This window comes from Rosa chinensis, chromosome 3 (genome assembly GCF_002994745.2).
Source record: "Rosa chinensis cultivar Old Blush chromosome 3, RchiOBHm-V2, whole genome shotgun sequence".
Taxonomy (NCBI): domain Eukaryota; kingdom Viridiplantae; phylum Streptophyta; class Magnoliopsida; order Rosales; family Rosaceae; genus Rosa; species Rosa chinensis.
The window spans coordinates 8,530,364-8,656,463 of NC_037090.1; the positions used below are offsets into that span (position 1 = coordinate 8,530,364).

The following is a 126,100-nucleotide window of genomic DNA, read 5'->3' on the forward strand; positions in this document are numbered from 1 at the left end:
TAGAGACACATCGAAGGCAACAAAGTGTTTTTAGTGGCAATTTGAGAAGGATGTCCATGATGATATCACTGGGTAAATCAAACAAGTTTGTTTTCTTCTTGCATCTGAAGAACTTCCTCATTACCTCTGTCCACGCCATCTTTCAATACTCCTACGTACTGATTGATGCGGGAAGCGTGAACACGATAGTAAGAGGCTCCGTCAAGCGTCGAAAGCCATATGAGATGAGCTAGAATCCACTAGCAATTACGGGCACAGCCGTAAGAAAAATAGAGAAACTTCTCTAAGATTTGGTTTTTTTTATTGATAACTTGAATGAAAATTACAATCTAAGAGGTGCCTTATATATAGGGCACATAGCATAAACCTAATACAACTAGAAAACAAAAAGAATAATTTATTATAGACTAAAACTAGAAAACCTAATCAGAAATAAAATCCTAGATACTAAAGAATATTACGCAAATATATAATTGGAATCCCAACCAAGATTTTGTTCGAGAATCCCGATATATCCAAAATAGTAATTTATGATTAATTCCATCATTAAGAAGTCTATTTGAATACCAGTTTTCAATATTCAAATTATTCTTCTTGATGTGAAGATGCTTTTTTCTTTTCGAGATTCTTTGTTGAAATTGACTAAAATCTCGTCCTACATCAGTCTCCTCCACTTGAAAAGAACTCGACCTCGAGTTCCTCTTGAATGCAGCTCGATCATTACTAGGAATAAAACATGATAAGCCATCAACTTCAATATTCTCGAAATTAAAAGGTATCACCATGAATCCAATACCGTAGACAAGTTTAGAATAAGCATCTTGAAACTTGAACTCCTCCACTTGAAAAGGAATGGGCAATGACTTCTCCTTGGGTTGATCTTGAACACAATTAGGCATGCATGACATGGATATCGATGTGATGAATGAATCAGCTTCCTTATCCTTAATGAGTTTCACTTCAATCTTCAAAGTTGCTTCTTCATGTTCCTTTTCACACACCTCAGGATGGTCATTCTTGACGTTCTTCCTTCTAGGCTTGATTTTAATTTTGTGCGACTCCCACCTTAATAAATATGTGTTGTCTTTACAATAACCACCTTTGACGCTTTCATGCCATGGTCTTCCAAAAAGCACATTAGTGTCGTCCATGTCAATCACATGACAAGTAATCTCTTCTTTATAAAATTTTCCCATAGAGACAGGAACTTTACAAACCTCTGTTACTTGTGCATATTCATCCTCTCCAAATGGAATCCAGTATGGATCACTCAGCTTCACTGTCGGTAATTGAAAATAATCCACAACTTTGTTTGCTACAAAGTTCTCTCGTAAACCACTGTCAATTATTACAGAGTATACCTTGTCTTTGATGACACATGTAGTTTGGAAGTCGTTGTAATCCGGCGTTGTGAATATCCAATGTTCCATGTTTTTTTTTTTCTTCTTTTTTTTTTTTGGATTGATGAGGTTGTCCTAGGGCGAATCCCTTGGCATTTTCCTCTTCAACGAAACTTTTTTTGATAGATACTCTACAACCAGCGTCGTTGAGGTTGGCGGTAGTGAACTTCTCCCTTGGACCGTCGTCTGCTAAGGAGCGGGTGATACCCGCTCTGATACCAAATGATGCGGGAAGCGTGAACACGATAGTAAGAGGCTCCGTCAAGCGTCGAAAGCCATATGAGATGAGCTAGAATCCACTAGCAATTACGGGCACAGCCGTAAGAAAAATAGAGAAACTTCTCTAAGATTTGGTTTTTTTTATTGATAACTTGAATGAAAATTACAATCTAAGAGGTGCCTTATATATAGGGCACATAGCATAAACCTAATACAACTAGAAAACAAAAAGAATAATTTATTATAGACTAAAACTAGAAAACCTAATCAGAAATAAAATCCTAGATACTAAAGAATATTACGCAAATATATAATCGGAATCCCAACCAAGATTTTGTTCGAGAATCCCGATATATCCAAAATAGTAATTTATGATTAATTCCATCATTAAGAAGTCTATTTGAATACCAGTTTTCAATATTCAAATTATTCTTCTTGATGTGAAGATGCTTTTTTCTTTTCGAGATTCTTTGTTGAAATTGACTAAAATCTCGTCCTACATCAGTCTCCTCCACTTGAAAAGAACTCGACCTCGAGTTCCTCTTGAATGCAGCTCGATCATTACTAGGAATAAAACATGATAAGCCATCAACTTCAATATTCTCGAAATTAAAAGGTATCACCATGAATCCAATACCGTAGACAAGTTTAGAATAAGCATCTTGAAACTTGAACTCCTCCACTTGAAAAGGAATGGGCAATGACTTCTCCTTGGGTTGATCTTGAACACAATTAGGCATGCATGACATGGATATCGATGTGATGAATGAATCAGCTTCCTTATCCTTAATGAGTTTCACTTCAATCTTCAAAGTTGCTTCTTCATGTTCCTTTTCACACACCTCAGGATGGTCATTCTTGACGTTCTTCCTTCTAGGCTTGATTTTAATTTTGTGCGACTCCCACCTTAATAAATATGTGTTGTCTTTACAATAACCACCTTTGACGCTTTCATGCCAATGATGCGGGAAGCGTGAACACGATAGTAAGAGGCTCCGTCAAGCGTCGAAAGCCATATGAGATGAGCTAGAATCCACTAGCAATTACGGGCACAGCCGTAAGAAAAATAGAGAAACTTCTCTAAGATTTGGTTTTTTTTATTGATAACTTGAATCAAAATTACAATCTAAGAGGTGCCTTATATATAGGGCACATAACATAAACCTAATACAACTAGAAAACAAAAAGAATAATTTATTATAGACTAAAACTAGAAAACCTAATTAAACCTCATTAAATAAAAATCAGAAATAGAATCCTAGATACTAAAGAATATTACGCAAATATATAATTGGAATCCCAACCAAGATTTTGTTCGAAAATCCCGATATATCCAAAATAGTAATTTATGATTAATTCCATCATTAAGAAGCCTATTTGAATACCAATTTCCAATATTCAAATTATTCTTCTTAATGTGAAGACGCTTCTTTCTTTTCGGGATTCTTTGTTGAAATTGGCTAAAATCTCGTCCTACATCAGTCTCCTCCACTTGAAAAGAACTCGACCTCGAGTTCCTCTTGTATGCAGCTCGATCATTAGTAGGAATAAAACATGATAAGCCATCAACTTCAATATTCTCGAAATTAAAAGGAATCACCATGAATCCAATACCGTAGACAAGTTTAGAATAAGCATCTTGAAACTTGAACTCCTCCACTTGAAAAGGAATGGGCAATGACTTCTCCTTGAGTTGATCTTGAACACAATTAGGCATGCATGACATGGATATCGATGTGATGAATGAATCAGCTTCCTTATCCTTAATGAGTTTCTCTTCAATCTTCAAAGTTGCTTCTTCATGTTCCTTTTCACACACCTCAAGATGGTCATTCTTGATGTTCTTCCTTCTAGGCCTGATTTTAATTTTGTGCGACTCCCACCTAAATAAATATGTGTTGTCTTTGCAATAACCACCTTTGACGCTTTCATGCCATGGTCTTCCAAAAAGCACATTAGTGTCGTCCATGTCAATCACATGACAAGTAATCTCTTCTTTATAAAATTTTCCCATAGAGACAGGAACTTTACAAACCTCTGTTACTTGTGCATATTCATCCTCTCCAAATGGAACCCAGTATGGATCACTCAGCTTCACTGTCGGCAATTGAAAATAATCCACAATTTTGTTTGCAACAAAATTCTCTCGTAGACCACTGTCAATTATTACAGAGCATACCTTGTCTTTGATGACACATGTAGTTCGGAAGTCGTCGTAATCCGGCGTTGTGAATATCCAATGTTCCATGTTTCTTCTTTCTTTCTTTTTTTTTTTCCTTTTTTTTTTTGGATTGATGAGGTTGTCCTAGGGCAAATCCCTTGGTATGTTCCTCTTCAACGAAACTTTCTTGGATAGATACTCTACGACCAGCGTCGTTGAGGTTGGTGGTAGTGAACTTCTCCCATGGATCGTTGTCTGCTAAGAAGCGGGCGAAACCCACTCTGATACCAAATGATGCGGGAAGCGTGAACACGATAGTAAGAGGCTCCGTCAAGCGTCGAAAGCCATATGAGATGAGCTAGAATCCACTAGCAATTACGGGCACAGCCGTAAGAAAAATAGAGAAACTTCTCTAAGATTTGGTTTTTTTTATTGATAACTTGAATGAAAATTACAATCTAAGAGGTGCCTTATATATAGGGCACATAGCATAAACCTAATACAACTAGAAAACAAAAAGAATAATTTATTATAGACTAAAACTAGAAAACCTAATCAGAAATAAAATCCTAGATACTAAAGAATATTACGCAAATATATAATTGGAATCCCAACCAAGATTTTGTTCGAGAATCCCGATATATCCAAAATAGTAATTTATGATTAATTCCATCATTAAGAAGTCTATTTGAATACCAGTTTTCAATATTCAAATTATTCTTCTTGATGTGAAGATGCTTTTTTCTTTTCGAGATTCTTTGTTGAAATTGACTAAAATCTCGTCCTACATCACTGATGAATCAACAAAATCACAGTAACACCGTATGCAGTTCCCTTTTTATGAGCTATATGCTTCTCTTCAATAAATCAGTAACGCTACCTTTTATTCATTGAGTTAGAAGTGAAGGAACATATACATGTATAAAGGAAGAGAAATTAGTTTTCTGTGTGGAGATGGAAAGGTAGAAAAATCCAGTTGGACTTTGGAGTTTCTATCCCGTAGGGACTAGGAAAGATAGGATTAAATGTTTTTCCTCTCAAACCTATGATTTGATGACATCCTTCAAGTGTTCTTAATTCACTTAGAGCGTGTTTGCTGAATTGGGCGGAATGGGGTTGGGAAAAAATTCGGAAAGAAGATAAATCAAGGGGACTAAAATCCATACTTCTCATTTTGGCATACTCCATGTTTCCATTTTTGGTAATTTAAATTTTGTCTTTTATGAGAATTTTGACCAAAAAAAAAAAGAGGAGTGTGGATTATAAATTACAGAGTGTGAATTTTACTCCCTAAATCAAATATGAGTAAGATGAAAGAGAGTGAACATGAATGGTTTATGAATATCCGGAACAAGGATACAAATATAGTTCATTCTTATCATATAAGTTACTCACCATGTGAATGATGCATCAATTTTTTTTTTCTTTGGAGAATTATACATCAAATTGAGGATACATTCACATGTATACAGGGGTTCTTGATATATATATATATATATATATATATATATATATATATATATATATATATACAGATTTTATCTAGAGCAGAGCTTCACTTTGAAATTAATGTGTGAAGTTTGAGTTTTCGGTTACTTTTTGGTCGCATATCCACATCTCAACCGTTCAGTTTTTAGGTACTACTGTGTAGATCATCTCTGCAAATTTTGAGCCAAATTGATGATCGTTAAGGTATCTAACTCGCTTAAACCAATGGAAGGACTGAATCTGTTAACCTGAACCGTACTAGCTTTAAAGCAGTTATCAATGCCTTAACGATCATCAATTTGGCTGAAAATTTGCATAGATGATCTATACACTAGTACCTAAAAACTGAACGGTCGAGATGTGGATATGCGACTAAAAAGTGACAAAAAACTCGAACTTCACACGTTAATTTCAAAGCAGAGCTCCGCTCTATATATGATCTGTATATATATATATATATATATAGTTAGTTAGTTAGTTAGTTATGCCCAAGGTTCAAAATCTCTGCGATATATCCGATATATCCCCCGATATCTCCTTTTTTCGACGGACCGATATATTTATTGGGGTAAATATCTTATCTGTCACCGTTTCTGCGAAATTTCTCCGACATCGTCAAATATCCCCGATATATTAGATATTTGCGATATATCCCGATAAAGTGAAGAAATATCTGTAAAATTTGAGGTAAAAAAAAAAAAAAACTCAGTAATTCTCTACGTTATAAAAAAAAAAATAATGATTATATATATAGACTACGTTATAGTACTTCTAAAAAAAAAATCAAACATATATAATATATATAAGTATATAACAAACTGCAACCGACAATTCTCTATTTTTCTCCCATTTTCTCCTATTTTCTGTCGTCCCCTCCGGCCCTCCCCACCTTTTCTTCCCTTTTCTTCTCCTTTCAAATGGTTAATGTAGATTGTATGCTTTAGAGATGTAAAGGAATCATTTGGGTCAAACCATAGCAAGAAAAACAAGAGAAACCAAAAATACAGGTTTGTGGTATATCGGTATATGTATACATTAAAACACACACATACACACACATATAATTTCTTTAATAGAAAATGTTGATCTATTATAGTAGTAACTCATTGTAGTAGCTTTACAGCTGATTGGTGGACACAATTTGGGTATTCTGCACCAAACATGCAGAAAATTGCAATGCGTATTTTGGCACAAACGGCTTCTTCTTCTGCGTGTGAGAGAAATTGGAGTACATTTGCTATTATTCATACCAAGCAAAGGAACCGTTTGGCATATCAGAAGTTGGAAAAGCTTATATACTGCTACTACAACATGAAGCTGCGGCTGCGAGATAAATAGGCAAAGAATAATGTGGTCAATGAAAACAACTATATAGATCTACTTCATGTTGCAAGCGAGACGCTTGATAATGGCATTGATCCACTTCATGATTGGATTATGCCTGCACACCTCGATGATGAAGCTGGAAGACCTCTTCCACAAGTTGTAGAAACTGCAACTAATGCTGGAATCAACGTAGAGAGAGTCTTATCTGAAGAAGTTGTTAAAAACCCAGAAGATAATTCAGATAGTGACGATGCGTGGGGTGGTACAGCAACTCCAGATAGTTCTGATGATGGTGGAGAGGGTGGAAGCGGAAAAGGTGGTGGAGGTAAAAGATATGAATATGGACAATCTTCTGTGGATGAAGGATTCCAATTTACCTGTGAAGGTAATTTTGATCATGCCACCCAAGATGAAGACCACGGAGTGAGAACAGCTGGTCATGGTGCTGAAGAGAAGACCCGATATGGGAGGAGGACTAGAGGTGCAACTGATGATCAAAGTACCCCATCTGATGTTTCTTCAATTGCCTTAAGTTTTGACTCTATCAGTTTAGGCACAGAGAGCAGTGGGATCTCAAATTAATCTCATGAAGGCAACAATCAATTTGGTTATGATGCTTATGGATATAATCAATATGGAGAAGTATATGATCAGTCATCTAATTGGGTTCATCCTTATTATCCCCTTGTAGGGGAAACAGTCGGCAGCTCTAAAGAGATCTATAACTATCATGTTCATCACTACAATTCGCACTATATGGGTCATATGTCTTGGTCTGATTATTGCATTTTTGTAGACCAGCGAGCTGCTTTTCAACCGCGTAGAGTCTCTTTTTGGATGTAGATGAAGTTTACATTCATATGTATTTATATGTAGTTCTAAATTTCTAATAAATTGACTTTTTTCAAAAACGATATTTTCGTACACTGTATCCCCGATATATCCGATATCTCCCTTTTTCAAAGTACCGATAGATATGAAAATACCGATATTTAAAACCTTGGTACTTATGCTTATGCCTGTATTTAGCTAGTCTTACATCAACTAAATTATCATTAATTTGTTTAATTTGTTTGACAATGTACGTTTACCAACCTCTAATAAAAATGAAAATAAAGAGAATAATTATTAAATTACGTGTTTATTAACAATTAGAGAAATGAATTTTTTGTGAGACCATGAAAAAATATGGAATGACTCTTTTATTTTCATTTTAATCTAGGGAGTTGATATTACTCGACAATCAAATCTTATACATACTATACAACTCATAGTTCTCAATACTCTGGCAGTTTGGCCTAGAACTACTTCAAAGTGAATTGAACAAGAATCTCCCATGCTGCATGAGTAAAGAAGTTTATACAGATCCTCCCAGATGCAATTATAGGAGAGAAGGATGACCTAGGTAGTTTGGTGCCAAGTCTTGTCGTATCCCCATGAATTGGTTTAATATGCATGGGACCGCCGCCGGTGACAGACTCCAAGTGTGATCTAATATCTTCAACAACAGAACCAGGCGTCACCAACTTCCTCATTTCCCACCACGTGTTTGCCGGCGGCCTCTCCACATTATTATTATTATGCAGTGGTGTTCACCTGGTCAGTTGCAGACCAAAGAATTTATGCTCAACAATCCTTAGATTTACATCTAAAGATGGAAAACAAAACAACTCAACTTAATAATAATTCTCTCTATCCTTGAATTTATATTCAATGATGGTTGAATATTATTTTCTTAGTCAATAACTGACCGGGTGAACATTTTCAAATAAATGATTATTTTTCTTCTGGTTATAGCCATCTCCACATCTTTCAATCACGTGTAATCAAATCATCGAATATTTTTTACATCATATGCGTTTTTACTATTTATAGCCTCTAACTATCGCTTTAGGTAACAAAATTGGTTAGCAAATCATCTCTCAAACCCACAATTATAAAGGCAAAAACTGAGAGCAACCAAACGACACCTGGATTGCATGCAAGTACAAACAGTACCATCAATTTCAGCTCCTACGTGGGTTTGGGTCCAACAACACAAAAAGAAACAAAAACGATAAGGGCTTCCATCAAAATCAGACCAAACTGTGGAGATAAGAATCTTTTGGATTTTTTCTAGTAACAAGAATATAGAATTCTAGTTGGAGAAGTAATTTGTTTTTATTTAAAAAAAAAAATTAGTTAAAGTTACCTTAACATACGCTCAGACTAAGCAAAGCGTATTGACCTTTCTACGCTTTCCCACGAAATTTAGTTCCACAGAGACCCAGAAAACTTGCACTGCAAAAAAGACTAGTCTCCGTGATTAATTATCAATATTCTCGATCTGGGTTGCAAGAAAAAACGAGTCTTTCTTGTCAGAACCGTCTCTGATTCGTAAAAGCTTCGATCTTTGCTGTTGTTAATTATTGCAATCTGAGTTTTTGCTTACTGCGTTTGATCTGGGCCTCTCTGAGACTCAGTGGCAGAGTCTAAGATGAAGGAAAAGATTGGATTTTTAGTGTTTGTTTGGTTTTTGCTATGTGGGTTTTGTGTGGGGAGGTTTGTGGTGGAGAAGAACAGCTTGAAAGTGACTTCCCCAAACTCATTGAAGGATGTTTATGAATGTGCAATTGGGAATTTTGGGGTTCCTCAGTATGGAGGAACCTTGGTTGGGACTGTATATTATCCCAAGGCTAATCAAAAAGCATGCAAGAGTTTTGAAGATTTCGATATCGCATTCAAATCAAAGCCTGGTGGATTACCTACCTTTCTTCTTGCGGATCGAGGAGGTTAGCCTTTCAATTTCACATCTTTTAGTGGATTATGTTTTGTGACTTCATAAATTGTGACTTAATGGGAATGAACTTGGATTGTTAACTTGTTATAGATATGAGCTTATTGATTAGTTGGTAATCGTTTTGTAAATTTGTGGAGTAAATAATGATGGGTGTTATTGGTTACAAACTTACAATTGATTTGCAGGCAGTTAGCAATCTATGACATGTCATAACCAGTTTTGCGTTTTGGTGTTCTTTACTTGTGGTCTGTATCTAATTCCCTGTAATGGTTGTGATGAAAACTCATTAATTGACTGCTGCACCCTTCTTGCTAATGTCCAGTACTTTGGTCTATTATTAATGTTTGTGGGCAATAGTTTATCAGAGTTTTGATGATGGAATAGATCTCAGGGTTTAAACTTTGATTAGTTGGGTTTATTGTAACTTGTTTTGCATTCGGAAAATCAATCCCTTATTGGCTTCGATTGTCATGTGGAGTATATATGCATGTGTAAAAGAGATGACTCTCTTTGTTCCCTGTGTAAAGCATTGTTTAGTTTCTACCTGTACATGAACAGCAGCTTTTGATTGGGACCTTCTATTGGAATATGTGGATAATGCTTGTTTATCTTTCACTGTGGTCTCATTTATTTCCGTAATGTCCTGGCAGATTGTTACTTCACATTGAAGGCTTGGAATGCACAAAATGGTGGAGCGGCCGCTATTCTTGTTGCAGATGACAGAACTGAACCATTGATTACCATGGACACTCCTGAGGAAGAAAAGGAAGATGCTGATTATCTGCAGAAAATTGCAATTCCCTCGGCCCTTATCAGCAAATCTTTGGGGGATAGCATTAAAAAAGCTCTATCTGATGGGGAGATGGTCAACATTAATCTAGACTGGACAGAGGCTCTTCCACATCCTGACGAGCGTGTTGAGTATGAGTTCTGGACAAACAGCAATGATGAGTGTGGACCAAAGTGTGACAGCCAGATTGATTTTGTGAAGAACTTTAAAGGAGCTGCTCAGGTACTTGAGCGGAAGGGGTACACACAGTTTACTCCACACTATATTACTTGGTACTGCCCAGACGCTTTTGTTTTGAGCAAACAGTGCAAGGCTCAGTGCATTAATCATGGGAGGTACTGTGCTCCAGATCCCGAACAGGATTTTAGTAAAGGTTATGATGGGAAAGATGTTGTGGTTCAAAATCTCCGTCAAGCTTGCTTCTATAAAGTGGCCAATGAAAGTGGAAGGCCATGGCTTTGGTGGGACTATGTGACTGACTTTGCGATTCGATGCCCAATGAAAGAGAAAAAGTACACTTCTGAGTGTGCAAATCAAGTTATTGAATCCTTGGGTAGGTTTGACTGACTTCATATTTAGACAAAGTCTTGCTAAAAGAAATAAATCTTTGTTTGCTGCATTATCTATGTCCCTTTAGGACTACTCCCTTATTATATTGTTTCTGATTTATCTTTTGATTCTTTACTAAGGCTAACCACGAAGTTTGCACCTAGTTGTTAATTCTTGCTTTTTTATTCTACTTTGGGTGACAGTTTCCTTTGGGATGTGATTTTATGGTTTGGGAAGTTATCTTAGATTGTCTATCTCTTGGATGGCATGTATATGCAGTTCTATGTTTATGCTGTCTATGTATTGCCTTATTTCTAGTTTTTTGGCTTGAAGTTAATATATGTTTCATGTTCTTAAGAACTATAGCTAGAGTTAGTCAATGACATATTCTTTCAAATATTAATCGTTTTTTTTTTCTTTTCCTAAGAGTTAGTTACCTAGCTAAGAGCTGAGGTCCTGAAATCCTATTGTTAATGTGTTTTCTCTAACATGATTAAAGGTGTTGATCTTAAGAAGATACAGAAATGTATTGGGGATCCTCAGGCAAATGAGGAGAATGCGGTTCTAAAGGCTGAACAGGATGCACAGGTTGGGCTCGTCAGATTTGATTATGATATTCTTTTACTCTCACCACCTTATCTTTTCAAGTTCTGTGCATGCTGTGTTAATTTGTACTCATGTTTCACTTTCTTAATCTTGAACTAGATTGGCAAGGGCTCCCGTGGAGATGTTACCATATTGCCAACTCTTATTATAAACAACAGACAGTACAGAGGTTTGATACAGCTCTTGTAATTCACAGAGGACAGTACAGTGTTTACTTATCACTTTGTTGCTAATGTTTTGTCTTTGCACCTATTCTCAGGAAAATTAGCCAAAGGAGCTGTTCTCAAGGCCATCTGTGCTGGTTTTCAAGAGACTACTGAGCCTGCTGTGTGTTTGAGTGAAGGTCCTCATTTATCCTTGACTTTTTTATTTCTTTCTTATGTTCTTCATGGATATATTCCTGTAGGTAAAATAATTCTTGTAATTGATTGTGTGTTATTTATGTGTCTCTGTACTTTGAAGTGGTTGCATATCTTTGCTGTACTGGGTTTTCATAAAGAGAATATTACCATCATTTTACCCAACAATCAAAACAAACAAACTACTGTGGTAAACTTCGTTAGTGAAATGATGGCACCCCTTCGAAAGAAAGAAGACACATTGGTTAGTGTATTATGACTCCCAAAAAGAAAAAAGAAAAAAAAAAGACTAATATTAATAATAAGCCAAGTATCCTGTATCTCCTTGGTTCAGATCCCATTAGAGACTTCGTTTTTGAATATATATGAATCCATGAGTCCAGGATTTGTGTAACTTATTGAAATGGTAGCAAATTTAGTTTTCAGCCAGCTTGCAAAGCTAATGTATTCAGCTAGCATCAGTATTTACAATTCCTGATCAGTGGTTCCCTATGAGTAATCATTTGATTGTCTCTCACAATATTGTCCCTGAGATGGTATTAATTGGCCTTTTATTTTTTATTTTTTTCTTTCTTTCAGAAGTGCAAACCAATGAATGCCTGGAAAACAATGGAGGTTGCTGGCAGGACAAAGCTTCTAACTTAACTGCATGCAGGGTATCCCAATTTTCATAGCCTTCCTCTGGTGGCTCTTTTTTTTTTTTCCGTCTTTGGGGGATGTTCTGGCTTATTCAATAGGTTTTATTTTGTATGGTGTAGACTGATTTTTGTTTTGTTAAAGGATACATTCCGGGGAAGAGTGTGTGAATGCCCTACTGTGCAAGGCGTGAAGTTTTTGGGTGATGGTTATACTCACTGTGAAGGTAAAATTATTTGCATGGCTCTCCATTCTTTTCAGGAAATGTAGAAGCTTTCATAGATTACTGCAATGAGAAACTATCTGCTTGACAGTAAAGGCTGCAGTCTCTAGATAGATCAATCAACAAATTAAAATGTAGTTGGTAGGAAAGTTAAAAACATTCGAACAGATCTAACTTGGTTCACACTATTTGTCTCTTCTTCATCTTCCTTCTTATTTTTTCTTTTGTGTTTTATTATAGAATATCTACCAATTAGTATGCTCCATTAGCTTTATAACCTTCAATATGCAAGGTTTCATCATTTAATTATGAAATGACGGCCACTTTATATTTAGTTTTTGTTGTTTTCATTTTAGTCATGGCATCTTTTCCTTGTTTGATTTAGCAGCTTCCGGAGCGTTACGATGTGAAATCAACTACGGAGGTTGTTGGAGGGAAACTCAAAATGGCCATACTTACTCTGCATGTCGTGTAAGTTGGACATAAAAATGTTGTTCAATAATCAAATCTCTCCCAATAAAAAATTGACAAAATGAAATTGATGTTTGGATGTGCAGGATGACCATACAAAAGGTTGCATGTGCCCGCCAGGATTCAAGGGTGATGGAGAGAAAACATGTGAAGGTACTCACTGCCTCTGGATCACTATTAGTGTGTGATTTTCAGATGATGAATCGTTGGCTTATTGAAGCTTAATCAGTATGTAGAGACTTCAATCTAATTATGTAATGCTCTTTAGATGTGGTGTAACCGTAATGTTCTTGGGATATTTTCATGGGATCTCCAATCTAGACTACCATCTCCGCATGCTCACATATGGTTACACCATCAAAAGGACATTACATAATCTGCCCAGTGGGACTTGTGCATAATTTATAACGCTCCTGCATCAGCATATAGTTTAGGTACCTGGATTTGAATCCCACCACTGACTTTCACCAGCCTTAAATGGTGAATATACTTTCATAGAGGTGATTTATTTCTATATAATCAAGTAGTAAGAGTTTGAGGATCCTCATTCTCCCGTATCTAGATTGATTCATCCACCAGGATTTTTTTACTTCTGTCGATGTTCCAGATGTTGATGAGTGTAAGGAAAAAGTGGCTTGCCAATGTGCACAATGTAAATGCAAGAATACTTGGGGCAGTTATGAGTGCAGCTGTGGCGGTGGTTTACTGTACATGCGAGAGCATGATGCATGTATAAGTGAGTATTCTCAATTCTTTTCCTTCTTAGTCTTTCAAACCACTAATGCTTTAGTTAGATATGATTTATAGTTTTCATTTTGGAATGTATCCTTTAAACATAGGCACAAGCCGCACAACAGATATTGAGAATTGGAATTTACCTAGTACTAGACTTAAACCACACGGAAGAATATCCGCTGTCCGTTTCCTTTTTTCGTTTTTCTGTCTTTGTGTTAACTGCTGCTCTGTTTGTGGGGAAGCAGGTCAAAATGCCAGGAATACAGAGTATAGCTGGAGCTTTATTTGGGTTATCATTCTATGCTTGGGTGCTGTTGGAGTTGGAGGATATGCAGTTTACAAGTACAGAATCCGAGTATGTTTTCTTACACACCCAAAATTCCTCATACATATACATATGTGAATGCAGTTCAATGTACAAGACTTGAAAACAAAGACATTGGTAATATGATTTTGCACACTCAATCCCTTTGGGTTATGTGGTGATCCTAAAAATTTGTATGTTGAACTACCTCTATACAGAGATACATGGACTCGGAGATCCGGGCAATCATGGCACAGTACATGCCATTGGATAATCAAGGAGAAATTCCTAATCATGTCTCCCGTGGTGATATCTGAAACCGAGAAGGGGAGAGACTCGTATGATAAGACGCCTCTGAGAGAAAAGGGAAGACGTTCAACCGCGTTTTCAAATCAAGATCTTCCCCTCGGCACCAGCAATTGATTTTATTGTCACGACTTATGCTAGTGTAATAGTTTCAATGTGTCTAGCTGCTTAAATCATCTTTTCGCTTTTATTGCCAGCGGGAAACAATTGTTTCTTGTTCTTATACATGTAAAACTAGCACAGTAGTATGAGCACGTTATATATATGCGATGAGGAATCGAGACCCCAATGACCATCTGTTGGGAAACAAACTCCTTTATCCATTGTCATAAACCATCACTATTCAAGACTAGTGCAACTTCCTTGAGCAAATTGACGGTGACTGAGAACCGTACAAATTCAGCCTATTTTCCAGCAGTGTAGCAAGAAATTTTATAAAACTTAAAAAATAAAAAATAAAACTATAAAATAAAAAATTTGAGAATTATACAATTTCTTATTAACACCATTTTTTCTTGGAATTCTCCTTAATTATAAGTTTTTTAATTTTAAAAGGTGTTCCAATTTATGGAACACTGAAATAATTTTTTTTTTAAAGATTTTTTTGTTTGTTTTCAGCCTTTGAAAAATCATGAAAACATTATGTTGTGTGATTTTTGAGTTCCGTCAAGTTGAGAAGTGTTTAAAAATCATTACATTAAGAGGGGAAAATTTTGGTAAGAAAATAAGAACATGCGATTTTAACCACTGCAAGTGGCCTAGTGGTTCTTGCTTAGTTGGGTGTGCTCCTCAACCTAGATTCGAACTCCGAAGCTGTCAAAGTGACCAGACACTGTACTGCATTGGACAGTTGGAGCATTTCACATGTGCCGAAGGGGTTTATCTTGGGCGTAGGAAGCTTTTGGATTCCCCTTGACAAAGTCAAAAAAAAAAAAAAAAACATGTGATTTTTCTTTTCAGTTTGACTCAATAAATAAGTAATTATATATTAATATTACAAATTACTAACTAGAGCTTAAGTAACAGATTAAAAAAATTAAAGCTTTAAGATATCACCAAATGACTAAAATAATGTCATGTAACATGGAGCAATGGACCATCATTACATAATACAATTTTCGAAACATATTGGAGTAGTCAGTTATAGATTGGTCAAAACTAAAAGGAACAACCATATGCAGATCACTATTCTTCCATGCTCTGAATAACCTTATCCTCATAGCTAGGCATGTGCTTTACAAATTCCCCGTCCTCCAAACCTTCCCTGGTTGAAGGGCATACTTTGTTGCTCCATGTTTCTTTTTGGCGTTGCTGCTGCTCGTTGGAGCACCTGTGCTCTTGAAGGCTGAAGCTGGCGTGATTTTCTTCTTCAAAGGGTTTTCCCTTTTCCTCTTCCTTTGATAATAAAATTGTATCCGAAGGTTTCTGCCATCAATCGACTCGGCAACTGCACCGGCCTTGCTGAATTCACAGAATTTTATCACTAATTTACGGGTTATTAGATTTGGTTTCTTTTGCTAGAGCACAATATAATAGTTAATGAAGTCTTAGCCTTTCAATTTCTGATGCACTCGCATTGAAATCATGGTACATCTTTATTTCTCTTCTTCACCATGGCTGAGCCAACGAAAAGAGTTGCATACATAGACTTACATGAGCTGTGGCCCGTAGAGCGACGGCTTTCAGTCCAAGCCAAGCCAGCTGTTATGTAATATAGAACTTTAAACACAGGGACAAGAAACAGATGCAAAGGCCAAACAACTAGTTCTACCATCTCAATATCAAAAAGGGGACCAAGAACACCATATTACAGAAATATCTATATGTTTGCCCTAATAAACTCGATGGTAATACAAAATGCAAAAAGAAAAAGACAAGTGTCTAAACTCCAAACTCGTAATGCCTCGTTCCTAATAGCTCGCACAAGTGTTTAACCAGAGAAGCTTTAGTTCAGCAAACATCCTAGCCCGGAGCATCCCAAGATGGTTACTTCTCTTTTGCTGCAAAGAACAAATCATATAAACAGTTTTAATATTTGACTGACATGGTTGGAATTTAATCCCATTAGCTTAAATGAACAGTCTTCACCAGACACTAGTTGTTTCGGGCGATCAATTTCACAAAGGAGATAGATGCTACTAGTCTAATGATATAGCAATTCATTCCCCACTAGGTGCTGCACTACTGATACATGATAGAGGGCACACCATGTAAAAATTATTTGCATACTAACCTTGCACATACTCCAACTTTCTGTCTCATTCAAAGCTCGAATCTTTTTGGTGTTTACCATTCTGTACAATCCTATAGACATAGAAAGCTACAACACCTCCACTGCACAGAGAAAGTATCTTATCAGATGCTAAACTCTTTAAAGCTATGAAAAAGAAAAGCTATAACACTCATGGTAATTGTGCACAAGGAACACCAGAAGGGGGAGACTAGGCAATTCTGTCCCCAAGTTCATTTTAAGGGAACATTAAGATTCTAGCCTGTTTATGTAGAGACTAAGCAATTTTCATCTCCATCCATCCAAAAAAAAAAAATCATATAATTTAGCTTTTTATGTCTACTAGTCTTTATTGAGTTGTTCTTCTAAAAGACTAAAACCCTTTTTCATTAAGTGCTTCTCTAGGTAACAGGTTATTTTTCATCTTTGCAAAACATGGTATTTTGGGAGAAAAACAAGGTTCTTTAACGATTATATTACAGGTTCAATGTCCAGATCAAGGTAAAGCTCCTCCAACCGAAAAGAAGGCTAAAAGCAAATAGCATTATAAAAATAAAAATGAGAAGGTCACAATTCACAAAAACCTGACAAGGGTTCTCAACAAATATGGAATCCATGATCTCTGCAAATTGGAAAAAAGAAATTTGAAACAAGAAAACATCAGAATCTATGAAGGCTGATCAACTACAATAATAAAGAAATCTAGTTTTAGAAAATAAGAACGAAATTCTAACCTGAGCCAGTAGGCATGTCTCCCTCAGAAAAATTATACTGGCTATAGCTGCAGGTCCAACAGTCCATTTTACAATCATTAATCACATACAAATTCAACTAAAGCCATATGAAAAAGCTCCAATATGTAGTGATTACAGATATAAACCATAAGTCCATAACTAACCTGCCTGCCCTTTCAAGGCCAAAGGAAATGATTCTCCTTGCTTATATGATCTCAAACTTGAAACACTGAAAGCCAAAAGAATGCCACCAAGGATAACCCCAAACCTAATTCCAGCGGTGCTTCCTGTTACCATGAAGGAAAGGAAGCCACCAAGAGAAAGAACCAGACCTGCACCAAAATCAAAATTGCAATTGTTGATGAAAAACTAAAGAAAATAAAGCAGGCATCATTGTCATTTTTCTCATAAGCTATACCATATGGTATCCCAACATGAAAGTCGCGGATTTTTGTGACGTCATTCAGATCGTCTGTTGATGAATTGAATGTTTCAACAATTTCCTTCACTGGCTCAGGGGAATTCTTTGCGGCTGTGGAGATATATTCTTTACCTTCAACGCTGATCTCTTTAGCTATCTCAGTGATATCATACCTTGCCTTATCAGCCTGTATTTTCAACTGCTCTGACGTTTCCTTCAAAACAACCAAGGCTTTCTTAGAATATATCTCATACGCTTCCTGTGAGACACTTTGCATCTTTAAAGCTTGTTCTTTGAAAGAAGCCAAAGTCTGTTCCCAAGCTTCTTCTGATTCTTCAGCTTTCAACTTGGCACTTTCCTTTTCCTTCTCCACCTCAACCTCTGGATGCTTCTGCAAATGAAACGAAAACAAAACAAGTAGGAAACAAATGAGTGAACCAATAAACCAAGCCTCAATCATGTGTGTATATATTTCTCTTCCCACTAAATACTACTTCAAAAAATCCAGCTCTTTTTCAAGGAGCCACAATATCTAACTTAACCATGCAACCCTAAAATTTTCGCAACAAAAATAAAAATTCATACAAATCTCAAAGACATTGAAATGTTAATTGGAAAAAGCATCAAGCTCCGGCAATGCTATAATCAAACACGCAGTTCAAAGAACCAAACAACTGAAAAAAAAAAAAATTCACCAATTCATTCTCTGAAAACCAAATTTGACCTCAATCTCCAATTTCCCAATCCAAATAAAGCTAATTTCCCTAGTAAAACCAAAAATTGGAGGTTTACCGATTCATCTTGCGAGGCAGCGACGGCTACAATTGGCCGGCACCACAAGCTCCGCCGGCTCAGAGACAGCGAGCCACCACAGCCGAGCCCCTTCGGAACGGCAACCGGAGCTCCTCCAAAACCGCGAGCACCGACGAAATGATCGAACCGCCGAGAACACAAGGCTACCGGAGTCGTCGCCGCCGCCGCCGCCTTCTGGAAGCGAGAGCTAGGGTTAGGGTTTAAGAGAGAGACCGCCTGCAACGTCACGCTCATTGTGAGAGTTTGACAAAGGGGGCTTGAAAATTGAGGCGGAGCTGACGAAGAGGTTAGGTAAGAGGCGTCGGAGCTCTTTATATATAAAGAGTCTGAGAGAGATGAAACCCAGAAGAAGAGGGGGTGGAGTTCACTAAAGTGCGCCGAGGGGCGTGAGATACACGCGTCTCGGGTGGGAAGTGAGAGAAAATGATTTGATAGCTGAGTGACACGTAATCAATAGGCAGTCGATGAGCCCGCTGAATCTTTGGAAAGCGCCACCGTGGTGCTTTCGATCTTGTGCGGTGCGGGGCGGGTGCATTCGCTTTCGGTGGGTCCTCGGTTGGTGAGCCGGCTTCTCCTGTAGTACTATAGCGTGGAGCATCACTGCTGATGATTACAGTTTGTCACACCCTGAATCAAGAATCAAGAATCAAGAGATCAAAATGGATGTGAAAAGTTCAAGGTTTCATCGATCGTATTATGAAAACCAGAATAGATTGATGAGTCGATATTCAATATCATGGCTCGTAAGCTTCTTAATCACTTGTTTAGTGACAGAATATAACTATGAATTTGTATATCAACAAAAAAAGTGTCGGCCTAAGTCTGTCGGTATGCATGACTTTGTCAAATGGTCGCAACCTCCTAGTGGTAGTAACGTGTCTGCTCTAGGTAGGCGGCGAGTTCCTGGCTTGGTCAAATGGTCGCTGCCTCCTAGTGGTAGGGAGAAACTAAGTGTCACTGGATGTTTTTTTCAGTGGCATCATGATGGGAGAGCTGTACTTACGGTGCTTATGCTTTGCTGCAGTCGGGTTGCAGATCAAGTTATCTTTCCGTTGTGTCACCACTGCTTTCTTGCAGTTAAAGCAAATTGAGTCGCCAGTAGAGCGCTCTTTGCTAATTGGTGCTTTGTTGAGTACGAGTTTTTAAGAGAGACTCATGATAGTATTTCAGGATGTTCTCTAGCTACTTATTGTAATCAGGGGTTTAGGCTCTTTGTCCCCCCCCCCCTTGTATTCGACAGTTTCTTTAATCAATGTTATCAAGGCATGAGGGCTGCTGCACCGCCCTTTATTCAAAAAAAAAAGTCTGTCGGTATGCAAATATGAGAATCCATAGGTCATTGCACATTGGAGAATTTGAGAAAAGTTCGTCTGAATTTTTTAAGGGGTTTTTATCACTACTAGAATCAAAACATTCTTGCACCAGATATAATGATACTCAATTTTCAAAAGTGATCAAAACGGTACCTAGATCTATAAAAATTGATTAATTTCATACCCTACTTTCCAAAATGATCAAAAAATACCTAGACTTACAAAAATTGATCAATTTCATGCATCTGTCCATTTTCTGTCACATCTCCGTTAAAACTAAGAGTATATACAACCCTTTACTAAATATTTAGTTGGAATGTCATATTATCCTCTAATTTTTTCTCTCTCTTTTTCTGTTCTCGTTCTTCCTCATTCTTTTGCAATCTGCATATTGCATCTAGTCATCTACAACCAAACTATCCAAGCTTAATTCTTCTTTAATTGTGATTGCGCCACTTTAGTTCGATCATCTTCTTTTTGCATATTGCATCTATAACCCAAGTTTTTTTATTGTTTATGTAAAAGTAGTTGGATCAATGGTTATTAAGCAATAGAACTATGTGAAAATACGATGGTCTCGCCGCCGCCGATGACACCACAAAATTGTAATTCGAATTCAAAAATTTTGCAAAATTGGAATTTGAAACTGAATACAGAGATGCACATATGCAAAATCAGACCCATAAATTGAAGTGATTCACTGATTTGTGGTAAGAAGGGTCATCAAACGTCTATATATAACCCAATCTTCTTCTTCTATAGAATTGAAATATTCCTTACAATTTCGATTCCACCATCTTAGAAACAAATAAGGTTGGGATGTTTCCCACCTTTTGAAAAAAGAAGGGGGGGGGGGCCTGGGGGCTTAGATGATAGAAGAAGAAGAAGAAGAAGAAGAAGAGAATCAACAAAATAAAATAGAAAATAATGCTAGTGCATTCAGGGGTTAGGCTCATTGTCCCCCCTCGTATTCAACAGTTTCATTAATCAAGGCTTCAGGGCAGCCACACTAGCATTTATTCAAATAATAATAATAATAATAATTAAAATACTATTTTTTGTGGGAAAATACTATTTTTTGTGAGTTGAAGAAGCTTAGACTTGTGGGAAAATACTATTATAACCCTAAAAAACACATCACATCACATGCACTGCACGTGATCAATTTTAACAGAGAAGTGACGGAAAATAAGTCGAGGTATCAAGCTGATTTGTTTTTAAAAGTTTAGGTATTATTTTGATCTATTTTGAAAGTTGAGTATCATTATGTCCGGTGCAAAAAAGTTTAGACACCGTTGATGATAAAATCTCTTATAATAATGACAGTGACCTTTTATCTTGAATCTGGACGTGAAACCTTTTGTCTTAAACCTGGACAGGTTTTCATGGATTGTTGGGAAGAGATTACTTGCACGGGTTGTTTTGAAGGATCATGAGACTTGTGATATTTGTGCTTACCTGCTGGATTGTCCTTGATATAGAACAACATGGTTTAGACTAATCAAACTTCAGATGATAATGGAAAATTCTAAAAATAAGTGAGATGGGATTGAGATTGTATTAGCTTTGTCATGGGCATCTGGCCACTACTCAATCCCCTCTCAAAGGTGACAAAACAGAGTGATGCCACCGACGAATCAAAATGATATCCCTTCCGACCCTCAATATATGATTGGTATGCAGGGGCAGAAGTAAAATTTATAAGTTGGGTGGGTCGAGAAGTAAAAGTAAATTTAACTATATAGATGGTAACAAGTTTAGTACCTATTATTATAATTGGCAAAACTAGGAAGTTTTTATATATAAACTTTTCTATATATATATATATATATATATTTTTTTTTTTTTTTTTTTTTTTATTGAAGACGACAATGCTAACTAGTTTTGAATCAATTTTTTGTTAAAGTAACTACAAAGTCATTTTGGCTAGCCATTTTAGAAATACGTCTGCATTAGTTCTCTCTATTTTAGCTAGTTTTGGATCTATATACTATCCAAGCTTAATTCTTCTTTACTTGTGATTGCGTGTCTTTAGTTCAATCATCTTCCTTTTGCATAGTGCATCTAACCTAAGATTTTTTCTTGTTTATATAAAAGTAGTTGGTTCAATGGTTATTAAGCAATATAACTGTGTGAAAATACAATGGTCTCGCTGCCGCCGATGACACCACAAAATTGTAATTCAAATTCAAAAATTTTGCAGAATTGAACCATGAAACTGAATACAGAGATGCACAAATGTAAAATCAAACCCATAAATTGAAGTGATTTGTGGTCAAAAGGGTTATCAAACATCTGTAACCCAATCTTCTTCTTCCATAGAATTAAAGTCTTTCATTCAATTTCAATTCCACCATCTTAGAAACAAATAAGGTTGGGATGTTTCCCACCTTCTGAAAAATAAAGGAAAAGGGGGAGAGAGAGGTAGACGATAGAAGAAGAAGAAGAAGAAGAGAATCAACAAAATAAAATAAAAAATAATTCAAAATTAGTTTTTGTGTGAAAATACCATTATAATCCCAAAAAACACCTCACATGCACCGTACGTGACCAATTTTAACAAAGAAGTGATGAAAAATAAGCCGAGTTATCAAGTTGATTTGTTTTTAAAAGTTTAGATCTCCATATTTTGATCACTTTTGAAAGTTTGATATCATTATGTCCCGGTGCAAAAAAGTTTAGACACCATTAGTGATAAAAGCTCTTTTTTAAGACATTCCCTAACTTTTTCATAACATGACCATTGGGTAGTTGACATGCAGACCAAGAAAGGAATAGATGCATTTATTGAAATGACAAGGCAATGGTCTTTTTCAACACTTGAATCAAAGCCAAGCAGTTAAGCAAGGCACCTCTAACAAAGCTTCCCTTTTCTCTTTGGCAGAAAAGCTTAAAGCCTTAAACCATCAAGAAAGTGTCATGGACTAATGGTCCAGTAATCATTTTATCGGCCTCAATTTGGAGGCAGCCCAATGGTCTAAGAATTAAACCCATTAAACCAAATATCAGTATATCACTAGGTTTAGAAATAGTTGACATAGTCCGTTTAAAAAACTAAAAAAAAATAGTTGACATAGATGCGCCATTTGCGCCACTAATCTGCCATCTCCAAGAAACACAATTAAGAATTAAGACTCTGTTTTTTAATCAAAGCCATAAAGCATCGAAATCAGAGAGAGATATCATAGAAGAAGAAGAGGGTGAGTTTAAAATTAGGGCAAATTCTGGGGTTTTGGAGATTCAGAAAGTCAAACAAGAGTAAAATCCAAACACAATTAAGTAGGTGAAAGTTCGTTTTGGGTGTTCGAAAGAAGCCAAAGCTACAGATGGTCTTGGTTGGTCGACTACCATATAATGGTTTTTTCCAAGCCATTTAAGACAAACAAAGAGTGTATCAGAAGGAATTTTGACTATACTTTGATTACTTTCTAAGAGTTTGACATATCAATATGTCTCCATGGCCACCCTGATAAAGATATGCATATTTACAAGAGCTTTGGTTCACTCAACTAGTGCCATACTGCCCTTGACAACCTTTAGGAGTAAACTAATGTTGGATGAACTAAACTAAACCCTAGCAATTTCTTATTAAAAAGGAAATCCTAGCATTCTAGATGACTAGATGCCAACTGAATTAACAATACTTTTCTTTTTATCTGGTTCAATGTGAATCAAATTTATTTCTTCTTCCGGACTTTTTTTATATAATTTTTTTAAATTTTTTTAAAAGTGATTTGGAACCCAGCTTATTATTATATTATAATTATATAATTATAATTATAATGTTGCATCGAGAGGGGACATAACACCTGAATCCCCCTCCTGATGCAAAATTTAAGATTCCATTCAACATCACCACTGTAAACTATAAGTTTCGTTGACTATTAAGGATATACTTATATTATTGTTATGCGCAATTTTCTCTTACGAGCTTATATTTCTTATAACTTTGATACTAAAATTATGGTAGAGCTATTAATGAGGACCACTAAAATGAGGACTAGTTGTGAAGACTTTTTTTGTGAGACCCACTTAATTTCGATCACATTTTCACAAATCAACTGTTAGATGTTTAGATATATGTAGATCATTTATGCAATTTTTCAACCAAATTGAAAATCATTAAGACATTAATAATTGTGATTTATTAATTATGAAAGAACATGAATGATTCATATTTGACAGATTTGGTTTGTCCATTGATTTCATCTAGTTCAATACCTTAACGATTAGCAATTTGAAAAAGAAAGAAAAAAAAAAAAGTCAGAAGTGATCTACTCATACATACATAAACATCTAACGATTGATTTTGCTGTAATGTAATCGAAAAGTGGGTCTCTCAAGCTGTTGATTAGAAAGTCACGAACAAGTCCTTGTTAAAGTAGTACTCATTAGAAGGGCTCCCCTAAAACTATAGCTACATTATCATTCTACTTCTCTCGTATGTTTTGTTGTCTTGTTGATTATGTTGTCAAAATGATATCTACCTTTGGGTGTCAGCAATGCAGTGTCTCCCAAATTACTTATAGCGTTCAATGATTTTTCTTGGAGACTACACTTTGTATTTGAACTCTCGATTTGTGGTTGTTCTGATCTGACGGTTGTGATTGTTGTTATATGCCAACTAAAAGCATTGATTACTAGCTTCAAATCCAAAACATTGAGAATTTAGTTTCTTTCCACCGTCTAATATATTTGACTTCAAAAGAATTTCTTTTTCAATATATACCCTTATTAAAAAAAAAATGTTGAAAATCATAAATATGGATCCAAAAATTCACGTATATATTCGGCAACTAATATCTCACATAAAAAAAATGAGCAACGTAGGATAATCCATAGGTCAAAAAGCCAGGTGGATCAACCATCGGATTCTGCTTTGACCAAATGGACTCCCGCGCCACCTCCCCCCCCCCCCCGAGCCCATCAATACCATCTCAGGCCCCGGTTGCGTCACTCTCTCTCTCTCTCTCTCTCTCTCTCTGCCGTTGGAAGCTTTAAATGCTCCTCCTTTACTCACTCTGAGCCATCCTCACCCACAGCAACACCCCCACCATTATTATTCCTCACTCTCTCTGACAACGCCCACCCTTTCTTTAATGCCCGCCCTTCCGATATCCTTGATCCTTCACTCCCTCTCCCGCCGCTTCCGGCGTTGTCCCGGCCACCTTTCCGCTTAATTAACACTTGATCATCAGGCTCTGTTCTCTGTCAACTCCTCCGACTCACCGTCGGCGTCTTGTTTCTCCGGTCAACAAAAACCAGCCAAAAAAAGGTGAAGAATTAGTGGAGGGTGGTGTGTTGGTGCGTTACTTTACTTTTTTCGCTCTCTTTTGCTTTTCTAGTTTCTCCATAATTATTACATTTTCTCTTCTTCTGTTCACACACACTCTCTCCCCATTTTCTCAAGCGCTAGCTAGCTCTCCAGACTTTGAAACTTTCATGAGGCTGTGAGAAAATGTCACTCAAACTCGTCTCTCTCCTTCTTCTCTGGTCACCTGTGTTCGTACTTTCCTTAAACCCTGTTTTCAACGACGACGTTTTGGGGCTGATCGTGTTCAAGGCCGGGCTGCTAGACCCGGAGGCCAAGCTCCGCTCTTGGAACGAAGAGGATGACAGTCCTTGCAATTGGGTCGGTGTCAAATGCGACCCCAGAAGCAACAGAGTCTCGGAGCTTGCCCTCGATGGGTTTGGCCTATCTGGGCATGTAAACCGTGGCCTTTTAAGGCTGCAGTTCATTCAGAGACTCTCACTTTCTAACAACAACTTCACTGGGTCTATAAACCCTGATCTGGCTCACATTGGGACTTTGCAACTCATTGATTTGAGCCAGAATGGCCTCTCCGGGTCGATCCCGGATGAGTTTTTTCAACAATGTGGCTCACTCAGAGTTGTTTCGTTTGCCAAAAACAATCTCTCAGGGAAAATCCCCGAGTCTCTGAGCTTCTGCTCTGCTCTGGTGGCCGTGAACTTTTCCTCGAATCAGCTTTCGGGGAACTTACCATCTGGGATATGGTATTTGAGGGGCCTTCGGGAGCTGGACTTGTCTGCTAACTTGCTCGAGGGTGATGTTCATCAAGGTATTGGATATTTGTATGATTTGAGAGTTGTTAACTTGGGGACAAATCGGTTTTCCGGGTGGCTTCCCCAGGATGTTGGAGGCTGTTCACATTTGAAGTTGCTTGATTTTAGTGATAATTTATTTTCCGGGGGAATTCCTGAGTCGATTAAGAGACTTGGTTTCTGTAGGTCTTTGAGTTTAAAGGGGAACTCTCTTACGGGTCAAGTTCCTGCTTGGATTGGTGAGTTGAGAAGCCTTGGGATGTTAGATTTATCTTGTAATAACTTTTCTGGTGGCATTCCTGGTTCATTAGGAAATCTAAGGCTACTTGAGAAGTTGAATTTATCTATGAATGGATTTACTGGGAGCTTGCCTGAGTCGTTGACAAATTGTTTCAACCTTCTAGCTCTAGATGTTAGCCGAAATCAGTTGGTTGGTAAACTTCCTTCATGGATTTTGAAGCTTGGTGTGGGACGTGGAAGGCTCGAGTACAATCCTTTGAGACCAATAGCTGCCTCTCATGGACGTCTTCAGGTCTTGGATTTGTCTTCCAATGCATTTTCTGATGTGCTTCCATCTGATATTGGGGTTCTTAGTAGCTTGCAGTTCTTGAATGTGTCCCGGAATCAGCTCCTTGGTACTATTCCTGTAAGTATAGGTAATTTGACGTCAGCATATGTTCTGGACTTGAGCAACAATTGGCTGAATGGAAGCATTCCTTCTGAAATTGGAGGAGCAGTCTCACTCAAGGAGCTAAGGCTGCACAAGAACTTTCTAACGGGGAAAGTTCCATCTCAGATTCAGAAGTGCTCATCTCTATCATCGCTGTAAGTTCTCTTGTTCTGTTTCTTTATCTGCTTTATTAGTTATGTTCCTTCACTTGTAATTTATAACTTCAGATAACTGGACTAAAGCTGTTTTTCGTCGTGTATAATGGCATATAGTTGAACAGCAAGAATGGTTATAACTGATGAAAAAGAAAAATTAAAACAGTTATCGTTTAGGACATTTGAAAACTCAGTTAAGGAGAGTATGAGTATAAACATTATGATCTCCAATTTTTATTATCTGCAAAAGTATTCCACTGCCTGTACAGAAAAAAAGAAATGAAAGCAGCATCCTATGTTTGTTTGGAAAGATATAACTTAAAGTTTTGACTATTGAGGCAATACATTGTTCTGAATTTCCTTTTGTTTTATTTATTCAATTGTACAGGTTGCTATCCCAGAACAATCTTACTGGCCCTGTTCCTGCAGCCATTGCAAACCTTACCAACCTTCAATACGTCGACTTGTCTTTAAACCAATTCTCTGGGAGCTTGCCTAAAGAGTTGACAAATCTTTCCCACCTCCTCTACTTCAATGTATCCTACAATCACCTTCAGGGTGAGTTACCTGTGGGGGGCTTCTTCAACACAATCTCACCCTCATCTATCTCGGGCAATCCGTCCCTATGTGGTTCTGTTCTTAACCTTTCATGCCCTGCTGTTCACCCTAAACCCATTGTCCTCAACCCAAATTCTAACAACACTGGTGGTGGTTCTTCCTCTCTGACTCATGGTCACAAGAATGTATTTAGCATATCTGCTCTCATTGCCATAGGTGCTGCTGCATTCATTGCAATTGGTGTTATAGCTGTTACCGTCCTCAATATGCACGTGCGGTCTTCAATGACACATTCTGCTCCTCTTCCACTACCTGGTGGGGAAGATTTCAGTTGTTCCCCAAGTACTGATTCAAAGTATGGCAAGCTTGTTATGTTTTCTGGTGATGCTGACTTTGCTGCTGGAGCCCAAGCCCTGCTGAACAAGGACTGTGAGCTTGGTCGTGGTGGCTTTGGAGTAGTTTACAGAACGGTCCTCAGAGATGGGCGTTCAGTTGCAATAAAAAAGTTGACAGTCTCAAGTTTGATCAAGTCCCAAGAAGATTTCGAGAGGGAAGTTAAAGGAATTGGAAAGATAAGGCACCATAATCTTGTGACACTTGAAGGGTATTACTGGACTCCTTCCTTGCAGCTGCTCATATATGAATACATACCATGTGGAAGTCTGTATAAGAATCTGCATGATGGACCTGGCCAAAGCGGTCTCTCTTGGCGACAGAGGTTCAACATAATTCTTGGGATGGCAAAGGGTTTGGCTCATCTGCATCGAATGAACTTGATTCACTACAACTTGAAATCAACTAATATTCTGATAGACAGCTCTGGTGAACCAAAAGTAGGAGACTTTAGTCTGGCAAGGCTGTTGCCAATGTTAGACCGGTGCATCTTGAGCAGCAAAATCCAAAGTGCACTTGGGTATATGGCGCCTGAGTTCGCTTGTCAAACTGTCAAGATTACTGAGAAATGTGATGTGTATGGGTACGGGGTCTTGGTTTTGGAGGTGGTGACCGGAAAGCGGCCTGTGGAATATATGGAAGATGATGTGGTGGTGCTCTGTGACATGGTGAGGGGGGCTCTAGAGGAAGGCAGGGTGGAAGAATGTCTTGACAGAAAACTTCTGGGTAATTATCCGGCAGAGGAGGCAATTCCAGTGATCAAGCTTGGTTTGATATGTGCATCACAAGTTCCATCAAATCGTCCTGATATGAGTGAAGTAGTCAACATCTTAGAACTCATCCAATGCCCTTCAGAAGGCCATGAAGATTAGAATAAACTCAATATACAGATGAAGAAAAGCGACAGAATGTTCTGGTGAAGATCAATCCGGTTTTTTTCAAGTAAAAGAAAAAAAAGAATGTTGGAGGTTTTTCTCCATTTCTTTTCCATCATTTTCTCTAAAATATTGTATTCCTTCTTTGTACTTCTTTTATCTATCGAGTTCTATAGTGCTTGTATGGTTCCGGATTGCTTTTCACCGGTTTGAAATGGGACAATTTGAGTAGTGTTTTTGATCAGAGATCTCCCTCGGAATAATCTTTAAAACCTGATTGCTGTACTCATTTGAAATAGGACTGCAGTATTAATAAGGCAACAATGTACTTGATGCAGTTCACTAAACTCTGATTTTCCAAAGAGTGGAAGTCTTGAACATTGTTGCAGCATTTTCCTCATCGGCTCATCATTCAATGAAGAAGAAAATAAACTAAGCTAAACAGTTGACGAGCAAGATTAAAATCTAAGCTACCACAAGAATTGAATGGGGAATTTAGTACAACAAATGATGCAGTCCAATGGAGAAACACTCTTTGCTTTAACCTTACTTTTCTGTTGGCCATGTTGCTTCAATTCTACTACTCCATTTGGTTTCTAACTTTTATCATTCAAAATGAGCATTATATGCATATTTATGCGTACTCCACTGACCCTAATCAACATACTGTCTTCTTTATCATAATTTGAACGCCCAGTTCCTGCAAGTATGGTCAATAATTTACCCTTACATTTGAAGCTTTAACTTAATCAAAGGGTGTTGGACCCGAGGGGAACCTAATCAAACGGCCTCGAACACCATCAAAGCACTTCACATGGTGCTTCTCAAAAGCACTTACGATCTTTTTCAAACAGTGATTATGTGTAGAACATGGCAATCATGCCATGCATACTACAATAGCAACCTTTTGGCTTTTTGGCTTTTGCATCAGGCTTGGTTGATTTATGATCACGCTACCCAAAGGTCGGAACCAACAATCTGTGAACCAGTTGATCAAGGCCACGCCAGAAACCCACATCGGAAATCGATGTGACAGGAAGAGAAAAATGGAAAATATTTGCTTTAGGTTATTTTATTTTTTCCTACTTTTTAACGAGAAACAGAATGATTGATATACCCAGTTACCCACCATGCTTCCACTAAGAACCTAAATGGGCAGACCATGTTGAAAAATCTTTATTGGGGCCAACAGAACTAAGAGTAAGTTTTACCGACTCAAAATAACTGGGCACAACTCTGAAGCACCGTAAAATTTTCAACTTAGAAGAATTTAACTACTGTCATTATCATTGTGACAACATATTACCCAGGAACATAAATAATGCAGTGTATTGTGCACTAGGTTCCAGAAAAATGTGAGATTTGGAGTGAATCAGTGCATAGAACTTGAGCTACGATAAAGTCAGAGAATGTAGTGCAAATTCTAAAGTTCGGACAGGACTTGGAGTGATCTGACACCAACTTCATGGGACATGGGATTGGGACCTGCTAACAAAAAGGAAGAACACAAACCTTAACACACACACACCCATATATATATATATATATATATATATATATATATATATCTGTATTCTGTGCACCAATGCCTTCTGACATAAGCAATTCAATTCCACAGTGAGCTTACAGTACTAAATTTATCAGCTTGAACACGGGCAGCAAAAGGTAAAGGCAACCAATAAACTCAACATGCTTTCTAGGTACATTGCTACATTCATTTCCAATTACTAGTGTTGAAACATTTAAATGGCTGAGTTCCATGCTCATGTGAAACAGTACATGTTTAACACAAGTGAATTACTCACTGTTCAAAGGTAACAGAACCAAGTGGAGTAAAATTGTACTTTTGGACAAAAAATATATTACCTCTTGCGCTTACAGTAAATATCAGGCACTTATACAGACCTATTTTCTGGGACATCACTACACAAAGCTCACTAGTTTCAACAAGGGCAGACTATTAAAAAGGGTTTAAATTTCGTATCTGGTTTTCTGGGAACTTCATTCTTGTCCCACTTTCCTCAATCCTTTGGGCAAAATCTAATCTTAAGCTGTTCTCAACTAACTAATCATCCCAGTTATTTTCCCACCCATCTTTGTTCAAAGACCTTGCAGTAAGACCATTAGCAGATATGCTTCCCACCAGATGCCCTCCAGGTGACTTCACTGCATTATCTCCATCCCAATCGTCATCCCAACCCTGATCCCAACCTTCTGCCGTAACCACATCAGTTGCTGAAGCCGATTCCGGCAATGCCATTTCAAGTTCCTGATAAGGAACTCCACCTCCAGTGCGCTGTTTCCTCCTCCTAACCAGGCAGCAAACCCACATCCCTCCAAAAATTAGCACTGTAACAATCAAGAAGTATGCACCATTGATTGGTGTCACTAACTTCTCATAAGAAGGGAAACGCATGAAAAAGTTTCCTTCAGATACAAAAGGGTCCAGCACGCATTCTCCATTTCCAGCTTTCAGTACTATTTTGTTGCTTTTACCCATATTGAGCTTGATCTGAAAAAATAAAGAAACAAACAAGCGATTTTTCTCTTTAAAAAAATGTCAATGTGAAGCTTCCCACTTCCCACATAATAGTAACACAAACACAAACTCAAATTTCATGGTTCCTCCATGACACCAACTAGTGAAACCATACGAAACAACTTAAAAGATAATAATATGTTAATATATACTTAAAAAAATTCAACTAGATCATCTATAAAATTCAGTGGAATTTTTTATATCTAAGCTGAAGACTGATAATGAATAATGCTTGTCCCTTCTGATCCAACCCTTCCCACCTGCCTTCTGCATATTACTGTCATAATTTCTAGTCAATTTCCATTAGTTTAGAGGGCAGAAAGCGAGAGGAGAGCGTGGTAGGAGGAATGGATAGGATTAAAACTGACAACCAAACCCATTCATCTTTTCCATTTTTTTTGTTGTTGTTGAAGAGACCTAAACCACTTTTAAAAGACCTCCTGATCAGAGCATACACTACAAACGTAAGTGTTCATTCTAAATCTCAACACCAAAGATTTAGATGCCAATGACTCAAATCAGAGAAACAATACACTGAAGAACATTATGGTCTTTTTACCTTTTTATATTCGTGTTTGGGTATCACCAGGTCCCTGGTATCTTCTGCAGAAAGGCTTCCGTTCAATGTGCTGTCACGTACATTTTGGACCAGAATGACTGCTTCTGTTGATTCTGCAATATATGGAAAAACAAAAAAAAGGAAATAAATTTTTTTGTCTCACTAATAATTATGAGGTCAAATGGTATTAAATCATGTCCGGCACTCTGAAACCACTAGATTAATGAATAACACATAAACGGCAGTAAACATCTCAACGAATTAATGGTTTAATAAGATGTACACAGCCTAGCTCACCCACACACACATGTGCACACACTAACACACATCCCGGCACCTGTCTGCAATAATGAGGTAGATGTGATTACAAGACCAGAGCAATTCTGAGAAGTTATTGAGACAATGTGGTGCTTGAAGTGTTTAATTCGGTTTATCCATTAAGCCTCCAGATAATTTCAAACTACTTTGTGGACTTGCGCTAGCACTCAACAATGTCTTTTACTTACTAATGGGCAGATTATAACATCAACTAGTACTTTACGGTATAACCTTTTTCACCGAGTAGAAAGGCCTTACAATCAGGCCTCACACTGTATAACAAGCCAAGTCTACACACACACACACATATAACTTGCACATAGGACTTCCGCACCAAATGGCAAAATAATAGTGCTGACAAGTCACAACTTGTGGTTTTTTATATTAACCTTTACCAAAGGAATTTCCACAACAAAGTGAACAAACCCATAATGTCACTCTTGAGTTATATTTTAACCATCGAGAGCAGTATAAATAAGACACAGATTGAATCTTACTAAAATTAGTTCTGCTGATAGCACAAGTGCAAAGCAATGAAAAATGTATCAGCATTCTTATATAATATTCATGAAATCAAGTAAACAGGATGTCAAAGAAGGGTTTTCATTTTTAAGTTTTCATACCATTGGCCTAATTGTGTTCACCAATTCCCTTACAATGGCTCTTGGCTCACAAAAAACACAATGCTTCTACTTGAATGCACAATATCTTAACAAGCAATAAATGTCAGCCCAAAAGTGCCAGCAGTAATGTGACTTACCCCTATTGAAGCTCTTAATGCAGGCAACCATATCCGTACTGCTGCACTTCTTGATTGCCCCATCGCAGCTTTCTTTTTTCACATTCGGTGTATTAGTCACATTGGCACTTTTATTCTTAGTCTTCTCTATTTCTGGAGTCTTTGCACTTGGATCCTCTTCCGGTGTCTTGCCAGGCTCTGGAGTTGGATTCTCCTTCGGCTTCTGATCAGACTCCAGAGTTGGATTCTCCTTCGGTTTCTGCTCAGACTCCAGAGTTGGATTCTCCTTCGGCTTCTGTTCAGGCTCTGGAGTTGGTTTCTCCTTCGGCTTCTGCACAGGATTTGGATCCTGCTTCTGTGTTTGGTTATTCTTCCCACCACCGGTATCAGTTGGTGGACCTACCGGAGCCGGTTTAGTACTGTTATTTGAACCTTTCGGCTCCGGCGTCTTGGTGGGTGGGGCAGAGCCCGTTTTGTTCTTCCCATCATCAACTGGCTTAGGATTAGGATTAGGATCAGGATCAGGATCAGGTTTAGAAGGCGGAGGTGGACTCACCACCGGAGAATCCTTACCCTAAAATTACATAGCTTTATAATTAAAATACCAATTCTGAACAGAAGCCAAGTAATTCAGAGAGAGAGAGAGAGCTACCGGTAATGTGGGATTGTCCAAATTGCCCTTCGGAGGATCACCGATCAAAAATCTATGCTTGGTGAGCATCGAAGCATTGGTGACATCGGAAACGATGAAGAGCAATAAGAACACCGCCAGAAAACTAGTTCTGTCCATTAAAGGAAGAGTCTTTAGCCTCCAATTTTGACCGGAGTTAGCTTCACGGCGCCGGAAACCTGAGGAACCGACTGGAATTGCGATCCGAATCCATTTCCCGGGCAAAGTTGCAGGCTTTTATGACATGTGTACGATCTTCAGCTAGAGGTGGCTTGAATTTGACGCAGTGAAAGATGGGTTTGGGGTGAATTGTGATGATGGGAAAGTTGGAATTGTAGGGTTTACGATTGAATTGAGAGAATTTTAATTTAGGGTTTTGGATTTGGGTGGTTTTCTGTGCTGAGATTCGACGCTAGATCGCTGCTGGGGAAGTCTCAGCTTAACAGGAGAAGAAGTGTGACAACGAAAACCAATCCAACAGTCTGGTGCACGTGGCAACCAGCGACTACGAGACGGTGGGCGTAATTTGATGGGCCTTTTCTGTTTGGATCTCGCGTGGGCCTAGTACTAGTTTATATGTTGATGGGCTTTTGTCTGGTGGTTTTGGTGGCAAGGTTGTAGGCTTGGTTGTTCAGAGCTCTTAACATGAAATTTAATTATTAGTAATTATAAGCTGTTTCTTAATTGCATGGTCACTAGATGACCATAAAAACATTAATGCGATTGCTAAAACTAATATATTTTGAGCACCCTTAAGCCTACATATGCTAATTAGGGTTGGTTCAGTTTGTACGAGCGTGCTTGTGGTTGAGATCTAATCTAAGTTCGATCCCCGCTGCCAGCAGTCTCTTGTTGGTGGGTAATCAAGTTAAAGTGTAAGACCCTATCCATCGCGATATGTGGGTACATTGGTGTGCATACTGTAGTTGAGCAAAAAGCTGATGGTTTTTGAGATATGTCTCATGGTAGTCCAATGTGGGCTTATCCCTGTGGTCTACCATCCCCGCTCATCTGCTGTGCCCCCAAATTTTTACTGGCCAAAAAAATGAAAAAAATAGAAGCCTACTCTAAAATTATAGGAGGAAGAGATGAATTAGATGGGAAAGGATTTTGGAGTTTTCATCCTTGAATATCTATATGAAATTTGGAGGTGTCCTTTTAGATCTGATTTACAAGTTACAATATAAATGCTAGAGCACAAAGGAAGGGGAAAAGCAAATTCAAATGAATCTTCACTACTTTTGTGCTAATTAAGCCTCCAACCATTTAAGGGGAATGAGATAATATACAAGGAATAAGACCTAATCCATTTATGCAAGTAAGAATAAAGTGTATATACATATACTCTAATTTGGCCACTCCGCTCTTCCACTTATAGTTCGCGGCTTTAGCTCCACCTATAAATCTTCACTTACATATTTGTTCATGGAAGTGGTTAGTCGGCAAGTAAAATGTGATCGTAGTTTTAATCATTAACAACTTAATGTCGCCAATTAAAACTAACTTAAAATAACATAGCAAATTCAAAAATCTAATCCTAGTGAAATGCAAATTATGGAAGTAGTTTCAACAAGAGGTCTCCATTCTATGTAAGCTGTTGGGTTTATTAATTACCATTCATTATTTACCATTTCTTTGTTTGCACCAAATTGGGTCACTGGCTGACTGCAAAAACCTTCGACAGTCTTTTCAGTTACCATGTTGATGATACATATTCCTTGCTTCATTGCTTGAGCAAAGACCTCATATATTGACTCCTTTGTCTCAGTCTCAGCCTCAGCCACATTGAAAAAGAGAAATCTCAACCCTTTAAGCTTCTACTTGATACATGTTTTTCTCTATAAACATGTAAACCAGCTTGAAGCAGAGAGAGAAATGGATGAAATAGAAGTGATGATAAGGAAGTTTGGGGACGACAAAAGTGCTCTGCTGGACCAATATGAGAGGCTCTCTGTGGAGATACAACTCAACCAGGCCATGTTAAAGCGGAGTCTCTCCGAGCCGACTCATCAAACTCGGTCGCAAGCAGCACTTTTGATTGGTCAAGGCCTTCAAGCACCACCACCGCAGCCGCCGCCATTGGTCAGTAAGAAACGTGGTGGCTCTGGCTTTCACAAGGTTCTGAAGAAGATGATCAAACCTATTATTGGAAGAATGGGTGGTGGCAAGAAGAAGAAAGTACCAGATGTGGAAGTCGAGCCCAGGTTTTGGAAGACATTTAGTAGATCTCTTAGAGTTTGAAGTTTGAACGACAGTTGAGATTTGAGAATGAATGAGCATATTTACATATTTTTGATTCTCGATCTTACCAGGTGTTTCCTTTGATATTTGTTCATTGTATGCATATTTTACAGATAAATAATAGTTAGAAATATTTCACTCTTAACTCGTACTCGATTTTCATTTTAGTCATTAGTAATTCGTTCCAATTTTGTACCTGTTTAATTCATTCTAAATAGTTGTATTTGATCCACTTCAGTTAAAACAGCAATGTGCTATTTTCCCTCTCTCATCCTTAAGAGATCGATTTTCCATTTCCAAAACTTTCTGACTATGACAATTGCAGTGAAGATGTAAGAGCAGGTGATCAGGTAGCCATTCCAATCCAGTGGGGAGTGACATCGCTTTGCCAGATTAGTCAAAATAGTAATTCAAAAAGAATTCTAGTAAAAATAATAATATTATATGAGAAGGTCTTTTGTGGATGTATATGAGTATGATACCAATACACGAGTCTTTTGTTTTTTTGTTTTTCCTTCGGGTAATGAGAGAGATGGAAGAGAGAGAATCCTCCTATCACTCTATGAGATTAAAGGAAAAAAGAATACAAGGGAGGGGATCAAAAATCAAAACCTCCCAATCCAAAATACAAACAAAATGAAACTCTAGCTAGTTAACGAAAATGAAATTGAGGAAGATTGAGAAAATTGTACACGAGTCCATCTTTTATTTATTTATTTCGATCACTCTATATTACAATTCGACTCTCAAGTAAAATTTTGACGGTTAATATTTTTTTTTTTTTTTTTTTAATGTCCAACTATCTATTAACAGGGACCTCATTTCTCTTTGAGTTTGAGTGGTATGACTTTTCTGAAAACTTACAAAATCCCTCGGTAAACCGGTAAAGTCGATCATTTTAAGACCGATGGGTAATTTCATCGATTTTTAAGAAGAAAATTAATGTAATAATACAATGTATTTGAAGGCCATCGGCTGACGATTAATTCTCGGCATAAGTGTCTAACCCAGTTTTTTTGTCCCAATTTATAACCATTGGTAAAAGGTAAAATCGAATTAGAGGACTAGACTGAGAATTAACAAATGCTAAATATTGACCATATCCTGGGTTAGACACTTGAGCCGATTTATACCAAGACACCAAGAAATACAATTGTTTTCTACCAAGTTAGAGCTGCATCCATGGACCTCTCTCTGTCTCTGATGCCTTCCCCATATCCTGTAAGCTTCAAACTTGTTCAGACTCCCTCTCCATACAGAAGCAGATACATAAGAACCCAACAAGGTAAGCTACTTATTTTCACAACACTTTCGTGCTCTGCTAGAAATCTTGCTGATAAAACACACCAGACATCCCCAAAAGATTATGGCTTTCACTCCCATAGTGAAGAACCCAAGTTGGGTTTTGATGAAATTACTAGTAGATTGCATGTACAGAGTTTAGTTGACAGAATTAGAGCTTTGCACACTGGAGAGACAAGTGAAATTCTTAGTATTTTTGAGCAAGATGGTTGCTTTAGAACCATTTCTGAGTTCAATGATCTGCTCATGGCTTTAGTTGTAGCTAAAGAGTTTGATATTGCTTTGAGCTTGTATGATGAAATATCATCTTACTGTTTAGTTCCTGATTCTTCCACATTTTCTATTGTGATTACCTGTTACTGTGAGAAAAATTATCTGGATGAGGCCAAGAGGGTTTTAGTCCATATGATTGAAAATGGGTTTAACCCAAGTGTTGCAACAATGACTTTTGTGATAGATTCATTATGCAAAAAGGGTAGATTGCAGAGAGCTTTGGAGGTTTTTGAGGTGATGGGTAGAGTTGGGTCCAAGCCCACTGTTCAAATGTACAATTGCTTGTTAAAGGGTTTGTGCTATGTGGGAAGAGTGGAGGATGCATATGAAATGTTGATGAAGATAAAGAAGGGTGTTGTAGAACCTGACATTTTTACATACACAGCTGTTATGGATGGTTTTTGTAAAGTGGGTCGCACAGATGAGGCGATGGAACTGCTTAATGAAGCTGTGGAGTTGGGATTAATACCAGATGTGGTTGCTTTCAATACTCTGTTTGATGGGTACTGCAGGGAGGGTAGGGCAATGGAGGGACTTAATGTGTTGAAGCAGATGAAGGAGAGAAACTGCATCCCTGATTATATTACTTATAGCACATTGTTACATGGATTGTTGAAATGGGGTAAGACCCGTAATGCGCTAAGGATTTACAAGGAGATGGTGGAAATTGGTTTCGAAGTGGATGAGAGATTGATGAATGCTCTTGTGAGAGGGTTATGCAGGAGATCATCGAAGGAAAAAGACCTGTTGGAAGATGCCTGTGAACTGTTTGAAAAATTGCAGAATGGGGTTTCTGACATAGAAGCTAGTACATATGGGCTTATGATCCAAAGTCTTTGCATGGAAAAGAAGATTGATGACGCTATGATCAATTTGAAGCAGATGATGGCAGTGGGTTATTCACCATGGATGATCACCTTTAACAAAGTGATTCAAACCCTCTGTTCTGAGGACAAGATGATTGATGCATTTGTAGTTTTAGGTACTGCGTATGAATGTGATAGAGTAGCAAGTAGAGCAACTTATAACCTTTTGATTCAAAAGTTGAATCAACATGGCAATATGCTAGAAGCTTGTAGTGTATATGGTGCGGCATTGAAGAGAGGTTTAATTCCGAATAAAAGGCCTCAACAATGAGGAAACCTTACTGTAGGAGTTTAAAGGTCCATGAGTTCCTCTGTGATTTATTTGCCATGAAAATATGCAGGCTTGCATTGCACTGAAATTGGAAGATAACAGTATTATCAGTGCCTATTGGCTGGTTGTCAAGGTTGAGAAAGCAGTGGGTCATAGTTCCCTGGGTACTTGATCAAATGATTCTTCTTCTTCTTCTTAATGGAAGCTTCTTTTGTCTCTCAAGATTCCTAGCACAGCAAAAATCTTCTTTCGAGGGCAATCCATGATATTCTTCCTTGTGGGTTTAATCTTTTGAACAGAAAGTTTTTAATGAAGTTTGGTGTCCTAGATGGCTAGATGCCTAATGCCACTCCTTTGCGGAAACAATATGTCATGCCTTGTGAGAATGTAAAATGGCAAAGGAGGTATGGCGTTGCTCTTGTCGATGTGGTGTACTGATGCTGTAGGCACTAGGAGGCTCTTTTGCTGATCATTTCTTCCAGAACGTGAGTTCCATTATGACCAAGGAAGAGCTGTGTGGTTTTAGTCATGTTTTGTTGGAAGATATGGTATAACAGGAACATTGTGGTTAACTCCAATCCTGTGTTCAGTGCTGATGTGCTTCAAGTGATTACTATGCAAATAATTGAAGAATTTAGAGCCGTACGACGTGGAACCTTTGCAAATCCGCAGCTTGACTTAGGAGCCTATGCCTTCACCTTTTGTCAAAAACTCAACGCGAATGGTCTGGATGGTGCTGAGCTAGAAAAGAATATTGTGGAGTAGGTGCTGTAATTAGAAACGAAATTGGTGAGTTCTTGGCTGCTCAGCGTTATATTTGTCTTTGTATGTTACCTTATGATTTGTTTTTAAGAGCTATACGATCTAATAAGTACATTAGATCTAATTTGCTAAACAAATCAAAGCTAAAATCAAGGACCTCAAGATGAGACAAGGACAAGAAGGAACCAACACTTTGATCTAGGGAATTGTTGGAGATCGAGATTCAAGTGGGTGAGATGTGTGAGATTTCCTAGTAGTACTGTTGATGAAGGAAAAGTGGTATCTTGTTTGAGTGCGAGCCCTTTGGAGGGCAATGACTGATGGGTGACCCAACCAGCCGCATTGCAGTTGATGCCTTGCCACAGGCCACAGTCATCGGAAGTCCAGTTTAAGAAAGAGGGAGAAGAAAGAGTGAGGGCGAAGGACAAGAGCGAAGTCCGTTCAGTTTGGCTGCATGCATGGATATTAGTAGTAGTACCCTGCATGTAACAGAACACGATCACAAAAAGAAGGAAACAATGAGTCATATTAAGTAACTGATCTTGTTGGATACATGTATATGTCTTTATGTACGTATATATACACATTGGAGATTTGGAGATGTCTGGCTGACTGGAATACCGACTTAGTTATGCCATATGTTTCATGACTTTCATCTGATTTGAATTGTTTATCCGTTGGTTTATTATCCCATTGTTTACATTCTTATTTTGTCCACGAAACCATACAATACTGGAAGCATAAAAGATACGGCAATTAATACTTTGTCAAAAGTCTTCTAACATTCTTAATATTAATCACGTATAATTCACGGCAACTCCAGTTGACCAGTTTTGTTTAAGGAACTAATTAATCTCGTACAGCATCACCCAACAAGTTTGTTCATCAGAAAAGGAAAAAAGAAAAATAGATTGCGGTTTGAAATGAGTTCGTATTATTGAAAATTGCTCGTTTGTATTATGCTTCCTCCTTCAAAATGTCATACAAAGAAAGGATTTATGATGTCATACAAAAAAATGAGTTCGTATTAAAATGACTAAAGATCTGGAAAAAGAAGATAAATTAACTCAGAGGTTCAAGTGTTCAACCCATTTGAATAGTTATCCGCTTAGTCTCTCCGACCAACTGAACAGCCTTTTGTTATATATTCAACCCGTTTGTACAGTTATCCGCTTAGTTTCTCCGACTAACTAAACCGGGCTTGCGCTTCCGCAGTATTTTATTTTGTTTTGGGATCCAAATTTGATGTGCTTGAAATTCAAGTGAAAGATTCTTGCTTCACTTAAGTGCTTCAAATAACTTCAAATAAGAGGGACACTTACAGTAGGGAGTTTAGAGGTTTACAGACCTTGGACTAATATATGTAGCATATCTAGCATCAAAGGAAAGTCTCTCTGCATGGTATACAAAACTTTTTGGCCGATGATAGTAAATGTCTATGCACGATTCATGTACTGCCCGGTTCTAGTATCTACCAATATTTCATCACCTATATTTATGAACAAAGGGACAAAGACAACAGCACCAGTGTCAAGGGTAGCTGGCTTCGTTCCACCACCTGCGATTCCATTTCAGTTAGAGAAAATAGTAATGCGATTTTCAAATTTGACTAACATCTCAGACCAAAATGTATGTGTGTATATTATTTCTCTTTGTATATCCCCACCCCATTGCCATCCGGATAATCTCTCACATGAACAAACCAAATTTCATAGACACAATGAAACTTGTTACAACAGTAGACTCGGTTATTAGCAGGAGGTCACGACTTCTAACCCCAAGAATTCAGTTATGCACAAATTCTGTACCTGAAGCTAATGATCAGCTTATCTATCTGCCTAATAGCATTTTTGTTCCACCAGTAACTGACCACTGTCCATGTCAGACAGGTCATGGATTGATGGGCATTTAGCCGCAATAATAGTAAACTTTGTCCTTGAAATTTACTGAAAGGTTGCAAATTTTTATTACCTTGAGCAGTGTCACCTTTCAGTCCAGGATCAACATCGACCACAGTCAGCTTCGCTGTGATGGGGACTTCAACATCGAAAAGCTGCATTATATCAGAGAAAAAAGGACCACTATTCAAACTTTAGACCAGAATAATGATACTACTAAGCACCAGTGCACCACAAACACCATCTAATGTCACACTGGCTGATGCCACTCATAATATCAAGCATATGCATCTCGCCATGAATCTGAGTTGCAAAAACATATACTGTTACTGATTACAACAACATGCGGTAGTCATAGTGCTCAAGAGATCTATCTGAAATAGTGTGATAATCCTCAGATAAAGTACCATTCTGGACCCAGTTTATCTAATGTGCCATTAATTATTGCAGCAAAAAAGTGGAAACTTAATTGCTTGACAAATAATGGAGAGCATAAAAGAGAATAAGAGTAGTACTCTATCATTCCATAGAAGCAAATTGCAGTCCATTCCCTCTTTCAGCCATTTTACTTTTTCCCCAATTTGAGATTCATTCACACGAGTCTCTTCATATGTGGTCTGAAACAAGTAGAAAAAAAGTTACTTCATTTTAGCTTCCTTGAGAAGAGGAAGTCTAAAAGTCCATATGAAGGAAACCCAATTTTAATGTTACAATTAAAAGGTCTACAGAAGCATACCAGGTCCATGAAGACAAACTGGGGACCATCTTTGTATGTGAATTGCTTGGTTTCCTTGTAGATAGCTGCCTCATTTATCTGGGAAAACAATCAAAGTATCAAACATAAGGGGGTAGGCATGTGACTGTACATACAGTTAAATTGACCACTTTTGTGCACTAATGTACTCCATGTTTTAGTGGGGGAAAATAATCCATATAAACGTATTTTGATGCCCTGGATGAGATTCAATGCCCTCGTACTTGATATATGACTAATGACTACTGTCAGAAAGTTTGCATTTGGAATGAATTTAGATAAAATAACTTGCCTAACCTCAAGTTGGGGAAGAGATATGGGGATTAAGTAACACAGGCTAACACAAAACATTTTGAAACCTAGTGTCTTCTAAGATATTTATCTGATTGGATTCCATAACAAGGTCTGTGAAACCTAATCTTACTATTTCTTTTCTTAACAACAAAGTCAAACCAATTATAACTTGAATGGTAAACAATGTCATGTTTTGCAGTCAACTGAATTGAAGCATGGCACAAGCAATTCATAAAAGATGAATATCACGTTAGGTCTCAGAGTAAGCTGGCAGCACAAAGTACTAACACTTGGTATGTATGTCGTATGCTACATATGCAGTTGACTTTTCACAGATTATATGGTCAACATGCAGTGCAATGCAGACTGCATTGAACTTGAAGCATTTTACGAAACAGATTTGAATGATAGATTTGTGAACATTACCGTACTTCCTGCCCGGAATGTTTTCTCAACAGTGTTTCCCGTTAGATAATTGCGCATTTTGGTCCTTACAAACGCAGCCCCTTTCCCAGGTTTCACATGAAGAAACTCTACAGAAGGCCAACAACCAAAGGGACAAAAACTCATAAGCTCAGAGATACAAGCAAATGAAAATGGAGTACGCACATTGTACACCGAAATTCAGCTTAAACATCCCTAGCGACAAGCCAAAGGTTCATATACGTCCACAAATTTCAATGGATTTTGAGGTTTTATTATTCTTTCACAAACCCATTACAATGTCATAAAGAATTAAAATCTCCAATGTGAGGCTTATGAACCAACTACAGATACAGACCACCTAAACATTATCTGCTATAAAACTTGCCGGCAGTGAAACACAAATGCCACATGAGTCAAACAACAAGCACGAAATATGAAACAAAAATGACCAAAACAGTATCATAGCTTCAGCAAAATGAATTCTACTCGATACATTGCATACCCAATGAGCAGAAAGTCTGTACCTTTCAAGCTCAAAAACCCAGAAAAAGAAGAAGAAGATTAGAGTGTACCTATTACTCGCCATGGAGCTCCGTCAACTTCAATGTTGGAACCCACCTTAATATCATTGCTTGAAAACGCCATTATCCCTGGAAATTTTCACAACCCAACATCACGAAATACCCCCAAATTAAGGCTTCGACTTTTTTCAGAAAAATTTGAACAAGAAAATCAAAGAGCCAGAGTCAGAGGAGTTGTTGTTTACTCGGAAATCTGTGACTCAGGGCTGCTCGGTTGAGACTCCGCATTGGCAAAATGAACGGCTTGGATGAGAAGGAAAGAGACGATAGCGGTGATGGACGGCTGAGGATTGGGGAAGCTGACGAGACACTGAAGGTCGCTGCCATTCCCGCCATCGCTGTGTGTGTGTGTGATTTTCGCAGTGTAGTGTTTCCCGGAATTATAGAGGGGCCGTGGCTTCAGTAACGCTTTAGATAAGGACTACGGTGTCCGGAGTGTTTTAGCTTTGGGCCCTCTGTTGGGCCCTCTGTTGGGCTTGAGCCGCCTTCCCATGACGACAGGCCCAATGATATTATTCACATTTCACAAGGCATGGGATGCTCATTTATGACAGCGTCTTCCGCGACCTTCTCTTTCTTCTTCCTTTCTTCTTTATTTCTTCTCTCTCTTCTTCGACCTCTGTTTTCTTTCTTCTTCATAAAAAAAAAAAAAAAAAAAAACCTCAGTTTCTTGTCACACTGGAATCCTCATCTCCTTCACTTGGCTTACAAATCACGAACATCAAGATCTATAGATATGAGCCGGATTTTAGTTCTGCAATCATTTGCCGCCTCCAAATTCCGACGATCGGAGTTTTCAATACCGACTGTTGAGCTCGGTAAACGGAACTTTCGGTAACTGAAAAGTGCGGTACGGTTACGGCGAAGAATTTGAGCATACGTACCGACATTTATCGGTTCGGTATCGGCTGAAGTGAAAAAACTCGGCCGGCCCCTCTGAATTATTATTGCCTACACTAATTGTCACGACTGTTTAGCAGAGTTCTATTTAGCATAAGATAATCATCAAGCCACAATGGTTTTTGTTGTTAATTAGTCTCTTTCTCCCTGTATAATGCCCCAATTACGCGTTAATAATCACATCGCCCAACTGTCGCACGTGTAGGCGTGACGGCACTGTCATCCGTGGCGCGTGCGTTGGCGTTTCTCTTTCACTCCCCGCGGTAGGTACCACATTCCCCGGTCACCTACCATCATCACCCCCGTAACATGACGTCATAAATCCAAACCAAGTCAACGGCCGCGATTCATTGCCATGAATCTTCAACTACTTGGACGGTGCGCAGAATCCTAGTGGCAAATTGGTAATTAAATGTTCAAGCATGGGCTTTTTCTGAACTCACCATAATAATTCTTTTCTGCATGCGAACTGTCTGATTGGACAAAAAAAACAAACGCCTAGTGGCGCATTTCCCGGTGCTGCTGTCCTGCCGCCGTTATAATTCATCAGAAATTAATTTATTTCTTATAATTTTATTTTTAATAGAGTGTCTATCGGTGTGAGCTGAGACTTATTTGGAAAAAATTCTGTTAAGGTAATATTTTTCACAAGCAGGTGATCGAACACTGGATCTCTTTTTTAGTCAGATTTTTATTAGACCAGAATTTCTTATAATTTGGAAAATGACTAATTTAATTTTAATTTTTTTAAGAGAGAAAATAATGGATAGTAGTAAAGTAGGGAAAAAAGAGAGGTGGGCGAGTTGGCCGAGTCTTGAAGCATAATCATCATCGTGCATGCATTTTGTGCCCATTTTCTTTCAATTTTCAACTTTGCATGCACACGTCTTCTTCTCCCAAAACGCCAAATCGCCGATCCAACTCTCCGACCCTCCACCTCCAACTCCGATCACCCCTAAATCGCCGACGATCCAACTCCAAATCGCTCCGACGCCGATAAATCACAGTCACAGCAGAGCCGCCGCCGTGTCAGTCCTATTGCTGCAAATGAACTAGTTCCGGCTCTGCTACTGCGGCGGAAGCTGGAAAGCTTCGAGGTTAGTTCGGTTCTCTTTTCTGCTGTGCTGAGCTGTTTTGCTGTTCAATTTTGTGTTTGAGTTCATCAATCGGTGGAATTTGAAATTTGGATTAATTTATGATTGGTTAGATTAGGGATTTTGGTGTTTGTGATTTCGATTGGATTTCAGAATTGGTGGAATTTGCAGGGAGATGGATCCGAGTGCTTGTATGAACGCGTATTGCGGGAGCTCGAGCTCGATCGAATGGAAAAAAGGCTGGGCTTTGCGATCTGGTAGATTCGCCAATCTGTGTCACAAGTGCGGGTAATTCACTATTATTACTTGATTCTATTTTTTTCGGTGCAAATTCACTAACTGCTGCTGCTGTTTGTTTAGTTCTATGATACCGAATTATATGGTGTCGGTTTAGATAAATTTTTGTTTTTACTTTTTATTTGATAAGTTCAGGGCTTATTGGAGGTTTTAAGTGCTTAATCTCTTATATTTCAGCGTTGTGATCTGTTCTTAACCGCCAAATGATATTTGTGGCTGGAATATGGAATTTTAGTTTTTCCTTATTTTCCCCCAATTTTACTTATTTATTTTAGCAATTTCGTTATATTATATTTGTTTTATATTCTTCCATCTATATGTTCGGACTGATTTTTTTTTTTAGACAAATAATAACTGGAATCTGTAATCTAAAATTCAGCTCAATGTAATAGTAATCGTGGATAATCAAAATCTGATAATGATGTTGGTTGGTTTGAGAAATTAATTGCTCCTTTAAAAATTCTATGTCTTGTGTTTAGAGAGTTGTTATAATTCTGTGGTATGAATAGAAGCTCGTTTAGTTAGAACATGAAACATTCTTGACTTATATTGTGATCTGAAATTGATATTGGCACTAGGACTGCATATGAGGAATCACTTTTTTGTGATGTTTTCCATTCAAAAGAATCTGGTTGGAGGGAGTGCGCTCAATGTGGAAAGGTGAGCAGTATACTCAACAACCATAAACTTTGCCTTTGGTTTCGTTTCCCTTCCTCCGTACTTTGATATTATATTCTGATTGTTTGCATCTATTCGTTCTCTGCAGCATCTTCATTGTGGGTGCATTGCTTCCAGGAGTCTGCTTGATTTCCTTGACAGTGGTGGTGTCAAGTGTAAACACTGCACGAAAAATTCAGAACCTCACCCTGTAAGATTTATTCACATATCATATCAGCCTTAAAATGGAAATCTGTTGGTAGATATTCACATGTCATATTTGGAAGAGTATGATGTAATCTGGATTTGGAAAATATAACAAAAACCTGTAATGTTTTCTATCATGGCCTTATGGTTGGTTAGTTCTCGCATGTAAGACTATAATGGGATAACGCTTCACTGTCTTTAGTGTACTCTTGAGTTATGTTATAATGATTTTTGAAACATATTCACACAGATTGCTAGTGACGAAAAGCCTGATGGACCTGGCATATCCAAAATCAGTGATCTGAAATTAGCTCCTTCAGACAATCAATTGGATAGTAACAATGTCGATAAAGTGAAGCTTATGCAGATGGAAAATAATAAAGAGTGTAATGGGCTCAGGAACTTGCTTCAATCTCAGAACAATGAAACAGTTGGGTTATTGCAGAAAATGAAACAGGATGATGTTCCAGCTCCTGTGGTTGAGATTGGAGGCACAAGTCTGTCAGTTTTTAATCAGACATCCAATGTATCATCTGAAAGTTCCAAACCAGAAATTTATAAAGCAAACTTGGGGATAAATGATATATATGAATCCCTTCCGCACACAAATTTGAGTATGAGCCTAGGTGCACCTGCAGGATATGCAAATCCTTTTCCTGGTATCGGTGTTGATGAACATGCTAGGACATCCTCTCTGTTCTTACAGGGAGCTAGGTCTCGTCATCTTTTGCCAAAGCCTCCAAAGTTGGCCCTTGCCACAGGTTTGGAGGAAAATTCTACAATGGCTTCACAGGCACGTGTTGCACGGCCACCTGCTGAAGGACGGGGCCGGAATCAGTTACTTCCCCGATACTGGCCCAGGATTACGGACCAAGAGTTGCAGCAAATATCTGGAGAGTATCCTTGATAATTTATTTCTTGTTATATTCGTATGTTGATTACTTCCTGACCAAACCATATAACAACTGTCATAACAATTTCGTTTTTTTTCATAATTATCCACCAACTCGAGCAGTGATTTCCTTAACTGTGATATCTTCAAGTTCAAATTCCACAATTGTACCATTGTTTGAAAAGATGTTGAGTGCCAGTGATGCGGGTCGTATTGGTCGTTTAGTGCTCCCTAAAGCATGTGCTGAAGTAAGCCTTTTGGTTAATCTATTCTGTACATTTTACTGATATTTGTAGCCTTTGTCATTATGTTATCTGTATCCATTACTATAAATTTCTCTACAAGCTTATGTATCAGTCAAATCTAAACCACTATGTAGGCATATTTTCCTTCTATCTCTCAACCTGAGGGCCTTCCTTTAAGGATTCAAGATGTGAAGGGAAAAGAATGGGTGTTTCAGTTCAGATTCTGGCCTAACAATAATAGTAGGATGTATGTGTTAGAGGGTGTAACTCCCTGCATACAGTCAATGCAGTTGCAGGCTGGAGATACTGGTAATTTTCATTTGCTGCATTTACCGATTTATTTAATATACGTATATTTTTCACACACACACACAGAGTTATATATAGTGTGAATTGTTGGGTTTTCTTTGGTCCGCTAGAAGGCTACATAGGGACCATGGCATGGGGTTTACCCCTGTTCATGGTGTGCAAACGAACTGTTTATATTTATAAATATAACCATATATATAACGCCAAAGAGTGACTATTTGGCAACTTCAGCTACAGTTGGAACAATCTTAATTGAAAAGAAATGGGGGAAGAGAGATTATTTGCAATGACCCTGCAAGCAGTAACATTTTTGTAGTTATTTTTATGATTCTTTTGCTGCAGTGACTTTCAGTCGTATGGAACCTGAAGGAAAGCTTATTATGGGGTTTCGAAAGGCATCAAATTCTGTTGCAATGCAGGTGATAGCCTCTATTTACTTTTCATATTAGGAAAACGAATAGTATAATATTGATATGCAAATTATTAAAATAAACAGGACACCCATCTTTCTGCCATTCACAATGGCGCTCACTCAAGTGAAACTTTCTTTTCGGGTGTTCTTGAGAACCTTCCTGTAATAAGTGGTTACTCTGGTCTTCTTCAGTCAACGAAGGGCATGGATCCGCATCTAAGTGCACTGCCCAAACAATTAACTGCAGCTACTGGTGATCCGAGCTGGCATAAATCTGAAAAGCATGAAATCAGGACAAGGGAAGGCTTGCTGCTGCAATCGTTAGTGGTTCCGGAGAGAAAAAGAACTAGAAATATTGGATCCAAGAGTAAAAGGTTGCTCATTGATAGCCAAGATGCTCTAGAGCTGAAGCTTACTTGGGAAGAGGCTCAGGATTTGCTTCGTCCACCTCCAGCTGTTAAGCCAAGCACTGTCATGATCGAGGATCTTGAATTCGAAGAATATGAAGTGAGTGATGTCTGAGTTATATGAACATATTTTGCGATCTTTTCTTATTGTTTCCCATTATGATAACTATCTAAATTATTTACCAATTATTTGCTCATCTATGATTTGTGGGACTTGGATGTAATTGTCATGACTCCCATATGGTACAAGTCCAGAAAAGGGGTTTCATAGAACTATAGCCATGGAACATGGGATTTATGTTTTCATTCTGAATTTATGGTTTACAATTTATCTACACAGACTTCTCGTCTTTCTTTCTGTTAGTCTGTTAGACAGTGGCTTGTATTCTTGTGCAGGTAGATAGACATGTACACATATGAAGCTTTTGGTTCTTTCGCCAGTGGCGAAAATTTATGAACCGAAAAAAAAAAAAAAAAAAAATTGAATATGTTAATGCATTGTTGGGTTGCTTATATTTGCAGTTACTTCTGTTATGTAGGAACCTCCTGTGTTTGGAAAAAGGAGTATCTTCATAGTCCGGGCAACTGGGTAAAACTTCCTTTGCTTATTTGTATACACACATATATCTTTTCCATAGTATGTTAGTTTGTAAAACTAATGTCTAATGACTTGGGAGATCTCACTGGACACCTGTTATGGCACCAATCTCACCATTCTAAATTGTAGCTCTATTTTTATTCATTAGTTTAGCTAAAGAACATGGTGTGGAAGTGTATAAAGAACAAACTTCCCCTTTGTCATTGTGCAACGCGTCTTCCATATTCAATTGAATGCTTCCACTTTCATGGTTGAAAGGTTTTATATCATTGTCTTGGGGTGAGTTAGATAATTTATTTAGATACCAAAATAATAAGCTTTGTCTTCAGGGAACATGAGCAATGGGCTCAGTGTGATGGTTGCTCTAAATGGCGAAGGTTGCCGGTTGATGTACTACTTCCATCTAAGTGGATGTGTACGGACAATGTTTGGGATCAAAACAGGTTAGTGATGGGTTTTGTTTTACAATTTTTCTTGTAGTAAAGTAGTGCTTAAATAAATCTTTGTATGTCATGTTTTTTTTTTGTCTCAAACAGGTGTTCGTGCTCCGCACCAGATGAATTAACCCCTAGGGAACTGGAAAGTTTTCTCAGACTCAGTAAAGGTATGATGCCACTTTATGTCTCTATTATCTTTTAGTAGAAACTTATGGGAGATTGGGTATAGGAGCTTATCCATTATGGTCATGAAGAATTGCAATCTTCAGTGGAAAATTATTGTAAAATTTACTTTGGGAAGTGTTTATTACTTATATTATTATAGTGTCGTCTTTTTCAGAATTCAAGAAAAGGAGAATGGCAACAAACCATAGGCCAATCCAGGAACATGAATCTTCTGGCCTTGATGCTTTGGCCAATGCTGCAATCCTTGGAGACAATGTGGCTGACCCAGGAACTGCATCAGTTGCTACAACAACAAAACATCCCAGGCATCGTCCTGGCTGCTCATGCATTGTGTGCATCCAGCCCCCAAGTGGGAAGGGCAAGCATAAGCCTTCATGCACATGCCAGGTGTGCATGACAGTTAAACGCCGTTTTAAAACCCTAATGATAAACAAGAAGAAACGTCAATCAGAACGTGAAGCAGAGATTGCCTGTAGAAACCAGCTTGCATGGGGCCCTAGGGATGAAGCAGAAGTAGACAGCACTTCTAGGCATGTATCATCACACCTTGATCCTTCAGACAATGAAGCCAAGTCTCCAAATGAATCAGAATCTAAGAGCCAACTTAAATTGGCGGAAAGTGGGAAGGGAAAGTTAGACTTGAATTGCCATCCTGGCCGAGAAGTAGACTTGCCAGCGGGGCCAAGTCAGTTGAGCATGATGTCCCTTCTTCAAGTAGCAACCCTTCCTCTACAGAGTTATTTGAAACAAACTGGTCTTACCAGCTTGGTAACTGAACAGCAGACAAGCTCAACATCACCTGTGCCGCTGCAAGCTACTGAGGGGAATGAGGAACAACTTAATGAGGATCAATGTGTTGTTTCTGTTGTTCAAGACGGGGAAAGTGGAGGTGACGAAAGGCAGGATCAAAGCCAAGAGGATCCTCTATGACGAAGTTCATGTTTCCTTATTTGCTACGTCCTTGTATAATACCAGACTACAGAGGTAATTTTTGTTTGGTTGGCAATATGTTTCTTTAGTTGAGAGTGTGAAAGTGAGATTACATTACAAATTAGCTTGTATTATATACACTCATTGTGTTTATATATATTGGCAATACAACAAAGTAAAATACAGCTTTCAACTTGTCGTTCTTTTCTGCGTAACTATATACTTGTTCTTTTCTGCCTGACTCTATACTTGTATTCCAATAGCATTTTACGTAGCGGAACTAGAATTTGAGTTTTTTGGGCGTCATTGTAAGACATACTAGATGTGAGGCGCCAGTAAGAAGGTAAAAAAAGCTTCTGGGTCAGGCCAAAAATTTTAATTGCATATCCATGTAGCAAAGGAAATGAAACAGAGAGCTTGAGCGCTCCTGTTTATGTACGTAAATGACATAGCCTAAGCCCTACAGCCTCTACTTCAATCTTATTGACAATTTTCCATTATCATCATTGACAATGTAATACCAAGGTTTGATGGCTAACTGATCATGTCTTCCTGAAGAACTTCCGATTGCTATTCCTATCCGGCTATTCCGGTACTGTGTTAGGATCACAATTACTGAGGTGGGCTATGTAGTGAGCTTGAGCTGCTTATATCCATTTGGGCCTGACCATTGTTTGGGGTCATTGGGTTGGGTCATCATGCAACTGAGTCCCCATCCCACCGAAACTGCAGACCAGTTGAAGTAAAACGGAGCAAACAAAGCAAGAACATGGACACACACAAACATTGCAGCTATAATTAGGTCTATTAAGTTCCTTCCCCAGAAATGTGCCCACGGCGTCCTCATAATGTTCACCCAAGTCATTAAAATGGTCACCCAAATCGTCTCCACTCTCCAGTCGTCACTAATTGAATGGATTATGAATCCGCATCCCCCTTACAATCTTATATATACTAGTGAGTGATTCTAGTGAATGACCTTCTCAATTTATTACCTACTTTTCAGGCCATGATAAACACCTCCCTTACTTTTCTGAGTTCCTATGGATTTGTTTGGAAAACGTTTAAAAGAAAAATGACGTACCATTGAAAGTGTCATTATTTTTTTCTGTCTTTACCAATCTGTTATTGTGTATGTCAAGGTCATATGTAAGCAGAGGCAAGAGAATTCAATTGTCGCCATTCTGGTTCCAACTTTCCATGAAACCCGTGACATATGTCCATAATAAGTAGAATAAATATATTTGCACGACTGCACTGAGTTACTATCCTGAAATTGTATACCTGAGTCTAAGCTTTCAAAGCAACATACTGCCATGCATTTTCGGCCTATACAGGCAGAAGATCTCTAGCAAGTAACGTTCATCAAGAGATGCAGGGTTTATGATGATAAGAGGATCTATAGCCGTCGTGGATACTCTTTCATCAAGAGATGAGCATGTCAATGTTCAGATATAGATACTTAAAGATTATGATAATTAATAAACAGTAATCTAGCGTCCACACAATAAATATTGAAAGCCTTGAATTACATTCAGGGTTTATGTGGGAGTTTTGTACTTGTCGTGAATGGGAACATGGCTCTTTGAATAGGAGTTGCTCAACATGTCATGCCCAAAGACTTGTGCACTCGTTATTGTATCGGAGATGGCCGGTTTCATAGAAACCGGTCGAATGCCCAAACATTATTCCAGATGGGGGAGGAAACAAGGATATTCAGTCTTGGAGTCTAATTTTTCTTCAAAAATAAAATTAATGTAACTTCATTGAACGACAGAAGTAGGGTGGAGGAAGTTGTTTCTCAAACCGTTTCCTGATAGTATTCCATACTCTCGACGATGGCTTCTTGATTAGGATTCAGGCTTTGAACATATTTTTGTCGCAGCTCCTTAAATCAGGTTTTGAGGCTTTGAACATATATTGTTGTTGCAGCAGACACCAAGTGGACAAGCATGATAGAAATATAGGATGTTCATTATAAATGTGCTCATGTTCAATTCGAAGACACATCCAGAGAAGGCAAACTAAGTCGTGGAAATTGCATTGTACATCTAAGGGAAACTAGATGAACCCAATTCTACCAGGCATGCATTATATCTACAGGGCACACTCCGCTTCGGTGGGAACAACAACCACATCTTTATCTGCTGCTATATATTGTGTTGAATCACAAAGAACCAAAAATAAAAAAATTAATAAAAAATGCACATTATACACAATCAAAATCCCTCAACACTAGCCCTTGGAACCGTAGATGATGATGATTTCCGGCTTTCCAGCAGGTGGTCTAGCTCCTCCATAGTGACAATGGTGGAACAAGCTCGTGGAGGAAGAGACATAGGCAGGGCAAGTCGTCTGGTAGGTGATATAGATGGCCGAGCCATTGACGGAGGTGAAGGAGAAAAACTTAGCCTAGGCACAGGGGTGACAATTCCGTTAAGACTTGGCGATCTTGACATCTGTTTTCCCGCAAATGAAGCAGGGTCTTGCAAAGGAAACCTGGATGAGTGCCTCATGTCTTGAATGATCTTGAGATGCTCAACAACAGTTCTCATGGTGGGTCTTTCGGATGGGTCTTTCTGGAGGCATCTCTGTGCAATGTCAGCCACCGCTCGGGCAGCTTTGGCTGGGAAGCGGCCTTTCAGCTGAGGATCCATAATCAGTGACAGCCGCGCATCATCAGCTAGGTAAAGCCGGCTCCACTTAACTAAATTCATCTCTTCCTTGGGATGCCGGCTATCAAGATTCTTCCGTCCTGTAAGTAGTTCTAGAAGAACAATCCCGAAACTCCAGACATTGCTTTTGGGAGTAAGCATTCCTCTTTCAAGCGTCTCAACTGATAGATTTGCCACTGCCTGCAAAATGATAAGAACAAAGGTTCAGATCTTTTAAAAAGATCATGTTGAAATTAAAAGTTTGTATGGATTAGGGCAGAGGCATAGATAGAACCATTAGCTTCAAGTTAAATACAAAGTTTCAAAAATTACAACTGATCTGGAAAGGTAATTCACAGTAAACAAAGGAAGAAAACTTACAACAGAATTAGTAGAGATTTCTGCCTCAGGAATATGTCCAACACAGCCATATCCAGAAAGCTTTGCGCTAAAATCTTTATCAATCTGAATGTTGGCAGTTGAAAACTCATTGTACATTGCCTGTAAATACGGACAGTAATTCAGTCACCAAAGAAAATGCACGAATATACCATCAGATAATCCCTACAAAATTTAGTTACTTAAGCATTTTAAACACCGTCAGCATTTCAGTTTTGAGGTGATTTTGTGAACGTGAAAAAAGGATTCATTTATTAAATAAAGGCCAACTTGATTCGAGCCAGTAAATGCTTAGGCACTCATCATTTGATTTCAATTGTTCTTAAATAAAAAGTGCAAGCAATGGTTCTTATTACCTGGAAAGGTCCTTCTTCATGCAAGAATGTAAGACCCTGTGCAGCACATAAAGCAATTTTTGTTCTTGTATTCCAGTCTATTGGGGGCTTATCTGATCGTCCATATAAAAACCGATCTAGACTTCCGTGAAACAGCCTCTCATAGACCAACATTTTTTGTTCTGATCCCTCTCGTGCATGGAAACCAAGCAATTTACAGAGGTTTGGATGTTGCAAAGATGCAACAGTGTTTACCTCATTTACAAACTCCTTTAAACCCTGAAAAACCGATAGCAGTGGGATTATATGAGTGTTCTAAATATTTGGTAACAGTACCCTGTACTCTCAAATCTCTAAAACGATCTAAATGCTAGAGGCAGAGGAAAACATATTAAAACATGATTCAGTTAACAATGTTCAAATGGGCAGGACATTAATGCAAGCACACATACAAATGGAGAAACATACATGTGAACCAAATGTTTCGAGGCAAGGTAGCATACTACGAAAGAAGAAGAAAAATGCTGATTATTTTGCAGGCCATATAACTTTATCATTCCACAGCATTATCAATCATTCTAAATTGGAAACATAAATACAGGATTTTGAATTTCATAAACTCAAACACATAAAATGCTTCCATATTCTTAATTACCCATTCTGTGGGAAGCATAATTTTCTTTTTCTTTTGCAAACACAAGAACATTGCACACCAACTAAGGAGCTCATTTTTTTATTAGATTACATAACATAATAAAAGGATGGCAATCCAAAACTCATCCATAACTAAAGGTAATTTTCTGAAAATAGTTAAGCCATGATAACATTATAAGGGGACCAAAAAACAAATTAGAACATTATATCTTCAACATAACAGACTTAAGATTGATAAGTTACCTGAGTGGATGGATGAAGGCGAGTAACAGTAGCTTCAAATTTTTTTAAACTTGATGATGAATCTTCTCCAAAGGAAGCCTTATATATGACGGAAGATAGACCTTCTGACATGCATCGGTCAGAAGAAAAGTTGTGGCAAGCTGATGATACTTCTTCATATGAAAAGTTCCGTAGTGTTCCAGTAGGAGGTAGGGGCAATGGTCCAGAAGCATAGAGAGGGCCACTAGCAGTCGATGACTTGAAGCTTCCAGTAGTCCGCAGTGCAGTAGCACCTTGAGGTGATGGGAGGGGAAGAGGTTGCGGAATTGGTGGCTGTTGTTCCTTCAGGATTCCAGACCGGTATTTTGGCTCTTCTGGTTCCTCATATTCAACCGAGGAAAGAGACTCTTGGTCTGCCGCATCTAGGGTTGATGGAGCAGATAATGCCCGAGTTCTATTGTTCTTTTTGGTGCCTCTATTCACTGGTTGAATAGGTTTCACTCTGTTCCTAAAACTTGGGGGTGCAGACTGTAGTGAACGAGTCGGGATTTGGGGTTCAGGCAATGTGGCTGGAGTTTGCTCCTTAGGGAGGACACGTTTAATATAAATAGTTTGCTCAGACTTTTTCTTCTTGCACTTCAAAACGGTGAAGCAACCCATAATTATGTTCGAAACTTTAATCTGTACTTGGCCCTAGTTTTCTGCATTAGAAGAACAAAGTGCATACATATTAGCTGAAGCTGGAATCTGGAGATTAGAGCTTTACGTGCACCAACCAAAAACCTATCAACTTTGTAAAGGTAGATAAGAAGCAGAGAACCCAATTGAATCAACTAATAGAAGACATACGCAACTTCACCACAAGCGGATAGTTAGTCCAAGTGGCCCATCCACCCGAAATAGATCAAACAACAATAATTGAGTGCCTCCAATTTCCTAGATTAAGGTTCTCAGAAAGATGCATGCTACTACAAACTTTAAAAAGGCAGCATTTGGGGGAAAAGATAAAGAGAGAACATGTCCTCATAATTACCACTAAGGAAATTCATACTAACATCCCCCCAAACCGTTCCAAAAGAAGAAATAGAATAAACGAATGCAAACATGTTGTTTTTTTATTTTTCTGAGGGTGAGTGGGTATTCTGGAGATTCTATACCTAGCGTGGTTGATATTCCACCTAGAACTTAATAATGCATCCCTTAATATTCCCATTACAGTCGCCTCTCTGCAACTAAAAATGACAAATCAAAAACACTGAATCTTTTATCCCCAACCGCTCAAATCTCCTATATATATATATGTAAACTTGGCAATTAGAGATATACTTGACCAATGAACCATTCTACTAAATTTCAACTCAAACAAAGTCAACAAATGAACCCCAGAAATCCTTTTCTTTTTTTACCTAAACAGCATCCATTCAAGTGATTCAACTTCAAAAAAGAAAACATGCCCAGATCCATAAAAACGCAAACTTTCCGCAAAATCTACCAAACAAAAACCACAATTCATTGCACAAAAGCAAATCCGGCAGCAACAGACAATCGAAACACAACAAGCATAGATTTTTCATCTCAAAATGAAAAATTTCACAGCTCAAAACTTGCATACAATTTGAAGAACAACTTCAAGAACATGGAAATGAATTCAGTTGTTAAGAAAGATAATCAGAAGTAAAAAAAGTAAGAAAATTTACCAGCTTTCATGCAGGGTCTGAAATGGACTGAGGAACCAAATTGTAGATAAACAGCCTTGAACAAGTCAAAGAAAGAAAGCAGCTTGGGAAAGGTTTGTGGAGGGAGAGTCTCTGAGATTTTCAAGGAGGGAGAGAGAGAAAAGCAGGCACAAGATGTAAGAATATTGGAATTGAGAGGAGAGAGAGAGAGAGAGAGAGAGAGTCTCAAAGAGGAATGGAGCCCCATGAGCAGTGGTCAAACCTACTAAAAATCCATAATTAATAATTAATTAGCATTCAATAGTATTCATTATTATTATCCTTAAACAACAGAATTGGCCTTCTCATTCCTTTTTGACGCTTTTGTCCTCCAGAAAATCCAGATTCTTCCTGCATTGGAAATGTCATTTCCCAACAAACTACAAAATGCCCCTTCTTGTTTATGTTCAATTGTGGAACCCCTTGGACCAGGACCATGGCTTACGCGTAAGATGTGAAGAGAAAGAAAAAGAGTTCTATTTCCAACACATCCTATTTTCTAATTTTTGATCTCACTTAAAGTACTACTTGTCTAAACCAACACTTAAACGGGTTTCTTGAATTACACTCAATTTGTTGGACCTTTGTTTTATATTTCAGTAGTGATTTTGAACGTTGACACTTGCTCATGTTATACTGCATTTTTCTAAAATTTAGAAAATTAAATTTCGTTGAGTTCTAGATGTTTGTGTTTAAATTTTGTAAAATTTTGGGTACAAAGTTTGATTTCGAATGCATGGATTTTTAATCGGCACCACAAACGACCATGTTTGTTGCTGATTTTCAAGTGATGAGATTAAAACAACATAATCTGTTAACCAAACATTTGGTTGTTGGTTTCACAAGATTTTAGAGGCTCAATTCATTTTTTTAAACTGACGACTTGTAATTGACACCATAAACAGACCTGACAACAGTGATTATTGATTTTCGGATGTTAAGACTGGAAGACATAATCGGTTAACCAAATTTATGTATTTACTTGTGATTTTCCATCAGCTTTGCTGACGCCCATGTTCATTGCATCTTGCAAAGACATGAAAAATTCTTTTGATCATATAGGTTGATATAGTACTATGTAATTAACAAATGGAGGCTACCAAATGTTAAGATCCATTGCAGACTAGGTAAACTAAGCTAATCAAAAGTAAGAAAATACGAGAGTATGTTGAATAAGTGGTGAAAATAAGAAGACATATCATATAGATTGTGGTGTTAATCAACAATTTTCTCTAACCAAACTAATAACTAAACCAAACTAACACCCCCGGTGTTTTCCATTAGTATGGTGTTGAGTTTGGCAGTGCCAAGAACAAATATTATGCATAACTTAGTTTTTTTTCCCTGTTAATGTCGAATAATACTTAATTGTTTGGTATATGACAACTGAACATTCTATTTATCGCATCTTAATCAATTAATCAAATATACTTTTATCACTCGTACTGCACATGCGAATTCAATCTTAAAACACACGTAAGAGACACACAATTTTCATGGTCAATCAAATATTATGTAATAATTATATCCTCAGTCCCCACTATATTAAATTCTATAAATAAGTATAATTAAAGGCAATATCTTCTAAGAAGCTCTTGTTTGCCATTGAACACCAACTTTTTGACTGTTTGAATTGGATCGATGATTCTTATGCACCCCATTTCATTTTTGAATATGCAGATTACATCTCTAAGATCAGTCAAGAAAGGAAACCAACCATGTCAAGTAATTGAAATATTAAAAACATAGAGCAAAATACTACTTGGGATATGTTCTATGCAGTACTAGTCATAGTCAAAATTATAAGGTTTGCTAATATAAGAACTTATATATTCAGAAGCTATTTGCAGCCATGAAAGGTCGGTAACATATTAAACTTCAAATGTCCAAAATGCAATGCACTATTTGACCATCTGGTATTCTGGTTCCATTCCAAAACATGCAAAGAAATTATTTTGACCCGGAAAAAAAGAAAAGAAAAAAGGAGAGGGTACTTTGGACATTTGCATATATAATCAGAAAATTTCAAAATGCGAAATATAGGTTTTGTGGGTTGGGCCCAAAATGGTAAATTCAAAGACGCAGCTCGATTTTCAACGAAGAGGGGCCTCGAACGAGGTGACATCCCAGTCAAAGTTCCTGACGTTTATTAATATTTTATAGGCATGTTTCCGGTGTGGTCAAAGAGACCCATCAAGATAGGTCTTTGACTCTCGGCCTGTCCCGTCGGATCCGCGCGTGGCGCGGGGATGGACGGTGGATCTGAAGCCACACAAAAGGGTCTGGCGGGACCCACTGACATCAACATACTTTTGATGTCTGTCCTTATAATAAGTATGATCAATGTGGTTTCTGTTCACGCGCCATCATTGCATCTGCATTGGGTGGGCCCCCACCCGCCCTCAAAAGGGGGCCGTGCCCTCTTTTCACTGTTCGTGCCATGCCCTAAACTCATAGGACTGATGAGATCTACTGTTTCGATACAGCGATTAGGTGCCCTTTATTTTTGGGACCGAATTGAAGGCCTTTCAAGTTCGATGGGGAAGGTGTGGGTTTGAAATTTCAAACATGGTTATCATTTCAAATTTGAAACAAGCATTTCCCCATTCTGTTTGATAATGTTAGGTAAAATGTCACGTTTTAAATTTATATTGAGGATTGGTGTCGTACTAGGAGCAAATTCACCTGTTGGGTTACCGGATCACTCATTATTTATTGCTTTTTAGTATTTATTTCTATCTTATGTGATGCTGAAAGCGTGTGCACGATAGTAAGAGGCTTCGTCAAGTGTCGAAGGTCATATGAGATGAGGTAGAATCTACTAGCAATTACGGATACAGCCGTAAGAAACATAGAGAAACTTCTCTAATATTTGGTTTTTTTTTTTTTTATTGATAACTTGAATGAAAATTACAATATAAGAGGTGCCTTATATATGGCACATAGCATAAACCTAATACAACTAAAAAACATAAAAAAAAAATTTATTGTATACTAAAACTAGGGAACCTAATTAAACCTGATTAAATAAAAATCAAAAACATAATCCTAGATACTAAAGAAAATTACGATTGGAATCTCAATTAAGATTTTGCTCTAGAATCCCGATATATCCAAAATAGTCATTTATGATTAATTTCATTATTAAGAAGTCTATTTGAATACAAATTTCTAATATTCAAATTATTCTTCTTAATGTGAATACTCTTATTTATTTTCGAGATTTTTTATTGAAATTGGCTAAAATCTAGTCCTACATCACTATGAGTCACTCGCATAGTTTCCAAACTGGCCTGGGTCACCGAGTCAGTTTGCAGGGAAAAAAAAAAAACACTAAAAAGCAGTGAATAGTGGGTGATTCGGTGATCCAATCAATGAACTTGTTCTAAGTGGCAAGAGAAATTCGTTCTTTCAAGGTTTGATTTCGACTAGGAGAATGGGTCGCCCATTTTGTCACATGCACGGTGAACATTTTAGTAAGAAAGTGTCAAGATATATTGTGTTATGAATATTGACATGATTTGTTACTCTTCGTGGTTATTGGTGTGACAAATTAGGTTCTTTAAGTTTTGTCATCTAAAATTTAAGACCGTAAAGTTAGCAAAACACGTTGAAACTTTGGCATCACATGATTGTAGCTTTTGTAACATTAGCGTTGTGTGAATAGTGATTTTAAGTTGATTGCAATGTTGTTGTTGAAACTTGTTGAGATAGGAGTTATTATATATCTCTAATTGAGTGCTTTGAGCGGGATACCTAATTTTGTATTTCCATATTCCCTCTTCTTTGGTGCCATAATTATTAAGTAGCAAATGCACTACCCATAGGTTTGCTTGTAATGCTTTTCACTAGAGTATATTGTTTGGTTAAACGAGTTCCTTGCAATTAGTCGGACAACATATTTTAGAGATTGCAACAATATCTTGTGAGGTATCGGTGTTGATCAAGTCACTCTCGTATCATCTTTCTCTTGGTAATTACACGTGTCTCAAAAGTTTTTAACCTTGCAACTTTACTTGATTTCATGCATTTTTTTGAAAACTCAAATATCAATATTTGACAATACAAATATTGTAATATCTTATCGTGAGTGATTGCTCGAATCCAATAAATCAATTTTTTTTTTGTTCAGATACATGAGTTATTCATGATTAGGGTACCCATTGCCCCTTTCTTTTATTTTATTTTTTACTCTGATATCGTCGATCAATTTTGAACTTTCATCATTGTTGACACTAATATTTTTTATTTTTTTTTAACTATGTAAATCTCTAGGCGTGTAACTCATTCACTAATTCTTATACGCCAGTAAAGATGCACCCACAATCGATTATATATCGTTGATAATCCAGGTCTAATACAATTACCTTCCTTAATTCTAAAGTTGAGGTAAGTTTCAATACAACACAGCTCAAAATCTCTTTAGCCACTTCCCTTCTACTAATCATAACAACATTAGGCGCTCAAATACATTCAAATTTCAAATCAAATCAAATCATCGTCATATTCAATAATAATTATAAATAAAAATAAAAAATAAAAAATAAAAAAACCCCACGATGATACATCAATCAATTTATTCAATGACAAGCAAATCATCAATTCATTAAAACAAGAGCAGCATAGTTGGAAGCCTTCCCAATGTAGTCCGAGACATACCTCCCACAAAACTTAATATAATTATTGAAGTCGAGCACTGATGAACTGGTAGACGCCGCAAGCGTTAGAATCACCAGAAACTTGAGAATTCTTCCCACACTGTATTTACCGGTTACTAGAGAAAAGAAGAAGAGCAAGGTAGCCAAACTATAAACAACGAAACCCTTTTGAACAATGCTGAAGATCGACTGAGCTAGAAACACAAGAATTCCAGTGCACAACGTAGCAACAGAAATTGGTTCCTACAAGACAAACAAAACCAGCTACTCTAAATAAATTCACAGAACAATTTTATTCGAAGATATATATAAATGTGAAAGTCAACTTATAAATCATGAATACCTTGTAAACGTGTTGTCTCAGTCTAAGTAGAGGCGATTGGGATTTGGGTCTGTGGACAGTATGGTCTAGATTCTTGGTGCGTGGAATTCCAATTTTCTTGAAAATTCTGAGGAGCTTGGATTTGAGGGTTGCTTTTCTTTTTCTCGAAACTGATGATGCTGTGGATTCTGAATTCAGTTTCACTCTGAGGATAATTTTGCGGAGCTTGATCAGAAGAGAGAATCGATGAAACTTCCAAGTGGGGACGATTTGAGTCGACTTGAATTTGAACTTGAAGCTCTTCTTGGTTTTGGCTTGGACGGTGATTTTCCATGTCTGCTGCTGCTGCTTCTCTGCTTGCATTATGAAACGAGAGCAGCAGCAGCTGAACAGTGGTTGGATCTGGACTGTACTTACCGTTATCTGTAGATAAGCAGAGTGAGACATTTGAAATATGGGCCTACATCACTTGGTTTCATAAGCCGAAGCCCAAGTCTGAATTTTCAGGGATTCACAGGCAGATCGAGCCGACGAGTGCCAAAGCCCAAGTTTAATGTGAGCAAAATTTTGTTCTATTACATTCATTTTGACTATTAATAGAACGATTTTTGCAATCTATCCATTGTAATCTTTCATTAGGAATGAAGTTTTCTCTTATGATAAAAAAAATATATATACATATCCTTTGCTCATTTCTAGCAGGAAGCTAACTTCTTGGCTGATTCCTTTCCAAGTCCGGGGCACTCTTCTCCCTCAATGACTATTTGGTCGACTCAGATCCCTCGAGTTGCACGAGCTACTTTCCAGTTTGATCTGACTGGGGGTGACTGTCTTCATGGTTTTAGTTTGTATTTATTTTTCCTCATTGAAAAAAAAAATAACAAACTATCAATAATTTTGTCTAAAGTTTGGAATTGTTCGGCATTTATTTTAAGGAATGAATGAAACGTAGTAACCTCCCACGTGGTGCTATCAAAAAGAGACGCCCCTAATTGCAGATCTGCAATACCACGCCACCTATTGAGTGAAACACAAGGGTTACTGAACTAACAAGACACTAACAATAAATTTTCTTCATATAATTCATTAGTAGACTTGTTGACATACTCATACCAATAAGTCCTACAATGCCTCGTGGGTATCAATCCCAAAATGGGTCAACAAGTTTTTTGATACGAAACAATCTTTTCATATGAACCATTTAAAATTTGGGGTGGACTGGTATTTGACGGTTAGGTCTTTGGTCGTACTAGCAATTTAACTGATTTTCCAATAATGCAAACCGCCATTGGTTGTTGCATGACTTAGCCTAACAAGTGCGATTTAATCGATACGCACGAGCAATACAAAAATTATTTAGTTGTCTATATAACCTAACCTACTTTTCTCTGCAATAACCAACTTTTTTTTTTTCTGAAAAAAAAAAAAAATTTAATAGCTTGCACATGCTCTGCATGTGTGGAAAAATGCTAGTATAACCTAACCTAACTAAATTGACAAGATTCAATTATCTTGTCCCCAATGTGATTTTGGCGTTTCAAATGTCAAAGAAGCAGATCAAAGTGGTTTAGCATTTTTTGCGTTGGATCTAGATTTCAAACCTAAATGATGACAGGTTTTCAATACCAACATTAATTTGAGTACTAAAACGATCGTGATTAATTATAGGATAGCAGAACCATTACTTATCAGAGTTTTATAAGACTGATAAGGTTCACAACAATGGTGGTGTGGTGGCACCATGGTAATGTTTTGCATCAACTAGAACTTGGAGGCTTTAAAGATGACATAACCATGTAGGTGGCATGAGGATCCAAATCAAAAGAAGAAAAGGAAAAAAAGAGACACTGTCCAAAGAAGAAAAACAGAGTGGGGTTGGAGATCGTTTAGTGGAGCGGCCTGCGATTCCCTCGAAATGAAAACCATTTCTGACAGTAGCAGAGTCCCCAGAAGAACTGATCGACATGTTGCTATTGTCCGGTGCGGTTTTGGACACCAAAACCGACTGTTTAATTTGGTTCCAGCGAAAAATGGTGTTGAGTCCCCAGAAGAACTGATCGACATGTTGCTGTTGTCCGGTGCGGTTTTGGACACCAAAACCGACTGTTTAATTTGGTTCCAGCGAAAAATGGTGTTGAGTCCCCAGAAGAACTGATCGACGTGTTGCTGTTGTTCAGTCCCCCAGCGAAAAACCGACTGTTTAGTTTGGTTCCGGGGAAAAATGGAGTTATTGCGGGGTGGGTTTTGGACTTTTGGGTGTATGGTCTAAAATTCCATCCCTGTCCTAAATGTTTTACATGAAAAAGGTCCTTAAGTGATGAATTATAAAATGAACGTTTTCAATCATTAACATATGACGTGAATTTGTTAATCATAGGTGAGATGAACTTGCATATCAGTAATCAGTATTCACCCATTAGCAATGAAACGTTTTCAATACGAAATTAAAATATATGAATTTATTTATTATAAATGAAATAATAGAGCAAATTGGGCAAAAACACGTACACGTAAGAATTGGGAGATTAGAAGACTTTAGCACTTCCCTCGACCTTATAGCCCCGACTCGTCGCATCAGATGTTGTTCGGTTGTCTGCCAAAACCATATCCAACTGTCCAATTGATTCAATATGTTGAATAGAACTACGGAACTACCACACCAAGAGGCCGATAGGTTGATGACCTGATGGTGGGTGGTCCTTGCTCCACTTATTAGTGATGCCTAATATACCATGCAACCAGAACCTCAAGAAAACACATTTTATCTCTTTAATCTGTGACTGATTAAGCAAAGAGTGTGGCAAATCTGTACAACAAAGAAAGGTTTGTCGATTATTTTCAATGGTTTATCGATCATAACCAAAAATTATTTTCCGATCACCCCCCCTCAGAATAATATTACAATCCCTCTCGAGATTTGTAAACTCTTTGTATAGTTGCTGTGACATTTTCCTCCATCACAAATCTCACATAATCTGATTCAGTAGTTCAAGGAATGTATTCTCAATTTCTAAGGCCGGTACGGACACCAAGTTGTGTTACGTACATTGAGACTCAGAGCCAACTTTAGTCCCCGGACCAGCTTGGCTTTGTGATAAGCAAAGCATGGGAATAAAGTAAAACTCCGTAAAATTGGACCACATTTCAACCAATAATTATTTGATAATTTACAATACATCTCATAACCTTCGTCATAACAATGTAGCCATTCTCTAATTGCTACTTGGCCTCCACAAAACTAGCCAACCAACACCATGTTACTACTGCCCGCTAGTTCTACCAGCACCGTAAAACATTTAATTACTACCCAAACCGCAAATTTACCTTGCTTCATCAATCACCAGAACTACTCTGCCTTCCTGGTCGGACTCACTGGCTGTTGGTGATGAATTCTCTGTCGCTTCAGAACTAGTACTGGTAGTACTACGACTAGTAGTTCTAGTTTTCTTCGATGGTTGTTGTTGCTCGAGCAGTGAATGCCGACAATTCGGGCATGATGAGTGTGACACAAGCCAAGTGTCTATGCACCTCACATGGAATCCGTGGTTACATTTTGGCAGCACCCTAACCTTCTCGCCGTCCTCAAACTCTCCGAGACAGATCGGACACTCGGTCGCCGGAATATGAATCCCTTCACCGTAAACCGCAACCGGAATCTGCCTCAAATGACTCTTCTTGAGCCCCGTGGCCGCGAGACGCGCTGCAGCCTGCTCCGGGGTCTCAAGAGTAAACCTGTGGCTGCAGCGAAGCGCGCAACGCACTATTGAGTTCAAGCCAAGAGCGCATATAAGGGCACACAAGAGAGCCGCCAAGATGATGACCATGTTTGTGTCGAAATTCATCTCGCTTATGTAGGAATCGGCTGTACGGTTGCCATTGTTGTAGGGCAGCTCTGTGGTGTTGCCGAGGAATCGGCGATGCATGTTTTGTTTTTTGTTGGTGGAAGAAATGAAAAATGAAAAAGTACTGATGGTTTGTGAAGGGTACAGAAAGGTTCTGATTACTCTTGTAGGTGGTTTGAGTTACAAAGTTGTTGTGAAGATTCCAGCTAGAAAGAGACGGAGAGAAAGAGCAACTTGTTGGGGTAGTAGTAGCTACTAGAAATTAGGTTTACGCGAGTGGTTGTGTTATCCGAATCAGGGACCGATTCCAGCTTCTTAATCAGAGATGGTCCTTCTCTTCCTCTGGGACTAAATTACTACAATTGACAGAAGAAATCAGTAACCTGAGCTCTGTATGTTTTGGCTGTGATTCATCTTCGTCAAGAACCCAGAAGAGTAAAAACTACCAGAAATATTCTTCTACTTATCTGCATAAGAAACGGTGACATGCCCAGTTCGGCTTGACACAGAGAGAGAGAGAGAGAGAGAGAGAGAGAGAGAGGGGCTTAGCTTAGGGAATACATGTGCAGCAGTTGTAGTGATTGAAGGGGTCAAGCGGCGTGAAGAGCTATCTATATTTATGGAGGATAAAAATTCTAAAGTTGGAAAAAGGTGTAATTTTGGGTACCTAATCATGATTAAAAATTGAAAAAAGTTCACAAGCAACTTAATTTTTGTTCCTGACAAAGGGTCTTTCAGGTTTACAATTATCAAAATCTACCTCAATATGCAGTAGTTTGAAGTGCAAGTATCTTAGTCAAATTTTTTGTTAAATTGTGATGGATTTTTTTTTTTAATTTATCGTCACAACACATGTGAGGGGAACACAACATACTTGAAGTAGCTGTGAGTGAGTCTGTGACCATCAGTAGCAGAATTGGCGAGCCATCATGCGAGCTAGGAAATTGTTTTACCAATTTTGTAGTTAAGGTCCTGTTTAATAATTTGTAAGCTCGAGGTACTAAAATCACATACCGATCCCATAATTGAGTTAATGTTTTTCAATTCAAAATGTATCAAGCATAATATACAGTTCAAATATTGTTTGTGATTTTTTTTTTTTTTAATTTGACAAATCTTGAATCAGGTCCGAGAGAACTATGATTGATTCCAATTTTATGAAGCTTCCCCATGAAACAATCAAAATCATACATTTCTTAAATCTGTTTTTAAAAATATTATACATAAGTATACAAATGTCAAATTTTAACTTTAATTACTCAGGTTATATTATCATTTCAATTCTTTTTCTTTTTCTTTTTGAGAAAATCATCATTTCAATTCTAACTATAACAAATGATTTTGATACGTATTTGGGACTATTTTGTTTTTTCTTATTATTTATTATTAATATTTTTAAAAACTAGTGATTTTAATGATTGAATGTAGGGGAAATACATTACATTATAACTCATCACTTCTTCTCTTTTCTGACCGTCAACTCCGGATCCGCCACATGAGAATCACTACTCCCAAGTTAGGAGTGTTATCTTTTTTTTTTTTTAGAAGAAAAGAATCTATTAATAACCAAAAAAATTACAAAGTATTGGAATAACTGGTTGTGGTATCAACACCACGACACATATTCCTACCAAGATCCATAGTTATGGGTCCGTCACTAATAGCAACATCCATGAACCGAAAAGGTCCAACCCCTAACCAAGTTTTCTGCCTATCACCCCAGGCTACAAAGAACGATAACCAATCCCGAGTGTCACGATACGACCTCGTCACCAACATCCAGACAAACCACTCCACCCTCTTCCACACCGTGTCCATAAACCTCCAGACCACGTGCAAGGGAAATCCACATTTCCGTTGATAACCAACCAGCATCGAGATTATAACATATTGTTCCCAGGAGTAACACCATATAGATGGCTCCACAAAACGACCAGAACCTCCATACCCTAGCTCAAAAGAGTAGGGACGATTTATTTGACCTAACCAAAAACCTGAAACTAAAACCCTAATAAAAAACTGAAAGAAACTACCATCATTGACCATCCCTTCACGCACCAGACCAAAGCTATACCAAACAACTTCCCTCTCTCCAATTTGCCCGCCGGCAGACCACCGCCACAACTCTTGCCCTTCGAGCTCACCACCCCAGAGGTACCCATTCAACACCGCAAGCCACACCGATCCACCTGCCTGTCGTCGGCTTGAACTAGATCTGGAACCACATCCACTCCAATCCAAACCACCGAGAAACAAGAATGGAATGGCCGAGCTCTTCCACCTCGGATCGAAATCGCTCCACCCATCTGTGTCCATCCTCCCGGGAGCCCGAACCCACCACTGCAAACATCGCCGAGCGACCCACCTCGGAACAGAGATCAGCGCCATACGATCCATGGCAAACCGCCTCCACGATCTTGCCTCTGACCCCTTGTTCCAAGCCTGCGCTGCCGTCGAATTCCTCCTCCCCGCCTGCGCCTCTGCCTGAGAGTAGAGAAGAAGCATGTTAAGCCCCGACCACCGCAAAGAAGACAAAATCGAAGGTCCCAAGACCCCCATCTCCCGTCCGGCAACACCTGCCATTCGTCGCTGAGGCGGGAAGCCCCGATCGACGAGGCACCGCCGGACGAGCGACCACTGCTCTTTCACTCTTTCCAAACCCTAGTTTTCTCTCCTGTTTTCTCGGTGCTTCTTTTCCCTTTATTATATAAGATTAGTAGTTAGGAGTGTTATCTTTGCGGTACCTAATGCATGATTAAGAATATAATAACCCACAATTAGGGCTAAAGATCTAACCTTGACTCCAAAGTAAGCAGCTGTAGATACAGACAAGTAAGTCATATGTGGTACCAACCAAGTGACATAGTGTTCGAGTTGTGATCTGTGCTTTAGATGCAGAATCAAAAGGCATGGTGGAGATTTCGTTGCTGATATCCCATTCGGTTTGTACGTTACTTTTGACATCATACGTACAGATGGATAAGTATGATCAATGTTCTTAAGCAGAAAAGCAAAAAGAAGACTATAATAATCCCCCAGAAAATTCAGAAATATCTGTCTTGCTTTCCCACCTTTTCTGCCAGCAAAAGATACTCGATGGTCACGCATTTGAACTGACCGATCCATGTTTATCCACAGGGGATGAGTCTTCGTTTCATCTATTTAAAGGTTGCAACACTTTAACCTAAAAAAACGATGGTCCGACTTAGCATCTCCTTGTTTTTGCAAATATCTTAATGCATGCCATTCCCTCCTCCTATGAGATTTGTACTTGAAAAATGTTCTTAATTCGTTTGTTGGGCAAGCAATATCCCCATGGGTCCATGGAATTAGATTCTCTCTACTTCGTTTGAAACTAACATAAACAGTAAGGACTCCCCAGAATCTGAAACCGGGATGGTCAACTATTTCAAAATTGAATGTATTTGATATAGTGGAATGCCTTGTTAATCCTTCCTTCAATTATGGTGCATGATTGCGTGTTTTTAGAGACTTTTGATGGTGGAGTTCTCCTCTGCAGGTTTTTTTTTTTTTTTTTTTTTTTTTAAAAAAAAAAAACCCCACCCCATTCCCACCCTTGATGGGGCTCGAACTCTTGACCTCTTATATATGAGACCAAAGCCTTACCACCCCACCAAACACACACACCCAGGTTGATTCGGAGAGAAAGAAGAAGATAAGAAAGAACACACACATAGAGAGAGAGAGGAAAAATACTTAAAGAAAAAATTAAGAATAAAATATGAAATGATGAAATTATCTTTCAATATATGTCACATGTCTGACGCCGTAACGAAGTTAACGGATCCATGTACTTATGTTAGGTCGGGAAGTGAACATCAGGTAATATACCAATCTAACATCTTTTTAAATTCAGATACCAAAGTTTATCATGATCAAGATTATGTTAGGTCGGAAAGTGAACAATAAGATTATGTATGGACCGCTTTTTTTTTTCCTAAAATTTATCATGCATCAATATAATTGTTAAACACTTGAGGGTCCACTCAAAAAATAAAACAGTAATCAATTCGACAGTTAATGATTACAAATTTGTTAACCGGATGACCACCGTGTACCGTGTACCCTGGAGTAGTATAAACCCGATATCATGTGTCGGTGTCTTTGATTTTGTTGTATACTGCATAATAATACGAATAGACTTTTAGTTTCTCAGCGGCCACTGATATCAATATCAGAGTATGTAGGCTAGGTTAGGAAAGACGACACCTGGAACTGGAAGAACATGGATGCAGGGTCCGACCCGTGATGAACGTGGACACCTTTCATCGGTGTCAGCTCGACGCTGCTGCTGGTGGACCCTCTGGAAATGAAATATGTATGCCTATATAAGTCGAGGCTGTCGAGCGCACTCAGAAGAATTGAAGGTGGGCATTTGATGCGTGAGATTTGAACTACTACATTACCCGATCGATCTCATTGATCATGTTGGTGGGGTTAGGTGGGAAGGAAAAGATTGAAGAATGAAAAATCAGTTGGCAGTTGAAAGTTGAAACAACTAAAGCTCAGCCCGAACCAAATTCGGGTCCACCACCACCGCTTCGCGCTCCGGCTGTTGGGTCATGGTTTAGTTGGATTGCTGCTGCTAACTTTTACGACGCTACCTGAGTCCCCTCATGTCACCGCTGTTTCATATTTAGTGAACTCCATCGTCAGCGAGGAATGGGTTTGAGTCATAATACGTCAGATTTATAGCAGTTATTCAATCTTACCTATTGTTCAAGCTACCAAATATATATATATATATATATATATATATATATATATATCTTAATTATTGACAATGAGTAGTTTGCATGGACGGATTCATACCGTGTAAATTTATAGTGTAACGATGAAATCAATTGATAATAGACGATTCAAAATATTTTAGAAAATCTAGAGATAATTTTAACAATAATTGGTTGTTGATGGTGATGCAAAACCTAGCTTTAAATAACCACTAGGGATAGTGTGGTGGTAGAAGGTCCCAGTATCTGGCTTTCGAATCCTCATGAGGCCTTGGTGGCCAGCTAGTGGGTGCTTAAAGCCCTGTGGTATTTTGAAGTGATTAGTCCAGCTCTGTTGGGATACCCCCGAAGGGTATGTGTGTTGCTAACTATCTAACGCTAACCTCCTCCAATAAAAATAAATAAATAAAAACCTAGCTCTAAATAATTCGCCAAAGCCACTGGTATAGTATTGTGAATCATTTCTTAATATGTCAATTTTAGAATACAATAAGACATTTCACAAGATTAACCTTTTTTTTTTTTTGAAAAGAAACCTATTTTATTCTAGGTCAATAGGGCTGCACACGGATTGTGTTGGATCGGTTTTGACTTCAAACCATCTCTATGTCAAAGTAAGCGGTTTAGGCATTTTGAAAAACTGGTCATCAAAAAAAAAAAAACTCAACCCGACCCAATCTAATCCAATTAAAGATGGTTTTGTTTGGTCGGTTAGGCAGTTTTTACCTATATAATATTAACATGCTACTTATAAAAAATTCATAGTAAAAATTCAATCTCAAGAATTGAAATTGTGTTAAATTATCTAAATTTAAAGTTCAATAATTAAAATCCAAAACATATAGTCCAAAACTAAAACCTAAATTAGATTTAAAGTGATTCACTTATTTAACAATTTAGCCATCAATACTAGCTTAATATGATAGTATTAAAGGTCAAAGAATGAGAGATTGAGAGATCAGAGATGTGATATGAAAGGATAAAAAAAATTGTAGCATTTATATACTAAAGTTTTAGGCCTTTGAGCATTGAATTTAATATGATAGTATATCATTTGAGAATAAAGTTATAACTGGAGATTTAGAACTTACTTAGAAAAAACCGGACAAATGAATATATATTTATTATGGGTATATATATATATATAAAGCTTTTTTCTTATGTTTCAAACATACCGCTCGGTTCGGGTTTCGTGGTTTAAGTTAAAGAGAAACCAAACCAACCCAGTTCATAAATGGTTTGGTTCGGTATTGAACCGATTTTCAATTTTTAAAGTTACAAAAACCTAAACCAAACCATATTTATCGGTCGGTTTTGGCCGGTTTGACCGGTTTATATCATGTTTTGCACACCCCTATAGGTCAGGATCAATTGACACATTATTTGACATTTTAACACAATTTTTTACACTTCTTTAGAGCCATTTGATATAAAATCGTTTAATGGTCATGATTCATTCTTGTAGATGACATGACATTTGAGTTTTTTTCCCACAAAAAGATAAAATAAAATAAGATTAAAATTTCTGTTTATAATAATAATAAAAAACTAAGATTAAAGAAGAATACGATCAAAATCTAAATGAGAACTCCATATAAGCTGAACAGTCAGAGAAGTTTTGAGGGTAGTCATGTACTTGAGCTGCTACTTGCTAGGGTCCCAACTAAGACTATTATTTGAGCAAGCACACAATTGATATATTTCTTTCGCTTGGGCTGAACGTGAATCAAACTTATCGATAAGGGTTTCGTAGATAGATAGAAGAAAATTGATGAAAATTTTGTTCTGTTATAAGAATTGACTCTAGGATAATGCAATTACATTTCTGAGAATTGATCCACCTTAATCGATCAGTACTACTTTCTTCTAATAACCTTGAAATAACGTTGATCACCAAAAGCATATGACGGATCACAAAACAGATATGCAGGATTTATGTATTTCACCAAAAAAATTACTTTGATCAAATAAAGCATCCAATTCTTGATTGTAATAGGCATAAGAACTTGAGGTCCAGGTAAATAAAATTGTGATCCTCTTTTATAAATGAATTAAAGGGCTCTTCTTTAGAATATGGAGTTCTTGTTTAGATTTTTATCATGTTTCTCTCTCATTCTTAGTTTTTTTTTTTTAAATTTTTTTTAAGAAAGTTTAATCTAATTTTACTTTATCTCTATTTTTTTTTTTTTGGTATAGGAAAAAAGTCAAATGTCATGTCATTTATGAGAATTAATCAGGACCATTAAACGCTTTTACATCTAAGGGCTCTAAAGAAGTGTAAAAAATTGTGTTAAATAATGTGTCCATTGATCTTGACCCTTTTATTTTATAGTTATTTTTTAAACTAAGTGTACATACCAACAAATACTTGACTGTCACAAGGTTTGATACTAACACCGATTCCTCGCAGGACCACCTACATGCCATACCGCTGGTCGGGCCTGACACCCAATTGGACAACCTTCACAATGATCGGCACCTGGGACAATACGGGTCTCTATTCTGCCCAGTGCGCCTAGTCAAGGTGCACACCAGAAGCATGTATTAGCTTGCAGCCTGTGGACCTGCGTCCCATATCGAGGAGATGTGAAATTTCTTTCCCATGCTCGAGTACATAAGCTAAACTTAACCACATTCAGAAGGGTAATAACTTTTCTTTCTTTACTATTACTCTGTCAAATTAAAAATAGAACCTGACTTCGGCATTGGAGATGCATAAACCGTCTGGTACGGTTTATAAATCTGACGTTTTGCGTTCACTTTGACAGGGTCTTGGAGTTATCTTGGTACCCGCTAGGAGGTATAGCATTCTGCCTGACGTACCCAGAGAGGTCATCAGAAACACTAAATTTTATCAAGATAGTTGGCTAGATATATAGTTATACACTTGATATATGTTAGACTCCACAGAGAAGCGGGCCCCTTTTCCGAAGAGCAATTATGAGCTACCCTAATTAATTAATTTCTTTTTGGCCAATGCAAATGGTTTTACTAAATCATAGTAATTTCACAATTTTACAATTCACATTTATTTATTTATTTATTAAAATTCTTAAAATTTTAAGTTACTAAAAAATGAAACATAGAGCGTAAATTGTAAAATAAGGATCCTCATTCTTTTTCTCTCATTTTGAAATTTTTGTTTAGTTCATGATGACATGGTTAAAAAAATTTAAAATTGAAATTCCGAACGTGAGATTTGATTTGAAGTCTCAACAATCTAAGGCTGATTTGGTTAACTTTAGTGTTAAATGATGTAATGGTTGTTCGATCACTTACTTATACAATTGTTATTTCTTCGTTGAAACGGTATCATCATATGAGCATAATGATCGACATGCTAGTACGACGACGTATGTCCTTGTTCACTTTGTGACGGCCGGCTCGTGTATCCAATGGTTGATCTAAGAGTACTGCCACAACTCTACAAATCTGAAGGGATAACGGTGAAGTTATACAAGCACCTGCTACAACTCTAATCTGTTTAACAGTAAGTTGTAGTTTTTAACTATTATTGAACCAGTTAAGGCAACCCTACTCTTTTGCTTAATTTTCTGGGCAAGCCTTTGAAAAATTAAGGACAAAATACTGTTTACTCCCTATACTTATAGGGTCTCGACGTTTCAATTTCACCTAAAAAGTCCCTGAACTTTCCAATTTCACCAAAAACGTCCATGCCGTCAATTTTCCGTTAAAAAGTCTGTTATCTTGCTGACGTGTCACTATTTTAACAGTAAAATGACTATTTTACCCTTATAGACCCAAAAAAAAAACTCTCTTTTCTTTTTTAACTCTTTTTTCTCTATTTTTTTAATTTGTTCTTTTTTATTCCTACTTTTTTTTTTAACTCTTTTTTCTATTTTTTTTTAATTTGTTCTCTGTTTTTTTTTCCAGTACACACACACAAACTAATACAAGCAACTCCATTGGGAATGGATATGTCTTAATCTGAAGGTAGGGTCATTTAGGTAGTCGTACTGTTTGTTCACGTTAAGGCTCCAATTAATGGCTATATCTGAATGAGAGAGACTTACGTATGGCACCCGCACCATGTGGCAGTGCAGCGGTCCAATCCTTGCCCAAGCAGGGAGGTATTTTAGGTATTTCACATTAAAAATCAGGGGCAGTTTCAGAAAAGAGGAAAAATTTATTTCTTCTGATTGGAGGGCCGCACCGCCACGTGGTGCGGGTGCCCCTACGCAAGAATTTCTCCATTTGAATTGCATGTCCATAATCTTTTCCTCCTTCCTATTGGGGCACAAGCATCACCGTAAGCTTGTAACAGACTACAGTTACAGTGGATCAGATCCATACGTACATAAATACAAACATAAATAATTGATATTTTTTCTCCTCGAAATAGAGATTTTATGCTATTGATTTATGCAAATCCTACATGGATCTAATGAGTACAAAGATGGGTCACTAACATGCATAATAATTGAGTGCATGCCATTAATAATTCACATGTATGGAGAGAGACTTCCGTACGACACTCACATCACGTGGCAGTGCAACGACCTAATCATGGGGTATTTTGGATATTTCACATTAAATATCAGGGATAATTTCAAAAGAGAGGAAAAAATTTATTTGCTCTGATTGGAGGGCCGCACCGCCACGTGGTGCGGCAGCCTCTATGCAAGAATTTCTCCACATGTATAATCGCCTGCCTTCATTGCTGAGTTAATTTGTTATAGAAAAATGTCTATCTTGGCCCCCCTTCTTATATATGATCAAGTTCAATCCTTGGGTCAGTTATGATGAGCTGGTAGTTATTTCTTGTTTTGCTAATTTAGTAGCCGGGAGTCATCTCAAGCAAATGGATGTAAAGAGTCCGTGAATAATTACTTTATTAGATATTAGACATAGTCCAGTCCAACAAAGAAAGTAGGTTGATTTAACATAGGCCTAATCCAACCACACTCTTTTAGAACTTGAAAGCTAGCTACAACCAAGTAGCTGATGAAAAAACGACAATACTAGATCACTAGCTAGGAGCAGTAATACTACTGAAGCACATCAGGCACTAAACCACCACGTTATTCTCACGCCACACTAAGGTCCTGTAGAGGAAATAAAGTAGCTGGTGAGCTTCATCAGCAACCTAGCTAGCTCTCACTTGATGCTGCAACAAGACAATCGCAAAAATTAGTGCAGAAGACATTGTGCATATATTTAAAAATGTGTGATGTATAGTTGTTTTGAGTAACATGTAAAAAGATGCTCATAGATACCTTTTGCAGTCAGTAGAAGGGTTGATCTTGTAGGGAAGGTTGACACCACACTTGCCGGGAAGGCCAGCAGCAAGACCGGCGTTAGCTCCGGTGTACGGAATTCCGGCAACTGCTTGTTTCAAACAGTTGCACACGCTCTGGCGGTCAGGGGTGGTTTGAGCCATGCCGTAGAGGGTCTTGATCCCGCTACAGCAACCCACCGCGGGAGTCCCACCGTTTTGGACGTAGGCAACGCATGGCATCAGCTTATTCACCACCTGACCGCACGTAATGGCTGCTTTCGCATCACCAAACCACAGTGCAGCCACGGATAGCACCACCAAGCAAATCACCTTCAGAACTCTAGAGAACGCCATCGATTCCCACGTTGTAGGTAATATGCTTCAAAATACTAGAACTTGCTCAAGTGTTTAGAGAATAGAAGCTAGCTAGTGAAGTGGTGAGTGGAATGGTTGAAGGGGAATGCTGGCTTATATAGAATAATTTACTCACTGTATTCATGGTGATTGGTAAATCGGTAGTTGGCAGAATTGAAATCTCCAAAGGAGATTGGTTGAGCATGTTAAATGCTAGTAGTTCCAGTACTTGAATTCATAGACCAGACCATTCCAGAAGCAAGAAACATTCATATATGGGAAAGGAAATTACTTCTACACTGTGTGTGCACGTAGCATAATTTACTCCTCGACTAAAAATCTGGGAACTACTGAATTTTATCTAACCATATGTCCTCATTTGTGTAGTGACATATTAATATCATAATTGGTTTAGCTAGGGACGTTTATTAAATCGCAAAATGATTACACAAAAAAAGTGAGAACCAATTAAGAGGTCAGGCAGGTTGATAACTGTACCACACATGAATGTATGTCCAATTTTAGATATATTGCCATCACATTATTGCAAGTTTGCAATTTACCGTTTAGTATTTATGGGTAGGCCTGCGACACACATAGTGAATGGAGTTACCTACTTTAAATAAAAGGGTTTTGTCCATTTACATTATTTTTAGAGATTTTTTTCCCACTAACCCCATTAAGTTTTTTTAATTCTCTCTTACCCAAAACACTCTAAGGAGGTCTTCCCTAATACCCCATTAAGATTTTTTTTTTTTTTTTATTTTTTTTTTAATACCATTTTACCCTTACCCCTTTGTTACTTAGAGAGAAAGAGAGAGAAAATAGAAGGGAGAGAAACCATGGGAGACTTCGCCGGAGTCCGGTCACCGGCAGCCGGAATCCGGTCACTGGCTGCGGGATTCTGGTCACAGGTCGCAGGATTCCGGTCACAGGCTGCCGCCCACAGGAATTTACTGAAAATCTCACTGGAAAGTTTTTTTGCCCCCAATAGACGACTATCAGCCATGTATTGCCCCCCAATAGACGACCATCAGCCATGTATTGCCCCCCACTAGACGTCTATTACCCCCTAGTAGGACTTTCAGTTGCCAAAATGAGAACTAATATCCCTAAATTTGGACAAATAAAACTTTGATTACAGAAAAAAAAACAAGGAGATTACATAAATTCAAAACGTCTATTGCCCCCAATAGCCGTCTATTGCCCTCTAATAGAGGGGTAATAGACGTCAATTAGAGAGCAATAGACATTCAAAACTTTTTTTTCCTTTTTCCTTTCCTTCTGTCCTGTTGCTTAAAAAAAAAAACTAGAAATTGATTTGGGCACCCAGTCTTCTCCCTTCTTCGTCGGTTGTAGAACCTGGACCGGACCCTAAGTTCGCAACTGTGATTCTTTACAACCTATGAACAAATCGATGATCTTCTTGTTCAAAACGACGACGATTCGATGCCGGAGCTTGAGTACCCTGACCTCAAACTGAAACGACATGTCGTGGATGCCCAAGGGACTTGAGGTCGTCCCAGATCATGACTTGTTGGTCGGGGAGGCCGGGTCGGGTCCACCTCCGACTATGGCGAAGATTTGGGTGGTGCCGAGCATATGGATTCGAAAGCATAAGTGGATTAAGAAGTGAATTAAGAAGAAGAAGAAGATTGCGAGGACCTGATCGGCGGTGGGAGAAGAAAACGAAGGCGGAGCAGGTTGGTCGTCGGAGCAGGAAACTTGCAGTAAGCGAGGCTGCGTCGGAGTCGGTGGTGAGAGAGATATGAGAGAGAGATCAAGGTGAGAGTGAGCGGAGGGATATCCGGCGAGATCGTCTTGGTCAGTCGGTGCCGGAAGTCGTTCGCCGTGGTGATTGAGTTGGGGAGAGAGAGAGAGAGAGAGAGATCGAGGTGACTCAGGTGAGAGAGAGCGCGTATGCAGATTGGGTCGATGGCACGATGTAAATTCATTAATTAGCTTAGGGCGAAATTGTCATTTTGTTTTAAAATGGGCAAGTGAGAACAAAAATCTCTTGCTGGGGTAAGTGGGATAATTTTATCTCATTTTGGGGCTTTGAGTCAAGGACCCTTAAAAAAATTATTATCTATATTATATGTTAGAGAAGAGACTTTTTTAGTCAAATTGGGTGTGATATTACATATGAATCTTTACATAATATATTAATTCAAAATTATATTTAATAATTAATTAAGTAATAATAAGGTAAATAACAAAATCAAAATTGAAAAAAAATAGGAAAAAAAATCCACTTCTTTGTAGACAACTTCTCACTATGTGCATTTTTGAAAACTCTCCACTTTTTTTTTTTTTTAATATTATTATTATTCACACCAATCAGGTGTGTTTTTTCTAGTGTTTATTAGTCACACATTATTCCTAAGGTGGGCGAGAAAATGGAAAATTTAGTGGTAATTAACATTTATATGAGTTTTTTTGGTAAAACAAAAATTTCATAAACTTACGATAACTCTAATATGTAATGTTATTGTTTATTTATTGATTTATTTTTTAAACCGAGGGGATGTATCGGACCCATTGATCCCTTAATGACACTGCCATTGACTGCAATTGTTATGAGCAGATTAGGGTTATGGTAATTATTTTTTTCTTACTCATTTTGATTTCAATTTGATCTCATTTTTCTGACGGATTCTATGCTAGTGCTCACCTATTTTCATTCCCCAAATCTCATACCTTGGCCTATTCGGGGACGTTTGCTAAATTGCTTACATCAAACTCGGCAACTGAATGTTCATGTTTCACACATCTATAGAGAAGACAATGGAGTAGTAGACAAATTGACTAATTATGGTGCTTTGCATGAAACTTCAGTTTGGTGGCTTTCGCTTCCATCTTTGATCACTTTGATCTTAGTTTGGTTATGATATTTCTTTGCGTACTAGCTATAGATTCACCTAGTGGTCTTTTAGTTTGGTCAATTTGGGCTCTTACTTGGAGTCAGGGACGAAGCCAAGTGAAGGGTTAATTGGGATACTGCCCAACCTAAAATTCCCCCAGTCTTTTAGATAGTATAAGTGTGCTATTTAATTAAGGTTCTAACTTTAGGGTTTATGGCAAAGTGACAAGCTTTGGTTCAGTTGGCAAAGTGACAAGCTGTTTAACTCCTTCTAAAGTTCTGACATGGGCTCGAGTCCCCTAGGCTGTTCTTTGTTATTAACCCATATCTTTCTTCTACTTTTTTTTGCATCATTTTCTTTCTTTAGTTCCTTTTTTTTTTGTCTCTTTCCCCATTTTCTCCTCCCTTTGCTTTTCTATTAGTATTTCTTAAAAATTTCTTCTTTTAAATGCAAATGTTGTCTGTTTTTCATTGCTCTTTCCACATTTTATGCTCCCTTTTTTTCTTTAGTTACAACATTCTCCATTAATCTTTCTTCTAAAATTTAGTCTCAATATCTATTGAATTATTATCGACAAAGAAAAAAATTTCTTGTAAGCAAGCCTTAAATTAACCCACCCTTGACTTGCAACCTGGCTATGTCCCTGCTTGGAGTTCCAATTTGTATCATTTATTTTTATTGTCATTGTCACTCTGCTGTATTAGGAGCGGTATTAGCCTAGTTCCCCGCTTCTTAATGTTTGTTTGCTAAGTACTTTCCGTATTCATTTTTGTTTCAAGGAGTGGTTTTGGCCTAGTCCGTCCTCCTTTTTATCAATAAAATTTTGAATAAGGGCAAGGGGTTAGCCCTTATTTCACTTCTTAATATATATATATATATATATATATATATATATATATATATATATCCCTCCTATTAGCAGTTTCATCCCTCCTATCTATATACTGCTCCTTGATTAGTTTTGTATAGATCTTTGTTGTTGTAATTTTGGGTATTTATTATTAGGAAAAAGATAATTTATGGATTTTTTAAGAGGCTTGCCGGTACAGACTAGTCCCTCCCAGGTATGAACAAAGAAAAAAATTTCTAAAAATTACATAGGTTGGAATTAATAAACCAATTGAGCCAAACCATCTTTAATTGGTCGGATTTTATTTTGTTTCAGTCTATTTCTTTTATGGTTGATGGACCAGAGATTGAGGCTGACTATTCCGAAAGAGAACATGTTTGAGCTATAATCTGAATCAGTGGCGGATCTAGGATTTGAAAATGGGGTAGGGCTACATATTCAAGTGTTTTTTTTTGGCCCAAATTTTTTTTTTCCGGTACAACTATGTACAAATGTAAGAAGGATGTATTGACGTCGACGGATGGTGGGAGGTGAGAGTATTTAAAAGAGAACAAGCAGTGACTGATAGGCTATAGAAATGAGAGTGAAAAACGTGAGAGAATAAGAAAACGAGTGCTCAATTTCTAATGAGTAATGAAATGGACAAAGAGGAGACTGAAGACTGGTCCCTAATTATTTTCAAGTGGGCTTCAACATTAAGACGACAACATTTTGTTGATACTATATATAGAAAATGTTTTTTCTTCAAAACTTTCGGGCGGGCTTGAACCCTCCCCATCAACTATGTGGATCCGCCGGTGGAAATAAAACTAATAAACTATATATATTTATTAGAACGGAAATTTTCTACATATGGAGGAGACATAAATCTTATTCAAATATTACACCGAATCGAATATGATAGCTAGGCTACTAGCAAGAAAGTTATCTAGACGTACGTAGCAGTCACGTAATGAGAAATCCATTATAGTAACATGCACGTAATGAAACCATCGTGGATCAACTCTCCCTTCGTACACCATTTATTCCGCAAAAGAAATTGAGCATGCTATCGATATAATCACCCATTTATTCATAAACCTAGCTCCCACTTGATGCTGCAACAGAATCACAGAAGTAATAAGCAAAACTAACATGCATGAATGTACAATTTATATATGTAAGAGATTCATTTATCGTTTTTGAATTTTGATATACCTTTTTGCAGTCGGAGGAAGGGTTAATCTTCGACGGACTTAGCCTAGAATCCCGCAAATGCGGGGAAGCCCTGATGCACGTCTGGAAAAAGTACCGGTGAATGCGTCAGTTATCAATTTCTCCAAACACTTAGCAATGTCCTGGAGAGTGGCCAGATCTTTGTCGTAGATGGTCTTAATCCCGTTGCAGCATACCGCCATGGGAGTCCCACCTTCCTCGAGGTAGGGAATGCATGGCTTCAGATCATCGACTAATTTAGGGCATTGTAAGAATGCTTTTGCGCCACCCAAAAACAGAGCCGCCATGAACAACACCACTACGCAAACCACCTTAACTACTCCAGAGCTTGCCATTGGTATTGTGTGGTTAATGGTAGCAAGACCTGTTCAAGTAGTCGAAGTGTTTAGAGAGTAGTAGTAGTAGTGGTGACTAAGAGGCTTAGGGATGCTGTTTATATAAAGTAGTTTGCTCTTAAACTCATGGGTGATTGGTTACGGGTAGTTAGCACTTACCAGGAATTCAAAACTTCGGCGCAAATCTTTTAAGGCCTTGTTAAATGCTAGTAGCTTGTACCTTAAGTCATAGATCAATCCGGCCATATATTTCAGTTTCTAAACATGCACGGCTTTGGGTGTACAGTAAGTCCTCATTTGGTTCGCAATTTTTTTTTTTTTTTTTCTTTCTCATAGAATGAGAAATTAAGATTCTCATGAACTTTATGTAACCATAAGAAGTTGTTATGCAAATCATAATTAATACAATAAAATATAAAAATAATAAAATATGAGTAATAAATGGTCACTAATTTTGGTCACCTAAACCATTTCTTCACCTAAATTTTACCGATTAAAGGCAGGCCGGGTGGACTCTGACTGGCCAGTTAGTGTTGACAAAGTTGAGTGTCAAAGATTCACTGCTTCTGCGCTTGGTGTCCATGTCATTTAGTTGTTGTGCAAGTTTTTTTTAGTCGGAGCCTCTTTGGTTCCTTCAGTCCGTCTATAGAGTTCCTGTGTGAAGTCTAGTTGCTATTTCTGTGTAAGAGATGTTGCCCAAAATCATTGTAACTAGTTCATTATTAATGAAGTTTCTTCTTGATAAAAAAAAAAAATTGCTGAACCTCATGAACCCTATTCAATTCTACAATATCCAAGGGGGAAAACATCACAAATCATGCACCAACTATTGACATTTCTACGCTTTAGTATACCAACTTTCATAACTACCACAATGTTTTACCAAGTTTGCTCAAATCTTTCACTTTAGTGTACTCCGTTAACTTTTCTGTTAAATATCCCCCAGAATAGTTACCAAAAAAAAAAAAAAAATTGGCAAAGCGTAGTAGGCCCATACTTCTGAATTTGTTTATTTGACATATTGCAATTTTAGATCTATCATCAATACTCGAAGGTAAACAGTTAAGTTTAGAAAAGAGCTGCTTACTTTTTGCAGAGAAACAAACCAAGAATTGTTAGAAGAAAGAAAAAGGTTAAAAACTCTAAAAGATTTTAGATCAAAGCTTGATAGAAAAACTCCCAAAAATTGGAATATTATTTTCCGGATTTAGAAAGAATCTACAAAGTTGAAGAAGATATCAAAATTATTAAAGAATCTCTTGAAGAGGAACAAAAACATCTTGATTATTTGGGCATTGGTTAGATCCGACTAAGTTATTATCAGAGCCTGCTTTAAGCCTCAAATAGAATTGTATGTCTGAAATAATGATAGAGAAATTAAATTCTCTATTAAAACTTTCTGATGAAAAACATAAGAACTTATTAAAAAAACTATCTAGCGTTTCAAAAAAAATAATAATAAACTATTATATCAATAATCGTCCAAAAAAGGAAGAAGAACAACTAACGAGTGTTAGTAGAAAAATCAATGATCAAAATGAAATACTAGATTCTTTCAAAAAATTATTGAAATGCTAGTTTTTTTTTTTGGGGATTGTTTTGTTTAATTGCATGGTATCTTTTATTTTATTGTCCAATTTAACGGAAAAATTTAACGGTGTTAACTTGATATACCAAAATGATGTTGAAATTCAAGCATACACCAAATTATAGAATCATCCATACTTCATACACTGTTTGTAAAAATATCCTTATCCAACGCTTCAAACATACAAATTTCATCGACCCTCGCAGATTTAATGTCTCTTTTTGGGAGGAAATCCACACTCCCCAAACTCTCTGTCCCACGAATTACAATTTGACATGTGTCATTTGGCTCAACAAGAGTTAACACTATCACTTGGCCAAGAAAAAAAAACTCTAAAAAAAAACTATCGCACAGTAATCAAACCTACACCGGCCCCACTCTCCACAAAGGGGTTTTGGAGGTACTGCTATCGAAAGAAGTCCTCTTCTGGCCTTCTTCCGATAAGCCTTCACTTGGGTTTTTGATGTTCATGTCATCCGACTCCTTTCTCTCCACAAGACCACAAGCACAAATTGATCTGATCAGTAACTATTCAGATCAAGAACAGAAGATTGAGAAGGAAAGTTTTGTCACTCAGCTTATCACATAGATCCCACCAACTATTTTGAAGATCTAAGACATACCCATATGAGAAAAATGAGTGAATCGAATTGGGTCTATACTAATTTGATCAATTTGATTCAACTAAAACAGAAAGCTGCACAACTCAGATCAAAATCCTAAATGCACTTCCCAGAAAACAGAGCAAGAGATATAGATCGATCAAATCTGTAATGGATTTTCGTTGTGAATTTCATCCACAACACTTTCGATATTCTCTTCTCCTTTCCATGTATATAGATATGTTGTGGGTGTGATAAGAATTCTGGATAGTCATAGTTAAAGGTTTGAAGCTTTGTTAGCGATGGGGTTACAATTTTTTTTTTTTTACTCTGGACGACAATGTAACTCCCACCCTACCCCATCCCTGATGTCAGTGAGATTTGAACCCGTGACCTCTACAGTGTTAGTTAGGTTAGTGAACCAACAAGTCACAACTCACCGATATAGGGTTACAGCATTGTCAACACTTCTTTTTTTTTGGTTAAATGAAACGTTATCTCTGTTAACTTTCTGTTAGTGAGAAGACAGGTGTCGCGAAATTATAAAGTGATAGAATTGGGATAAACTGGGACATGTAATCTCCTCGCTCTCTTTTTCTTCCATTCAATCCATACTCCAATTCAACAAAAATTGAGAAATTTACACAAATCATACCATAACAAAGACTATCACGGAGAAATTGAAGATTAGATAAAGAAAAGCATATCTCGAGCTTCAGATTAAGGAAGAAAGCACGTACTATGCTTGGAGAAAGAAGAAGAACGTAGGTTTTAGAGGAAGAAGAAGAGGTTAAATCAATAGACTTCGCTGGTCTTATCTAGAGACAACCAAAAATTGTATTCTAGTTTATGCAAGGTAACGAGGATGGGAAGAAAAATCGATATTAACGTGTACCATTTAGGGTTAGTTTCATATTACTGTGACTTAAAAAAAAAAAAAAAAAAACTACTACTGCTGTGTTGTGAGAATAATCAGTTGTGAATTAAAATAATTTCGTGTTTGGTAAACAACCTTTTAAAAATGCTATTAGTACATAAAACAACTTGAGAGCGTATTTTGATCGAAACCAGCTTCTAAAAGTAACCTTTAGGTTACATCGAGAATTTGATACAAGTGACTTATAACTTTTAATTAAAACTATTTTTTATTTATTTACTAAACACAATAAAATCTAAAATTTCATAGGCGTACTTTGAGCAATGAGAAAGTTGAAGGTAACAATGCTGGTGCAAATATCAGCTCCAACTCGCAAGGGAAGGAGCTAGCTATTGTTTAGTTGCTTTGCTTAGGGTCTTAAGCCTGTTTGGGTGTGATTAAGTTTCTATGAGTCTTCTATGACGTTTCTAGTTTCTTGCTTGTACCACAATTGCGTGACTGGCAGGTGAGGGCTAGTTCCGTAGGAGACGAAACTTTCTTATGCTTGGGGAGACTTGCGTAAATGTGAGCTTCTCAGTTATTTTAATTAGTTTGTTTTAGCTTGGATATGTTTTACTGGATTTTCTTGCCGGATTGCTTATGTAGGCTTTGTAAGCTATGGCCAATTGGCTGTTGATTTATTGAATAACAATCAACTTCTATTCAAAAAATAAAGGGAAAACATCACAAACTATGCACCAACTATTGTCATTTCTACACTTTGGTATACCAACTTTCATATATATATCACAATAGTATACCAACTTTGCTCAAATCTTTTACTTTAGTGTACACCGTTAACTTTTCCGTTAAATATCCCCTAGAACAGTTAAAAAAAAAACTTTTCCATTAACATTTGCATGCAAAAACTTAACGGTGTTAACCTGATATACCAAAATGATGTTGAAATACAAAGTTCATACACCAATCTGTTAGTTTTCAAAGTTTATACACCAAACTGTAGAATCATTCATACTTCATACACTATTTGTGAAAATATCTCAAAAATAAAATCTAAAATTTCAGATAAAAAACTAATTTTTTTAAAAATGAAACAATCTCAAACAGGGCCTTATTTTAGTACTTATAAGCTAGCACTAAACACAACCCAAAGCAATTAGTCTCTTTTACATTAAAAAAAAAATATCTCTGTTACATAACACAATTTCCCCTAATCCTTTAAAACAAATCACAAATGCCCCAAATAGTCGTGCGCGCAACACTCAAATATGGCTACTGTGTCCAGAAACCAAATATCGTGGTCCACTGCCGAAACCCTTGTGGCACAGAAGCTTAGAGCATCTCCAACAGAGTAGCTAAATTTAATTTTTAGCTATATTTAACTATTTTTGAAGCAAAATTCAGCTCCAACAGACTAGCTATAGCTTAGCTATATTTAACTTTAGCTAAATTGGCTAGCTATATTTAGCTAGAAAATCCTACATAGCTAAAGCAAAAGTTATATTTCTCTCTCCTCTTTTGTCCACATGTCAGTTTACGATTCAATGAAACATAATATATCACTTACAAATAGCTATCATTGATGGAGCAACATTGTTAAATCAATAGCTATAATTCACAAGTTTAGCTAAATTTAACTAAAAAATAAATTCTACTGTTGGAGATGCTCTTATATTAACAATCAAGGAGTCATGGGGTTTGTTGTCATTCCCCCGAAAAGAAATATGTGTTAAATTACAATCTCCATGATAAGCAAGGTTTGTACTTAGATGTATTGAATTTCCAATGGTTGAGTAGCACAATTTAATTATGGAGCAGCTATTTGCAATTACTAGGATGCCTAACCCCTCATGAGGTTTGGCCGGCTTGTGACTTCAACCTAAGCTAGCTGCATACTACTCTAGTCCTTCTTAAGAGTGTTCCGCCGTATTTATTTATGTATCTTTTTAATTGCGTACGATGAAAGTATAGGTTCTACGTCATAAATAAGCCAGCCGCATACTACTCTAATCCTTCTTAGAGTGTTCTGCCGTAATTATGTATCTTTTAACTGCATGCAATGTAAGTATGGGTTCTAGGTCATGGAAGACATGTACATTTGCTTTCGAAATAAGGATGAATTAATATAGGCTAATTATGGTTTACTATTTTGTGGTTTGGGTCTAAAATCAATTAAATCCATAAACTCTCAATTTCATCAAAACATAAAACACCCTTGCACTATTCAATGTGTACCGTGAAATGGAGACATGGAGTCGTCAAAACGGCTGACGTCACATGCCAACTCATCTAAGGTGGGACCCTCATGAAAGTGGAAAATTTCATATTTTCCCTGGCTCTCTTCAATTTTGGAGCTCAAGAATCGAACACACTTGTGCGTACCCCACTGCAGATATATTTAAGTAAATGTATTTGTTAGAGTTTGTATATAAGGTAAGGTTAAACACTTAATCTATTTGATTGATTTGAAATCAAATCATGGCAATTGCAAGTAGTTATATGTTTGAAATAGCAGTTAAATGGTAATAACAGTTCGTTTCTTGATGGAAGAAACTGTTATTGCATTGCTGATATGTATGCAACATTTTGGTCCCTCCTAACACACGATTTGTTCTCATAAATTAGTCCCATCACACTAAGGCCCTCTTTGGATGGCAGGAAATCATGGTATGGAATGAGAATTAATTTCATTTTCCAGTAGAGATGTCATTTGGTTGTAATTAGAGATTGGAAACGAAATAAAAAATGGGATCTGACTGGAAATTGACTCCCTCATAAAGCCTGAATTGAATTACCTCGTAAGGGGTGGTATTCTAATTTCATTTCCCAAGGTCAAAGGCTAACTTACATAAATTATCGCACTAAAAAATTTATATTCTCTCGCCAACATTCCGTATAAGTGGATGTCATATTTGTACTTTAATTAGCAAAAGGGTATTATTGAAAATTATAATTTTATATTTCATTCTTATGACTTACCAAACACTACAATAGAAATAGAAAATAAATTCCATAATTTAATATCCAGTAATGTTCCAAACACTCATATGGAAATACCAAAACCTATTCCATTCCATATCAGTTTGGAAACGAAAATAAATCATCTTCCTATTTTGACTTTCCTGCCAACCAGACGGAGCCTAAGAGAATACTAGAGGTGGAATCAGAAGAAGACTAAAATGGATTATTCGAGTGCATTATGTGAGATTCTTTTATATATTGTACAGTTTATATACATTGCAAGTATTATGATACATATGCTATTGCAATCCTAATTGTAATCTACAGCTCCACTTGGTTGACTGAAATCATAAAAAGGGAAAATGAATTGAACTCCTTTCCTTAACTACCTTGGAATGGAAAGGGATTTAACATTTCCATTTCAACGTTTGGATGAAATTGGGACTGCAATCATGATTGGGAAAAACAAATTTCATATTTTCCAATAATGCCTAGTGCAATAGTACAATTATTACCTAATAATACTCATCCTTGGTAATATATGTAAGATCATGAACTGTCAAAAGTATTGATTGAAAGTAATGTTTGTATCTCACCACAGTAGTTGTACAAGAGGAGTGAAAGTTAGAGAAATTAAAACATCACTAATGGTTGGTTATATGTGTGTCAGAGTAAAATCAAGATTGAATTTTGCAAAGGCTTTTGCCATCCATGCTGACCATCCATGGAAGAATAGATTAGAATTACATCGATCAGTAAGGAGCAGACAAAAAAGTGGTTGGGGAAAGCAAACATATACAAATTAAGGATAACACATTTGTTACTGCAGTGACTTCCATCAGTCTTGTTTCGGCTACCTTGATGTAGATACCTACTAGCATGACTAGTTTGCTATCTCACCAAGCATAATTAACACCCTCTTTGGGACACCCACAAGCCATGGTGAGGCCCAACCGCTACTTGCATCTTGTAGCCCTATGTTCAAGCTACGCTACGGTATCCGGAAGTCGCAAATCCGCCGCCGGGAAGCCACCTTTCCGGCCTTGCCAAGTTACCTCCATAATATGCATTTCTATACTAGAATAGTTGTTTGCTTGTCCCACATCTAAGAAAATGTAAAGGAGATGGCTTCCTTCACCTATAAAAGGAATGCCTCCTCCCACTTAAACAGGCATCACATTACATCTCTTGTAATCTTGTTAGGCCGCAAGGCTTAACACACTAGTATAACATTCAAGTGGACGTAGTTTCCTGCTAAGGCGGGAGACGAACCACTATACATCTCGTGTCACTCTCTCTCTCTAAAGCTAACTAGAGATCCCACGGATCACTAACGTTAACATTGGCGCCGTCTGTGGGAAGCCAACACGATGGCTTCGTCACGTACCATGAACTTCGGTAAATATCAAATTAAGGCTTGGTCAACGCCCAACTCACAAAAGTCAACGCTGAACCTTTAAAAAAAAAAAAAAAGGGCGGCAAAAAATTCTCTAGACACCCAGAAAACTTCTCTGGGCACCCCTCCAATTTTCAATTTTCCCGCCAGTTCCTACCAACTGCAGCTCCGTCCAACTTCGACCGAACCCGTGGTCTCCATCAGGCTCCGGCTCCGCCAGACTTCAGTTCCGCTGAACTTCAGCTTCGGCCGAACACCAACGCTTCGCTGAACTTCGAGCTCTCTTCCGCTCCGCCGGACTATCTTCATGCTCCGCTGGCCTACTCATCCGCCAGGTTGCAGCTCCAGGCCCTCCTCCGGAGAGTCGTCAGCCAGGGGACCCCCGCCGGCATCCTCCACTAGCAAGCCAAGCCTCCGCTGGACTGTTCACCGCTGAGCTTCACCCCCGCCGGCATCCTCTACTAGCAAGCCAAGCCTCCGCTGGACTGTTCACCGCTGAGCTTCACCTCCGCCGGCAGGCCTCCGCCAAGCGAGTCTCCGCCGAGCTCCAGGTTTGCCATCTCCGCTGAGCTCTGAGCTCCGCCCAACTATCCTTCTCCGCTCCACCGACCACCACTGAGCTTCATCGCCGGAAGGGTCTCCGCTGAACTCTTCCGCTAGCCAGGCCTCCGTCGAGCAAAACCTCCGCTAGGAAAGAGCTCCGCTCCGCTGAGTTCCAAATCTCCGCCACACTTTGAGCATCCGCCGAACTCTTCAGCCACCGCCGGACTCTTCGGTCTTCGCCGGACTCTTAAGCACCAGCGGTAAAACCTCCGCCCACCAAGACAATCTCCGCTTGGCAACCTCCGACCAAGCTCCTCCGCCGAGTCATCCTCCGCCGGCCAAAAACTTCACCACCGCTGACCCGAGCTTCCTCCGCTAAGCACCATCAGCGGCACTTTCCTCCGCTAATCCCCGTCAGCGGCAAGTCGGCAACTCTCCCGCTAGGCTCGATGGCTTCTCGTGCTCATTCTCATTCACCCATCATCATCGACCTCGATGTCTGCAGTTCCAGAATGTGCAGCGGCCACCTAGCGGTAACCCAGCAACTTCCGCCAACGAGGCCCAGCGGACAGCGACAGCACGCGGCGAAGCTTCACTCCCAGCCATCAGTGAAGCTTCGATCCCCAGCGGAAATTCGGTCCCCAGCGGAACTTAAATCTCAGCAAAGCTTCAGTACCCAGCGAAGCTTTAATCCTCCCGGAGCTTCGACCCCTTGCAGAGCTTCAATTTTCCGGGCGGCCCTTCAATATTTCAGGCTTTCAGCCACCCAGAGATATACTATGGACACCCAGGCTGGCGGTATACAAAGCAATAACCACCGCCCTGCCAATCTCCGAGCATAGTCCGACGGTCGTCGACCCACCCAAAGGCTGGGTTAACAATCAACTCTTAATTGGTGCAGCACATTCGAAAAAAAAATTTGAGCACCGACTGCCACTGGGCCTTACAAAGATAAGCTTTCTTATTCATGCCATTATTGTCAAATACTACCAAGCACCACGTGCTTCTGCTTTCTGCATAAGTTAGGCGACACAAACACTTCACACATATATATGTTTATGCTAGTGATCGCATGCGCCGTTTACATCACCTATAGGCCCATACCAAATTAGTGTTGAGCTAGTTATCAACATGCATAATTATAGATGGGAACTCCTTTCAATTATCAATTATGCATGTTGCAGAGGCTGAGTAACGTGTCACCTTTACATATATAACTATACATATATAGTCAAATACGCTATACTTGCATGTTCTTCTGACGCTATAGGTGGCTCCCCATATAAATGACTTGCTGCAGCTTTCCATGTCTATCTTATAGCATGACACAACATCATAATCATGCACACGTATATGCTCTTGTCTATGCTACACGTATCAACTACAATGTTTGTATACCACATACAAATACATAACTTCTTCTTTGGACGCCTTGTTCACACAGAACACTTTGTCTATTCATAAAGCAAGGGCACATATAATTGCACTTGGCTACATGTTTACTATACGCCTGCACACAACTATAGCTTAATTGCTACACATGTTACCATGCTCATAATACTATCCACACATTCAAATGGGTTTTTGCTTATTTCGCCCATACAATTGAGCTATTCACTCCAAACTTCAAAGTTCATAGTACGAACCCACAAATGAAACAACATTTGCTTGTACACTTTGTTTAAAACTTTATCAAAGTACCTACGCAAATTATTGATGTTGATTTTACAAATACACATATTAATCACCTATTTCGTTTCAAGGAAATTCAACTATTTCCATCAACCATGCAAACCGCAACCACGCGTTGACGTACATTATCCGAGCACTTTATCCACCAAAGCGAAGGAGCGTCATGCTTGGAACAACTCCAACATGATTTGGGTATTTACATCATTCCCAAATCCAACTCGCTCCAAAGCGGCATAAGATAAGTAACTATATCTTATCTTTTACGCTCTTTCAATTTGAGCTACCGCCATGCCAATACCATGCTTTTACTACTTCTAAGCATGCTTATAGAATATCACACTTGATATATATTTACATGCTTCCATAACTTTTAAGCATGCCTACAACATTTCATAGATTTGGCAACACTTTCTAGATCTCACGTACTAGATATGCCATGCTTCACATACCGATCTCAATGATCCTTTAGCATATCTACAAAAATGCAAAAATGATATTAGCATCCACATTACAAGTACATGCTATATACATATGCCATGCTTCTATTTTTAATTGCAACTCAATTAAATAAACATGGGGCACTCGAACAAAATATTATTACTTGCCCTATGTATTTATCATTTTTCATTCAGACCAACCGCCAAGCGGTAAGGCAACGCCTCATAATGACAATGACCGCTACGCGGCATTGCAGTCAAGTTTCTCCTCTGAGAAATAGCAAAGGGACTAGTTAACACAGCCCACGGCAGCCATTGATCCGGCAGTTAACCCCGACGCTTGGGTACCAAAGATTGGGCTCGCTACCCAACACCCTCTGCTCCGCGCAGCTCCCCTCATCAAACAATTTTCCGACCATCCGGAGGTCTATAGCCAGGAGTGGGGGACTCCTCGTAGGGCCTAGCAGGGGCCCACCCGAAAGGGCAAAATCTTTCGCTCCGACCAATTCTAGTTGGACGACGCACTCGCACTAATTATGCTTGATATACGGCACAAAGCTACGCTTTGGTATCAACCCGCAAGAACACCCTCCTTGACTGGGGACTTCGGGGACTTGTACATATAGCCCAGCATAATTAGCAACGGTCATGCTCATGCCTTAGGGCATCACCTCGAGCTACCCGTTAATGCGCCGCCGAGCCTTTCAAGCTTGTGCCTCAGCAGCACCGCCGAACTTTTTCGCGCTCGTGCCTCAGCGGCACCGCCGAGCTTTCACCCTCTCGCCTCAGCGGCAACAGCCAGGCTTTCGCACTCGTGCCTCAGCGGCACCGCCTAACCTTTCGCGCTTGTGCCTCAGCGGCATCGCCGATCTTTTTCCGCTCATACCTTCGCGGCACCCTTGAGTTTCCGCTCACGAGCTTCCCGCTCATGCCTTCCCGGCAACCCACGAGCTTCCGCTCACGAGCTCACCGCTCACGCCTTCGCGGCACCCTCGAGCTCACCGCTCACGCCTTCCCCGCACCACGAGCTTCCGCTCACGCCTTCCCGGCACCACGAGCTTCCGCTCACGAGCTTACCGCTCATGCCTTCCCGGCACCCTTGAGCTTCCGCTCACGAGCTTCCCGCTCATGCCTTCCCTGCAACCCACGAGCTTCCACTCACGAGCTCACCGCTCACGCATTCGCGGCACCCTCGAGCTCACCGCTCACGCCTTCCCGGCACCACGAGCTTCCGCTCACGCCTTCGCGGCACCCTCGAGGTCACCGCTCACGCCTTCGCGGCACCACGAGCTTCCGCTCACCGCTCACACCTTCGCGGCACCCTCGAGCTCACCGCTCACGCCTTCGCGGCACCCTCGAGCTCACCGATCACCCCTTCCCGGCACCACGAGCTTCCCGCTCACGCCTTCCCTGCACCACGAGCTTCCGCTCAAGAGCTTACCACTCATGCCTTCGCGGCACCCTTGAGCTTTTTCTCATGCCTTCCCGGCACCATGAGCTTACCGCTCATGCCTTCGCGGCACCCCGAGCTTCCGCTCATGCCTTCCCGGCACCCACGAGCTTTCGCTCACGAGCTTCCCGCTCATGCCTTCCCGGCACCCACGATCTTCCCGCTCATGCCTCCCTAGCAACCCTTGAGCCTCCGCTCATGCCTCCCCGACAACCCACGAGCTTCCGCTCATGCCTTCCCGGCAACCCACGAGCTTCCGCTCATGCCTTCCCGGCAACCCACGAGCTTCCGCTCATGCCTTCCCGGCAACCCCGAGTTTCCCGCTCACACGCTTTCCGCTCATGCCTTCCTGACAATCCTCGAGCTTTACGCTCATGTCTACTCGACACACCACACGTTAATGGAACGTTGAATTTTTCTACCATTTGTCGTTTACCGACCGCGACAAATCAAATTCTTTTCGCGTTCCATTAATACGACCGAAAACCAAACAGACACAAACCGTACGCGCGGTCATCGTTCACGAGTTACAAATGCGTACCTTCGTGGCACTTATGCAACTTACATCTCACGAGTGTAACCCCGTCAAACTCGACTTCGTTCGTCTCTTTGCGCGAGTCACACATTTATCATATGCAATCCATATGCTCACACGACCATGTATCACGCACCCCATACGTTCATATATGCCAACGCATATCAATGCAACTCACATTTGTTGCCCAATGCAACGAGCATTCTACGTATGCCTGTTTTTTTGCCTTTGTTGTGCAGGTTAATGAGTCCCTTCTTGCTTACGGAGTTCGGGGACTTGTAGGGGCTCCGTACCGCCCGGTTACTTATGCTTGGTGACATCATGTGTATAACTCCCCAACCAAGAAGCTCCTCTTACTTGGGGACTTCGGGGACTTGTAGATACCTACTAGCATGACTAGTTTGCTATCTCACCAAGCATAATTAACACCCTCTTTGGGACACCCACAAGCCATGGTGAGGCCCAACCGCTACTTGCATCTTGTAGCCCTATGTTCAAGCTACGCTACGGTATCCGGAAGTCGCAAATCCGCCGCCGGGAAGCCACCTTTCCGGCCTTGCCAAGTTGCCTCCATAATATGCATTTCATTTGCATAATTAGCACGTTTTGCGGTTGTCACGCCATCGGTCAACCAAGAAAACATACAAGTGAATATGGTTGACCAATCCGATCGGGTTCGAAACTATGGTGAAATTGACTAAATTTTTAACCACACTCATAATTTATTGTAATAATCACATCCAACGGTTGATTTTCTCATTTTCTTTGAATTGATAGAGGTTGCTCTTTGGAGTGTATGATATATAAATATAGATTTATAAAAAAATTAGTGTCCATTCTCTTTGGAGTGTATGATATAAAAATTAGATTTACATAAATTAATTGGGTTCAAATGTTCAATCTAATACCCATTCTCTAAAATAACATATTTCTTATTTCTTTTTATGTAAATATGTAATATAGAAAAATAATAAAAATAAAATATAAATTTTAGGGCCGGGCCAGGCCGTAGGGTAGGGCCGGGTTTCATTTGCATGACCCTTACCCTACCCTATTTGAGAAAGGGTTGGGCCGGCCCGCCCTAATGGAAGGGTCGGGCCGGGCCGGGCGGGCTTAGGGCCCAAGGGCCATATGATGAGGCCTAAACCCAGCACAACTGTGTCTATACCATATTTTTTAAACAACCGTGTGAGAATTCTCTTTAAACAATTTTTTTTTTTACCCAGCACAACTGTGTCTATACAAAAAAAAAATATAATACTAACGCAGCCACTAGCATATTATATAAAGAAATGGGGCCCGTCATATGTCAGATGTGAAAAGCAAGTCACGTTTGAAAATGATTTGTGGGTTTCTTTGCCAAAGCCACGACCCTACAAGCCTTTGTGCGCTGTTTCGTAGGTATTTCTCCTATTTGTAGATGAAGATCGTGCTAATAATTCCGGGCCATGTCTAACACTTCTGAGTCTGTTCTTGCGGATACCTGCAAGGGGGTGAAATCACCTCACCCCTAGGAGTATTATTTAGCAACGATTGGATATGTATTATTTTTAGGCTTTTACATTCTTATATCGATTTGCTTTATTTTTTTCCCCATGCACTGTTAACATCAGAAGTACATCTATCTAGTGCGAGTACGTACATTATTTATCACTACACTACTACAAATTTCCCTATTAGCGCCCTTTTTTTAGCCATCAAAGAGTCATCAGTCCCAAAATGAATAGTATAACACTGATATAAAACATCAGTGAGTTTTTTTTCCCCTCACTGATCATCAGTGTCTAATATATACAGTACACACAAGTAAATAATTGTTTAATCCCTATGTCACTGTTGATGGTCTCAAGAAGGAATAGTATTCTTACTTTAAAGCACTGTTCATATGTGGCTGCACTGACAGAAAGAAAAAAGTAGGATCCACCCAGCCGTGGCTGACGAGCCCTCAGTGGCACCACCGCAACCGCCTTCTCCTTCATCCTCCAATTCGCCCCTTGGAAACTCAGTGATCCCCATAGTGAACAAGCTCCAGGACATCTTCGCGCAGCTCGGTTCCCAATCCACCATCGAGCTCCCTCAGGTCGCCATTGTCGGCAGCCAGAGTAGCGGCAAGTCCAGTGTGCTCGAGGCCCTTGTAGGCCGCGACTTCTTGCCCCGTGGCTCTGAAATCTGCACGCGGCGCCTCCTCGTTTAGATCTAGATCTAGAGGTTTCTCCCCTCTTCTCTCTAAATCCAAACCTAAACGAGATCTAGATTTTTCTCAGCCATTTTCAATCTCAGCAAAGAACTCGATGCCGCCATTGACGTGCTTCCAAGCTCTGCGTTGAGGTCCAAACGACGTTATAGTCAAGCCAAGGAGGAATTCTTGAGAAGAACGACTCTCCGTTTGAAGCCTTCAACTTTGTTTCTTAATTTCTCTCTTGATCTTACCCCTAGCCGCTTAGTCTTCAGGACTCGATAAATTCGTATAGTGCTTGGGATTTTTCGCTTGTGCAAGGGAAGATAAACTTGGTATTGTTCCTAACTTTCATTACGTTCCTCAGTGAATGTGTCTTCTTTCTTTCATAGCCTGATAAAGTATTCTTTAATCTATGATGTGAATGCTCTGGCCTTCTTTGTTTCATGTAGTTATCCATTGTGTGACTCATGCTATTTTCTTGTATGCCTTGTTTGTTTGGAATGAGATTGGTAATGAGTCCAACAAAAGTTATTGATGAAATGACAATTTTTAAACCGAATGAAGATTGTGTAAGGATGTTAGAGGTCAGAATATTCACTTTGTGGTCATTGTTTTACCCAAGGTTGCCATTCTGAGTACTATGAGGTTGAACATAGCAAAAAAGTGCTCGCTTTTCAGATTCTCCAGGAAATTTGGCTTCGTGGTTGTGTAATGATTTCCCTGTGAAGATTATCTTTTTATTCATCTCTTTATTCTGACAGGATCATCCTTGTTTTGAACAGATGCCTTTTAGTTATTTCTGCGATAATATCTACTTCTGATATACATTATGAATGATATGTGTTATTGGTCTTGTGAAGGACCTTTAGAAATCACCCAAACCCCTATGTTTGATAGTACTTCAGTAGTTCTTGAATGTATATTATCTTTGAGTTCAGACCATTGATGATGATATATCATGCATTATAATATCGATATATGTTCCAATTATTAAAATAACTCCATATGCTTCTTTATGAGAAATTCTGAAGATTGATGTCTATGGTCAGGATATTGGATTTAGTGTGGAGTATACAAATGCATGTGGGGAGAAATCTGGAAGATGAGCCATGATTACATGAATGTTATAATGTACTGCCTTCATTGCTTTATTGGTTTTAACTGATTTGCTTTCTTGTAACTATCCTAGGGCATTGACGGTTACTGCAGCTCATTTTACCTTACAAACGTTACGAGTCTGACCAAGTAAGTTTAATATTTCTTCTCATAAGTTGTCGTACGAGTCTCTTGACTTTCTGTACCCAAAAAAGTAGTCTCTTGATGAAAATATTTTGTAGGGGAATTTCTGCACGTGCGAAGTTGGAAACTACAAACTCGTTTGGGACAATTCATATTCAAGTTTCTTTAAGAAGGTATGCAGACATGTTTGGTTCTATGTTTTGTTTATGTTTCACTTTCCCACTCGTCTTGTCATATCATCACTTTGAAAAATCACCGGACCATTTGGGATTTGATGGTTGAAATTATGGTAATACAGCTAATAAAAATATAAATCTCTGGAAATTTACTCTACACACGACTGACTTTTTTTAATGTCACTTGTGTCAGCTCGCGGTTCAATTGACCTCTTTTGCTTACACTCTCAACATTTTTTTTTCAGTAATCTCATATATTATCAGTAGATATACTGGCTTGAAGCCATTTCAATTTCCCCATCTCTACTGGATGATAATCTTCTGAAAATAATTGATTATTGATCTGTCAGGTCATAACTTCTTAATAAATAATTGATTATTGATCTGTCAGGTCATAAATAATCTGCTTTACTGCACCTTGCGGCCACAGGCCTTGCATAGACTTGGAACCAAACCTTGCATTCAGTGGTGATATGGATAATCTTGTAACCACCAGGAAGATATATAATCTGGCTTCAAACCTTACAACCAAGATACTGCTTATGACCACATTAACAAGTCATAAGAATCTGCACTGGGTAAGCTTTCTTCAGGCTTTGTGACTAGCATCAAGTATCTAGAACAACACAGCTCTTTCATTTTGGCATGTAGAACTGTTCTCTTTTTGAATGTTAATTCTCTTGAGTTATGGACACTTGTGCTACTTAATATTTATATATTATGTGTGTGTGTGTGTGTGTTTTAATTTGTATAGGGGACTGGGCTAGTCTAGGCTGTCTTTCAGTTCACTTCTGTCAATTAATCCTGCCTTGTGTTGGTTTTACATATTTTGTTAAAGATTGTTTCTGCACTGTTGCATCAAATTGAAATATGGGTAGTTCTTTATAGTTAAATCAGTGCAGATTTTGCTATCCATCTTAAGAGACTAGTACTTGACGCGCCTTTGGGAGCGCACAATTTAACCCTGAAATATCGTTAGTAGTATAAGCAAATAGGGATCGTTCTATTCCGGGGATTGAGGGTACACTTGTAATTGTGAAACAAATAAAGAAAAGTATTATTTACAAAAATAAAATAAAGAATATAAATATATACAATTGTATAAACAAATAAAGAATTAAAATAATAAAGTATTATTTACAAGAATAAAATAAAGAATAAATATATACAAGTAAACACAAATAAGGGGGGGATTAGGATTCTTAAAATTAAAATTAAAATAAATAAAATAAAGAAAACGTAAAAACATATATACAAGGGTGGATCGCAAGGAACAAAGATCAAAACCAATTCCATGTAAATTCGATTCAAACCCTATAATTGTTCTTCCAAGTCATGAGAGAGGAGTTGATCATGTGAAACATTCGAAAGCAAATGATTTCCCATATTTTACTTTTCAATGCTAATTAACCTAAGCGAAAGCACCTAGATTAATTCTATCAAACATGCAATCAAGCCCTAGAAAGCTAGTCAATCATGACATGTTCAATGCATTAGACATAGAGAAAGGCTATCAACTCAAGTGTACAACTTAGTTATGGAAAAGTCCACCTAATTGCAATCCTCTTCAATTAAATTCGATTCTTGTCCAGAACCTTTACTACTTTTGATTCAAGTTTACACAAAACGAAAAGTCGATTTCATGTTCTTAAACCTAGCACCAATTACATGCAAATCCTATAAGTGTCGACCCAAATAAGATAAACATATAAAAGTTTTCTATCAAGCAAATTCAATCGAAAAAACTCACATAAGCAACTTAGAATCACAATTATAGAATTCGAAAACTTTATTTAAACATAGAAATTGGGCTTAAACTTTGCCCTAAACATTATTGTTAACTAGAAACAAGTTCATATGAATTCAAACAAGGAAACCAAAAAGGTTACAAGGAAAAGGAACGAATTACACCGTGAGTGGAGATGGAGATGGAGAGCTAGATGGTTGGATCTTGAATCTTGGAAGCAAGCCTTCAAGGTGGATGATGGAGGATATGATCTTCACGGCTCCTTCTTCTTCTTCCTCTCCTTGCTTGAAAATGCAGAAACTTAAAACTAGAGAATGAAGAAGGAAAATGGAAAGGAAATGGAGAGACAAAGAAGATGAAATGGATGAAGGAATATGGTGTTATGGATTCAGAAATTGGTGATTGAGAGTGAGAGGAGAAGGTGTTTAAATAGGGAAGAAAAAGAAGAGTGAAATGATGAGATGAAGAAAAATAATGAAAGTGGAGTATGAGAGTGGTTTGTAAAATATGTAAAAGATGAGGTAATGATGAAAGCAAAGCATGAAGGTGAAGAAATGTGGAAGTGATGATGATCTTTTAGGGTAGAAAAATGTATCCAAGGAAAAAGAAATGCTTTCTTCATATGGGTGGGAAACATGAATATGTGGTGTTGAGCTGTTTTCAGGTCAGTTTCTTCCCCTTTATTCCTTCAATTATTTCTCCATCAAAACTTCAGAATGAGCCTTCGACTTCTTCATAAAAAATGTTCCACTATGAGTGTAGATCATCCTGACAAATTTTCAGAGCTTTATTCCATGTGGTTGGGCCGGAAATGCTGCTGGACCTCTTACAGGTCCAGTTTTCCGGTTTTACTTCTGTAGAAAATTGGGCTGATTGTTTGAAGGCCTTCCACTCATATTTTTCTCTGGCACTCTTCATAAGAAATGATCATTTGGGTGTCTAGAATGGATCTGGAGAGTTTCAGCTCATTTCGAGTTCATTTGGTCAGGTGGCCGCTCCTTCTTCCTTGCTTGGCTCTGATTCTCCTAGCCGGAGTAAGAAAATATTCAAGGTTGACTTTTTAGTGCATTTTCATTCTTCTCCATCATTTCTAGGTAATTATGGACGTAAAACTCATTTCTTCTTCATTTACTCCAATGTACCTAAAATTAGAAATTAAGTTAAAAATCGATTCGTTAAGGAATAACTAAGCAAAATGTGAGGAATTAACATTTAAAATATCACATTAAAATGCGCCTATCAGTACTTAACAGTAAAGTAGAAGACATTTCAATTTCAATACTAACATCCAGGTTATTAAATTATAATATACTTTTTGTATCTCAGGGTGGAATTGCAATGTTCTCATAAAAGTTATGAAACTGACAGAAAGCATAGTTGCTGGATGTAACCAGATGCAGCCATAGAGGAACATGAAGAGATTTAAGTTAGCTTTTTGTTAATGTTGTATTTTATTTGAAATTGTATACGATTTGTACTGTACATTTTAGAAATACATGGTTGTAGCTAGACCAAATTGTTATATATATATATATATATATATATATATATATATATATATATATACTCCTAGTTTTGCCACTGATATTGGTGGCATTGAGAAAACGCACTGATTCAATAACAGTGGGAAAGAAAAAGGTGGTTTGCTGCATTGGGTGTTGGTATGACACTGATGTTTTATCAGTGTGCTTTGTCCCAATAGCACCTGCAATAGAAGGGACTGATATCTCATTAGTTGCTGCATAGTGGCTAATGGCATTAGCTGTTTTGTCCCAATACTAATTCAAATCAGTGTGCTTTGGGGAAATTTGTTATAGTGTTAGAACTACCCCATTTCCTAATTAAATAATCGATTGATTTCTTTGCATTAAGAAAACTAAGTACTTGGATTCAGACTTCTACACTGCATGTCAACTACATATCTCTATTTAATTGTGAAAGACTTTCTGGCGATATATCCTCGGTTGCATGGTCAGAAATATGAATCCAGTATCTAATCGTTGGTTTAGAGTACATTAGTTAGCTAAACAAAGAAACAATTAGACATAGATTAATTATATAGAATTGGACTTATATCGGGCACAAGTTTAACTGTTTAAGTTGACTCTATCACCTAAATGCAAGTAGGTTCAACATAACTAGTAGCCTCAAGTCCGCCGAGAATTTAAAACAGCTTACATCTAGTATGATCAACCTACCAGTGAGTAGCTACAAATTAGGTGATTTGAATTTAATTAAAACCGATCAGTTCTTCAACATACTCCAATATGCCAGCAACTTGAACTCCAAATTAAAGTTAAAGAAAATGAAATTGAATTTATTAGAGCCGATCCCTCTTTCTATAAGAGGAGACGATAGATTGTAAAATATTACATAGTCCAAGTGTCCAACCAAGAAATTAGTACAGAAAGCAAAGTACAACAAAGTAGATAACACGAACTAATCAACTTTTTTTTTTTGGTCTGGAACCTAATTTAACTACTAGAGTAACACGTTCTGCTGAAACCATCATCAGAATAGTGACCCCGTACACCACCCATTTATTATACATAGAGGAAATTAAGCAGATGGTGCGTCTTCAGAAACCCTAGCTCTTACTTGATGCTGCATTAATGCGAATACAAAAATCAGTTACCCTAAGATATGCATGCAGGTACGTGCAGTTTATACTTTATAAACATAATATGGAGATTCTGTATCGTGTTTCTTTACATACCTTTTGCAGTTGGTGGAGGGGCTGATCTTGTACGGAATTTTGATCCCGCACTTGGCAGGAAGCCCAGCAGCAAAGCGGACGTTATTGCTGCTGTAGTGAATACCGCTGAATTTTTCTTTCAAACAGTTACAAACGCCCTGGAGGTCAGCGGTGGTGTGTGCCGTGCTGTAGAGGGTCTTGATCCCGCTGCAGCAACCTGAGGCAGGTGTCCCACCTTTTTCCAAGTAGGGAATGCACGGCGTCAGCCCGTTCACCACCTGACTGCAGGTTATGGTTGCTTTGGCTCCGCCTAACAACAGTGCCACCATGGACACCACCACCACGCAGAGTAGAATAAAAGCCCTAGAGCAAGCCATAACGAAAGGGAATATTACAGAGTTGAGACTAGAACTTGAGCAAGTTTTAGAGAGTGCTGTAGTGAGTAAGAATGCTAAAGCGTATGCTATTTATATAGAATACTTTAGGGATTACTGTATAATAGCTGGGCAGGAATTCAAAACTTTGGTACAGATTGGTTGAGCATGTTGAATGCTAGTGCTAGCTGGTAATTGAATTTATAGATCAGACCATTCCAGAAAGAATGAATATTTATGTAACGAAATTAATCAATTAATGAAGGGTCTTGTTAATCCTGTTTCTAATCAAGGTTTAGGGTACAGTAATTAGCGAAACGAACGAATGAAAAAATTACTAACCTACCAACGTACACAAAGCAACAAATCTGAGTTGATATCACACGTGTACGATTAAGATTGAAGTCCTGCTCTGGCACTATCTATGGGCTGGCCGCAAACATTGTTTTTCCCGATTATGATTTATGTGCATAGAGTTGGGGTTAACTACTTCAATAAGATTTTGCTACTACCTAAGTACGGCACCGCAAAATATTATGTGTACAAGTCAATTATGTTAATTTGGGACCACGAATTATTATTTTATTCTTCATATATAATATGCAGTGAACTTTTTAGGTTAAGTAATGTTAGGTGAATCACATTTTCGGTTGTCACCTGCATCTCACTTTATGTGACACCTGATGTAGAACAAAATCCAACATCTCAGAGAACTTCATTAAATGACACGGCTATGTCACATCAGTTGCCCTATAAGATGAGATGCATGTAGTATCCAAAAAGGTGGTTCACATAGTATTACTTAACCCGAAAAACTCACCACATATTACAAAGAATGTTTTAGATCGACATGATTGACTAAAGACATTGGGCACATAATATTTTGCGGTGTCGTACCTAGGTAGTTGCCAAAATCTTATTGAATTGCCAACTCTATGCACATAAATCATAATCGTGAATTCAAGTAGTTAACCCTAAGTCTATGCACATAATAAGATGGGATTTATAGTAACCACTACAGGTGGTCGAGTTTGTAAGAGCCTCCAGGTGTGGAACCCCCACACCCGGGTTTGAATCCCGCCGACGCTTATTGGAGTTAAATCCCAATATATTCTTGGTGGGCAGGGGGGAGGAAGCGTTCTGAAAAGATCCGCCGAGCACAGATTAGTCTCTGGACCTAGGAAGTCTTTGAGGACACCGTGTGATTGACAAATCAAAATATAAAAAAAAGATAATAATGGTGTGTGTAAGTAAGCGAATTCAGATTTTTTTCTATTGTGTCATTGTGTTAAAATTGCCCATTCAAATAATATGACCGATATAATTAGATCTGAAGTAAAACAAATAACAAATTTTTGTTTTTTTTTAATAAAGATCATCTCGAGCCCAAATGGTCATGACATGCCATTTTGCTGCCATCTACAGATAGAACAAGAAGATGTGGTACATAAGCATATGTCCAAACATTGAACATCCGACGCTTATTTACGTTAACTAAAATTAGCAAGCCTAGAACAAAACATATAGAGTGCACAAAAAGTGCATAGCTCCCTAAAAAAAAAAACAAAATTATTGGAAATAAACAACTAAAACCTTAGCAGCCCAGTGAAGCCCAAAGCCCAAATGGGACTGGCCTAACCCTGGGCCAGTCACCACTCCGTTTGCACACCAGTCGCATGTACAACATAACCAACGATCCCCGCCACCTTGACCACCCCGAAAGTCCCAAACTTTGGACACCCCAATAGATTTGAACTTGATTGGTTAATCAGTCAGCAACACCATACGTCTCAAAATCACCAGAAGCCGACGTCACACATGAAATCGATGAGGATCAAGAACCACATCCCACACAAGTATTGTCAACTCTTCTCCTTCTGTCTTGTGAAAGCTCGGTGCAGAAGACACTTAGAATCGCTAGCCTAGAGAGACCATGATTAGGAACACGTCATTCTATATCGTTAAATCTCTCTCAAGTTTCATAGAATGATTCATTTGGTATCTCTCGGAAGTTCATCAAGTCATTCCTCATTGAATTGGACTTGTGTGGAAGGAAGTTGAATTTGAGGAAGACCCTTTGCATCTCTTCCGAAGATGGATACTTCTTGGGGGTAACTTGTACGACAATTTCTTCTCTTTGTCCTTCAATGAAAATGGGAAGAGCTGAAGGCGGAAGTTGGCTTCATCTATACCTAAAGGAATAAGTATAGTTCACAATTCGACAAACCAAAGAAAAGAGATAAGTTTGCAATAGTCTACAGTTTTATGTTAGAGGTAACAACACATAATAGAAGCAAAATGCAACTTGGATGATTGGGAACTTGTTGGTATTTTGTACTCCTTCATGGGGCGTGGTTCATCTAAATTGGGTATCCAATCTATCTTAGCTTGCAACTCTTCTGCCAATTTCTTTATGTGATCTAGAATTTCTGGCGGTACTTGAGTTTCTTCACCACTATCCTCAAGGATTTGATCAATAGATATGTGATCCCCACTTGGTGTGCTTGAAAATGATGAAGTAGAGTATCTTGAATTTATAGATGAGGTATTTGAACTTGAATGTGAATTATGAGACATAAACACCTATAAGCATTAAAAGTAAGAACACATTGAAGTTTGAGAAAATAGGGGATTCGATTAGTCAAAATTTGGTATATGAAAAAGGAGTTCCAGAGGGCTCAAAATTTTGACAAGTCAAGATTGTATATCGACTAATTGAGTAACTCGCGAGTTTTTGGCCAGCAATCGCAGGAATCTGGCGTTGACCTCCATTGACTTTTTTTCGTCCGTTTGTGCACTTTCTTCTCCTTTCTTCACTCAATTGAATCTCCACTGATACTTCGAAATTGGCCTTCAGCTTCTTCATAGCAAATGTTCCTCGATAAGTTAGATCATCTTAGTAAAATTTCAGAGCTTAGGTCACCGTGGTTTGGCCGAAAATGCTGCCGAAATCCCTACAGCCGGTTTTGCATTTTTCGTCAGAAACTTGGACCTATCTTTTGAAGGCCTTCCACTCCGAACTAGCTCTTGTACTATTCATAATAAATGATCCTTAGGATGTTTATAATAGATCTGGAAAGTTTCAGCACATTTGGAGTTCATTGGTCCAAGCTAACGCTCCTCCCTCCTTGCCTAGCTCGGTTTCTCCTAGCCGGAGTAGGAAAATGTGCTAAGATTGACTTTTTAAGTGCATTTCCATGCTTCTCCATCATTTCCTAACATGATAAGGAAAACATAATAAATATATACAAATAAACACAAAGGTCAAGCAAAATTGTAAAATTAGGTTCATAATTACTACCTAACAGTCGAGGAGCAAATAATGGAGGCACGTGGTTTGGCTTGACATGTTTACTACTATCATTGTTTTCAAGGTCGTAATGCTCTTGGTTGAATTTTAAAGTTAATAAATTATTTGTTTCCTACTTCTCAACATATTTAATTTGAGAGATCCGTAACTCTGGGGCGCGTCTCTCTTCTATATAGCAACCTAGTTACATTTAACTCAAATTGGGTCCTGCTTGTGAGCCCAAGGCCCGTTGTTTATTCTTACTTCCGCTTATGTTTTTGGGTTGCTTGAATGATTTGTTCTAGAAAATACTTTACAAACCAACAACTTAAACCCTAAAGGCCTTACGATTTCGAGTTGATGGGTATCGGGAATTGAAGTCATAATTGGCATGTTGGTTTCTAGTTAGCTCAAAGTCGCAGCACTGTGAGACCTCTCATTTAGGATGCCATAGAAAAACTTGGTATCAGAACTCTGTGTTCTGAAACGTTTTTGAAAGTGTTTTGCAAATGTTTTAAATGTCAAAATTGGTAAGACAAACTCTTGGAAATCTTGGTCATTCTCAAAATATGTATTTGACCTTCTTCCCTTGTTTAAAGTTCGTTTTGAGCAATACGTATTTGCTTCATTTTACTTTCAAATCCATTTTTCGATGTTATAAAAGAATTTTCCATTGGTTAAACTCCATTTTGGAAAATAAAGATATTTTGAGCTTCATTGGAAATTGTTTAATTAGTTTCCCTATGGTGCTTCAATATATGTTGTTTGAATTTCAATTTGTCAATGCTGCCATGATACCAATTGACCACAATTGTTCCAAATGTATTAAGTAAGAAAATTTGATAAAGTATTCGGTGGAGAATTGGGGTTTGAGCACTAAGAAGTTAGTAAAGTTATCTTAGATGAATTGGTACCTACGAAGGTAAGTTAGAGACATGCAAAATGGGAAAGAAGAGTTATGTACTTCCATGCTAGTGTTATATAATAAATTTTATTGATGGATTAAAGTTATTGTACTACATATTTTATTGCACGTATTGACAAATATATATTGGCAGATCAAAGTAAAAGTTAAAGCAAAAAGTGAGACAGTGATCTCTATATAGTCATTTGGACGAGTGGATGTTCATATTTTTACTCGATTTCCCCTTCTTCCTCCCGAGTTATGGCCACACTGCAATGGTTCCCCATCGTTGCTCTATGCAGGGGCGGACCGACATAGAAGGCTGTATGGGCTTGAGCCTAGACAAGATTTTGGGCTAAAAACCCTTAGGTATATATATATCTCCCATACCCAGCCCAAAGAAAAAAAAAAAAAAATTCGATAACAGCTGCTCCTCACCGAGTCACCGCTCGCAGTCGCAGCCTCAGTACCTCAATACCTCACACTCACTTCACATACTCACACTCACTGACTCAGTGTCTCAGTCACAGGCTCACAGCAGGTCTGCACTCAGCAAGACAGCAACTCACACCTTTCTCCTTCCCGGGCTCCCGGCTTCCCGTAAACGAGGTATGACAGTATGAAGCTCTATGCCTCTATCGAGAATCGATCTCCCCTGTTTCGAATTTTTGATCTCTTAACATGATAACATCTCTGATTCTCTGTGGGTTGGTTCTTCTCATGCTCTGTTTTCCCAGATTCCCAGATCTGAGATCTCTTCTCACAAAGTCACAGTCAGTCGGCCCAGATCGAGATTCCCAGATTCCCAGATTCTGTTCGCTACGGACACTGTGCTTCCTCAGTTCCTCCTCGACCAAATCGGCTCCGTGAACCCCCAATTTCATCCTCGATTCAGCTTCTCTTCTCTGACCTCCGAATTCTGTCGCTTCATGCCTTCATTTGCTTGATCGCACATTCGCACTCAGCACTTCGGATTCAGCTCCGGCGGTAATTCAAGTCTGCTATGTGCCTATGTATGTATCTCGCTTTGTATAATTGTATTACTTGACATTTTTTTGTGAAATTTTTTTTGGGGTGCTGGTTTGTGTTTTTCATGCATTATTTGTATATCTGTATAATTGTATTTCAACTGTTATTAGTTACCGACTGAATGCTGCTAGTTAGTAACTAAATAACTAATAGTATTCTGTGATTGCTGTTAATAGTATTCTGTGATTGCTGAGTTTGAATTGAGTGGGCCTCGAAGGGTACGATTTAGTTAATTTATTGTTGTTTTACAACAAATGTATGCTTGTAGTTTTTAATTTACGGGGTTTGGTTTTATGTCCCATCCGTTGTATGTTTTGATTGAAAATAATAATGGCGTGAGGATGAGCCTCCCACCGGGTTCCAAACCTCAAAAAAAAAAAAAATATGCACTTCTATAATTAGCCTAGACAACATTTGATTCCTGGATCCGCTCCTGGCTCTATGGAAAGAAAATATGATTTTCGAATGAAGTAGACACATGTCAAGTGTTTCAAAAGTAACGAACTGATAAGGAAACTTGCAGTGCCAACACAAACACGTACAAATTGAGTAATCATGTTGTTAATTGGTGGAACGATACAAAAATTATACTAGATTGGAGGAATCGGGCGTCGGGATGACAATGTCATTTTGTTGAAACACCCAGCAGAGCCATTAGAATTTATTTTAAAGTCATTATCGATCCGCCAGAATTTGAGAAGCACAAGTTTCCATCATTCAAATTAGAAGGCCGGAAGTTTGCAGTACCAAAAAGGGATTTAAAGTACGATAGAATTTTAACACATTTTGGTAATCACAAGATCACAACCTTATACTAAGATTGAATGGGAGTATCAATAATGTTTCAAGAAGTAACCAAGAGAAGATTTTTAATGTTTGAACTTTAGCAACTAGTTTTCTCTATTTTAAGGAATCTTTGATTGCTTTGAAGTTAATGACGCTATGAAATACAAGAAGTGGACGAGTTGGCAGTGCCCTCTTGTGAGACGCAACTTGGATTAAATGGTTAGGATCGATGAAGATTATTCGGTAATGTCAAGGAGTAGTAAAGGATGAAAAAGTTGAGTTAGTGTCTTGTTTTGCGAGGATGCGGAGGAAGGCGATCAACATAACATGTAGACTTACATGTTGTGGCATTGTCATCAAGCAAATAAAAGTCGAGGAGAGTTTAATGTAAATACTTATGCGTAATGGGTGAGCTCATAAGCCCACTATTGGGAAAACCGTTCCAAAGGTCTCGTATCTTGACGGATCTAAGTTCAAGTTAGTTTTCTCTTCATGACGATGATTATCTTGGAAGTGCCGAATGCTTCAATTTGATAATTCAGTACGAAATTCGTTGGAGGAAGTACATAGTAATTAAGAACCTGGGTACGAACCTTTGTAGACTCGACTCAAAAGAAGAAATTGCAAGTCAAGAGTAGTTTGCCAGGATCGATGTCTCTTCTAGCTTCACCTGGAGAGTCATCCATTACCTTGGAATCAGAGGTACGAAAAGATGAAAGACGAGTATAAGTAGTTTAGGTGACTATTTTCACAATTGCCTCGTGGATCGCCCATTTGCGTTTTGAGTCGAGGACTTCAAAACATTTCTTTCACGCCAAGAGTTTATATTAACCATTTTATATTCTCGCTTCTTACTATGAAAGTTGATTTTCATCTTTTGCATTACTCAAAATGTTTTCTTTGTAAGTCAAGAGACTACACCTTAAACAATTGAATTTTCCTGACTGAAATGTTTCGTTTTACAAAGTCCGAACATTTTAGGTTTCTCTAAAATTCTACAGCCTAGCTAGACTCTGAAGACAAACTCAAACTAGTTTAAAGGTTGTTTTAGAGAAAGACTTTTGAAATTATTTCTTTAGCTACCCAAGAATTCTTGCCAACTAGATTCGTTCAAAAATTATGAAGTTTAAGTCCCAAATCCTTTTCAAAGGGGGAATCGAAATTCTGGAAAGTTTGTTATTTTGTGTCTGCAGCTGCCTCTTTACCCGACCTCCCAAACTCTAGAAATTTCAAAATTTAAACATACTCTTAGTCAGCATCTCTAGGTTGGATTTGGTGAATTTTGTCTCATTTTAGTCAAAAACGAGGTCGTGGTGATTTATACAAATTTGGTGCACAAAGTGTAAAGAAAAAGTTTTATTTGGATTTTGAGCTTATCTGAAGAGTAAATCTCTTGCTACGAAGTGTCTCCTTGCTAACCTTGATTTGGTTGATATTAGACATCCAAAATTTTAGTTGTGAACTCGTTCGCGATTATTTTCCTTTTGCTCAGAAACTTGAAGTGTTAGTCTCATTGTGGTGTTTTTTTTTTTTTTTTTTTTTTTTTTAAAGGCTCATTGTGGTGTTCTTATATATCGTTGTTTATTTTTAATGTAAACTTGTGGTTGGAAGAATATTTGTTCACTTTCGAATTTACTAGGGACACCCACATCAAAAGTGAAAGATTACTTTACAAGAGAATGATCGGGACACTACGTTGTTTGGTAGTCGGACGAAGACACTAGGGAACTAAGTGCTTACAGTCAACTCGACTGTTTTGGCTTCACAAAATGTTGAAGAGGTCCTCCATAATTGGACTAGAAGTCCTCCATGAGTGGCAGCTCACAGGAAAAGTTGCCGGATAAATCACTGAAAAAGTATGATTTGTGTTCTTTGCCTAAATTTCATGTCTTCTTCTCCTAACTTCAATCTTCACATCATGTTGCCATAATGTGAGCTCCTCGATCACATCTACCACGTCATAACTTAATGAATTGTTTCGATAGAGTACCTAGTTGTAACGTATATTACAACCATGTAGTGGTAGACCGTAGTTGAATACACATGTATAAGTTGACATATAACCACAAGTAATATGTTGACGTTTAGCATGCTAGTTGATTATTGATTTACAGCACTCAAGATTCGGTCATATACATAGAAATTACTTTTAGAAGATATGTCTTATTATAATTGAAAGTTGAAATACAGATCTCGTGGAGAGACTTATTCTAAGAACCATATATATATATAAGACCAAAGTTATTCTTCATGATAAGGATGTACTTCACAAACATCCATTTTATTCTGTTGCACACTTCATGAGATTTCAAGTACTTCAATGGACCCTGCATCACAATTCATAATAAAATGTAACAAAATATTAATATTAAAAATTAAACATATGTTCTGAATTAGCTTAATTAGGCGATTGCTGTAAATTCTCTTAGTTTTTTATAATTTTTTATTTATAATAAATATCATATTGATATATCATTAATTTAAGCCAGAAATGGCCATTATATATCATTTCTCTACCGACATGGGCTAGATAAAAAATTTGTTGTAGTACCACAACAATACATAGATTAGGTTCAATCATTTGATAATTTTCATGTTCACTTATTTATGCAAGCCTATTCACTATGAAATAACATAGTAAATAAGTAAGCCCAAAGGTAAAACTCATAGTTGCACAATAGAGTGCCAAGCTACCTAAAAACAATAGGAGATAGTGAGAAAGTGAAAAACAAAACAAATAGGAGCCTAAAAGAACAACACAAAGAAAGCCAACCCAAACCGAGCCAGAATGGCCTGGCCCAAGCCCAGTCTCATTTTCATCACGCCAAGGATACGCGTACAGCCCCTCCACCAAACTAAGTCGCCATGACAACGCCGCTCCTCGAGCCGCCACAACTTGTGGCTCCTCGAACCGCACCGCCAAGATCAAGCATCCCTACAACCCACTCATCCACGAGACCTGCACTGTTGACGAAGTGCCAGCGCTATCCAACACCCCACCTCGCCATGGAGACATCACACCAAACTGCACTGCCAAAACCACCTTGCCAAAGTCTCAATCGACAATTCCCAAACAGCCCTTCCAAGCAATAGCAACGAAACTCCCCGCGCGACAGGACCACGCACTGCGGTGATGCCAGTGGCCTGCCTCAGGCGGGAGCCACCGGAAGAGAAAGACTGGTTCTAGGGTTTTTGGTTTCTTTAGAGCCGCAGAGGTGTTAACACTCTTAGTTATTATACCTTGTTATCTTTAAAATTATTTGTCAATGAAGTTTAAAGCATATAAAAATGAATATTATATGTGATAAACTGAGAGTGAGAATAATAAAGTATTAATCTTTAATTACGTACTCGTCACAATTGGTGTCCGGACTAATCGTGTAAGGAAGCCTAACACCACATCTGATTGGAAGACCAGCCACGAGGTTAAGCTTGAGTCCACAATTGCTTCGAGCAGCTGCAACCAAGCACCTGCAAACGGACTGGCGGTCGATGGTGGTCTTAGCCCAGTTGCTAAGGTACCGGACTCCATTGCAACATGGTGCAGGGACGGTCCCACCATTCCTCAGGTAAATTGTGCATGGTCTCACGCTTTCTGACACCTGGCCACATGTGACCGCGTGGGACGCTAACGGTGCACCAACCACCAGGCACACGAGGACCACGAAAGCCAACCTAGAGGCTATAGAACTTGTCATGAATATCTCGGTAGGGAAGGCCGGACCTAGCTATTTATAGTGTTTCTGGATTTCTGGCTAACTGTGTGATCTGCCAATGCCATCAACACTTGGGTATGGTGGTTTATATAAGAAAATGTGGGAAGTGAAAGAAAGACGCGTACATGTGCTTACGAAATGGGATGGTATTAGTTGGGAGCTGGCTAGCTCGGCACTGTAATATAGATCGAACTCTGTTAATTATACTTGTTGTTTAGCACCTTAGGTAATAAATATCCTTAACTAGAAACTTTGTCTCCACCGCCTATTTTTTCACAAAAGAATTAAATCTGATTCTACGGACCAAGGGAATTAAGGGAATGAGTTGACGTTGTTTTTTAAGTTTCAACACGTGTGACAATTTTAAAAATATATTTAATTATATGTAAACACTTTGATATCACCTAAATCGCACCTTATGTGGTAGATCATGTGATACGAATATTACTCTATCAATATGTTATCATTAAATGATGTGGTTAATGCTAAAACTCATGGTTGCAGTAATGAAAGCTTAAAGACAAAGGAACAATGGTGAAATTGAGAGGTAGAAGACGAAGAAAAGTAGAGAGAAAATGAGAAGCAACTGGTATTAGAGTTTTGGTAATCGTACAAAATGGTTGCAACTTACTGAAAATTGGCTAAGCTTAACTATTTATACTACTGGATTTCTATTTCTGGTGTAACAAACTGAAGCAGATCTTGACAATCATGATGCAGTGCATTCCTCAGCAGTCATGCAGTACAGTTGATCACGCATATAGAAATTTTTATGTGGGGCAGACGAACTATATGGCCGTGAGGCTGCCCAATCAAAATCTAAAATTTTTTAAGTGTGTTCTGAAACTATCCTTACTTTATTAAAATGAATACCCAAAACACCCCTTGCATATGCAGTGATTGGTCTGCTCTACCAGATACATGGTACGTCTGTTCTACGTAAGAATCTCTCTCAAGCATAACACCTTGACACTAGCTCAGTGATGCTTACTCGCGTGGGCTTGATGAGTGTGATGAGTGCAGAGCTTGGGCTTGATGTGCCTCAGACTGGGCCTGCTGTGCTAGCATGATCTTCATTCCTCAATTCATCTGTGTCATCATCTATTACCTTAACAGTTGGGCCACATAAGTCGTGATCCAAAAAGGTAGTCAATTAGTATCACTTTTAATAAAAAAATGACCGTCTCTTTCCATGTGACGAATTGTTTACATTACCCTTCATTTACCAAATATTGTGAATGTTATGAAATTTTGTGTAACATTGCAAAAATTTAAGATATATTGACAAACATTAGAAAGCTCTTTGAATAATCGATGGAGTTACAAATATATTGCACGTGAAATCTTATAATAAATTCATAAACAAAAGAGTGATGCACATTTTACATGGCAAATGACAATTTTTGTTGAAGAGTGAAATTGATGCTCATTTTTTACAAATTACATTCCCCCTCCATGTACATATCCACTTAAAAATTTACTCATAGAGCGGGTGTAGTTTGTAAAAAATGGGATGTCAATTTCTTCCCCTTTTTATTAATGTCATAAAAATGGACCATTTTCGTTCACTGAATTGGGAGGCAACAAGTCTCTCTTCATTCTCTGACTGCTTTGTCTAACATGCCCATTTTTTATAATAGCCTATGAATTACAAGTGAGATTGAGTTAATATGATTTGAGGTACTAGCTGGAAGACAAAAAGAGAATACATTCAAAGGCTTTCTTTATCTCAAATACAAAGTGCATTGGGAGTGAGATGGAAAGCTAGCTTGTCTCAAGTATAATTATAAACAAAGAAATAAGGCAAAAGCATGATCTTAAATTCTTAATTTCATAGAGGGGTATTACATCGAACGTAAATTCATAACCTAATAGATGACATATAGATCGATTAACTTTTGGTAATACTATCACTGTGGATATAATCACCCACACTTTATTTAACGCTCGACAGTCGACATTATCACTTGAGAAGTTCACTTCACGCTGCAACATCAAAAAGAAGAAAACAAAAAATTAACTTCAGGTTCCATTTGGGAAAAGCAAGTACAACAGACAAACTAAAAGCAATTGCCAACGATCGAGTAGTATATGTTCTTACGTGGCGCAGTTGGTGGAGGTGCTAATCTTGAAGGGAACGCTAACTCCACACTTGCCGGGAAGCCCAGCTGCAAGGTTAGGGTTGAGTCCTTTGATGCCACCGGCAATCTGTTTGAGGCAATTGCAGACAGCCTGGCGGTCAGCGGTGGTCTTGGCCATGGCGTTAAGGTTTCTAATTCCGTTGCAGCAAGCGGCAGGGACAACGCCGCCACTTTTCACGTAGGTTGTGCAAGATGCAGCGTTGCTCGCCACTTGGCCGCATGTGATGGCTTGGGCTATGGGCAAAGCAACCACCACGCACAAGAGAGCAACCAAAGTAAGCTTCATAGCATTAGAGCTAGCCATAATGCACTCGGAGGATGATGAGCTTGGAATGGGTATGTAATCACTTGTTTTGGGAGAGCTTGAGTGAGTGAAGGGGCAACGCGGATGGGGATTATATAGGGGAGTGGGGTGAGTTTCTCCAAGTTTCCTTACCCCTTTGGGTCCATTACATCAATAAAATTGAAAATACTCTCCACCATGGAACATGATTTCAACAATTTCCGTTAAACCTAACGAGAATAATTTTAAGCAAAATGCATGTTCTTTGATCACTCTAATTAATTTGAAACATCTCTGGCCACATCTTACAGTAAGGTTACTAATATCTCTATCAAACTATATATATATGTCATTACTCAAAGTGTGTACGTGTAGGAGGAGTTGGGAAGGAGTCGGCTGGTAGTTGGGCTCGGTTTAATTAATGCTTGGGTCCGTACGGACTATATTTTTGGTTTTAAGATGACAGTTCGGCGCGCCCATTCACTTTTTAATTTTTCCTTTCCATTAAATATTAAATATTGGATGGCGTGGCCGTCGCTATGTGGCTTGGAGGCCTTGAGTTTGTTCTCAAAACCCATCTAGTCACAAGTTCGACTGGCATAAACAGAATGGGATTAATTTATGATAATGAGGTATTATAAAATGAGTTTTTGTCCATTTACACCATTTTTAGAGATTTTTTTCCCACTTACCTCACTAAGTTTTTTTAATTCCCTCTTATCCAAAACACTCTAAGGAGGTCTTCTCTAATACCCCATTAAGATTTTTTTTTTTGTTCTTATTATTTTTTTAATACCATTTTACCCTCACCTTTGTAACTTAAAAGACCAGAAAATTGTTCGTCTTTGTTTGTGTTTTAATTTTTAAATTAAAGTAACCTTCTTCGGGGGTTTTCCATATGTCACTAGGATTTACTTAAATGAACCACAATTGCAACAACTGGATGCCAAGTATTTGGGGTGACGTTTATCTGTGTGTATCTGTTTATATCCAAAAAGGCACTCTGATTCTGAGAGAGAGAGAGAGAGAGAGAGAGAGAATGGAAGAGAGAGAAACCATAGGGGACTTCGTTGGAGTCCGGTCACCTGCAGCCGGAATCCGGCCAACTTCGCCGGAATCCGGCCAATTTTCGCCAGAATCCGGTCACCGGCCGCCGGATTCCGATTACCGGCTACCAACCACCGGAAATTTTTTTTGCCCCCAATAGACGTCTATTGCCCCCCAATAGACGACTATCAGCCATGTATTGCCCCCCAATAGACGACTATTAGCCATGTATTGGCCCCCAATAGACGTCGCAATAGACGTATATTGCTCCCCAATAGACGTTTATTTCCTCCCAATAGACATTCAAAACTTTTTTTTCCCCTATTTTTTTGTCCCATTACTTAAAAAAAAAAAAAAAAATGATCGGCCACCCAGAAAATGATCTGGGTACCCACCTATCTCTCTCACCTTCAACTGTAGCAACAGTCTGCAGGTTTGCTACTAAAGGGATCGCAACACCTTCACCTGCTCGAACCACTGGCCTGAACACCCGTTCCGACGAGACTGCAAGCGTAGTAGCCGACTTCAACGCCGGAGCCCAACACCGAAACAGTCGCTGATCTCTGGCCTGAGGTGGTGGTGATGCTGCTCGTCAATCGAAACGCCGCAGTCGGCTTTGCGGCCACTGGGATCGGACTACACAGGCTACGAAAAGGTAGAAACCAGCTCCAATGTGGCCGGATCGGACTTCACCGGTTGCGAAACCCACTCTAATGTCGCCTGCCTAATCCTTCACCGGAGAGAGAGTAACGATATCAAGAAGACCGAGGTCGGAGATGTAGTTGTTGACGACGACTGCAGTCGAGGTCGACGGCGGTGAGAGAGAGAGAGTTTGTGACGACGCCATGGTGGCCGGCCCGACTCTGGTAGTAGGTGGAGTTGGCGTCGGGGCTTTGCAGGCCGGGGAGGGCGGGGGAAGAGAGAGAGAGAGAGAGAGAGTATTGGCGTCCAGAGAGAGAGAGGAGACAGAATGGCAGTGGGTAATTTTTTAATTAGTTTGAGGGCAAAATGGTCATTTGAGCTTAAATTGTGTATCTAGGAACAAAAATCTATTGCTGGGGTAAGTGGGGTAACTTTTGCTTATTTTGGTGCTTTTGGTCAATGACCCTTATAAAATACCTCTATTTAAAAAGAATAAAATTAAAAAATTAAAAAATACTATTTATTCTGATCCGTCCACAAAATGGTTATTCTAAAAAAAAAGTCTCCAAAATGGCCAAGTCTCATAAGACTTATCTAGACGTCTTCTCTCTCTCTCTCTCTCTCTCTCTCACTGTAACATCCTGGCCCTTTCTTTTTTTGTCTTTACGTAATCCCCGAAACCTTCTCTCTCTCTCTCTCTGTCTATCTCTCTCTCTCTCCATCTATCCTCTAAGGAGAGCTGGTACGGAGTTGGGAGCGATCAAGAACCGCCCCTGGATGGGTTTTCTTCTTATTTTGACAAACCATCTCCCCTCCGTTTCTTTCTTTCTCCTCCCGAGACTTTCAGATAGACCTCCAGAGAGAGATGAGGCGGTTCCCCCCGAAGTTTCTCTTTTTCTCTCTCTTTTCTTTTTTCTCCCGGAAGCCTCTCGGTCTCTCCCGATTTTGCTATGTGTCAACACCAAACTCATAACCCCCTTGATCTGATCCACACATATATGTAGATAGGTCCATTTAACAATGGACGGTCCTGATCAAGCGATGAGTGGATCAACGGCTCACATCACTCCACCAAGTTTCCATTTCTTGATTTAATTTCTTAAATTCCACAACTTCGAACAATCACCTTAAATAGCTCGAGTACTCGGAAAATTCGCCGAAAATTTCCACGAACTCGTCATGTCGTGTACTTAATTATCCAACTCTTAAACTGGAGATTTCACTTTGTGAAAAGTTCTGAAAATATTCTCGCGTGCTTTAATGTATATTGAGATCGATAAGTAAATAATCGAACTATGTCACTTAAGCTCGATATTCGGGGCTCACAGATTCTTTATTCACTACTCAATGCCGGGTATTACACTCACTCTCTGCCATTTTCGGTCTTCAGATCATCTCTTTGATGGCCACAACGACCACACTAAACTCTCTAATCATTTCATCTTTTACAAATTTGAAAAAATTTGTAGGGAATAGTTGGTTGCTATAAAAGTAGAAAACAATTCCATTGTGCCGAGCCTGATGGTTTAGGGTTTAGGACCAATTTTTTTTGCTTTGTGGAACCCATATGGGTAGAGTTGGTATTTACACTCATTGGGTAATACCCGCTGGGTAATACACACCAAATAATAGTTTGTGGGTAATACCCATCAAATAATTCGAGGGTATGTGTATTTACCCAACCCATTTTTAAACGGGTAAACCCATACCCACCCATTTACCTGTTTTGAATATGGGCAGGGTTTTTTTTTTTTTTTTTTTTTTTTGTCTATTTTCAATCGTTTCAGTTTTTTTTTCCTTTCCTTTTTTGACAAAAATATATTTTGTTATTCTTTTTATTTTCATTGTCAATTGAGTATTTCAAATACTTGAGACATTGTTTAAGAAAGAAATTTTTGGTTTAGTCATGAGGAAGCAATAAGTTTAAAACAAATATTTATTTCCGTAAAACAATTTTCACAACTGGGCGATTAAATGTAAAATAATAAAATTCGGTTCGTAAATGAACCATGTGAGATTTACTCACCTCTAAATCCCGCTGCGTCTTCTCTAACAGCCAAAATCACAAAATCACAAATGATCGTTCAATGCAATTCAGTCAAGCACCTAATCACATACGGTCTCAACTTAGCATACAAATCACAATTATATGATGATCCAACGGTCGGATCCTCACGGATCACTTTTTGAATCATCTTTTCACAATTATACGATGATCCAACTGTCAGATCTTCATGGATCGCCCTTAGGATCATCTTCTCAAAATTATATGAAGATCCAGCAGTTGGATCGTCCTAGATCGCCTTTAGAATCATCCTCACAAACTTATACGACGATCCAACTGTCGGATCCTCACGGATTGCCTTAGGATCATCCTCTGAAAAATATACGAAGATCCAACGGTCGGATCGTCCCAGATCGCATGTAGAATTATCCTCTCAAAAAAATGTATGAAGATCCAACGGTTGGATTGTCCCAGATCGCCTTTAGAATCATCCTCACAAACTTATACGACGATCCAAAGGTCGGATCCTCACAGATCGCCCTTAGGATCATCCTCTCAAAATTATACGAAGATCCAACGGTCGGATCGTCCCAGATCGCATGTAGAATCATCCTCTCAAAATTATATGAAGATCCAACGGTTGCATCGTCCCAGATCGCCTTTGGATCATCCTCACAAAATTATATGACGATCCAACGGTCGGATCCTCACGGATCTCCCTTAGGATCATCATCTCAAAATTATACTAAGATCCAACGATCAATATATCAAATCTACAAGTCGATCGGACGGCTTGATCCTAACGGATCAAACCCCATTTATGCCAATATATCGAAACTACATTTCCTAACAATTGAAACTACATATCGAAATCCACCACGTTCTCAACCCCAGATGCCGGAGTAGCCGATCTCCGGCCAGATTGCTGGTTTGAAAGGAGAGAGAAGAATCAGATAGAGAGTAGAGAAGAATCGGAGAGAGAAAAGAAGTGAATAGATTTTGGGTATTGAGTAAACTTTATGTACCCGTGGGTAATACCCATACCCACCCGTTTCTATAATGGGAATTTTATAAAATACCCATACCCACCCAAACTTCATAAATGGGCACCGATACCCATAAAAAAAATACCCATATGGAATAAATACCCACGGGTACCCATACCCATGGGTTAAAATGCCATCCTTACATATGGGCACGGACAAGAAAGAAAAATTTTAAAATATTGGTGGGTACACATTAGCCACGGAGCCCAAAGTAATGGCAAATAAGAAACTATAAAACAAGGGAAGGAAAATGTTTATTGTCAGAATTTGGTAAAGAGGGCAACAAATCCTCTGTCCCTAATTTTCCTGTCTCTATCCTTGTGACCCATTCAATTTATGACACTTGTTACTTTAACAAATCTATTCTTAACACCGTTAATAACTGCCTTTTATGGAACTCTCCCATTGTAGCTTCTTCTCATCTTGTGTGTTCTGGAAGTACACCGGCCTCCTCCCTCTTAACCTCCTAGATGACGTCAGCTCACATCACCTCTCGCATGAACCTGTTGAGCAGGCGCTCCTCAGACTCACCCTCGTCGACGATGACTTGGACATTGTAAGCCGACTTGAAGAAGATAGTGTTGGCATAAGCCAAAGAGGCATTCATGACGGACTCCAATTCCGAAGAGGAAGAAGAGAAAGAAGGACCAGGTTGGGTGACTAGAGGGACGAAGGTGTCTCTGCCTCTCTGGGCTTCTGGGTTTGGGAGAGATGGAGATGGGGTGGTGGGGGTTTGGCTTGTGATGGGGGCTTTGAGGGTGTGAGGAAGGAGAGGATGTTGCAGAGAGAGGATGAGACAGCCATGGATTGAGTTTGGTGCAAAATCGTGGACCTTCTGATATTGGTTTCCCTCTCTACCTTATATGCCTTTGCTTCATCATCTCAATAGTCATGGGCGTGAAGACGAACAAATTGGTGAGATTGAAGAAGAAGGAAGAAAGCGAAAGGTCGAGCCGGTACTTGTCTGCTACAATGGAAGACTTCCATGGATGCAAATACCCAAACGAAGCCACCAATATGGCACAACAAATCCCCACCATGGTGAAATAAGCTGGAAACATCTTGCTTTGCAGATTACCGAACTGATGCCTCGGAAGATTCTTGAACATGATGATGCCGCCGATGAAAGTGACCCAAAGAGCAGCGCCGAACGCCCTGGAGCACCTGAGCTGAGAGATTGCAAACCAGATAAAAATGATATTGAATGGTTAACTGAAACCGAAACATAAGACTTGACGGACTTAAGTTCTACGAATTAAAATGGACAGGTGTCATAAATTGAATGGGTCACAGGGATGGAGACAGGAAATTAGGGACAGAGGATTTGCTGCCGATAAAGAGCAGCGCATGAATCTTGTTCTCATATGCCACGGACAGCTTCTGTGGAGCTCAATTGGGATCAAATCAAAATGGAGTCGGTACAAATCGCCTCGGACATCAAATCTGTAGCTAAAGACCAACAGGCACAGTAATCTGTTCCTAATATCATCAATGGCCATGAAACAATGGCTGTCCCCATAAGGCATATTTCTAGTAGTGTACACATATGCATTAGACATGCAACCGTCTAATCAACTTCAATTAATTGATACATTAAAGAATTTAGACTGAAAATCTATTTGTTTTAGACAACTAAAAGAAACCCTAAAGTATGTCAACATTCATCATAAAAAAAAATATGTAGAATGCAATAGAAAAATATTCAAGCATCTCGTTGATAGGCGCATTTTAATGTGATATTTTAAATGTTAATTTCTCACATTTTGCTTAGTTATTCCTTAACGAATCGATTTTTAACTTAATTTCTATTTTTAGGTACATTGGAGTAGATGAAAAAGAAATGAGTGTTACGTCCATAATTACCTAGAAATGATGGAGAAGAATGAAAATGCACTAAAAAGTCAACCTTGAATATTTTCTTACTCCGGCTAGGAGAATCAGAGCCAAGCAAGGAAGAAGGAGCGGCCACCTGACCAAATGAACTCGAAATGAGCTGAAACTCTCCAGATCCATTCTAGACACCCAAAGGATCATTTCTTATGAAGAGTGCCAGAGAAAAATATGAGTGGAAGGCCTTCAAACAATCAGCCCAATTTTCTACAGAAGCAAAACAGGAAAACTGGACCTGTAAGAGGTCCAGCAGCATTTCCGGCCCAACCACATGGAATAAAGCTCTGAAAATTTGTGAGGATGATATACACTCATAGTGGAACATTTTTTATGAAGAAGTCGAAGGCTCATTCTGAAGTTTTGATGGAGAAATAATTGAAGGAATAAAGGGGAAGAAACTGACCTAAAAACAGCTCAACACCACATATTCATGTTTCCCACCCATATGAAGAAAGCATTTCTTTTTCCTTGGATACAATTTTTCTACCCTAAAAGATCATCATCACTTCCACATTTCTTCACCTTCATGCTTTGCTTTCATCATTACCTCATCTTTTACATATTTTACAAACCATTCTCATACTCCACTTTCATTATTTTTCTTCATCTCATCATTTCACTCTTCTTTTTCTTCCCTATATAAACACCTTCTCCTCTCATTCTAAAACACCTTCCTTCATCCATCTCATCTTCTTTGTCTCTCCATTTCCTCTCCATATTTCTTCATTCTCTAGTTTTCTTGTTCTTCATTTTCAAGCCAAGAGAAAGAGAAGCCATGCAATACATCAATTTCCTAACCGCCATCCACCCTTGTGTCGTCCCTAGAAGATTGCTTGCTTTCAAGGATCTTCAAGTTCTTCGTCTCAAGGCTTTATCATTCATCTTTCAAGGTGTATTATATCCTTTCTCTTGTTTTCTTTGTTTGATTTTGTAAGACTATGAATTCTATTTAACAAATAATGTAAGGGCAAAGTTTAAAGCCCGTTTATATGTTTTGAGATAAAGTTGTGATTTCTATATGTTGATTTTTATGTTGCTTATGTGAGTTTGTTCGATTAAATTTGCTTTACAGAAAACTTTTATATGTTTATCTTATTTGGGTCGACACTTATAGGATTTGCATGTAATTGGTGCTAGGTTTAAGAACATGAAATCGACTTTTCGTTTTGTGTAACTTGAATCAAAAGTAGTAAAGGTTCTGGACAAGAATCGAATTTAATTGAAGAGGATTGCAATTAGGTGGACTTTTCCATACTAAGTTGTACACTTGAGTTGATAGCCTTTCTCTATGTCTAATGCGTTGAACATGTCATGATTGACTAGCTTTCTAGGGCTTGATTGCATGTTTGATAGGATTAATCTAGGTGCTTTCGCTTAGGTTAATTAGCATTGAAAAGTAAAATATGGGAAATCATTTGCTTTCGAATGTTTCACATGATCAACTCCTCTCTCATGACATTTAAAATCAACTATAGGAATTGTAATTGGATTTCTTACATATGGATGTGGTTTTGATCTTTGTTCCTTGCGATCCACCCTTGTATATATGTTTTTACGTTTTATTTATTTTATTTATTTTAATTTTAATTTTAAGAATCCTAAACCCCCCTTATGGCCTTATTTGTGTTCACTTGTATATATTTATTCTTTATTTTATTTAGGGATCGTTCCAAAACACATTGAGGATGCGCTCAAAAGCAAGCGCATAATTTAACCCTGAAATATCGTTAGTAGTATAAGCAAATAGGGATCGTTCTATTCCGGGGATTGAGGGTACACTTGTAATTGTGAAACAAATAAAGAAAAGTATTATTTACAAAAAAAATAAAATAAAGAATATAAATATATACAATTGTATAAACAAATAAAGAATTAAAATAATAAAGTATTATTTACAAAAATAAAATAAAGAATAAATATATACATGTAAACACAAATAAGGGGGGATTAGGATTCTTAAAATTAAAATTAAAATAAATAAAATAAAGAAAACGTAAAAACATATATACAAGGGTGAAACGCAAGGAACAAAGATCAAAATCAATTCCATGTAATCAAATTTGATTCAAACCCTATAATTGTTCTTCCAAGTCATGAGAGAGGAGTTGATCATGTGAAACATTCGAAAGCAAATGATTTCCCATATTTTACTTTTCAATGCTAATTAACCTAAGCGAAAGCACCTAGATTAATCCTATCAAACATGCAATCAAGCCCTAGAAAGCTAGTCAATCATGACATGTTCAACGCATTAGACATAGAGAAAGGCTATCAACTCAAGTGTACAACTTAGTTATGGAAAAGTCCACCTAATTGCAATCCTCTTCAATTGAATTCGATTTTTGTCCAAAACCTTTACTACTTTGATTCAAGTTCACACAAAACGAAAAGTCGATTTCATGTTCTTAAACCTAGCACCAATTACATGCAAATCCTATAAGTGTCGACCCAAATAAGATAAACATATAAAAGTTTTCTATCAAGCAAATTCAATCGAACAAACTCACATAAGCAACTTAGAATCACAATTATGGAATTCGAAAACTTTATTTAAACATAGAAATTGGGCTTAAACTTTGCCCTAAACATTATTGTTAACTAGAAACAAGTTCATACGAAATCAAACAAGGAAACCAAAAAGGTTACAAGGAAAAGGAACGAATTACACCGTGAGTGGAGATGGAGATGGAGAGCTAGATGGTTGGATCTTGAATCTTGGAAGCAAGCCTTCAAGGTGGATGATGGAGGATATGATCTTCACGGCTCCTTCTTCTTCTTCCTTTCCTTGCTTGAAAATGCAGAAACTTAAAACTAGAGAATGGAGAGAAAAATGAAAAGGAAATGGAGAGACAAAGAAGATGAGATGGATGAAGGAATTGGTGGAAAAATGGAAAGGAAATGGAGAGACAAAGAAGATGGAATGGGTGAAGGAATTGTTTTAGAATGAGAGGAGAAGGTGTTTATATAGGGAAGAAAAAGAAGAGTGAAATGATGAGTGGAAGAAAAATAATGAAAGTGGAGTATGAAAGTGATTTGTAAAATATGGAAAAGAAAGAGAAATGATGAAATGAAAGCAAAGCATGAAGGTGCAGCAACATGGAAGTGATGATGATCTATTAAAGAGATTGTAGAAAAATATATCCAAGGAAAAAGAGAAAAGCATCTAGCTTTCTTCATGTGGGTGGGAAACATGAATATGTGGTGTTGAGCTGTTTTCAGGTCAGTTTCTTCCCCTTTATTCCTTCAATTATTTCTCCAACAAGACTTCATTATATGCCTTTGACTTCTTCGTATGAAATGTTCCACTATGAGTGTAGATCATCCTGACAAATTTTCAGAGCTTCAATCCATGTGGTTGGGCTGGAAATGCTGCTGGATCTCTTACAGGTCCAGTTTTCCAGTTTTGCTTCTGTAGAAAATTGGGCTGATTGTTTGAAGGCCTTCCACTCATATTTTTCTCTGGCACTCTTCATAAGAAATGATCCTTTGGGTGTCTAGAATGGATCTGGAAGGTTTCAGCTCATTTGAAGTTCATTTGGTCAGGCGGCCGCTCCTTCTTCCTTGCTTGGCTCTGATTCTCCTAGCCGGAGTAAGAAAATATTCAAGGTTGACTTTTTAGTGCATTTTCATTCTTCTCCATCATTTCTAGGTAATTATGGACCTAACGCTCATTTCACCTTCATTTACTCCAATGTACCTAAAAATAGAAATTGAATTAAAATCGATTCAGTTAAGGAATTAACTAAGCAAAATGTGAGGAATTAATTATTAAAATATCACATTAAAATGCTCCTATCAAATTCCCCCACACTTAGCTTTTGCTAGTCCCTTAGCAAAACAAAACAAAAAAAAATCCAAAACAGAACAAAAACTTGACAAAAGGCAAGTAAATGACTCTATTGCTCCTAACTGTTGTCTCAGAGACTCCAAACTCATGGCTTTCACGTTATACACTTAATCAAAATCACAAAGATAATTCCATGGTTAATAAACCTGTGACATTCATATGACTAAGCAAGATATGGAGAACTTAAGTTATACAGTGAATGATAGCATGTTTCGAACAAGTCCAATCCAAACTTACAGGGCATACTCTCGATTTTTCTCTCAGAAATGGCTATGCTTAAAAGCTTCACACTCAAGTATATGCAAGAGAACAAATTGTAAGGCAACAAACAGCTTGCATATTTCATCAATAAACACATTTTGTGAAATTTTTTTAAAGACCTCATGAAATGACTAAGTGCACAAATGGACCTAAACCATAAGCTCGACTGCGTAACTGACTCCACTAACCAAAGACTGCCCATCTCAAGGATCAAGTCAGCACTTAAAACATGTTGTAATGGGGCTAAGCTAGGGTTTTCGAAATGAAGATTAAGGATACAAAAAAATCCTAAGGACCTAGCAGAGCATATAAGGACCACCTTATGTCATCATTTTTGTAGACCAAATATCATTGTTTTGGGCCAAACCTTCACTCTAACCAACATGGGAATGGACAAAGGCATAATTTTCAAATTTGAGCCTTCTACAAATTTGCAAGTCCAAAACCACACTTCAACATTTTCCCAAGAGTTTTCTTTTCAATTTTTCTTCTCTTTTGCCGCTTTTTTTTTTTTTTTTTTCAAGGCAAATTTTTTTTTCTTCTTTTTTTTTCTTGGATTTTCCCCACCCCACACTTGTCTTTCATCGTCACCCCTACATACTATGTCATGCTCTACTAAGTCCTTAAGACAAGGGTAGAGATATCCTGTACTAAGCTCATGGTAGGGTAGTGAGGGTGATGAAACAAAGGTTTTCAACGTAGGCTCAAAGGGGTTCATTCTAAGGAGTCCCACGACGGGCACAATTGGGGACACATGCTTGTTTGGCTATGGTGGTTACCCTAATGCCTTCTATCCTATCCAGGATCAGTGCATATTATGGCATACAAGTTTTGACAGTCACAACAGCCGAGTTCTAGTACTCTCTAGTCCATTAAAATCTATGGCACATGATCATTGGATTTCCAAAGAATGATGAGGTTTTGCAAATACAGCCATGAAATTATGAAATTATCAGTAAGCACTCAAAAAGAAAGTATTTTAGCTCAACAACTCACTTAGGGTCAAATGAATCAGACTTAATCCTAGCATGCTTAATGAACCAAGTTACAATCCTATCTCAAATCTTCATACAAACATCACAATGTCGATTAACCACATAATTCAATTAAGTCCTATTTTGATTTGTGAAAACCTTCAGCCATGAATTCGGAGACATGTTCATCCTAGACGTTAGGAGCATCCTAAGACTCAAAAACAAAAACAAAAGTAACCAAAATTTTTTAAAATTTTTGACTTTTTTCGATTTTTTTTGTATTTTTCAATATATATGACTCAAGATAAAAGTGTAAATCACTTCCCCCACACTTAAATATTGCATTGTCCTCAATGTAATCAATTATTAGCATGCAATGAGACACTTAAGCATATAGGGATGAAATTTACGAAAATGACTACTAAAACAAAGGAAAATTGGAGAAGTAAAAAGGGAAAGAGAAAGCAAATCTGCGTTGACGACTCCTCCACAGCTACGTTGGAATTGGGTTGCCTCCCAAGCAGCGCTTAATGTTTATAGTCTTTCAGCCTAGACTTGTACCTCCATTTACTCCTTTGGAGGAGCGGTATGCGGGCGAGTGGCTTTCGCATTTCCCTTGAGCTCAGCCTCAACTCCTACGGAGATGCAGACATGGCTTAGTATAGTGTAAATTTTTTTTTTTTAATTATATATATATTT

The 126,100-nt window shown here is 38.3% G+C and overlaps 15 protein-coding genes across 21 annotated transcripts; 4 read left to right on the forward strand and 11 right to left on the reverse strand.

Moving 5' to 3' along the window:
- The first annotated feature begins 8,797 nt into the window (after positions 1-8,797).
- LOC112192303 (vacuolar-sorting receptor 1) lies at positions 8,798-14,704 on the forward strand. Its single transcript, XM_024331959.2, has 12 exons — positions 8,798-9,365; positions 10,024-10,716; positions 11,212-11,300; positions 11,418-11,487; positions 11,578-11,661; positions 12,257-12,333; positions 12,458-12,539; positions 12,925-13,007; positions 13,094-13,160; positions 13,615-13,743; positions 13,988-14,097; positions 14,265-14,704. Exons 1-12 carry the CDS (start codon positions 9,071-9,073, stop codon positions 14,361-14,363), a joined length of 1,878 nt encoding a protein of 625 aa, XP_024187727.1. The 5' UTR covers positions 8,798-9,070; the 3' UTR covers positions 14,364-14,704.
- Positions 14,705-15,911: 1,207 nt separating this feature from the next.
- Positions 15,912-18,904, reverse strand: LOC112193513 (protein FATTY ACID EXPORT 3, chloroplastic). The gene is made up of 7 exons (XM_024333687.2): positions 18,530-18,904; positions 17,735-18,128; positions 17,481-17,648; positions 17,317-17,363; positions 17,167-17,204; positions 16,586-16,686; positions 15,912-16,352 (listed from the first exon to the last, which is right to left on the reverse strand). Exons 1-6 carry the CDS (start codon positions 18,782-18,784, stop codon positions 16,611-16,613), a joined length of 978 nt encoding a protein of 325 aa, XP_024189455.1. The 5' UTR covers positions 18,785-18,904; the 3' UTR covers positions 15,912-16,352; positions 16,586-16,610.
- Positions 18,905-24,824: 5,920 nt separating this feature from the next.
- Positions 24,825-28,821, forward strand: LOC112193237 (leucine-rich repeat receptor-like protein kinase PXC2). Of its 2 annotated transcripts, XM_040516715.1 has the most exons (3): positions 24,825-25,167; positions 25,274-26,751; positions 27,140-28,821. In XM_040516715.1, the coding sequence occupies exons 2-3, from the start codon at positions 25,322-25,324 to the stop codon at positions 28,572-28,574; spliced, it is 2,865 nt and encodes a 954-aa protein (XP_040372649.1). In that variant the 5' UTR covers positions 24,825-25,167; positions 25,274-25,321; the 3' UTR covers positions 28,575-28,821. The 2 variants fall into 2 exon arrangements, with proteins under 2 accessions (XP_040372649.1, XP_024189075.1); XM_024333307.2 differs by having other exon boundaries at positions 24,825-26,751.
- A 1,489-nt stretch (positions 28,822-30,310) lies between these two features.
- Positions 30,311-33,866, reverse strand: LOC112193045 (probable serine/threonine-protein kinase samkC). 2 transcript variants are annotated; one of them, XM_024333059.2, is made up of 4 exons: positions 33,385-33,866; positions 32,754-33,228; positions 31,676-31,788; positions 30,311-31,089 (listed from the first exon to the last, which is right to left on the reverse strand). In XM_024333059.2, exons 1-4 carry the CDS (start codon positions 33,520-33,522, stop codon positions 30,643-30,645), a joined length of 1,173 nt encoding a protein of 390 aa, XP_024188827.1. In that variant the 5' UTR covers positions 33,523-33,866; the 3' UTR covers positions 30,311-30,642. The 2 variants fall into 2 exon arrangements, with proteins under 2 accessions (XP_024188827.1, XP_024188826.1); XM_024333058.2 differs by having other exon boundaries at positions 32,754-33,306; positions 33,385-33,863.
- A 2,886-nt stretch (positions 33,867-36,752) lies between these two features.
- On the forward strand, positions 36,753-39,802 carry LOC112194957 (pentatricopeptide repeat-containing protein At5g41170, mitochondrial). The gene has a single exon (XM_024335224.2). The coding sequence runs from the start codon at positions 36,826-36,828 to the stop codon at positions 38,353-38,355; it is 1,530 nt and encodes a 509-aa protein (XP_024190992.1). The 5' UTR covers positions 36,753-36,825; the 3' UTR covers positions 38,356-39,802.
- A 561-nt stretch (positions 39,803-40,363) lies between these two features.
- On the reverse strand, positions 40,364-43,468 carry LOC112194958 (elongation factor P). Its single transcript, XM_024335225.2, has 7 exons — positions 43,256-43,468; positions 43,062-43,139; positions 42,490-42,596; positions 41,752-41,829; positions 41,531-41,632; positions 41,089-41,170; positions 40,364-40,675 (listed from the first exon to the last, which is right to left on the reverse strand). The coding sequence occupies exons 1-7, from the start codon at positions 43,404-43,406 to the stop codon at positions 40,554-40,556; spliced, it is 720 nt and encodes a 239-aa protein (XP_024190993.1). The 5' UTR covers positions 43,407-43,468; the 3' UTR covers positions 40,364-40,553.
- Positions 43,469-44,722: 1,254 nt separating this feature from the next.
- Positions 44,723-50,844, forward strand: LOC112194956 (B3 domain-containing transcription repressor VAL2). 5 transcript variants are annotated; one of them, XM_040516334.1, is made up of 13 exons: positions 44,723-45,067; positions 45,218-45,352; positions 45,940-46,021; positions 46,128-46,229; positions 46,476-47,122; positions 47,269-47,365; positions 47,497-47,671; positions 48,014-48,090; positions 48,168-48,590; positions 49,030-49,079; positions 49,418-49,531; positions 49,625-49,692; positions 49,851-50,844. In XM_040516334.1, the coding sequence occupies exons 2-13, from the start codon at positions 45,240-45,242 to the stop codon at positions 50,639-50,641; spliced, it is 2,739 nt and encodes a 912-aa protein (XP_040372268.1). In that variant the 5' UTR covers positions 44,723-45,067; positions 45,218-45,239; the 3' UTR covers positions 50,642-50,844. The 5 variants fall into 5 exon arrangements, with proteins under 5 accessions (XP_040372268.1, XP_040372267.1, XP_040372269.1 ...); XM_040516333.1 differs by having other exon boundaries at positions 44,725-45,067; positions 45,236-45,352; XM_040516335.1 differs by having other exon boundaries at positions 44,727-45,067; positions 45,236-45,352; positions 48,276-48,590.
- Positions 50,845-52,594: 1,750 nt separating this feature from the next.
- LOC112192795 (probable serine/threonine-protein kinase PBL1) lies at positions 52,595-56,797 on the reverse strand. The gene is made up of 5 exons (XM_024332667.2): positions 56,603-56,797; positions 54,927-55,606; positions 54,051-54,308; positions 53,677-53,796; positions 52,595-53,496 (listed from the first exon to the last, which is right to left on the reverse strand). The coding sequence occupies exons 2-5, from the start codon at positions 55,563-55,565 to the stop codon at positions 52,861-52,863; spliced, it is 1,653 nt and encodes a 550-aa protein (XP_024188435.1). The 5' UTR covers positions 55,566-55,606; positions 56,603-56,797; the 3' UTR covers positions 52,595-52,860.
- Positions 56,798-60,987: 4,190 nt separating this feature from the next.
- On the reverse strand, positions 60,988-62,282 carry LOC112194508. Its single transcript, XM_024334737.2, has 2 exons — positions 61,622-62,282; positions 60,988-61,521 (listed from the first exon to the last, which is right to left on the reverse strand). The coding sequence occupies exons 1-2, from the start codon at positions 62,045-62,047 to the stop codon at positions 61,219-61,221; spliced, it is 729 nt and encodes a 242-aa protein (XP_024190505.2). The 5' UTR covers positions 62,048-62,282; the 3' UTR covers positions 60,988-61,218.
- A 2,240-nt stretch (positions 62,283-64,522) lies between these two features.
- Positions 64,523-66,027, reverse strand: LOC112191336 (RING-H2 finger protein ATL74). Its single transcript, XM_040517081.1, has one exon. The coding sequence runs from the start codon at positions 65,521-65,523 to the stop codon at positions 64,921-64,923; it is 603 nt and encodes a 200-aa protein (XP_040373015.1). The 5' UTR covers positions 65,524-66,027; the 3' UTR covers positions 64,523-64,920.
- A 9,000-nt stretch (positions 66,028-75,027) lies between these two features.
- Positions 75,028-75,877, reverse strand: LOC112191673 (non-specific lipid-transfer protein 3). The gene is made up of 2 exons (XM_024331064.2): positions 75,431-75,877; positions 75,028-75,321 (listed from the first exon to the last, which is right to left on the reverse strand). Exons 1-2 carry the CDS (start codon positions 75,784-75,786, stop codon positions 75,312-75,314), a joined length of 366 nt encoding a protein of 121 aa, XP_024186832.1. The 5' UTR covers positions 75,787-75,877; the 3' UTR covers positions 75,028-75,311.
- Positions 75,878-80,735: 4,858 nt separating this feature from the next.
- On the reverse strand, positions 80,736-81,050 carry LOC112194057 (non-specific lipid-transfer protein 3). The gene has a single exon (XM_024334318.1). It carries the CDS (start codon positions 81,048-81,050, stop codon positions 80,736-80,738), a length of 315 nt encoding a protein of 104 aa, XP_024190086.1.
- Positions 81,051-100,768: 19,718 nt separating this feature from the next.
- Positions 100,769-101,670, reverse strand: LOC112191408 (non-specific lipid-transfer protein 1). The gene is made up of 2 exons (XM_024330753.2): positions 101,189-101,670; positions 100,769-101,076 (listed from the first exon to the last, which is right to left on the reverse strand). The coding sequence occupies exons 1-2, from the start codon at positions 101,542-101,544 to the stop codon at positions 101,067-101,069; spliced, it is 366 nt and encodes a 121-aa protein (XP_024186521.1). The 5' UTR covers positions 101,545-101,670; the 3' UTR covers positions 100,769-101,066.
- An 8,095-nt stretch (positions 101,671-109,765) lies between these two features.
- LOC112191887 (non-specific lipid-transfer protein 1) lies at positions 109,766-111,303 on the reverse strand. The gene is made up of 2 exons (XM_024331364.2): positions 110,901-111,303; positions 109,766-109,876 (listed from the first exon to the last, which is right to left on the reverse strand). Exons 1-2 carry the CDS (start codon positions 111,245-111,247, stop codon positions 109,867-109,869), a joined length of 357 nt encoding a protein of 118 aa, XP_024187132.1. The 5' UTR covers positions 111,248-111,303; the 3' UTR covers positions 109,766-109,866.
- A 1,761-nt stretch (positions 111,304-113,064) lies between these two features.
- LOC112195403 (non-specific lipid-transfer protein 1) lies at positions 113,065-113,787 on the reverse strand. The gene is made up of 2 exons (XM_024335836.2): positions 113,367-113,787; positions 113,065-113,251 (listed from the first exon to the last, which is right to left on the reverse strand). Exons 1-2 carry the CDS (start codon positions 113,708-113,710, stop codon positions 113,242-113,244), a joined length of 354 nt encoding a protein of 117 aa, XP_024191604.1. The 5' UTR covers positions 113,711-113,787; the 3' UTR covers positions 113,065-113,241.
- Positions 113,788-126,100: the final 12,313 nt, after the last annotated feature.

Coding starts and splice junctions, on each gene's coding strand:
- LOC112192303 (XM_024331959.2), top strand. CDS start 9,071: ATGAAGGAAAAGATTGGATTTTTAGTGTTTGTTTGGTTTTTGCTATGT. Junction 11,488..11,577: donor AAACAACAGACAGTACAGAG/GTTTGATACAGC, acceptor ACCTATTCTCAG/GAAAATTAGCCAAAGGAGCT. Junction 13,744..13,987: donor AGAGCATGATGCATGTATAA/GTGAGTATTCTC, acceptor GTGGGGAAGCAG/GTCAAAATGCCAGGAATACA.
- LOC112193513 (XM_024333687.2), bottom strand. CDS start 18,784: ATGAGCGTGACGTTGCAGGCGGTCTCTCTCTTAAACCCTAACCCTAGC. Junction 17,649..17,734: donor TCATGTTGGGATACCATATG/GTATAGCTTATG, acceptor ATTTTGGTGCAG/GTCTGGTTCTTTCTCTTGGT. Junction 17,205..17,316: donor AGACATGCCTACTGGCTCAG/GTTAGAATTTCG, acceptor TCCAATTTGCAG/AGATCATGGATTCCATATTT.
- LOC112193237 (XM_024333307.2), top strand. CDS start 25,322: ATGTCACTCAAACTCGTCTCTCTCCTTCTTCTCTGGTCACCTGTGTTC. Junction 26,752..27,139: donor TGCTCATCTCTATCATCGCT/GTAAGTTCTCTT, acceptor TCAATTGTACAG/GTTGCTATCCCAGAACAATC.
- LOC112193045 (XM_024333058.2), bottom strand. CDS start 33,522: ATGGACAGAACTAGTTTTCTGGCGGTGTTCTTATTGCTCTTCATCGTT. Junction 31,789..32,753: donor CATTAAGAGCTTCAATAGGG/GTAAGTCACATT, acceptor CATATATTGCAG/AATCAACAGAAGCAGTCATT. Junction 31,090..31,675: donor CCAAACACGAATATAAAAAG/GTAAAAAGACCA, acceptor TTATTTTTTCAG/ATCAAGCTCAATATGGGTAA.
- LOC112194957 (XM_024335224.2), top strand. CDS start 36,826: ATGGACCTCTCTCTGTCTCTGATGCCTTCCCCATATCCTGTAAGCTTC.
- LOC112194958 (XM_024335225.2), bottom strand. CDS start 43,406: ATGGCGGGAATGGCAGCGACCTTCAGTGTCTCGTCAGCTTCCCCAATC. Junction 42,597..43,061: donor AGCTCCATGGCGAGTAATAG/GTACACTCTAAT, acceptor GGCCTTCTGTAG/AGTTTCTTCATGTGAAACCT. Junction 41,171..41,530: donor TGCTTCTATGGAATGATAGA/GTACTACTCTTA, acceptor GATATAATGCAG/CTTTTCGATGTTGAAGTCCC.
- LOC112194956 (XM_040516334.1), top strand. CDS start 45,240: ATGGATCCGAGTGCTTGTATGAACGCGTATTGCGGGAGCTCGAGCTCG. Junction 47,366..47,496: donor TCCCTAAAGCATGTGCTGAA/GTAAGCCTTTTG, acceptor ACCACTATGTAG/GCATATTTTCCTTCTATCTC. Junction 48,591..49,029: donor TTGAATTCGAAGAATATGAA/GTGAGTGATGTC, acceptor TCTGTTATGTAG/GAACCTCCTGTGTTTGGAAA.
- LOC112192795 (XM_024332667.2), bottom strand. CDS start 55,565: ATGGGTTGCTTCACCGTTTTGAAGTGCAAGAAGAAAAAGTCTGAGCAA. Junction 53,797..54,050: donor ATGAAGAAGGACCTTTCCAG/GTAATAAGAACC, acceptor CCGTATTTACAG/GCAATGTACAATGAGTTTTC. Junction 53,497..53,676: donor AAATCTCTACTAATTCTGTT/GTAAGTTTTCTT, acceptor ATCATTTTGCAG/GCAGTGGCAAATCTATCAGT.
- LOC112194508 (XM_024334737.2), bottom strand. CDS start 62,047: ATGTCTCACTCTGCTTATCTACAGATAACGGTAAGTACAGTCCAGATC. Junction 61,522..61,621: donor TGAGACAACACGTTTACAAG/GTATTCATGATT, acceptor TTTGTCTTGTAG/GAACCAATTTCTGTTGCTAC.
- LOC112191336 (XM_040517081.1), bottom strand. CDS start 65,523: ATGCATCGCCGATTCCTCGGCAACACCACAGAGCTGCCCTACAACAAT.
- LOC112191673 (XM_024331064.2), bottom strand. CDS start 75,786: ATGGCGTTCTCTAGAGTTCTGAAGGTGATTTGCTTGGTGGTGCTATCC.
- LOC112194057 (XM_024334318.1), bottom strand. CDS start 81,050: ATGGCAAGCTCTGGAGTAGTTAAGGTGGTTTGCGTAGTGGTGTTGTTC.
- LOC112191408 (XM_024330753.2), bottom strand. CDS start 101,544: ATGGCTTGCTCTAGGGCTTTTATTCTACTCTGCGTGGTGGTGGTGTCC.
- LOC112191887 (XM_024331364.2), bottom strand. CDS start 111,247: ATGACAAGTTCTATAGCCTCTAGGTTGGCTTTCGTGGTCCTCGTGTGC.
- LOC112195403 (XM_024335836.2), bottom strand. CDS start 113,710: ATGGCTAGCTCTAATGCTATGAAGCTTACTTTGGTTGCTCTCTTGTGC.